At 42.1% G+C, this 144179-nt stretch overlaps 6 protein-coding genes and 2 long non-coding RNA genes across 9 annotated transcripts; 3 read left to right on the top strand and 5 right to left on the bottom strand.

Moving 5' to 3' along the window:
* Positions 1-25724: 25724 nt before the first annotated feature.
* Positions 25725-36187, bottom strand: LOC115208288 (rac GTPase-activating protein 1). Its single transcript, XM_029776223.1, has 17 exons — positions 36027-36187; positions 35649-35736; positions 35196-35398; positions 34068-34228; positions 32937-33006; positions 31888-31935; positions 31599-31676; positions 31228-31342; positions 30819-30967; positions 30447-30614; positions 30107-30205; positions 29721-29919; positions 29422-29527; positions 29024-29159; positions 28664-28787; positions 28363-28468; positions 25725-27962 (listed from the first exon to the last, which is right to left on the bottom strand). The coding sequence occupies exons 2-17, from the start codon at positions 35731-35733 to the stop codon at positions 27887-27889; spliced, it is 1923 nt and encodes a 640-aa protein (XP_029632083.1). The 5' UTR covers positions 35734-35736; positions 36027-36187; the 3' UTR covers positions 25725-27886.
* A 2899-nt stretch (positions 36188-39086) lies between these two features.
* LOC115208286 (major intrinsically disordered Notch2-binding receptor 1-like) lies at positions 39087-43789 on the bottom strand. The gene is made up of 3 exons (XM_029776222.1): positions 41753-43789; positions 40796-41038; positions 39087-39695 (listed from the first exon to the last, which is right to left on the bottom strand). The coding sequence occupies exons 1-3, from the start codon at positions 43787-43789 to the stop codon at positions 39501-39503; spliced, it is 2475 nt and encodes an 824-aa protein (XP_029632082.1). The 3' UTR covers positions 39087-39500.
* An 8263-nt stretch (positions 43790-52052) lies between these two features.
* LOC115208287 (uncharacterized) lies at positions 52053-53868 on the top strand. The gene is made up of 3 exons (XR_003881136.1): positions 52053-52138; positions 52755-52846; positions 52977-53868. It is a non-coding gene; the product is annotated as an uncharacterized LOC115208287 (long non-coding RNA).
* A 10689-nt stretch (positions 53869-64557) lies between these two features.
* Positions 64558-65111, bottom strand: LOC115208285 (uncharacterized). The gene is made up of 2 exons (XR_003881135.1): positions 65020-65111; positions 64558-64931 (listed from the first exon to the last, which is right to left on the bottom strand). It is a non-coding gene; the product is annotated as an uncharacterized LOC115208285 (long non-coding RNA).
* Positions 65112-79876: 14765 nt separating this feature from the next.
* evc (EvC ciliary complex subunit 1) lies at positions 79877-91423 on the bottom strand. The gene is made up of 20 exons (XM_029776221.1): positions 90976-91423; positions 90589-90702; positions 90136-90222; positions 89543-89766; positions 89297-89381; positions 88930-89028; positions 88671-88808; positions 88138-88299; positions 87717-87933; positions 84631-84779; positions 84296-84394; positions 83990-84202; positions 83535-83644; positions 83067-83280; positions 82461-82676; positions 81951-82086; positions 81545-81647; positions 81048-81174; positions 80708-80798; positions 79877-80434 (listed from the first exon to the last, which is right to left on the bottom strand). Exons 1-20 carry the CDS (start codon positions 91159-91161, stop codon positions 80334-80336), a joined length of 2871 nt encoding a protein of 956 aa, XP_029632081.1. The 5' UTR covers positions 91162-91423; the 3' UTR covers positions 79877-80333.
* An 86-nt stretch (positions 91424-91509) lies between these two features.
* LOC115208282 (limbin) lies at positions 91510-113859 on the top strand. Of its 2 annotated transcripts, none has more exons than XM_029776220.1 (23): positions 91510-92006; positions 92129-92198; positions 92571-92761; positions 92914-92970; positions 93102-93288; positions 93623-93723; positions 93859-93924; positions 94154-94288; positions 94629-94768; positions 99226-99550; positions 99886-100125; positions 102171-102346; positions 102523-102682; positions 105022-105210; positions 105671-105963; positions 106165-106357; positions 106866-107006; positions 107617-107844; positions 108054-108292; positions 108439-108526; positions 108679-108854; positions 112190-112288; positions 112686-113859. In XM_029776220.1, the coding sequence occupies exons 1-23, from the start codon at positions 91743-91745 to the stop codon at positions 113122-113124; spliced, it is 4197 nt and encodes a 1398-aa protein (XP_029632080.1). In that variant the 5' UTR covers positions 91510-91742; the 3' UTR covers positions 113125-113859. The 2 variants fall into 2 exon arrangements, with proteins under 2 accessions (XP_029632080.1, XP_029632079.1); XM_029776219.1 differs by having other exon boundaries at positions 91512-92006; positions 106863-107006.
* A 640-nt stretch (positions 113860-114499) lies between these two features.
* Positions 114500-116684, top strand: LOC115208281 (cytokine-like protein 1). Its single transcript, XM_029776218.1, has 4 exons — positions 114500-114855; positions 114945-114989; positions 115361-115507; positions 115882-116684. Exons 1-4 carry the CDS (start codon positions 114715-114717, stop codon positions 115984-115986), a joined length of 438 nt encoding a protein of 145 aa, XP_029632078.1. The 5' UTR covers positions 114500-114714; the 3' UTR covers positions 115987-116684.
* Positions 116685-137449: 20765 nt separating this feature from the next.
* msx1a (muscle segment homeobox 1a) lies at positions 137450-139396 on the bottom strand. The gene is made up of 2 exons (XM_029776217.1): positions 138861-139396; positions 137450-138495 (listed from the first exon to the last, which is right to left on the bottom strand). Exons 1-2 carry the CDS (start codon positions 139357-139359, stop codon positions 138077-138079), a joined length of 918 nt encoding a protein of 305 aa, XP_029632077.1. The 5' UTR covers positions 139360-139396; the 3' UTR covers positions 137450-138076.
* Between the last annotated feature and the right edge of the window lie 4783 nt (positions 139397-144179).

The following is a 144179-nucleotide window of genomic DNA, read 5'->3' as shown; positions in this document are numbered from 1 at the left end:
GTAACAACAAAGCTAGGAATTGTAATTGGCTATGATTATTTTAATGTCTCTAGTCTCTATGGATTTTTTTTTCCACAGCATGTGAAATTGTTGATTAGTTGGGGGCTTTTTATCCGTTTGATACGATTCCGTAGCACAGCTCACACTTATGTCAATGTCACAACATTTATTTACAACCACGTGACCATTTTATTTGTATTCTTAGTCTATTTCTGCTTCATTGTCAACTCCTGTTAACATATTTCTTTGCTTGGTATTTTCTCACACGCAAATGGGCATGTGTTACAAAAATATAGGATACGTAGGTGCAGAACAGGGTTGTGAGATGAGAGAGAGAGATGTTGGATCATTGGCATGTACAATAGTATTTTTTTTTTCTTCTCAGGATTGCTATCATAAACCATGCAAATTTTTATCCATTGTCATTCAAGTGTTGAGTCTCCAACAAAACAAAGAACAGGCTGAATAACTCCAAACAGAATCCTCTCCTTTCTTCAACATGAAAGCTCCTGCCCGCCGTTTGCCGAGTGCCATTTCCCATGCGATGCAGGTTGCCTTTGATACCGGGAGAGAATAGAAAAATCTCATTTTATAATTCAAATGAATCAATTAAGGTTAGCATAATAACAACCTCTCTGGCTATTATGTATGCAGGTTTTCTTTTTGGGAGCCCCATGGTTGTTGAATTAAAACCATTCGGGTCAGACCCGCATTCAATCTATCTCACCTCATTGAGTGGGATCAGAGGAGGCAGGTCGGTTAATGAGAAAGAGTTTTTTTCCCCCCTCCTTTGATAACAGAGTGGCCTGTGAGAGGAAGTATCTGTGTGGAAGCAGTGTTTTGAAGGCCAAAAGCAGACATTTTGTTTTCTGCTGAAGGTGAACGGCAACAAGGCAGGGTTGGGGTTAGTTGAATTTGTTTTGGCACTAGAAAGCTGATCTTAGGTTTGTGTTGGACGATGATAAGCTGACCCTAGATCTGTGCCTATAAGCAATTTCTACCCGGATCTAGATCTACACTACTGGTACAAATTTTTAGAACACCAACTCCTTCAAGGGTTTTTATTTATTTTTTACTATTTTCTACATTGTAGGAAAGTAGTGAAGACATCAAAACTATGAAATAACACATATGGAATCACGTAGCAACCAAAATAAGTGTTAAACTAATCAAAATATATTTGATATTTGAGATTCTTCAAATAGCCACGCTTTGCCTTGATGACTGATTTGAACACTATTGACATTCTCTCAACCAGCTTCACCTGAATTACTTTTTCAACAGTCTTCAAGGAGTTCCCACATATGCTGAGCACTTGTTGGCTGCTTCTCCTTTACTCTGCGGTCCGACTCATCCCAAACCATCTCAATTTGGTTGAGGTCGGGGGATTGTGGAGGCCAGGTCGTCTGATGCAGCACTGCATCACTCTCTTTCTTGGTAAAATAGCCCTTACACAGCCTGGAGGTGTGTTGGGTCATTGTCCGATTGAAAAACAAATGATTGTCCCACGAAGCCCAAACCAGATGAGATGGTGTATCGCTGCAGAATGCTGTGGTTGCCATGCTGGTTAAGTGTGCCTTGAATTCTAAATAAATCACAGACAGTGTCACCAGCAAAGCACCCCCACACCATCACACCTCCTCCTCCATGCTTTACGGTGTGAAATACACATGCGGAGATCATCTGTTCACCCACACCGAGTCTCACAAAGACACGGCAGTTGGAACCATAAATCTCCAAAATTTCCTCCAGTCTAATGTTCATTGCTCGTGTTTCTTGGCCCAAGCAAGTCTCTTCTTCTTATTGGTGTCCTTTAGTAGTGGTTTCTTTGCAGTAATTTGACCATGAAGGCCTGATTCACACAGTCAACTCTGAACAGTTGATGTTGAGATGTGTCTGTTACTTGAACTCTGTGAAGCATTTATTTGGGCTGCAATTTCTGAGGCTGGTAACTCCTATTGAACTTATCCTCTGCAGCAGAGATAACTCTGGGTCTTCCATTCCTGTGGCGGTCCTCATGAGAGCCAGTTTCATCATAGAGCTTGATGGTTTTTTCGACAGCACTTGAATAAACTTTCAAAGTTCTTGAAATGTTCCTTATTGACTGACCTTCATGTCTTAAAGCAATGATGGACTGTTGTTTCTCTTTGCTTATTTGAGCTGTTCTTGCCATAATATGGACTTGGTCTTTTACCAAATAGGTCTATCTTCTGTATAACCCCCCTACCTAGTCACAACACAACTGATTGGCTCAAACCCATTAAGAAGGAAAGAAATTCCACAAATTAAGTTTAACAAGGCACACCTGTTAATTGAAATGCATTCCAGGTGACTACCTCATGAAGCTGGTTGAGGGAATGCCAAGAGTGTTCAAAGCTGTCATCAAGTTAAAGGGTGGCTACTTTGACGAATCTCAAATATAAAATATATTTTGATTTGTTTAACACTTTTTTGGTTACAACATGATTCCATATGTGTTATTTAGTAGTTCTGATGTCTTCACTATTATTCTACAATGTAGAAAATAGTAAAAAATAAAGAAAAACACTTGAATGAGAAGTTGTTCTAAAACTTTTGACCGGTAGTGTATACACTTATCACCACACCATACCATAGTTCTATGGGACTTAAATGAATTTGTTTATTTGTTGGTAATTTTACGGACACAAGCGAAGGATATTTCTCCGTAGATCAGTAATTGACTACAAATGTATAATTTACATTTTTTTTACTGCTATAGCGTGAATGAGCTTGAAAGTGAGAAAGTTAGATGGGTGAAGATGAGAAAACATCAGTGTGCTCATTCCCAATTATATTCTAAAATGACAAGTCAGTAAAAAAAGCTTTCTTGCTTTCCAACGTCTTGATTGAAATAGTTTAATTAGTTGAAATACTGTCTGAAAAGCACATTTCCTCACAAGCCATTTTATTCAACGAGATAAAAGCCTTTTTCGTTAGATGTAAATTCTCCATTGCTTCAAGTCAGCCCTGCTATTTGCTTATCTCCGTAATGCCTTTTCTTTGTCACTCATTTTTCGACTAGAATTCCAAGTTCAGCTTAATCATCTTAAAATGGTACATTATTTTGCATTCGGTAAAAAGTATCAAATAAAATTATATTAGTCGCGTACACATATTTAGCAGGTGGGTGTAGCGAAATGCTTGTGTTCCTAGCTCCAACAATGCAGTAATATCTAACAATACACAGCAATACACACAAATGTAAAAAGTAAAAGGATGGAATTAAGAAATATAGAAATACTACGACGAGCAATGTTGGTGTCCGGAGTATATATACAGTACGAGTCAAAAGTTTGGACACACCTACTTATTCAAGGGTTTTTCTTTATTTTGACTATTTTCTACATTGTAGAATAATAGTGAAGACATCAAAACTATGAAGAAACACATATGGAATCATGTAGTAACCAAAAAAGTGCTAAACAAATCAAAATGTATTTTATTTTTGAGATTTTTCAAAGTAGCCACCCTATGCCTTGATGACAGCTTTGCACACTCTTGGCATTCTCTCAACCAGCTTCATGAGGTAGTCACCTGGAATGCATTTCAATTAACAGGTATGCCATGTTAAAAGTTTCCTTCTTAATGCATTTGAGCCAATCAGCTGTGTTGTGACAAGATAGGGTTGGTGTACAGAAGATAGCCCTATTTGGTAAATGACAAAGTCCATATTATGGCAAGAACAAATCAAATGAGCAAAGAAAAATGACAGTCCATCATTGCTTTAAGACATGAAGGTCAGTCAATAAGGAACATTTCAAGAACTTTGAAAGTTTATTCAAGTGCTGTCGCAAAAACCATCAAGCTCTATGATGAAACTGGCTCTCAGGAGGACCACCACAGGAATGGAAGACCCAGAGTTACCTCTGCAGCAGAGGACAAGTTTATTAGAGATACCAGCCTCAGAAATTGCAGCCCAAATAAGTGCTTCACAGAGTTCAAGTAACAGACACATCTCAACATCAACTGTTCAGAGGAGACTGTGTGAATCAGGCCTTCGTGGTTGAATTTCTGCAAAGAAACCACTACTAAAGGACACCAATAATAAGAAGAGACTTGCTTGGGCCAAGAAACACGAGCAATGAACATTAAACTGGTGGAAATCTGTCCTTTGGTCTGATGAGTCCAAATTTGAAATGTTTGATTCCAACCGCCATGTCTTTGTGAGACGCAGAGTAGGTGAACGGATGATCTCTGAATTTGTGGTCCCCACCGTGAAGCATGGAGGAAGAGGTGTGAGGGTGTGGACGTGCTTTTCTGGTAACACTGTCTGTGATTTATTTAGAATTCAAGACACACTTAACCAGCAAGACTACCATCGCATTCTGCAGCGATACGCCCTCCCATCTGGTTTGCGCTTTGTGGGACTATCATTTGTTTTTCAACAGGACAATGACCCAACACACCTCCAGGCTGTGTAAGGGCTATTTTACCAAGAATGAGAGTTATGGTGTGCTGCATCAGATGACCTGGCCTCCACAATCACCCGATCTCAAACCAATTGAGATGGTTTGGGATAAGTTGGACTGCAGAGTGAAGGAAAAGCAGCCAACAAGTGCTCAGCATATGTGGGAACTCCTTCAAGACTATTGGAAAAGCATTCCAGGTGAAGTTGGTTGAGAGAATGCTAAGAGTGTGCAAAGCTGTCAGCTAGTTAAAGGGTGGCTACTTTGAATAATCTAAAATCTATAATATATTTTGAATAGTTTAACACTTTTGTGGTTACTACATGATTCAATATGTATTATTTCATAGTTTTGATGTCTTCACTATTATTCTGCAATGTAGAAAATAGTAAAAATAAAGAGAACCCCTTGAATGAGTAGGTGTGTCCAAGCTTTTGACTGGTACGGTGTATGTATGTATGTATGTATGTATGTATGTATGTATGTATGTATGTATGTATGTATGTATGTATGTATGTATAGTGCATTTGGAAAGTATTCAGACTTTATACAATGCATTAGGAAAGTATTCATACCTCTTCCCTTTTTCCACATTTTGTTACGTTCCAGCCTTATTCTAAAATTAAGAAAACATTGTTTATATCATCATCAGTCTACAGACAATACCCAATTAGGACAAAGTGAAAACAAGTGTTTAAATCTTTTAGCAAATGAACGAAAGATAAAAAACAGAAATAGCTTATTTATATAAGTATTCAGACCCTTTGCTATGGGACTCGAAATTGAGTTTAGGTGCATCCTGTTTCCATTGATCATCCTTGAGATGTTTCTACAACTTGATTTGAGTCCACCTGTGGTAAATTCAATTGATTGGACATGAATTTGAAAGGCACACACTTGTCTATATAAGGTCCTACAGTTGGCAATGCATGTCAGAGCAAAAACCAAGCCATGAGGTCGAAGAAATTGTCTGTAGAGCTCCGAGACAGGATTGTGTCGAGGCACAGATCTGGGGAAGGGTACCAAAAACTGTCTGCAACATTGAAGGTCCCCAAGAACAAATTGGCCTCCATCATTCTTAAATGGAAGAAGTTCGGAACCACCAAGACTCTTCCTAGAGCTTGCCGCCCAGCCAAACTGCGCAATCGGGGGAGAATGGACTTTGTTAGGGAGGTGACCAAGAACCCGATGGTCACTCTGACAGAGCTCCAGAGTTCCTCTGTGGAGATGGGAGAACCTTCCAGAAGGACAACCATCTCTGCAGCACTCCACCAATCAAGCCTTTATGGTAGAGTAGCTAGACGGAAGCCACTCCTCAGTAAAAGGCACATGCCAGCCCGCTTGGAGTTTGCCAAATGGAACCTAAAGGAAAGAAGATTCTCTGGTCTGATGAAAACAAGATTGGTTTCACTACGGTGAAGCATGGTGGTGGATGCATCATGGTGTGGGGATGTTTTTCGGCAGGGACTGGGAGACTAGTCAGGATTGAAGGACAGAACTTGAGAGTCTTCACTATTATTCTACAATGGTAGAAAATAGTAATAAATAAATAAAAACCCTTGAATGAGTAGGTGTGTCCAGACTTGACTGGTACTGTATGTGTGATGGGATGTATTGACTTTATGGACAGTATATGGATAGAATATGTACCATATCTGAAGAATACATAGAATAGAATATATGTACAGCAATAGTTGAATAGGAACACAGTGTATTCATATGAAGTGGGTAAAACCGTATGTAAACATTATTAAATTAACCAGTGTTCCATTATTAAAGTGACCAGTGTCTATATACATAGGGCAGCAGCCTCTTAGGTGCAAGGTTGAGTAACTGGGTGGTAGCCGGCTAGTGACGGTGACTAAAGTTCAGGGCAGGGTACTGGGCAAAGGCCAGCTAGTGGTGACTATTTAACAGTCTGATGGCCTTCAGTCTTTCGGTCCCAGCTTTGATGCACATGGACTGACCTCACCTTCTTGATGGTAGAGGGTTGAACAGACCGTGGCTCAGATGGCTGATGTCCTTGATGAGCTTCTTAACCTTCCTGTGACACCTAGAGGGCAGGTAGTTTGCCCCCGTTGATGCGTTGGACAGAACGCACCACCTTCTGGAGAGCCCTGCTGTTGCGGACATTGCAGTTGCCGTTCCAGGCGGTGATACCACCCGATAGGATGCTCTCAATGGTGAATCTATAAAACTTTTTGAGGGTCTTAGGGGCCAAGCCGAATTTCTTCAGCCTCCTGAGGTTGAAGAAGCGTTGTCTGTTTGGGTGGACCATTTCAGATTGTCAGTGATGTGTACGGCGAGGAACTTTTCACCTTTTCCACTGTGGCCCCGTCAATGTGGATGAGGGCGTTCTATGTCTGTTGTTTCCTGAAGTCAACGATCAGCTCTTTCATGTTGTTGACTTTGAGGTAGAGCTTATTTTCCTGGCACCATTCCGCCAGGGCCCTCACCTCCTCCCTGTAGGCTGTCTCGTCGCTGTTGGTAATCAAGCCTACCACTGTAGTGTTGTCTGCAAACTTGATGTTTGAGTTGGAGGTGTGCATGGCCACGCAGTCGTGGGTGAACTGGGAGTACAGGAGAGGGCTGAGAAGGCATCCTTGTGGGGCCCCAGTGTTGAGGATCAGCGGAGTGGAGATGTTGTTTCCTACCTTCACCACCTGGGGGCGGCCTGTCAGGAAGTCCAGGACCCAGTTGCACAGCGCAGGGTTCAGACCCAGGGCCCCAAGCTTAATGATGAGCTTGGAGGGTACTATGTTGTTGAAGGCTGAGTTGTAGTCAATGAACAGAATTCTTACATAGGTATCCCTCTTGTCCAGATGGGATAGGGAAGTTTGCAGTGCGATGCTGATTGTGTCATCCTGGGATCTATATGGGCGATATGCAAATTGCAATGGGTCTAGGGTGTCGGCTAAAGTGGAAGTGATTTGATCCTTAACTAGCCTCTCAAAGAACTTCATGATTACAGAAGTGAGTGCTACGGGGCGATAGTCATTTAGTTCAGTTACCTTCGCTTTCTTGGGTACAGGAACAATGGTGGACATCTTGAAGCAAGTGGGGACAGCAGACTGGGATAGGGAGATATTGAATATGTAAACACTCCAGCCAGCTGGTCTGAGCATGCTCTGAGGACATGGCTATGGATGCCATCTGGGCCTTGCGAGGGTTAACACGCTTAAATGTCTTCCTCACGTCAGTAAGGGAGAATGAGAGCTCACAGTACTCGGGAGCGGCAGTGGCCCGCAGCGGTGGCCTGCGTCGGCGGCATTGTGTTTTCCTCTAAGTGGGCAAAGAACGTGTTTAGCTTGTCTGGGAGCAAGACGTTGGTGTCCGTGACATGGCTGGGTTTTCCTTGATAATCCGGAATTGTCTGGAGTCGCTGCCACATACGTCTTGTGTCTCAGCCGTTGAATTGCGACTCCACTTTGTCTCTGTACTGACGTTTTGTCTGTTTGATTGCCTTACGGAAGGCATAACTGGACTGTTTAAATTTGATCAGTATTGTGTGAATGCTGACATATATCCATGTTTTTTTGTTTGGATAGGTTTTAATCGTCACGGTGGGAACAACATCCGCTATACACTTCCTGATGAACTCAGTCACCATGTCAGTGTATACGTCAATGTTATTCTCAGAGGCCAACCCGGAACATATCCCAGCCTGTTTCCACTATGCTCAAGCAATTAACAGGAAATGAATAAAAATGGATGCCAACCAAGTAGAACTGAATATAGTGAAAGGGAGGAAGCATTACTATTGTCTATGCTTCGGTGTTCAAAGCTATTTTCTCCATGCTGTGGGGGATTATCAGCGTGAGCCGTGTATGTAAGAAAATGGTCAGAAGCTAGGAGATACATTGGAGGCTGATGCCCATTTGTATCAATTGGTATCTAATTCATAACAGGAGACATTTATGTGCAAAGGAGGAATCTCTGGGGTTCATTAGCATATGCCAAAGTCGTTGAGAAATCGGTGCACAGCTTGCCCTTACGAATTGCCCTATGCTGGAGAGGAGACCAGTTTATTACACAGCCTTGAACTAAATTGTCACAATCTTGTGGTAATTGATCTGTAATCATGGCCATTGGATTTTGTCCAGGGCAATATTCAATGGTCTGTGACCATTTTACAAACAAAATTCAGAATTCGTTCATCTTTTTCTTACCTTGGCAGTTTTTTGGGGTTGAGAACCTGCAAGTGCCATCTGGGTTGTGTCTGTTAAGACATGCAATAGAAAGCATTTGAAAACATTGGTAGCCCCTTCCTTCTTCAGTCTGTTTTGTTTCCGATTGGTGCATAGCTAATGAACCTGACACTGGATTTCAAGATTTGGACACTGTGCTGACAAACCTCCAAACGAGCTTCAATGCCATACAACACTCCTTCCGTGGCCTCCAACTGCTTTTAAATGCTAGTAAAACTAAGTGCATGCTCTTCAACCGATTGCTGTCCGCACCCTCCCGCCCGACTAGCATCACCACTCTGGACGGTTCTGACTTAGAATATGTGGACAACTACAAATACCTAGGTGTCTGGTTAGACTGTAAACTCACTTTCCAGACTCACATTAAGCATCTCCAATCCAAAATTAAATCTAGAACCGGCTTCCTATTTCGCAACATAGCCTCCTTCACTCATGCTGCCAAACATACCCTCGTAAAACTGACTATCCTACCGATTCTTGACTTTGGTGATGTCATTTACAAAATAGCCTCCAACACTCTACTCAGCAAACTGGATGTAGTCTATCACAGTGCCATCCGTTTTGTCACCAAAGCCCCATATACTACCCACCACTGCCACCTGTATGCTCTCGTTGGCTGGCCCCCACTATATATTCGTCGCCAAACCCACTGGCTCCAGGTCATCTATAAGTCTTCGCTAGGTAAAGCCCCGCCTTGTCTCAGCTCACTGGTCACCATAGCAACATCCACCTGTAGCACACGCTCCAGCAGGTATATTTCACTGGTCATCCCCAAAGCCAACACTTCCTTTGGCCGCCTTTCCTTACAGTTCTCTGCTGCCAATGACTGGAACGAATTGCATATATATACAGTGGGGTAAAGGCGGAAAAAGTATTTGATCCCCTGCTGATTTTGTACGTTTGCCCACTTACAAAGAAATGATCAGTCTATAATTTCAATAGTAGGTTTATTTGAACAGTGAGAGACAGAATAACAACAAAAAAATCCAGAAAAACACATGTCAAAAATGTTATAAAATGATTTTCATTTTAATGAGTATTTGACCCCTCTGCAAAACATGACTTAGTACTTGGTGGCAAAACCCTTGTTGGCAATCACAGAGGTCAGACGTTTCTTGTAGTTGGCCACCAGGTTTGCACACATCTCAGGAGGGATTTTGTCCCACTCCTCTTTGCAGATTTTCTCCAAGTCATTAAGGTTTCGAGGCTGACGTTTGGCAACTCGAACCTTCAGCTCCCTCCACAGATTTTCTATGGGATTAAGGTCTGGAGACTGGCTAGGCCACTCCAGGACCTTAATGTGCTTCTTCTTGAGCCACTCCTTTGTTGCTTTGGCCGTGTGTTTTGAGTCATTGTCATGCTGGAATACCCATCCACGACCCATTTTCAATGCCCTGGCTGAGGGAAGGAGGTTCTCACCCAAGATTTGATGGTACATGGCCCCGTCCATCGTCCCTTTGATGCGGTGAAATTGTCCTGTCCCCTTAGCAGAAAAACACCCCCAAAGCATAATGTTTCCACCTCCATGTTTGACGGTGGAGATGGTGTTCTTGGGGTCATAGGCAGCATTCCTCCTCCTCCAAACACGGCGAGTTGAGTTGATGTCAAAGAGCTCCATATTGATCTCATCTGACCACAACACTTTCACCAGTTGTCCTCTGAGTCATTCAGATGTTCATTGGCAGACTTCAAACGGGCCTGGTATATGTGCTTTCTTGAGCAGGGGGACCTTGCGGGCGCTGCAGGATTTCAATCCTTCACGGCGTAGTGAGTTACCAATTGTTTTCCTGCTGACTATGGTCCCAGCTGCCTTGAGATCATTGAGAACATCCTCCCGTGTAGTTCTGGGCTGATTCCTCACCGTTCTCATGATCATTGCAACTCCACGAGGTGAGATCTTACATGGAGCCCCAGGCCGAGGGATATTGACAGTTCTTTTGTGTTTCTTCCATTTGCGAATAATCGCACCATATGTTGTCACCTTCTCACCAAGCTGCTTGGCGATGGTCTTGTAGCCCATTCCAGCCTTGTGTAGGTCTACAATCTTGTCCCTGACATCCTTGGAGAGCTCTTTGGTCTTGGCCATGGTGGAGAGTTTGGAATCTAATTGATTGATTGCTTCTGTGGACAGGTGTCTTTTTTACAGGTAACAAGCTGCGGTTAGGAGCACTCCCTTTAAGAGTGTGCTCCTAATCTCAGCTTGTTTCCTGTATAAAAGACACCTGGGAGCCAGAAATCTTTCTGATTGAGAGGGGGTCAAATACTTATTTCCCTCATTAAAATGCAAATCAATTTATAACATTTTTGACATGCGTTTTTCTGGATATTTTTGTTGTTATTCTGTCTCTCACTGTTCAAATAAACCTACCATTAAAATGATAGACTGATCCTTTCTTTGTCAGTGGGCAAACGTACAAAATCAGCAGGGGATCAAATACTTCTTTCCCCCACTGTATATATATATATATCCCTCTCTAACTTTAAGCCTCAGCTGTCAGAGCAGCTTACCGATCACTGTACCTGTACACAGCCAATCTGTAAATAGCACACCCAACTACCTCATCCCCATATTGTTATTTATCCTCTTGCTTTTTTGCATCCCAGTATCTCTACTTGCACATCATCATCTGCACATCTATCACTCCAGTGTTAATGCTAAATTGTAATTATTTCACCTCTATGGCCTATTTATTGCCTTACCTCCCTACTCTTCTACATTTGCACACACTGTACATTGATTTGTCTATTGAGTTATTGACTCTACGTTTGTTTATGTGTAACTCTGTGTTGTTGTTTTTGTCGCACTGCTTTGCTTTATCTTGGCCAGGTCGCAGTTGTAAATGAGAACTTGTTCTCAACTGGCCTACCTGGTTAAATAAAGGTGAAATAAAAATAAATACATTAAAAAAAATACTTTATAGCAACCAGATGCTAATGTTTGCATCGATTAACCCAAAACGATGAGCATGCGTTTTGCCTAAAATGTTTTATGTTGGGTACATATACTATAAAGCAATTTGCTACAGATCTCAAGGAAGCATATCCAAATATGTGTGTGGTCCATCTTTTCAACAACTGTCTCTGTGGTCTGCAGCCATCTGCCTTCTCCAATCACAAGAGAGCAATCCTGAGGTTCATCCACCTGTTGGATCGCATTTGGGCCAAGTACATTAGAAAGCCTTGGTGCAACAATAACTTCATAGACATTTACAGTAAATTGCCTCATATATGAACCTTTCATCCATAACAGGTTTGTCTTCAGCAAGGAATATTTATTAAATTGTTGCCCACCTGTGTGGTGCACATTTTAGGACATTCCTAATCCCTATGACAAAAGCCCGTCTCCCCATTCTATTTCTGTGTTCCTAAACAGAGGTTGTTGCAAAATCTGCCACAGAGGGATAGCATTATTACTGCATTATTCAGTGCCGTAGCATCTCACATTATGTTGATGAAAGACTATTTGTCTGAAGTTCACTGTGGTTTAATTTGACATCACTCACCCGCCGTGACTTTTGATGAAGGGTGATAATGAGGCCCTGCCTCCTACCTTTGTTCTTCTGTGTAGATCAATCCCGAACATACACATGAAGAACACGTTTAATGAGGTACATAGTTACCTCGATGCCGATTGAATATGTATTTATGTATCCACCTCGCACAATATTGACCCTGGGGGTTTCAGCCAAGACAAGAGGTTCTTAATAATGGAAATAGAATCTATTTAATGTATTCTATCACTACGATACTAATATATGTAATCTGACTCTGAGTATGTAAGTGCATTAGGGTTTGCCAACTTAGCAACCCTCCTCTTGGAGAGTGTACAGGCTTTTGTTCCATCCCTGCTTTAACTCGCCATATTCACCAAATCAAGGTCCAGCAAAGCGGCTGATTGGAGGAACCAGGGTTGTTAAAGCAGGGCTGAAACAAAAGTCCGGTAGTACTCCATAAGGAAGGGTAGGGAAGTTGGCAACCTATGCAGTAGGCAACATCTACCCTTGGATTTGGCTAATGATAAGGCAAGAACATAGGTATTTACTCTAAACCATTGACAACTATAGGGAAAACCTACCTCAAATGAGCTGGTGCACTAGGAAAAGACTATGTGTTCATGTTAGGCTCTTTGAGACGAGAGAGTAATAAACCCACTGGGCACAGTTTCTATTCCACGTTAGTTCAACGTAATTTTGTTGAAATGACGTGGAAACAACATTGATTCAACCAGCGTGTGCCCAGTGGGAACTGTCAGCTGTTTGTATGATGGATTACATAATAGTGCAACAGTACCCCCTAGTGAAGAATATGTGGAAGGACCTATGTGGCGACCAAATCGATTTGTTTTTACCTTATCGCTTAGTTACACAACTATCCAATAGAGATAGTGATGGATGGGTGTCTGTGGACTATGGTCTCTCTCTCTCCCCACGTGAGCTTCTTCTCTCCCACCCCCACCCCCCAGTGAGTCCAAAGATAAGAGAGAGAGAACGAGAGCGAGAGAGAGGAGAGACACAGAGAGACAAAGGGGCTGATCTCCACAGCAGGGTTACTGATGATTGGACCATGGCCAGGATGTATTACAATGCTTATGTGTATTTTTGTATTTTACAAAAACGTCAACATAAATGACACTGACAAATTCAAAAATTCATTTTAGGAAGAGTCCGATTAATTTAAAGGTAATCACACTTGAATAACACAGACTAGGCCACTCACTGGGCAAAAACTGGTTTAATCAATGTTGTTTCCATGTAATTTCAACCCCAAACATCTATCAGATGACGTTGAATCAACGTGGAAAACTAATTGGACTTGCAAAAAGTAATAAACTTTTAACCTAAATCCAATGACTTGGTGAATGTTTTTGTTGATTTCACGTTGAATTCACGTTAGCTGACAACTCAACCAGATGCCTTATTGTTGTAATAGTTAACTCGCAGTCTGTGCCCACTGGTTATGATTTACATTTGGTTGAGTTGTCAGCTAACGTGAATTCAGTGAGGGAAAAAAGTATTTGATCCCCTGCTGATTTTGTACGTTTGCCCGCTGACAAAGAAATGATCAGTCTATCATTTTAATGGTAGGTTTATTTGAACAGTGAGAGACAGAATAACAACAACAAAATCCAGAAAAACGCATGTCAAAAATGTTATAAATTGATTTGCATTTTAATGAGGGAAATAAGTATTTGACCCCTCTGAAAAACATGACTTAGTACTTGGTGGCAAAACCCTTGTTGGCAATCACAGAGGTCAGACGTTTCTTGTAGTTGGCCACCAGGTTTGCACACATCTCAGGAGGGATTTTGTCCCACTCCTCTTTGCAGATCTTCTCCAAGACATTAAGGTTTTGAGGCTGACGTTTGGCAACTCGAACCTTCAGCTCCCTCCACAGATTTTCTATGGGATTAAGGTCTGGAGACTGGTTAGGCCACTCCAGGACCTTAATGTGCTTCTTCTTGAGCCACTCCTTTGTTGCCTTGGCCGTGTGTTTTGGGTCATTGTCATGCTGGAATACCCATCCACGACCCATTTTCAATGCCCTGGCTGAGGGAAGGAGGTTCTCACCCAAGATTTGACGGTACATGGCCCCGTCCATCGTCCCTTTGATGCGGTGAAGTTGTCCTGTCCCTTTAGCAGAAAAACACCCCCAAAGCATAATGTTTCCACCTCCATGTTTGACGGTGGGGATGGTGTTCTTGGGGTCATAGGCAGCATTCCTCCTCCTCCAAACATGGCGAGTTGAGTTGATGCCAAAGAGCTCCATTTTGGTCTCATCTGACCACAACACTTTCACCCAGTTGTCCTCTGAATCATTCAGATGTTCATTGGCAAACTTCAGACGGGCATGTATATGTATTCTTGAGCAGGGGGACCTTGCGGGCGCTGCAGGATTTCAGACCTTCACGGCGTAGTGTGTTACCAATTGTTTTCTTGGTGACTATGGTCCCAGCTGCCTTGAGATTATTGACAAGATCCTCCCGTGTAGTTCTGGGCTGATTCCTCACCGTTTTCATGATCATTGCAACTCCACGAGGTGAGATCTTGCATGGAGCCCCAGGACGAGGGAGATTGACAGTTCTTTTGTGTTTCTTCCATTTGCGAATAATCGCACCAACTGTTGTCACCTTCTCACCAAGCTGCTTGGCGATGGACTTGTAGCCCATTCCAGCCTTGTGTAGGTCTACAATCTTGTCCCTGACATCCTTGTAGAGCTCTTTGGTCTTGGCCATGGTGGAAAGTTTGGAATCTGATTGATTGATTGCTTCTGTGGACAGGTGTCTTTTATGTAGGTAACAAACTGAGATTAGGAGCACTCCCTTTAAGAGTGTGCTCCTAATCTCAGCTCGTTACCTGTATAAAAGATACCTGGGAGCCAGAAATCTTTCTGATTTAGAGGGGGTCAAATACTTATTTCCCTCATTAAAATGCAAATCAATTTATAACATTTTTGACATGCGTTTTTCTGGATTTTTTTGTTGTTATTCTGTCTCTCACTGTTCAAATAAACCTACCATTAAAATTATAGACTGATCATTTCTTTGTCAGTGGGCAAACGTACAAAATCAGCAGGGGATCAAATACTTTTTTCCCTCACTGTACATGTAGACAAAAAAAACTATACAACCTGGTAGAATTCTGTTATTACATTTTAGAATATGTGGGATTATTTGTGTGCTGCATATAAATACAGATTACATTTTAATGCAGCAAAATGTGAATAATGTGCAAGAGGTGTGTAGACAACCACAAACTTCCAGACAGAAACACACATAGACCTGCACATATTCACAGACATAGCTAGAGCAGCTCTATCAGCAAGCTGGCTAATAATTGTGTGTGTGTGTGCTGTCATATTCACAGGGAAACATATCCCAGCATGTCACAGTTTTATTAAAAGGAACACAGGAGACTATTTTATCCGGCACAGGGAAACTGAGGAGTCAACATCCCAAAGCATAAACCCTGAGATAAGGGGCTCAGTGAATATGGTCTGGAACGTGTGCAGGGGTGACTCTGTAGGAGGACAGAGTGCCAGCCGGCCAGTCCAGATACACTCCTACTCTGTAGGAGCAGAAGGGGAATGAGGGGACAAGTATGTCAGTCTTCTTATCATTGTGTCTGGCAGTGTAACAGTTACTATAGGTGCTCAGGCACCACGACTTGTCATTGCATTCAAGAAAACTGTCAAAACCCATTCTCCTATTTCCTCTATACGTCACTCCTATACCAGTCTTTACCCGCTCCACTCTGCTTCCCAGTAACAGCGCCCAGTCAGACCCTCTCTACACAGCAGCTGTAGTCAAATCTCTCTGGGTGATCAGGATACGGCTGCTCCTCTATCACCCGTGTCACCTTTCTGTTCTTGTCAGACAGAAAGAGCTTTCTGTCTGTTGTGTTTCAATCTAGTGTGAGCTCACCGGCATCTTTTTAGTTTATCCTATCACATCAATAGAGTCAACCAACCCTGTTCATTTCTCTGTTGTTATGTATCACTTCAGGAGGGATTAGAAGATGTCTTATATGAATTGTCAAATAAAATGCATTTGTTCATTCACTGACAAGTCTTGATTTTACAACGACTCTTTTGGGGGAAAAAAGACAAAAATACCATGATTCCATATTTAAGTATCGCGCACACACACGCACGCACACACACGGTCAATGTCACATAAATACAGTTTGACACAAACCCTCAACATATTTCAGTTTCTCAAGTCTTTGGTAAGGATCCAGCAGTCCAGCAGAAAGCAGCTTCACTTCTGAGTCTCCTGGGTGATTGTGACTCAGTTCCAGCTCTCCCAGGTGGGAAGGGTTTGACCTTCTGTTGAGACCAGGAAGCCTGACAGCCTGCATAGAGCTTATTATATGGCACTGTACATCTGGTACAAAAAAAGTACACTGCTCAAATAAATATAGGGAACACTAAAATAACACATCCTAGATCTGAATGAATGAAACAATCTTATTAAATACTTTTTTCTTTACATAGTTGAATGTGCTGACAACAAAATCACACAAAAATAATCAATGGAAATACAATTTATCAACCCATGGAGGTCTGAATTTGGAGTCATACTCAAAATTAAAGTGGAAAACCACACTACAGGCTGATCCAACTTTGATGTAATGTCCTTAAAACAAGTCAAAATGAGGCTCAGGAGTGTGTGTGGCCTCCACGTGCCTGTATGACCTCCCTACAACGCCTGGGCATGCTCCTGATGAGGTGGCGGATGGTCTCCTGAGGGATCTCCTCCCAGACCTGGACTAAAGCATCCTCCAACTCCTGGACAGTCTGTGGTGCAACGTGTCGTTGGTGGATGGAGCGAGACATGATGTCCCAGATGTGCTCAATTGGATTCAGGTCTGGGGAACGGGCGGGCCAGTCCATAGTATCAATGCCTTCCTCTTGCAGGAACTGCTGACACACTCCAGCCACATGAGGTCTAGCATTGTCTTGCATTAAGAGGAACCCAGGGCCAACCGCACCAGCATATGGTCTCACAAGGGGTCTGAGGATCTCATCTCGGTACCTAATGGCAGTCAGGCTACCTCTGGCGAGCACATGGAGGGCTGTGCGGCCCCCCAAAGAAATGCCACCCCACACCATGACTGACCCACCGCCAAACCGGTCATGCTGGAGGATGTTGCAGGCAGCAGAACATTCTCCACGGCGTCTCCAGACTGTCACGTCTGTCACATGTGCTCAGTGTGAACCTGCTTTCATCTGTGAAGAGCACAGGGCGCCAGTGGCGAATTTGCCAATCTTGGTGTTCTCTGGCAAATGCCAAACGTCCTGCACGGTGTTGGGCTGTAAGCACAGTTTGATTTCACAGTTTGATTTCACAGAAGTGTGATTGACTTGGAGTTACATTGTGTTGTTTAAGTGTTCCCTTTATTTCTTTGAGCAGTATATAAAAATGTATGCACCCACTACTGCAAGTCGCTCTGGATAAGTGCGCCTGCTAAACGACTAAAATGTAAAAAATGTAAATGTCATTCACACATTTACAACAGAGCGAAAAGTGTAATTATGAAGATGCCAACTTTCTCTGGGAGGTTACACCCATTCAACCTAAATGAAATGTAGATATATGCAATGTTCAGGGTTTGTGTGTAGCATCTCATTTGAGAAAAATTGGTAATTGTAATGTTCATGTTTTATTTTCGTATATATGAATATTCTGTCTGTTTTAAATATGTACTTACAGAGCTGTATTGGACGTTTTGACCACTGGCAGAACCCTCTATCAGGTTTCAGGTAAGACCCAAGTGCAGACTGTGTTGAAGTAACAATGTTTATTACAGCAACAGGGGCAGACAAACGACAGGTCAAGGCAGGCAGGGGTCGGTAATCCAGAGTAGCGGCAAAGGTACAGGACGGCAGGCAGGATCAGGGTCAGGACAGGCAAGGGTCAAGACCAGGAGGACGAGGAAAAAGAGAGACTGGGGAAAAACAGGATCTGAGAAACCGCTGGTTGACTTGAGACAAACAAGACAAACTGGCACAGACAGGCAGAAAACACAGGTATAAATACCAAGGGGATATGTGGGGAAGATGGGAAACACCTGGAGGGGGGTGGAGACAAGCGAAACAGATCAGGGCGTGACACCCTCAGAAGCCCCTTCTGTGATTTGGAGAATGTTTTCAGGTCAAACACATCCAGCTCCTCTTTTGAAGTCAGCAACACAAAGACCAGAGCTGACCACTGAGCAGGTGGGCAGTTGGCCTCTGAGAGACATTCTGCATGTAGTGTTTGACCAAGAGAATGGTCATTCAGCTCATTCAGACAGTGGAACAGATTGAAGCATCTCTCTGAGGGTATGTCCCTGATATTCTCCTTAATGTATTCCACTATCCTCATATTGGTCTGTGTGCTGCTTCTTGTCTGTGTCAGAAGTCATTGGAGTCGAGTGTGATTGGACTCCAGTGAGAGGCTGAGAAGGAAGCTGAGGAACAGGTCCAAGTGCCCACTCTCACTCTGTAAGGCCTTATCCACGGCACACTTATGTAGGCTAATTTCTGAATTCCCATCTTGACTAAAGGTTGATTTGTGGTTCATCCAAAAGGTTAACATTGCTGTTGTTGAATGTGAGAAACACATAAAGCGGCCAGAAAATCCTGGATGAGCAGATGAACACTTTCTCCTGGTACAGCATACACTCCTTGTTACGGCTGTCGAAAGGAGCGGACCAAAGTGCAGCGTGTGTGTCGTTACACATTTTATTTACTCTGTGAAACTATGCAGTACATAAATAAACTGGATACACAAAACAACAAACCGTGACGCAGAGGTGAAACAAACACTACTCAAAAAGAATCACCCACAAAACCCAGGTAGAAAAACCCCTACTTAAGTATGATCTCCAATTAGAGACAAGGAGGACCAGCTGCCTCTAATTGGAGATCATCCCAAACAAACCAACACAGAAATACAAAAACTAGAAACTAACAACATAGAAATAGAACACATAGAATAAACCCCCGTCACGCCCTGAACTACTCTACCATAGAAAATAACAGCTTACCATGGTCAGGACGTGACACTCCTCTCTAAAGGTCTGTGTGCACATTCCTGAGAACACTGATGCTTCTCTGACATCAATGCCACACTTTCTCAGGTCCTCATAGAAAATCTGATTTTCTTTCTTCAGCTGTTTAAAAAACAGTTTTTCCAGGGTCATGACTCTCTTTATTCCAGTGTGGATCTGGCTCATCTTTCCCATGATACAGTGCCTTGCAAAAGTGTTCACCCCCCTTGGCGTTTTTCCTATATTGTTGCATTACAGCCTGTCATTTAAATTGATTTTTATTTGGATTTACTGTAATGGACATACACAAAATAGTCCAAATTGGTGAAGTGAAATGAAAAAAATACAAAACAAAAAAGTGGTGCGTGATTATTTATTCACCCCTTTGCTCTGAAGCCCCTAAATAAGATCTGGTGCAACCAATTACCTTCAGAAGTCACATAGGTAGTTAAATAAAGTCCACCTGTGTGCAATGTCACATGATCTGTCACATGATCTCAGTATATATACACCAGTTCTGAAAGGCCCCAGAGTCTGCAACACCACTAAGCAAGGGACACCACCAAACAAGCGGCACCATGAAGACCAAGGAGCTTTCCAAACAAGTCAGGGACAAAGTTGTGGAGAAGTACAGATCAGGGTTGGGTTATAAAAAAATATCTGAAATATTGAACATCCCATGGAGCACCATTAAACCCATTATAAAAAAAATTGAAAGACTATGGCACCACAACAAACCTGCCAAGAGAGGGCCGCCCACCAAAACTCATGGACCAGGCAAGGAGGGTGTTAATCAAAGAGGCAACAAAGAGACCAAAGATAACCCTGAAGGAGCTGCAAAGCGGAGATTGGAGTATCTGTCCATAGGATCACTTTAAGCCGTACACTCCACAGAGCTGGGCTTTATGGAAGAGTGGCCAGAAAAAAGCCATTGCTTAAAGAAAAAAATAAGCAAACACGTTTGGTGTTCGCCAAAAGGCATGTGAGAGACTCCCCAAACATATGGAAGAAGGTACTCTGATCAGATGAGACTAAAATTGAGCTTTTTGGCCATCAAGGAAAACGCTATGTCTGGCACAAACCCATCAACTCTCATCACCCCGAGAATACCATCCCCACAGTGAAGCATGGTGGTGGCAGCATCATGCTGTGGGGATGTTTTTCATCAGCAAGGACTGGGAAATTGGTCAGAATTGAAGGAATGATGGATGGCGCTAAATACAGGGAAATTCTTGAGGGAAAGCTGTTTCAGTCTTCCAGAGATTTGAGACTGGGACGGAGGTTCACCTTCCAGCAGGACAATGACCCTAAGCATACTGCTAAAGCAACACTCGAGTGGTTTAAGGGGAAACATTCAAATATCTTGGAATGTCCTAGTCAAAGCCCAGACCTCAATCCAATTAAGAATCTGTGGTATGACTTAAAGATTGCTGTACACCAGCAGAACCCATCCAACTTGAAAGAGCTGGAGCAGTTTTGCCTTGAAGAATGGGCACAAATCCCAATGACTAGATGTACCAAGCTTATAGAGACATACCCCAAGAGACTTGCAGCAGTAATTGCTTCAAAAGGTGGCTCTACAAAGTATTGACTTTTGGGGGGGGGGGGGGGTGAATAGTTATGCATGCTCAAGTTGTCTGTTTTTTTGTCTTATTTCTTGTTTGTTTCACAAAAAATATATATTTTGCATCTTCAAGGGGGTAGACATGTTGTGTAAATCAAATGAAACAAACCCCCCCCAAAAAATATATTTAAATTCCAGGTTGTAAGGCAACAAAATAGGAAAAATGCCAAGGGGGTGAATACTTTCGCAAGCCACTGTACCTCATGTTCATTATTGACCTCTCTACTTCCACCCTCAGTGATATAGAGCTCTGTGTCGATCTTATTGAGAAGTGTTGTGTTTCCTAGTTGAAATATTCCCTCAATTATACTTTCAAACATCTTCAGATGAGATTTAAGTTTTTGTTGGCTTCTCTTGGCAAGTGTATCTAAAAAAAAATGGGGGGGGGGTTCTTTTACCCCAGTTTCGTGATATCCAATTGGTACAGTCTTGTCCCATCGCTGCAACTCCCGTACTGACTCGGGAAAGGTGAAGGTCGAGAGCCATGCATCCTCCAAAGCACAACCCTGCCAAGCTGCACTGCTTCTTGACACACTGCTCGCTTAACCCAGAAGCCAGCCACACCAACGTGTCAGAGGAAACACAGTACAACTGCCATCAGCTTGCTAGAGCGCGATGGAACAAGGAAATTGCGGCTGGCCAAACCTTCCCCTAACCCAGACAACGCTGGGCCAATTGTGCACCGCCTCATGGGTTTTCCCGTTCACAGCCAGATGTAACACAACCTGGGCTTGAACCTGGGGCTGTAGTGGCACCGTGATGCAGTGCCTTAGACAGCTGCACCACTTGGGAGACCAAAAACAAAACATTTAACCAGAACCTAATTTTTTTCCTTTTTTTATTGTATTCAGGATTTCAAGCTGAAAGTCTATGTGCAATAGATGTTTTTAATTATCTACAGAGGTAAGCCTCCACTATACTAAGGTATTTACTTTGTTTGGTATATACTATGCATTTCATGAATTTAGCATTAAATTTAGCACCTAGAGACTACATGCAAATTCATACTTAATTGCACAGTCTTATTGCACAAAAGGGGCTTTTTAAGCTAACACATTTTGTTTGGCTCATATTATATAAACGTATTCAAATATTATTTAAAGATTTCTTAGTTCTATGTAGTGTGTTAGCGAGCTCATTCTGGTTCATGTTCCTCAGGACGTGCAGTGTGATCTTCAGACCGCCCTCTCTGGCACTGCTCAGCTGATTCTCATTCAGTGTTCACCCCTTCCTCATCCTCCCTTTGACTTCCAAAGCATTCTGGGAGATCTGGAATCCTCTTCATCCTCTACAGCTCTTTCTTCACAAACTTGATGCTATTCTCTTCAATTGACTGAACACACAAAATCAAAAAGATGAGATCAAAAGAATATCAATGTATTTGAACATATGAAACTGTTAATTTATATCAGGGGTATTCAACCAGGAGTCCGTGGCCGGTACTGCAGGGGGTTTGCTAAAATATATTTCAAAGAAAGTCAAATAAATATTTGTTTTATTTCAACGTTTCTATGAATATCGCTAGCAACAACAGAATAAACACATTTTTAATTACATACCTATAGTAGACAAGAGCAGAATATATATTTCTAATGATGTCAACTTAATTTCACTCATTGTAACCAATTACACTCACTGGAGTATCTGACATAGGCTTTGAAAAAGCACACGCAAATAGGCTACTAGTTGGTAAGTGCCTCTGGCTGCTGGTAAGCTTTCTTGAATTGGACATACATGTTTGCCTACAAATGGCTAAACAGCTGCTCTTGGCAACCATGTTTGGAGTTACCTTTCTAGCTAATAGACTATAATAGAGTTTACACTTCCTCTTCCAATTATAATGTGGGGAGGTCAAAATAATGAAAAACAATCTACCAAATATATTCATTCACCTAATGATAAGACAAGAAATGTGAAAAACATTTTTGCTAACGTATGATGGGGGTTTTCCAGTTTGCCTGAAAGGGGGTCCCTGGGCAAGAAAAGGTTGAAGACCCCTGATTTATATAGAGTCCCTTCACACCCCCAAAATACTCTGTGATGTCAAAGTGGAAGATGTTTTTTTTATTACTATTTATAAAAAATAAAATACTAAAATGTCTTGATTAGGTAAGTATTCAGCCCCTGTGAATTCATCTCCCAGTTTCTGGTGGAAAGCAGACAACCAGGTTTTCCTCTAGGATTTTTCCTGTGCTTAGCTCTATTCCATTTATTTTTTATCCTAAAAAACTCCCGGGTCCTTAACAATTACAAGCATGCCCATAACATGATGCAGCCACTACTATGTTTAAAAATATGGAGAGTGGTACTCAGTAATGTATTGTATTGTATCTGCCCCAAACATAACACTTTGTTTTCAGGACAAAAAGTAAATTGACTTCCCACATTTTTTGTAGTATTACTTTGGTGTTGCAAACAGGATGCATGTTTTGAAATATTTGTATTCTGTACAGGCTTCCTTCTTTTCACTCTGTAAATTAGGTTAGTATTGTAGAGTAACTAAAATGTTGTTGATCCATCCTAATTTTTCTCCTATCACAGCCATTGAACTCTGTAAACTGTTTAAGTGACCAGTGGCCTCATGGTGAAATCCCTGAACGGTTGTCTTCCTCTCCGGCCACTGAGTTAGGAAGGACGCCTATCTTTGTAGTGACTGGGTGTAGTAATACACCATCCAAAGTGTTATTAATAACTTCACCATGTTCAAAGGGATATTCAATGTCTGCTTTTTTTTAATCCATCTACCAATAGCTGCCCTTCTTTGCGAGGCATTGGAAAACTTTCCTGGTCTTTGTGGTTGAATCTGTGTTTGAAATTCACTGCTCGACTGAAGTACCTTACAGATAATAGTATGTGTGAGGTACAGTTAATCTTTGGATACAATCATTTCTGATCTAATGTCAGTCTGTCATGTTGGCAGGTAAGGATTTAGTGTACAATAATATCACAATTTATTCATTAACAGAATAGTACTTTCTGAACATGTGTGTGTATGTGCGTCTGCCTGAGGTGCGATTCTAGTGCGTGTGTGTGTGTGCCGCCAGTCTCCGAAAGCCATGAATAAAACATGCAAGAGGTGGTGGTGGAAGCTCCAAAGTCAGTGGTGTGTGTGCTTATGTGCTGCCGGCCCAGGCGACCCATGATGTCAGTCAGTTGGCAGGAACCTGTCACTGAAAACTTCCTTTTTCTTTGAAGGCCTGTCATTTCTAATGTACCAGAGCCAGAACTGTGGCAAAAGTAGTCTCGTTTGGTTTGCGTCGTGTGTGTGTGTTTGTGTTTTGAGGGGAAACATTTTCAAATTAACATATCCACTGAACCAAACAGGAATCTCAGTCCATTTCCCTACTACACACATCAAGGTCTCCATACTCTCACTTTAGGAGTAATTGCTCCTGTATTGGAATAATGCCCTCAACCAAGTTAATCGATTTGAAATACTAATAAACCAGACTTCTCCCAATTGCACTTGGTGTTCAAGGTCATCAAACGCACCACATCCATGATAGATATTTGCCATAATGTGGCACATCTGGGATGCTAGCGATTCACTGTTCCTCATCTGGATAGTAGGATGCTGTCCCTTAATGAGAACAGACCGTGGCGTGCAAATTGTCCAAGCTTTCCAACTTATTGTAACGTCACAGCAGTCATTGAGGGGAGGCATTGTCGGCTATAATAGAAATGTAACAGTTAGAGAAAACACGGTTCCGTGTACCAGAAGAGAAGAGACTTGATCAGCACCAAGCAAAGGCTCATTCAGACTGTTATATTTCTACATGAAAACTTGGGTACACTTTTTGCACCTTTATCCAGGTATGCAGCCACGACGGAAATAGGGACTGGCTTTCAATGAAGTGTCCGAGGCATTCTCTCAGGTGACAGGATAGGTGTTTATGCCAGGGTGGTGGGGGCTGACAAGTAGGCGGCCATGGTTGTATTTCTCTGCCCATTTGGCCCCGTAATGAGCCACTCTGACGAGCTTGTCTGACAGCAGCTGGTGAGAAAAAAAAAATACAAACAGGAAACAGCCAGCCAGGGATGAGAAGTGCAAATGAGAGAGCGAGGGAGGAGAGAAAGTGTGTAATGCGTGCTGCTCTTAAGGCAGCAATAAATTCTATTTTAATGGGGCACTGCAGCAGTATCAGGCACTCAGCAGCCTGTTGTGTTTGATGCCAAATTGGGCAGAATAAACAGATTTGCTGTGCAGCTGGTGCAAACTCTATCAGAATCTATCACGCCCTCCCCTCTATCACTCCTGCTCCCTCTTTCCTCCCCTCCAAACATCCTAGATGTGAATTGCACCATGCACACAGATTCCAGAATACACTTGAGGTCTGACAGAAGTACATTGATTTCATTGGGATGTGGTGCACACAATTGAGACTTCGCATGTCGTGATCATTGCAAGTGGCCTAAAAACTTGCCTCAGAAATATTTGCAGTCTTCAAAAACAGTTGATATAAAGAAAATAACTGGTTTCTAATTGCTTCCTTTAATTTGGGATTGAGACATAGCCCTATATAGCCCGAATCTATACAAGCGGCAGCATGAGACATGACGTAAACTTTACGTTAGCTGTGTATTATCCCTGAAAACATTTGCAGTGAAATATCCCTTTTAAATTCTGTCATGACCAACAATGACAACTACAAAATGGTATATTCACATGATCAACTACTGTATTTCTTTAAACTACCTTTCCCCTCTTTTAAAAAAAAAATAAAATACAGTATTCACAGTGCATTATGAGGGTGTCAAAAATTGTGCTATTGCGCCCCCTTGTGGATAAAAAACACTCTTCAGGTAGGAAAATAAATGAAAGGGGCACTGTGACACACACAAAAGGGAAATCACTACATAAATGTGATTGTATAGAAATCTTCAACTCTTTACATCTCCTTCCCATCAAGTTTTACAATTGGCATGATAATTGTGTATGAATAACAACACTTTTTGGTTAGAGAGTTTGTATTAGAAGGCAGAGAATCCTATAGGTTCTTTGGAAGCCATATGATAAACAACACAGAAACTTGAATTCAACCGCAACGTACGTAGTACGACGACATCTACTATGAGCACAAGGATGCCCGGATACATACATACATACATCCATACATGACTTACAAGTCCTATTCAAATCCGTACAGAGATGGCCAGTAAGAGCCATTCTCGTGTTTCCGTTGCCATCTTTGGTTAGAAAGTTTACATAATCCCCTTTTTATGTGTTACCTTATGGAGGAGGTTAGCATGATTATTTTACTGTAAAAGAAAAAAAAAAAAAACATCAAAGTAAAACAATCATTGCATTCCAAAATGTAGATCACATTAACAGCTGCAGGACAAGCCCCAAAAGATTGCACCAAAATGTAGACTTGAACAAATAATTCAAAAATGTTATTTTTTTTTCTGGTCCAATCCAGCGCTAGTGTACCACTAACTCTGTGATTACAATCACAGTATAAAAAGAGACCAACTATCAATAGATAATGTACACACGATTAGGCTTTACACAACAGTATGTACTGTATAGTGGTCAACTGATCAATTCACAGAGAAGAGTCAAAGGTCCTTGGTTTGATGAAGCAGCAAAGTCACATGTATTCATGGGTGGATATAGACTTCCATTAGTAGACAGATTGGACCATACTGATAAGTCATCACAACGGCCAGAAGTTTTGGGGAACTTTGAGGCCCTGTGCTCTTACTGGTATTTCCAGCATTGTCCACTAATGTTGCTGCGGGTAGGAAGTGTTCTGTAATTGACACAAGCTGTTTCCAATCAAAATCAATCAATGTCTGGTTGTGCGTGTGTGGCGGGGAAGGCGTAGCTCTGTTAAAAAAATAAAAAAAAAACAACTTTTTTTTCCTTTTTTTAAATCGTACAAAACGGATTTGGCAGGGAGTAGTATTTGTAGATCAGTGATTCTACACCTCACTTTTCTCGTGCTGATCCTCTCCAGCCGACTCGGAAGTTAAAGCTTAAAATGGATCCATTATGGGCAGTTGAAAAGGGGAGAATCAATGAAACCGGCTTCCACCCAAAATTCATTACAATATACTTCCATGGTTGGTTTCATTGTCTGTGTTGACACAGGCAGCCCAATTCTGATATTTTTTTCCCCACTCATTGGTCTTTTGACCAATCACATCAGCTCTTTTCACATCAGATCTTTTTTTAAGACCTGATCTGATTGGTCAAAAGACCAATGAGTGAAAATAAGACAAGAATTGGGCTGCCTGTGTAAAAGCAGCCAAAGACTCTCCTTTAACTGACCCTAATTAAAAAATAAATGCTAAAATTTCCGAGTCCGTTGGAGAGGATTCGATCCACTTGAGAAAAGTGAAGTGTAGAATCAATGATCTACAAATAGTATTCCCTGCCAAATAAAAGGCGTTGTGCAATTAAGATTCACAGCACTGCGGCTCCACTGTCTAAGGCGATCCTCCCACCGAAACACACGCACAACCCGATATTGATTGATTGGAGACAGCTTGTGTCAACTGAATAACATTTCCTAGGATTTCCTACGTGCAGCAAACCTAGTGGATAATGCTGGAAATAAATGGTTAAAGCACAACACCACAAAAAGTGCCCCAAACTCCTGGCCCTAGTCATCACAAGTACAAACATATTCCACAAAAGTGGAGATAAACATTTTATAGCATAAAATATCAATAAAATAGAGTTTTAGTTTAACATTACATAAAGTTATTAGCAGCAGTTAGTTTAAAGCTAAATCAAGTATTGCATGGTTCATAAAAGAGTTTAAAGGGTGTGATATAAAAGTGTATGAAATACAGTACATTTAAGTAGATTATTTTATCCAGAGTGACATACAGGAGCAATTAGGGTTAAGTGCCTTGCTCAAGGGCACGTCGACAGATGTTTCACCTAGTTGGCACGTGGATTCGAACCAGCAACCTTTCAGTTACTGGCCCTACGCTCTTCACCGCTAGGCTACCTGCCACTTATATACAGTAGCTAAAGTTAAGAACAGATTTTCTCCTTGACCACATTACTGGTTCTTTAGAAAAAGAGTATAAAACAAAATGAGTAAAATTGTAATCGTTTCCCTGAATGCTGTGGTTTGACCACTACTTCAGCTGAGGGGAGGCAAAAAAGCCTCCTTGGCGACTTGAGCTAGCAGATGCCTTGCTCTTGCTTCCAAATCTGTAAAATCACACAAGAAAAAAAAACATGAACCTCCATCACTCCAATACTAGGAAGAAATACAACAGACCGCTAAATACCCATTCAAGGACAGATCGAAGCACACATTCATCAAATTAAAGCACTGATATAATCCAAGCTAATGAGAATTTTCAAAAAAAATGGTGGACAAATGTATCACCCACAGAGAAGGAACATTGCTCAAAACTAAAACACCAGGGTCATGTTAATTAGGACCCGCAATAGAAAATGTTAAACAATCATTAGCATTTGTTATTGGACCAGGTACTCCCTTCCTGTTTCAGTATGTTTTCTTATTTGGCTCCTAATGGAACACAACCCATTTGAGATGTGCATTAAGATCTTGGGGGGGGCCTATGTTTAGAGTGGTGCTGCTTACATGGTGGTGTTTGACAGGGTCTTCTTCATTCGCTGGGACAGGGAGCTGGAGGAGGGAGTTTTGGTCATCTGGTGTTCTGGAGTGGTCACTGGCCCCAGCATGCTCACTGGTTGGGGGAGAATTAACACATTCAGGAGAAAATTGTGAAATCTTTTCTGCACATTACCCAAACACTATGGCCATAAAAACATTCAAGTTTGAGTTAGAAGGCCATAGCAATGATAAAGGATATGTTTTGTATTTAAACATTCCTTGACACTAGTCTATGGGACAGGACAGACTGGTTCTCAGTGGTGTTTACCTTTGTGGTCAGGAGTGTTGTAGCAGTTAGCATTGCCCTTGACCATGTTGTCTGCGTGGGCCTGCTGGTCCACTGTGTACTGGCTCCAGTACTCATGAGGAAGGTCCAACAAGCGCTCCATCACCTGTTTACATCAATAGGAATCAAATACCCTGTTGTGTGGAGACTAACACTCATTTCTGTATGGTGAGAATCATTCTCATTAAGTATTGAAAGAGTGCTAAAATATAACACAAATCGTATGTTAAAAACAAGACAGTTGATAAACTAGTGTCCGCATCCTTCAGGGGAAAAAAAATAAAAAAGGTGAGAAAAAAAAGTACATTTAGCGGAGTCATATTTGTATAGTTCCATACATACCCTTGGTTGTCTGTTGGTATCCTGCAGGATGGTCATGGGGTCTGGTTCTGGGACGGCATGGCCTACCAGGGTGGGCCCGAACACTCTGGCCAAGTTGGTGACGTCCATCTTGGTATCTAGTACACACCGGGCCACCCTAAAAGCACCAGAAGTCAACCATTTCAGAGAGACTCAAGTGAACGGAGCTTCTGCAGTGCCTTGTGAAATCAGGACACTTTTAAAACGTGCCTTTGATTATGGAGGGCGGTTACCACAGAAAGTAAAATGACGGTTACATTCACCAAACATCCACCACCACAGTTTACAAACAAATACAGGTAGGGGGCAGCACTTTCGCCTGGAAATGGAAAGTGACAGATTTGCAAAGTGACCGTGAAGGGGTGGAAGTGCTGCCGTACCTCTGCAGGTGGATGGCTAGATAGGCCAGAGTGTCTCTGTTGGGTTGGGGCAGCTCACTGATGGTCTGGTAGATAAGCGCCAGGCTATTGTCATCGTCCTGAATTTCTGTGGACAAGACAAGAGTGATAGAGGCACTCCATAGAGTACTCACAAGGTAAGGAAACAAATGCGTCATTTTGTAATCTGGGTGAACTATCCCTTTAACGCATACCCGAATGCACTTGAACATAACCAGAATAACGTCTACGTTTTAAAATCTATTTAACCCCTTAAAGACAGCCAACTGCCAAGGACGGACCTGCAGCCACCATGAAGGCGCGGTTGAGGCGGAAGGTGAGGAGGGGCTCAGGGAGGTTCCTCAGGAAGTCCTTGAGGAGGCCCGTGACACAGTGGATGTCATCCACCTTGGCCAGGGCCGGCACTGTCTTCTCCCGCAGGAACCTCTCCTTCAGCTCCTTCACTGTGCGCCCCTCGCCTGACACACGGTACAGACCCGTCTGAGAGGGGCGGTGGAGAGAGAGAGAAAAAAAAATGGGCAGGAACGTTAACAGGCAATAGGGACAGATAAAACAGGAATTATCAAGGTAAAAATGCATTTGTTACCAGAGCTAATATCTGAAGATATGACTGATGTTCTTTCCTTTTATCAAAGTGAATTTTGTAAGTGCTAAATTGGCTGCTCACCTCATTTAAACCCCTGTGTTCAATCTCTTTGACACAGTGGACCACTAGGGCTGGGATCATGGGAGAGGAGGAGGGAGCGTAGTCTGCAAGGGTGCTTGGCTAGAACACAAGAGATACAGTTATGACATGCAAAGTTTGGAGAAGGCATTCGAGACAAAGATGGTACCAATACAAATTCAGGAATGGTGTCCAGAATATACCAAACCATACGCAGGTAAACCCTGAATCCGATATGAAGAAAATAGCATAATGGTCAGTTATTGCTGTATGAGCACCAAGTGTCGCAAATATAAAGTCTTGTCAATCTATGCATGTATAACTAACTGCACAGGTTCAGTACCTCTCTGGTCCTGACGGTTGTGCTGCCTGTGGAGGCAGGGTTGCAGGGCAGGGGGCAGCGATCACGGCACTCGGGGTGAGCCACAATCCTGCAGTCCTGGCACCTCAGGCAGAGCTTTCCAAACTTGGTCTTCCTTCCGCAGGGCACGCAGATCTCTGACTTGATAACCTGCGTTAGAAAGGGCCAGAACAGAGACTCTTGGCTTGAACGTGTAGATGTCGGACAAATCATTAGACGGTAGATAAGATTACTAAATTTAAAAGACTTACCTGGGTCAACAACCTCAATTATGTGACAAAAATATTTTCCCAATGCTGTAAAAAATAAAAAATAAATACTAAAAATAACAAAAACAATAATGACAATGTGTACCGTTTTGGCGAGGAATTCGTGCTTTCGGACCCCGCCTTTGGCTCTGGGTGTTTTGAGTGGGGGCGGAGCATCACTGCATGGGGTGCTGGGTGCCTCGCTAGCCGTCTCTGATTGGTCAATAGTAGTGGTACTGTCCCAGCCCTGAGGATCTGAAAGAAGAGATATACAGTTACAGATATAGCAGGGAACTATTGTTATCTCCTTGAAATCTAGTGGCAGTTGCTGGGATTTACAAAAAAGTGGTGTTTATGCACGAAACCTTTTCAAACAAGGGAGGTAGCCCATTACCTGAACTTGTCCAATAATTTTCGCTTTCCGTTTCAACAAACTTCACTACGCTGTGCCCATTTGAACATGCCCCTGGCAGATGAAAATAAGGATGTATCTAGGCTTGCTAGTGTCGTCTCACCAGTCCTGCTGCGTGTCCAGTATCCGGGCACTGTCTTGATGGTGGACACGGCCTCCACGGGACCTCCATTGACGGGCACTGTGATGGTGGTTTTGGTCACTATGGAGTTATTAATCTGCAACAATACATACATATCCTGTGATTGACAGGAAATAATACTCAAAGGAGAAAGCAAACACAGAAGCAATATCTATTTTTTTTTTTTTTTTATGTAAAGCAACTGGTCTAGTGACCAAAATTCTATACATTGAATAGCAGTGTGCTGGAGTGCGATCCAAATCAAGTGAGACTAGGGTCAGAAATGAAGTCATTTTGTAGATGTTGTATTAGCTTCACTGGAGTTAGTTTCAGAAGCCTGCATTGAGTAGTACCCTCTCTGATGGTCGGTCACTGGAGCGGGGTTTCTTCACCTCTTGCTGGGGTGGCTCAACAAGGTTTCTGGAAGAGCGCTGTGGAAACAAATAGGAACGACTTAGCGAACCAAACTTTCAGATGACTGAGCATTGTAGATAGAGTGGAAATGTTGTCATAATTGCCACTCTATCCTTGACTACAGATGCTTTAGATATAACGTTTGAAGAAAAAAAATAAAAAATAAGACATGTACATTTCTATTGTGGATCTGTCAGGCTCTAAACTAAATAGTAACTCTCCACACACCCTTTTCTGGCGCTTCCTCAGTCGCACTGTCCTCATCACAGAGGAGTCCTACAGGGAATAGAGAATGGTGACTCCACAGTTCATGTTTATGAGAATATCTAGAATATTATGTAGTATTAGTGTGGCTATAGCTACATTTAACAAAAATATAAAAACGCAACAATTTCAAAGACTTTACTGAGTTACAGTTATTTAAAAGGAAATCAGTCAATTGAAATAAATTCATTAGGGCCTACTCTATGGATTGCACTTCTGGGAATACAGATATGCATCTGTTGGTGACAGATACCTTAAAAATAAAAATAATAATAAAGAAAAATAAAGAGGACCAGTCAGTATCTGGTGTGACCAGCATGTGCCTCATGCAGCGTGACATCTCCTTTGCAAAGAGATGATCTGGCTATTGATTGTGGAATGTTGTCCCACTCGGCTTCAATGGCAGGTGAAGAAGCCGGGTGTGGAGGTCCTGGGCTGGCATGGTTACATGTGGTCTGCGGTTGTGAGGCCGGTTGGATGTACTGCCAAATTCTCTAAAACGACGTTGGAGGCAGCTTATGGTAGAGAAATTAACATTAAATTCTCTGGCAACAGCTCTGGTGGACATTCCTGCAGTCAGCAGGCCAATTGCACACTCCTTCAAAACTTGAGACATCTGTAGCATTGTGTTGTGTGACAAAACTGTACATTTTAGAGTGGCCTTTTATTGTCCCCAGCATAAGGTGCGCCTGTATAATGATCATTCTGTTTAATCAGCTTCTTGATATGCCACACATGTCAAGTGCATGGATCATCTTGACAAAGGAGAAATGCTCACTAACAGGGATGTAAACTTTTTGTGCGCATGTAAGATTTCGGGGATCTTTTATTTCAGCACATGAAAGATGGGACCCACACTTTATATATATATGTTGCGTTTATATTTTTGTTAAGTTTATTTGATCACTTTTTCTATTTTGGCATATTGTATTCATGTCTTTTTGTGATGACGCACAACTACAATGCCCAAGACAAATGGCCCCTTGGGGAAAATGTAAAGCGGATATACTTACCAGAGAATCATCCGTTTTGTCATAGCTAATGTCTGACAACAAGGAAGCAGATTCATCTATGGTGGTTAACCTATAAAAACATGACGGGAGGCTTGGTTATGATCACTGTTCTGAATCAGAACAATCTGGGTCATATTCACTAAGGGCACGATTCAGACTTAGGAAATGTACGCCCATCCTACACACTTCTCAGTAGTTGGTATTTTGACTTATCTTATGCAGGTGCATTGCGGGCTTTGTAGGCGTGGTTCCCTTGCGTGCCCTGAATAAATGTCATTCAACTGCTGAAAACCCTCCCACTTGCTGGCCAACAGATTTTCTCATGTAGTTCATTCAATAGGGGTTTCAGTACATTTATCTAAAGCCATCCCTTTAAAATTTGGTGTACCTTTAATTTGAATTTTCTCAACAGAATATATGGAGAATATTAGGGATCAATGAAAGAAAGCCATGTAAATACATGCATATTAATCTCATTTTCAGCACCAATTGGTCAATTTAAAAATACTCTGATCTTGTATGTCATTTAGAGTTAGGAAAGCATTTATTACTAAAAAATAAAAATAAATGGTTTGGAGAGCCTTTACGTACTAAATATATTGGTGAATCAGAATTACAGTGGTTTGATTCATCCTGAAGGTTGCAGTACTCAATTGTTCAATCCATTAAATATTAGAAGGTGAGAAAAGTGTAGAATAGGGGTTGAACAGTAGTCCTATAAATCTACACTAATAATCCTCACTAATGATGGAACTGTATGACAACGGTCCAGATGTCGTGAACCGTGCGCCAGGCTCCAGGTTTATACTGCTACGCATGGTCTATATTGATTCAAAAAGGCTACATGTCCCAAATTACTGCACAACTTGTAATACGTTAGCCTATTATGATCCACTATTCCTAGAGATCCTCAGGGGATTTACTTTCCATTTACGCCTCCTCTTAACTCAGGTCGGAATTCCCCCCTAAGCATTTAACTGAAGCAAACAGCTGAAAGGGGCTAGGCGTTTCTGAATTTGTTCAAAAACAAATATTTCTTATTATTTCCCACTGCAAACTTTTTTTTTGCGTGCTCTGATGAACACAGCCCAGACAAGGCTGATGAGGGCCTAGTAGAGGAGTGTACAGTACCTGCGGCTGTTGTTGAGGTTGGTGTTGTTCTTGGCGGCCTGTGCGGCCTGGGAATGGGCGTTGAGGAAGGCCAGGGCCGAGCGCTGCTCCTCGCTCAGGTGGAGGCTGCTGCTGGAACCATCTGCCACCAGCAGATCCCGGATCAGCTGGATCTGACGCTCCTACACACACACACACACACACACACACACACACACACACACACACACACACACACACACACACACACACACACACACACAGTAACACACAGATCAGGTCATTTCCCCATCATGTCCTAGCCTTCCAAACAGTATTCATACTAACTCATAGGCTTATTAAATCAGGCCGTAATGCACAATTAATTGGTATAGGCAGCCTGGTGTAAATGCTCCTTACAAGCCAGAATGTTTAATAAAGTTGCATTTGAACTTACTCTTCCGGTTGTCCGTGGTGTTTGTCCTTCTTATGCTCGAAATTTACGACAAAATATCCACAGGAAAGTATTGTTAACCGGACTTTTTAGAGCTCCGGTACTGAAGTTTACAATTCTATCAACTGCCACACGTGCAAAACCATGTTAACTTCAGTTAGTATGTATGCTGAAGCCAGCAGGTGTCTACATGGTTTTGCACATGTGCCAGGTGATAGTAATGTCAACTTCAATACCGACCCTCTAAAAAAAAGTCTGGTACTTTGTTGCAAATTTCAACCACCTGAAGGACCAACACAATAACCTGTAGACTAAATTCAAATGTAATTTTATTCAACATAAAAATAAAATTTAAAAAGATTTATTGTGACATACACCGGATAGTGAAATGTGTTGTTTTACAGGGTCAGCCATGGTAGTAGTACAGTGCCCCTAGAGCAAATAGGGTTATGTGCCTTGCTCAAGGACACCAACATATTTTTCACCTTGTCGGCTCAGTTACTCAATCCAGCATTACACCAAGTAACTGTATTACAGCCTGATTAAATCAGACTAACTCATAACTACTAACTAATTAACCATTGTGGTCTTCAAACTCTGCCCTCTATTTAACAATGAACATCACAAAAGAGCAGCACTTCCCAATAGAAGCAACCACAACTTTTGTGATGTAGCACACGTTTAATGTACTGTAATTTTTCTATAACTGTACCAACCAGTTTCTCGTAGTCAGACTCAGCCCGCTGGCGCCGTCTGATTTCCACGTCCACCTGGTTCCGCGCGTGTTTCAGCTTGACCTCCAGAGCCCCCCTCTCAGTCTCCGTTTTGGTCAGCACCTCCTTGCACGCCCCAAGCGTCTCATCACACTGGAGCCACTTCCGCCTGCAGTCCTCGAAGTTCAGAGCCATCTGGATGAACTCTGGGCAGAAAAGCAAGGGGATGGTTATTGTTTAACGATCTGCCTTTTCTCTAAGGACCATGTTGATTCCTTTGAAGTCAATCTCCCCCATTGTTTGGTTTTTCAGGTGAGGAGCGTGTGTGGGGGAAATTATATTTGCACCAGCCAGTGAGAGAACCGGCAATCTCTGATATGCCATCCCTGATATGCAATGCCTGGAGAAAAACTGATTTCCACCGTCAACCAAAAGCATGCTCCACTAGTCACTTACGTGGTTCGATGCCCTCAATGAGAATCTCGGAGTGTGCAAGCAGACTCTGGAACTGGTTGTGCAGGTTCAACACGGTCGATTCCATGTCCTGATAAAGTAAGGTTAAAAAATGAGAAGCGGAAACAATCACGTGACAGAAACCCAGCAGGGGACTTGATAAAATATGTTCTACTATATTCCTCTCGGACTTTATTTATTTGGTCATTCTAACGTTAGCTAGCAAACATTATAAATAATAGATAGGCTAGCTAGCGTGAGCTATTTTAACAGATTGAAACGGACTCACTTCCATTTCTTTTGCAAGCAGGCTAGCTAGCTAAATTAGTTAACTTCAGTAAACAACACTGACAAGAAAACAAAAACAAACAAGACACTTACGGGCGTCGGTCTTTCCTAGGACAGTGTCTCGCGGCTGATGTTTCCAGCTGCTATCAAAGGCAACTTTTATTGCGATTCTTAATAAACAAGCTACGTTGTGTATCTAGCCACACCTGTCTTATCTGGTTCCAGGCATTTCAAAACCAGGCGCCAAGGAAGAAGGCGTTTCTTTGGTATTATTGACACATTACTGCCCCCATCTGTGTTGGAGTGTAAATATGCTTACAATTGATAGGCCAAAATACATTAGCCCGGCTCTAGCGTTTTAGATGCCCTAAAGGTGGTATTGCAAATTCCCTGCAATACCACACATTTTGCCATGACTTTTGCCATGTTAATGATATCTGAGTGAGTGTGACTAACAAAATCAATGGAGGTCCCTTGGAGGTCAGGGCCCCTGGGCACGTGCCCTGCATGCTCGGTCTGTATTAGGCCATGATTACTAGAAGTTTAGATAACTGGCTAGACTAACTTACCAATCTATAAATTGGTAGCTAACATGACTAATTTAGTGACTGTCAGTGACTGACAAAACAAGAGAAAAACTCCTGAAGCACAACCAAATTTCGATCTTGCACCTGTAATCTGCTATTCTGGCTCTCAACAGTAAGTTGGGACCCCGACTGGGTCCCCCTAGTCACCTTGGGCCCTAAGCGACCGCTTATGACGCTTATGCCTGGAGCTGGCCCTGATACAACTGCCTTGTAAAAACCCATGCTGAAAGAAAATTGCCAAGTTACGTTCTTCAAGGCTCTGGGGTGTAAGAGGGAGGAATGCCTGTGAGTTTTCAAGCCTTTAGCCAGACACTGGAGCCTGTCCTCTTTCACTTGGTCTGTCACACATGGGACGTACCCCCGCAGCATCATTAATCAGCCCAGGCTGGCATATGTGGGCCCTGCAGAAACTCTACTGTGTCATATAATGAGAAGAACACACATTCGTATATAGAGAAACACACAAATAGTCCACTCACACACAAACATGCAAATGCGCACATGCAAACACATAGTTAGAAACACTCATTACAGACACACTCATTTACACACCGCCTACTACATAGGCCTGCATGCAAATATGGACATCGGACACATTATCTAACAAACACATACAAACACTGCATACGCTATACAGCATTTACATTTAGGTTATTTAGGTAGATGCTCTTATGCAGAGTGACTTAGAGTCAGTGTGTTCAACTAAGGTAGATAAGCAACCACATGTCACATTCATTGCAATATAAAAAAAATATGCATGCAAACACACACCTGTACACCACAGGACGCTGTTGAGGGGAGAACGGCTCATAATAATGGCCGGAACGGCGCAAATGGAATGGCATCAAATACCTGGAAACCATGTGTTTGATCTATTTGATACCATTCCACCTATTCTACTCCAGTCATTACCACGAGCCCGTTCTCCCCAACTAAGGTGCCACCAACCTCCTGTGCTCCACACACATACCACGAGCAACACCTATCAGCACATTTTACTTCGCAGTTCATTCACTCCTAATTGTCCACTTTGTACACACACACTACTCAATCCACTTTAGCACTTTAACAAACAACAATCCTGCAGTTCTAATGCATACTAGCCACACTTACTATCACGCTGCTAAGCCAGGGCCTCCCTCCCACCTGTCCATAGTTGTTGGAACTGTACTAATTAGCTCATTTTATGAAACAAACAATTATGTCTGTCAATTATGTCGTTCCCCCCCCAAAAGGACCACAATGGAAATAAGCTTTAAAGCTTTATTGTGTTATCCTTGATGATTTTCTTAAATTGTATGTGGAGGTGTCACCGGCTGATGCGCCCTTATGTTTGTATTTGGAAAACAGTGTAATAAATTCAATCAATCAATCACCTACAATATTGTGTTCACACATGAGTGTGATTACAGTGAAACCTGAAACTATCTGTAACAGTAAGAGCGTACAGGAGAAAAGCCTTCAACTCTACTATCAGGACCACGATCAAGGAGTCAGCAATACAAAACCATCAGGGTAGCATCACTGTAACAAAAACAAGTCTAAAATGCAGATTGTTTATCGCAAAAAAAACGTGTCGCGCACATGGGGTGGAATAATGCTTTTTGATAGTAATGCGCATGCATTATGAGCAAATATGGTTGGTCACAGCGGACTCCTTTTTGGCGCGTTCCTTAAAACCGGATACTTGCTTTCTTTATTTAGCGGGTCTCGAGAAAAGTCCTAAAGTTGTAGATGGTTCCTGAAAACAAAAGTTTGGGATCCAGTGATGTGGAGAAGTTTTGGGTCATTAGCATTACTGAATCCCCACCGGCCGGCAGCGTTGTGCTGAGTACATGGTTAGGGCTTTCCTGTGGCACCAACACAACAACAGTAATGGATCTGCAACTGGACTCGAGGGGACCACTTAGTCGACACACATCCACTTAAGAGGAAGCAATGCATGGATCCGACCCCTCCCCCTCACCCCCCACACTCTGTGTGGGTGGGTGAGGGCTCAGTGTCTGCAATGCCAGCACAGCAAAACAAACTTTGGCCTTACATTTTCACATCACCCTCCAAAGCACTGCGAGAGTCAATCTCCAAATTGTGAACCATCAGCCCTAACCCCAGGTGACCTCAGTACTAGTAGTACACTCAACTACAACATAGACATTCTTCCCAAGTGAAATGTGACAGAACCAGTAAGACTGCATATCCCTTGACAATCACATCATAGACATTTTGGCTGTGATTGTATGTAGTGTATGTGTCAATGTGATGTGTGTGTGTGTGTGCATTCATGCACGTGTGATGTGTGTGCGTGTGCATGCGCACGCATGTGTGTGTGTGTGTGTGTCTGTGTACATACAGTACACTAACATGGTAGAGTGCTATAACATAAATTAGATTACACAGAGAATCCTCAATTCACAAAGTGGTTCCTGGCAAAGGCTTCCTTTTCCATATCCCTAAGGCCCAAAACATCAACATCTCATCAAAAGACTGCATTGACATAGCCAGTAAAATATAGAGGAAATCACTGATTTCCCGCACATGGATGACAAAATGGGAGCGAAAACCATTATGACAAATACATATTTTATTCAACATAACTTAATGAGAAATAACGGCAGACAGTAGGCCTACATAAATGCTGTGCTTTTTACTGTTATGCATTTTTTCCATTTGTGCTTGAAAGAAATTAGCCCAGTAAGGTATGTGGGCAACAGGATAAGGCCATGACAGATTGTAAAAACATGGCGCCAGATTCACAAAGAATTTGCATTAGTTTAGCTTTGTCTTTCCTTAATACTCTCTCCTGAATACACTGCTGTAAGAGCATGGTAAATGTAGGGCACATTACTACCCCTACACCGTTATATGAAAAAAGTATCACATCAACACCGCATTCAGAATCCCACCATTCCATCATCGCCAATCAACAAATCAAATCAGTATTTTTGTTTGGAGGTCTCATGTCTGGCATGCATACAGAGCCTCAAGAGCTCATGGTGGCAATAGGGATGACGATGACGAGGATGATGGTGATGGAAGTGAAGATGAGCGCCCCCAGCTTGCAGGCTTTGGCTCTGCGCTGGTTGGCCTCTTTGCGCCTCAGCAGTGTGCTGTAACCTGGCGTGTAGATGTCCTCCATCCAAAACTCCAGGTTATTAGGGTTTAGAGACTCCTGGGCCTACGAGACAAAACATAAGTTCACAAATCTATTATGCCAGTCAAGTAGATAACCGTTCCAGTGGTTCCATTAAAAGTATTATTCACTGGGGCCTCCCGAGTGGCACAATGGTCTAAGGCACCGCATCGCATGCAAGGCTAAAGGCGTTACTACAGACCCGAGTTCATTCCCGGGCTGTGCCACAACCGGCCGTGACCGAGAGTCCCATAAGACGGCGCACAATTGGCCCAGCGTCGTCCGGGTTAGGGGAGGGTTTGGCCGGTAGGGCTTTACTTGGCTCATCGTGCTCTAGCGACTCCTTGTGGCCCGGTGCCTGTGGGCTGACCCCGGTCGCCAGCTGAACAGTGTTTCCTCCGACACATTGGTGCGGCTGGCTTCCGGGTTAAGCTGGCGGGTGTTAAGGAGTGTGGATAGGCGTGTCATGTTTTGGAGGACGCATGACTCAACCTTCGCCTTCTGTGCCAGTTGGGGAGTTGCAGCAATGCAACAAGATCGAAAATTGGAGAGAAAAATGGGGTACATATATATATATATATATTTTTAATCGTCTTCATTGGAAGTTCCTTTTGGATCCCAGTTCAGATATACATTTTACATTTTAGTCATTTATCCAGATAGACTTACAGTAGTGAGTGGATACATGTTCGTACTGGTCCCCTGTGGGAATCAAACCCACAACCATGGCATTGCAAGTGCCATGCTCTACCAACTGAGCCACACGTGATTCTTTATTTTCTGAAGGTTCACTGACTAATCCTGGTTTGTATCATTTTGGGAGAAAGCTAAACTTCATTTAATGCATTATAATGTGGTTATAGTGCATCAAAAGACATGTCATATGTATAATGTATTAGTATAATCTCATAATGATCTTGACCAAATAACTCATTTGTTCAGTCTGTTGAACATTCACAGCATATACGATTACAATAAGACATACGTGCTCATGTGCTTATGAAAAGCAACCAAACATTTCCTCTTGGAAAGCAGGGAGCCCGTGCTGGCGGCCAGACGGGTCCCGTGAGTTGATTTAATGCGGCCCACAGTTGTCGTTAAGTACTGCGCAACCAAAAGGTCAACAAGGTCAAACTATACAGTACCTGTAGGTCCAGAGGGGATATTCTGGCCTCTCTCTCCTCCACGGTCCAGACCGGGGCTCCTCTCCCCTCAGCCAATCGGATGTCAGAGGTCAACCCAGAGGTCAACCCAGAGGACAAGCTAGGATTGGTCAAACCGCCACCCTTCTGACGGATGAGAGAAGAGTTGGACACCTGCTCCACCAAGTGGGAGTGTTTTTGAGGAGGGAGTTTGTGACTCTGGGCAGAGCTGTTTGATTGGTCCGTCTGCATGGAAGGTGGGACAAAGATGTGAAAGAGGAAATGTGGAGGGATGGGAGGAAGAGAGAAAAATAAATCAAACATAATGTCAGGAACAAATATGGAATACATATGTGAACAAACTGGATACACACAAGCAAACCTGCTCTTGCCTTTGTGTGGAGAAGTGGGGAATTACTGATTACTGAAAGGCAGTCTTGCATTGACAGTAAAAGAGCTATGGGAATAATTGACTAAGCTAATGTCTGACTCAAGTTCTGCTTTAGGTTTCAGTCTCTGTATTAGTCTAGTTCTTTCAAATTTCTGCCTAAAACCCCAAAATCCACAGAGTTTATAATTCCTTACCCTCACACAACTAGCCACTAGCCTTGTGAAACCAGACTGATCTAGCGATAGCTCACATTCACTTCACATGAAACAAAACGTTAGTGCAGCAGTCTGGTTGACCAGGCTAGTTCCAAACAGCAAAAAATACAATTATACGGAGCAGGAAAACAGGTCAGACCCAGAACCTAAGACTGCCTTACAAGACACACAGCTAAACGTCTGATTTAGCAACATAATGAGCACACACACACACTAAAATAAAACACACACACACTCACACTCGCACACACTATCACACTCACTCCAAACCAAATCCAAATCTCCAAAACGAATGCATGCATGCATGCGTGCACATACACACACACTGTTGCACTGACTAAGTTGGTACAGTACCTGTCCTGTTTTCCCGGGTTGGGCCTTGTCATCTTTACTTTTTGAGAAAGACACCGTCCAATCCCGTGCAGACAAGATGGAGATGATGCTTGGCCGCTTGGAGTCCAGGGCACTCTTGCAAGAGGCCTGCCGAGAGAGCACCCCCTTCTTCCCCACTTTGGTTTCGCTCACACCTTTGTTCGCCTCCATCTTCCCCCACCGGTTCCAGTCCAGGCTACCAAACGAATGCCCAGACACAGACAGGGGCTGGGGCTCAGAGGAGCCACCAGACCCAGGGCTGAGCGGATGGCTCAGCACACCCAGGGAAGACTCACCGCCGCTGGGGGGTCCCAGCCACCTACCTCCCCGCCTACCTTCCACGGCCTGCTCCTGCATCTTCTCGTCCAGCCGCTGGAGGAAGGAGAGCACCTGGGAGATCTCGGCCTTGACCTCGGACAGGGACTCCAGGCTCTGCTCGATCTGGCCCATTCTCAGGAGGAGTTTACACACGCTGGCCTTGAGCCCGCCATCGTCACTGCCGTCCAGCGAATGGAAGAGCCTCTGGAGCTGGCCCAGGCGGCCTCGCCGCGCCTCCGGGGTGTCCTGGGCTGCCGAAGGGCCCCCGTCGGGGGGGCAGATGTACCCTGTGGAGCCGTACATGCTCATGTCATCCAGGAAGCGGAAGATGGTGCTGATGTCGTCCTCGCCTATCATGTCGGGGTTGTCCATTGAGGTCATGAAGGACAGGTGGTCGGCGTGCACCAGGCTCCGCAGGTGCCGTGTGCCCGGCATGGTGTCTGTCTGGGTGCCCATACTGCAGGCCATCCACCCTCCTCCTTCAGGTCTGGGACTGACGGTCCACTCACCAGGGTTGTTTGTGATGGGGCTGGGGGCAAGTCTCCTCTGAAGGGAGCCCTCGGAGTCATCCAAGCCCACCAACCTGTCATCCAGACTGAGGCTCTTGTCCATCCATCCTGGCCTACGGGTCCTGGGGGGTGGGAGGTGGCGGGGGGACCATTCAGGAATAGTACCGCCTGGGCCAAAGTATGTGGAGTCCTGGAGGTCATCCAGGCTTTCATGCTTGGCCTGGCGCTCCGGCGAAGGCCGACAGACAGTGTGCGAAGGATACGGGTTGGAGAGCATCTCGAAGCTGCGATTGGTGAAAAGTTCCTGCCTCCCTCTTCCTCCTACTCCTACTCTCGGAGTCTCGGTACAAATGGTCACCTCGGGAACGAGGTGCGACTGGTTGTGGAAGTCCATCTTGAAAATACCTCTCTTCTTCGCGCAGGAATGCCGCTCCGATCCCGGCTGCGATCCCGGCTCTGATCCGGGATCCCTGGGTGCCGAGTCTCCACTCAGGGAATCCTTTGAGGACTCGCTGTCTGTCTCCAGTGGGAGGTAGATGCTCTGCATAGCCTGGCCTGGGATGCTTCCACTGCCAGCGAACAGCGGGGTGTTGTGGTGCCAGTCGAAAGACACAGCCCTGGCACGGCCTGGAGGGGATGATGAGACCAGAGAGAGGGGATCAGGAGGGAGACTGGCACGCTTGCGGAACGAGTAATTTGATTTGGGCCAGAGCAAGCTCTGGTCGATAGGGCCTGAGAGGGTCTGAGAGTCTGACAGTGTGCGCACTCTATCGCGGCTGGAGAATCTCACCTCGTCAGCGATAGGCAAAGAAATTTGCAAAGAGGGCCCCGGGGATTGGTCGATATTGGGGCCGAGCTGAGCTTTCATTGGCTGGGCCACCTGGGCCTCGTCAGGAACCCCACCCGTCATTTGAATGAGGTTGAATATTGTGACGATGTCAGCTGCCACGCCAATCGGGGATGTCCCCAGTCCCTTAGGGTTGACCCTGTCTCTGAAGAGGGTGGCAGGGAAACAGGGATCGCGGCAAGCTGCGGAGAACAGCAGGCTCCTAAGCTCTGTGAGGTGCTGCAGGTCGAAGCGGGTGCTGACCATTCTACACAGGTCCTGAAAGGAAAGCCAGTGGCGCATAGCAGCCAGCTCCTCCAGAATCCCCAGCAGGACCAGGGGGTACTCCTGCTGCAGACTGGCCATGACCCAATATCACCTTCAGATTAACAACAAAATCAACAGGGGATGTGATTGAAAATAAATCTTAAGAAAATGTATGTATTACCACAAATGTATTAGCACTTGAATAACACTGGGTAAAAAATAACACAATAACAAAGCTGCCACCCCTCCTCTGTTTTGGTAAACAGCTGATGGATAGGCCTGGAGAAATGTAACCACTCTCAAATTCATAGACAGAGCTATTGATGCAAGGACTGACCATCCATGATATACCGTAATTTCCGGACTATTAAGCGCACCTGAATATAAGCCGCACCCACTGAATTAATAAATATATATTATTTTGAACATAAATAAGCCGCACATGTCTATAAGCCGCAGGTGCCTACCGGTACATTGAAACAAATGAACTTTACACAGGCTTTAACGAAACACGGCTTGTAACAAAAATAAATAGGCTTTAACGAAACACGGCTTGTCACACAAATAAATAGGCTTTAACGAAACACAAAATGAGCAGTAAGCTTTAGTTGTCTTTTTGCACTGAGTCAATTCCTCACGCTGCTGTTTCCAACGTCTTATCATCGACTCATTAAGACCAAGCTCCCGTGCAGCAGCTCTGTTTCCTTTTCCAACAGCCAGAACATTCGCCTTCAACTTGAAAGCTGCATCTTATGCATTTCTCCGTGTCTTTGCCATGATGAGGGTGACGAAATGACTACCGTAATCAGAATGATGGGAAGTTTGAGAGCGCTCGATTTAATCTAAACAGTAAAAAAAAGTTGTTTGACCATAATCCGTTCAGCAATTTCATTGGTCTAATGAAAGCTTCATGCCGCCAAAAAACTGAGCACGTCACAGAATGTTTTTTTGGAGAAAAAAAAATTGAAAGCGGGAAAAATCCATATATTAGCCGCGTCATTGTTTAAGCCGCAAGGTTCAAAGCCTGGGAAAAAAGTTGCGGCTTATAGTCCAGAATTTACGGTAAAAATAATTGTTTTAACCATACATGTTTTATGGCTATACAGTGTTTATTAACATTTACATTGTTAACAAACACTGGAGTAAAACAAGTTTACATTTTGGGTTCTGATGGGGTGCAACAGATGAACTAAGCTCATGAGGCATTTATACACTATATATACAAAAGTATGTGGACACCCCTTCAAATTAGTGGATTTTACTGTTTCAGCCACACCCGTTACTGACAGGTGTATAAAATATTAGGAGTAGAATGGCCTTACTGAAGAGCTCAGTGACTTTAAATGTGGCACTGTCATAGGATGACATCTTTCCAACAAGTAAATTCCCCAAATTTACTGTTCGTAGAGAGCTTAATGAAATGGGTTTAAATGGACGAATAGACGTACACAAGCCTAAGATCACCGTGCGTAATGCCAAGCGTCTGCCGGAGTGTTATAAAGCTCACCGCAATTGAACTCTGGAGTAGTGGAAACGCGTTCTCTGGATTGATGAATCACTTTTCAACATCTGGCAGTTTGATGGACGAAGCTGGGTTTGGCGGATGTCAGGAGAACGCTACCTGCCCGAATGCATAGTGCCAGCTGTAAAGTTTGGTGGTGGAGAAATAATGATCTGGGACTGTTTTTCATGGTTAGGGTTAGGCCCCTTAGTTCCAGTGAAGGAAAATCTTAATGCTACAGCATACAATGATATTCGAGACGACTCTGTGCTTCTAACTTGGTCGCAACAGTTTGGGGAAGACCCTTTACTGTTTCAGGATGACAAGTTCCCCATGCACAAAGTGAGGTTCTCACAGAAATGGTTTGTTGAGATCAGCGTGGAAGAACTTGACTGGCCTGCACAGAGCCCTGACCTCAATCCCATCGAATACCTTTGGGATGAATTGGAATGCCTACTGTGAGCCAGGCTTAATCGCCCAACAGTGCCCAACCTCACTAATGCTCATGGCTAAATGGAAGCCAGCATCTAGTGGAAAGGCTTCCCAGAAGAATGGAGGCTGTTATAGCAGAAAGGGCAACCAGCTCCATGTTAATGCCTGTGATTTTGGAATGAGATGAGGTGTCCTCATACTTTAGTTCATGTAGTGCAAGTTATATTCTTCAAGAATTAATGGGTGTATATCATTAATTTATATGTCCAACAATGCATGTTGAAACTAAGGATTCTAGCTTTAGCATATTTTGAGGCGTGCATTGTAAGAGGCTACATTTATTGCACCCGTGAGTGAGAGTGCTATACCAATTTAAAAGGTAGACTCAGCAAAATGACGTTGCTAGGAGCAGCACCACAGATATTGAGATGAACGAGATGCAAGACTTCGCTCTCACACAGTATCTCCGCATTTGTGCATGTGTGCACTTTATGCTGTTCACCAAGAGAGAAGTTCAACCTTGTGCTTCAACGCTCTTAGTTGTTGCGGAAATTGACCCACTACGCTGTTTACTTTCTGCATCTACTGTACGTCATATCTCTGAGTCTAACTTTAGGTGTGGGAGACGAGGAGGAGGATAATGGAGGTTACTATTACCAGCCACTAAACCAGGTTCCTGATGGACTAAATGCTACACCCGGGGACCAGCCCGAGGATATGCCCCCAGTGGCAGAGCAACTGCAAGAAGTCCAGGAGAGAATAGAGTCGAAGGGCTTGAATCTTCCCCAGCCCCCTCCACTAGACAGTGATGAGGAGGAGGAGGAGGAGGAGCCAGAAGGAGCCGCTGCCCAGCGCAGCTTCCATCCCCATGGATGAAGACCACGTGGAGCTGTTGAATTCCAGAGCCGACTAGGTGAAAAATCTGTCAATATCCCTTGAGCAAGGCACTTAACCCTAATTTCTCCTGTAAGTCGCTCTGGATAAGAGCATCTGGTAAATGACAAAGATGTCAAATGTAATGTGGTAGTAGTATCGCAACAATTCAATGGGTATAGGGGACAGATTGGATTGGCAGCAAGTCTCAAACTTTTAATGGTTGAGTAAATGTAATGTCCTTGGTCTGTTTTTCCCTCTAGTCACTGCAAGTTTGGAAGCCTTTGTTAAGGTCTCTAGAAGTGGACGTGGTTCATGCATGCAGTATTTCGTATACACTGAGTGTACAAAACATTAAGAACACCTTCCTAATATTGAGTTGCACCCCCACCTTTTGCCTTCAGAACAGCCTCAATTTGTCGGGGCATGGACTCTACAAGGTGTCGAAAGCGTTCCACAGAGATGGTGACCCATGTTGACTCCAAGGTTTCCCACAGTTGTATCAAGTTGGCTGGATGTCCTTTGGGTGGTGGACCATTCTTGATGCACATGAGAAACTGTTGAACGTGAAAAACCCAGCAGCGTTGCAGTTCTTGCCACAAACAGGTGTGCCTGGCACCTACTACCATACCCCATTCAAAGGCACTTAAATCTTTTGTCTTGCCCATTCACCCTCTGAATAGCACACATACACGATCCATGTTTCAATTGTCTCAAGCCTTAAAAATCCTTCTTTAACCTGTCTCCTCCCCTTCATCTACACTCATTGAAGTGCATTTAACAAGTGACATCAATAAGGGATCATAGAAGGTGTTCCTAATGTTTTGTATACTCAGTGTATATACTGTATATACAGTGATATGAACGTATTCATATCCCTTGACTTATAATTTGTTGTGTTAAAGCCTGAATTCAAAATTGATTAAATAGATTTTTTTTCACCCATCTACACACAATACCCCATAATGACTAAGTGAAAAAAACATGTTTTTTAGAAATGTTTCCAAAATTTTTGAAAATGAAACACAAAAATATTAGATTTACATAAGAATTCACACCCTGAGTCAATACTTTTTAAAAGCACCTTTGGTAGCAATTACAGCTGTGAGTGTTTCTGGGTAATAGGCTGACCACACTGCGTGCGCTGCAAAATAATTTTAGAAATCTATGTTATTCAATTATTGCGCCAACGAGCGTCTGCGTTGCCAAGGGCTAACATGCTGACCAAACCAGACACGTCGTGTGCGCGAGCATCGCAAAATAAATGTAGAAATCCATGTTATTCAATTATTGCACCCACACTGCTCGCGCGCACCAACGAGCGTCTGCGATGCCAAGGGCTAAAATAGAACTCCTTTCTATTTCTGACGCAGATCGCCCTGCAAGTCCTGCCTCTCCCATCTTCTCATTGGTTTATAGAAGCAGGTACCCACGTGCCATCTCCTCATTGGTGTCACGTCCTGACCAGCAGAGGGAGTAATTGTATTACTTTTGGTCAGGGCGTGGCAGAGGGTTTGTGTTGTGTATGCATTTCTATGGTCTGTCTAGTTTAGTTTTCTATGTTTAGGATTGGGTGTTGGACTCTCAATTGGAGGCAGGTGTTTCTAGTTGCCTCTGATTAAGAGTCCTATATAGAGGTGTGTGTTTGGTTTGGTTATTTTGTGGGTAGTTGTATTTGCACTGCTTGTAGTTATAGCCTGCAAATCTGTTAGCTGTCGTTCTTTGTTTATTGTTTTTCTGTGTTCGCTATAATAAATATAATTATGAGCACGCAACCCGCTGCGCCTTGGTCTCTACATTACGACACCTGTGACAGAACTACCCACCACAACAGGACCAAGCAGCGGAGGAAATCTGGCGAGGACCGGGGAACACGGCTGGTAAGGGAGCCCGAGAGGCAGCCCCAATAATTTATTTTGGGGGGGGCACAAGGGCAGTTTGGCGGGGCGAGAATGGAGCCCCAGGCCAGCTCCCCGTACCCTTTTTGGGCAGAGACATACTGGACAGGTCCCGTGCTTTGGGGTGGTTGCTGTGATGAGGCCTGGTATTTTCAGGCCGGTACGCGCAGTACCAGCGCCCCGCATGTGCCAGGGGAAAGTGGGCATCCAGCCAGTAGGGGTGATGCCAGCCCTGCGCTCGAGACCGCCAGTGCGCCTCTACGGTCCAGTGTTTCCCGCTACACGCACTAGCCTTGAGGTGCGTGTCTCCAGGCTGGCACGTCCAGTACCAGCCCCACGCATCAGTTTTCTAGTGCGTCAGCCCAGCCTCGCCAGTCTGGAGCCGCCAGAGCCGCCAGCCAGTCTGGAGCCGCCAGAGCCGCCAGCCAGTCTGGAGCCGCCAGCCAGTCTGGAGCCGCCAGCCAGTCCGGAGCCGCCAGCCAGTCCGGAGCCGCCAGCCAGTCCGGAGCCGCCAGCCAGTCCGGAGCCGCCAGCCAGGCCGGAGCCGCCAGCCAGGCCGGAGCCGCCAGGGTCAGCAGCCAGGTGAGCGCAGCCAGGGTCGCCCGCCAGCCGGGCGCAGCCAGGGTCGCCCGCCAGTCGGGCGCAGTCAGGGGCGCCCACTAGTCCTCCGGAGCGGCCAGGGGCGCCACCTACGTGGGCAACGCCGAGGGTGGAGCGGGGTCCACGTCCCGCACCTGAGCCGCCTCCAATATAGGTGGGTTGGGGAGGGGGGGTGTAGCACAGTGCCATCATTGACGGCAGCCACCCTCCCTTCCCTCCCTGTAGTTTAGGGGGATTTTTCTGTTTGTTTTGGGGTTTTCTGTGTTTTTCTTTTGAGGTGCATTCAGGGTCTGCACCTTTGGGGGGGGGGGTACTGTCACATCCTGACCAGCAGAGGGAGTAATTGTATTAGTTTTGGTCAGGGTGTGGCAGAGGGTTTGTGTTGTCTGTCTAGTTTAGTTTTCTATGTTTAGGATTGGGTGTTGGACTCTCAATTGGAGGCAGGTGATTCTAGTTGCCTCTGATTGAGAGTCCTATATAGAGGTGTGTGTTTGGTTTGGTTATTTTGTGGGTAGTTGTATTTGCACTGCTTGTAGTTATAGCCTGCAAATCTGTTAGCTGTCGTTCTTTGTTTATTGTTTTTCCGTGTTCGCTATAATAAATATAATTATGAGCACGCAACCCGCTGCGCCTTGGTCTCTACATTACGACACCTGTGACAATTGGTTATACCCACGTGGGTGATTGCCGGTTGTTGTGGTAATACTATGAAAGTGTAGATGCGATCACCATATAAGTTCAAAGATGAAAAAGCCTGGAAGGAGGAGAGATGACTAGAAACGATTCGGTTGTCCGTTTTATGTGTGGATTAATTGTCGGAGTAGAGGACCTTGTGCATTTCAGGTAAAATAACAACTCAATGTTTATATCTCAGGACAAATTAGCTAGCAACAACAAGCTAGCTAAATAAGACAAATTAGCTAGCAAGTGCAAGCTAACTAGCTAAATTGCCATACATGTTTAAAAACCTGTTGTGGATAGGGGGCAGTATTTTCACGGCCGGGTGAAAAAAACGTACCCGATTTAATCTGGTTACTACTCTTGCCCAGAAACTGAATATGCATATAATTAGTAGATTTGGATAGAAAACACTCTAAAGTTTCTAAAACTTTGAATGGTGAATGGGAGTATAACAGAACTCATATGGCAGGCAAAAACCTGAGAAGATTCCAAGCAGGAAGTGGCCTGTCTGACAATTTGTAGTCCTTCTGTTGCATCTCTATCGAAATTACAGTATCTGAGCTGTTACGTGACACTTTCTAAGGCTTCCATTGGCTCTCTAAAGCCTTCAGAAACCGGAATGAGGCGTCTCCTGTCTGTGGGCAGATAACAGCAGCACAGTTTGTCAGTGGACTGCCTGGTGACAGAGAGACTGGAGATGCGCGTTCACGAGACCTCGCCATTTTTTATTTTCGTCTTTGAATGAATACGACATTGTCCGGTTTAAATATTATCGCTATTTTACAAGAAAAATAGCATAAAAATTTATTTTAAACAGCGTTTGACATGCTTCTAAGTACGGTAATGGAACATTTTGAATTTTTTTGTCACGAAATGCACTCGCGCGTTACCCTTTGGATAGTGACCTGAACGCACGAACAAAACGGAGGTATTTGGATATAACTATGGATTATTTGGAACAAAAACAAGATTTGTTGTTGAAGTAGAAGTCCTGGGAGTGCATTCTGACGAAGAACAGCAAAGGTAATGCAATTTTTCTAATAGTAATTCTGAGTTTAGTGAGCCTCGAAGTCTGAATAGCTAGCCTGTGATGGCCGAGCTATGTACTCAGAATATTGCAAAATGTGCTTTCGCCGAAAAGCTATTTTAATTAAAATCTGACATAGCGATTGCATAAAGGAGTTGTGTATCTATAATTCTTAAGATAATTTATGTATTTTGTCAACGTTTATGATTAGTAATTTAGTAAATTCACCTGAAGTTTTGGGTGGGAATGCTAGTTCTGAACATCACATGCTAATGTAAAAAGCAGTTTTTTGATATAAATATGAACTTCATTGAACAAAACATGCATGTATTGTATAACATAATGTCCTAGGAGTGTCATCTGATGAAGATCATCAAAGGTTAGTGCTGCATTTAGCTGTGGTTTGGGTTTTTGTGACATATATGCTTGCTTTGAAAATGGCTGTGGGATTATTTTTGGCTGGGTACTCTCCTGACATAATCTAATGTTTTGCTTTCGCTGTAAAGCCTTTTTGAAATCGGACATTTACATTTACGTCATTTAGCAGACGCTCTTATCCAGAGCGACTTACAAATTGGACAATGTGGTTGGATTAACGAAAGTCTTATCTTTCAAATGGTGTAAAATAGTCATATGTTTGAGAAATTGAAGTTGTATTTCGCGCCACTCTCTACCATTGGATATTTGGCGAGGCGTTCCGCTAGCAGAACGTCTGTCCTCAACTTAATGCCTTTCGACCTGTCCCCAAATTAACGTAATTGGTTCAGAGTTTGTTTTGATATTTTAACCTGTGGGTTGTGATCGTGTTTGGTGTTGGGGGACAAAATACATTTATACACGATAGCGCACGATGGCGCACGTGTGCAGCCGGTTCGGGTTCCATGTAAAATTGAAGTCATTCCTATTTCTGACCAGATCACGCTGCAAGTCCTGCCTCTCCCATCTCCTCATTGGTTTATAGAAGCAGGTACCCACGTGCCATCTGCTCATTGGTTATATCCACGTGGGTGATTGAAAGACGAAATGTTTTGCCGCTTGTCGTGGTAATACTATGAAAGCTTATGTCATGATGTGTGAACGATTTAACAATAGTTGCAAACTTGTAACTTGATATTTGAATATATATTATATTCAGAATGATTGAAAGTCAATTTAGTACTATGAATACTCTGCTGTGAATCAAAAATACACTTGCAGATTTTCAATCTGAGTGTGTTCGGCAGTTCTGTCATTGTTGTAGAAAGTTGCAAGTAAAATCTTGATTTTTCGTTCTGGAGAAATGACCTTTTACTCCTGACCAATCAGTTCCCTCTGCCAAAACCACAGCCGCCTAACCATTGGCTGGATCTTTCCATCAATCAAATATCAGGAAGTAGCTACTACCACATGAGCAAGAGAGGATGAGGTAAAGAAAAACAAAAATGATCTACTTGATGGTAATAGTCTCTTTTATCTGTCTACATCGATGTTTATTTATTTTTTGTTGGTGAAAAGGCATGACAATAGTTTGCTTATCATTTGAAATATAATGGTACATTTCAGACGAACTCCAGACCAGCAATTGCATTAGGTGTATGGCCTCGGACATTCATCCTAGCTTTACCATCAACTTGCAAGTTTTATCAGGCAGTTTTAGATACGAGGGGAAAACAAATATTTGCTAGTTAACCATCTGATAGTTTATACAAATGACGTTAGCTAGCTAAATTAAAACAGCTGGGGGAAAGGTAGCTAGCTAACTTCCACCATCATCACTGCAGTGCAGCTATTGTTAGCTAGGTTTCTAGAAAATAAAAACTAACTATAGCTATGTTTTTAAGACTTGAACACTTTTTGTCAAACTGACTCATTCCACTGCTTGTTTATTAATTAATTGGTGACTGAAAAAGTTGTCAAGAGAAATTCCTCCCAATTTCACTGCAAATGAACTACTAGGCTGTATTGGTTGGGTATCATTTGGCTGATGTGCACATTTTTAGATGAGTGTTTAATTACCCAAGTTACTGACTGACTAGGCGTAATGTTATTCATGTTTTTCTTGTTGCATTTCAGGTGCAGAGGGATTAAGATCACTCAAAAGCAGCATGTTGCTAGACCACCACAGGACCCTAGAATTATTAGTCAATGCTTATGAATTTGATATTGTATGTGAATTTCCCATTTAGATCAATGATGGTAACAAAATGGTTGGATTGTTCAGCAACATGTGCAGTAAATGCTAACACTGCTTTGGTGATGAAAGGTACATAATGGATTTTGTCATCTCCCTATCAGGCCACTGCATGCTGTGACAAGGGGTTGGATGGTGGAACACATCTGCTTCAAGCTGCCTGACTGAATACGGGGGCCTTCAGTGATACCTTTGATAACAGCAAGAGTCTCTGTCTCATAGCCATTTAACATGTACTGTGTGTAACAACTCAAATTCATACGAACTGCTTCAAACATAAGAACTGACTTTATATTCACTTGTCCCTGGCTGTGTCGACTGGCAGCCCAATTCTGATCATTTTTCCTCTAATTGGTCTTTTGACCAATTGCATCAGATTTGTTTTACATCAGATCTTTTTCAAAGCTGATCTGATAGGTTAAAATACCAATTAGTGGGAAAAAATGATCAGAATTGGGCTACCAGTCAACACGCAGCCTATTTGTATTATTCTTCAGTCTTGTGTAGTGTACCATTTTTATATTGCACATAAGCATACTGGCATGCCTTTTCACCAGAAAATGTATGTAGACAGATAAGAGACAATTACATAGATGGTTTTGGTTTTCTTTACCTCCTCACTTGCTTATGTGGGTAGTTACTTCCTGATAATTGATTGATGGAACAATCCAATCAATGGTTAGGCAGCTGTGGTTTTGGCAGAGGGAAGTGATTGGTCAGGAGTAAAAGGTCCTGTCCCCAGAGGGCAAATGATTTTCCTTGCAAATCTCTTCCTACAAATTTACAAAACTTTCTACAGTGTGTCAGAACTCTGAATCTGCGCACGCACAAAATCTGCATGTGTATTTTTTATTCATAACAGAATATTTATAGTTGTAAATGGACTTAATATATTATGTTTGCAAATCTTATTGAATGTATTCAAATGTCAAGTTACAAGTTTGCAACTGTTAAATCATGATACAAACTTGCGAAATTAAAACAATTTCCAATGCATATTTTGAGTTTTGTGATATGTACCATATCCTGACAAATTCTGAATCCAGATGTCTTTTAGACATGCAGTACTAGTCAAATGTTGGGACACATTCTCTCAACCAGCTTCATGAGGTTGTCACCTGGAATGCATTTCAATTAACGGGTGTGCCTTTTTAAAAGTACATTTGTGGAATTTCTTTCCTTCAATGTGTTTGAGCCAATCAGCTGTGTTGTGATTGGTAAGAGTGGTATACAGAAGATATCCCTATTTGGTCAAAGACCAAGTCCATATTATGGCAAGAACAGCTCAAATAAGCAAAGAGAAACGACAGTCCATCAGGGTTAGTTTGGCAGCTGGGGTGAAAGAGGAGCGATTACGATAGAAGAAACCAAGTCTAGATTTAACCTTAGCTTACAGGTTTGATATGTGCTCAGAGAAGGACAGTGTACCGTCTAGCCATACTCCCAAGTGCGTGTATGAGGTGACTACCTCAAACTCTAAACCCTCAGAGGTAGCAATCACACCGGGGGGGGGGCATTCTTACCATACCACATGACCTTTGTTTTGGAGATCTTCAGAATAAGGTTAAGGTAAGAGAAAGCTTGTTAGACATTAAGAAAGCTTTGTTGTAGAGCGTTTAACACAACATCCGGGGAGAGGCCAGCTGAGTATAAGACTCATCTGCATATAAATGGATGAGAGAGCTTCCTACTGCTTGAGCTATGTTGTTGATGTAAATTGAGAAGAGTGTGGGGCCGAGGATCGAGCCTTGGGGTACTCCCTTGGTGACAAGCAGTGGCTGAGACAGCAGATGTTCTGAATGTATACACTGCACTCTGAGGTAGAAAGGGTCTAAACCATCTGACCCAGCTGTTTTTTGGGGGTCAAGTTTAAAGAGCTCCTTTAGCATCTCGGACTCAGTGACCGCCTCCAGGGAGAAACTTTTTGGTGAGGCAGGGGAAAAAGAGGGAGGAGCATCGGCGATAGTCACAATGGAAGGGGTGGGAGATGAAGAAATGTTGGATGGGCAAGGAGGCATGGCAGAGTCAAATATGAATCCTGACTTAATGAAGTGGTGATTAAAGAGCTCAGCCATGTGCTTCTTGTCAGTAACAACCACATCATCAACATTAAGGGGCATGGGCAGCTATGAGGAGGAGGGTTTATTCTCCAGATCTTTAACTGTTTTCCATAACTTCTTGGGGTTAGACCCACAGAGAGAGAACTGCTCCTTAAAGTAACTAACTTTGGCCTTCCGGATAGAATGAGTGCACTTATTTCATATTTGCCTGAACGAGAGCCAGTCAGCCTAAGGATGTGAGCGATTTGCCAAATGGAATTCTTGAACTGGAGTAACTCTGCCAGATCACGGTCGAACCAGGGGCTGAACCTGTTTTTAATTATTATTTTCTTTATGGGTACGTATTTGTTAACGATACCACAAAAAAATATTTAAAAAAGAAGGTCCAAGTGTCTTCGACAGAGGGGATCAAGCTGATTTACATTTTAGTCATTTAGCCGACGCTCTTATCCAGAGTGACTTACAGTAGTGAATGCATACATTTCATACATTTTTTTTCTTCGTACTGGTCCCCCGTGGGAATCGGACCCACAACCCTGGCGTTGCAAACATCATGCTCTACCAACTGAGCCACACGGGACCTGATTCTATACCAATTTACAAAGTCCAGGTCATGAAGGAAGCTACAGCATATTGATTGCAGATATGCTTCTCTTGGCTGAGGGCCAAATCCAGATCTTGGCATGCTTTTTGATATGCTGAAAAGACTCTGAAAATTGTTTAACACATGCTTATTGACTCATTAGATATCCTGTGATAGGCCTATATGGACATTTTATTTTCTCTTTATGATGACAAATACTGACAGTAGGCCTACATATTATATTTTCTCATCACATACAATGCATATGCTCTTGACTGAGGTCCATATCAGGATCTTGATATACATTTTGATATGCTAAATAAAGGAACATTTCTGATGCTTATTTGAGTTTTGAAGACATGCTCAATAATTTGACAAATATTAAATCCATATAATTCTTTCAGACACGGGCTATAATTTTTTTATATTCCCTCTGGATAAAGGCATGTGCAAACTGCAAGCTAAAAGCATTGTAACTTGTAGCCTAGCTAGAATCACGTATTTTCTGCTGTTGAGTCCCAAATGTCACTTTTTTAATTTGGGCGCCACAATTAGTGCGTAAATGGTGTGTGGTCAAACTGACAACTGGAGAAACAAAAAAGTGAGAAGCTGTTCAGAAAATACATAGAAGAAGTTAACGTTAAAGTGAGTAGCTAATTTGAGATGTTTTATTTATCTTAGTAACTAGAATCAAGAACATTAGCTAATTTGGCCAGCAGCCAGTAGGACAAGATAGCTAGCTAGGCTTGATAGGGGGGTAGAAGCTAACTTGTAGCCTAGCTAGCTAACAAACAATCGAAATTGCCTTCACTTCAGTGATTTTCTTTTTGGACCACCTATCAAGCCTCAAGAAGACAGCTAATGTTTTAAAACATTTTTGTTTTGGACCAGGTCTCTCTTGAAAAAAACATGTTATCTGAATGAGAAAAACCTGTATAAATAAAGGTTAAATAAAAAATACAAAACTACTGATTAATAAAAGCTAGCTAGTTAACTAACATAGCTAGCTATGTAACTAGCAACTTGGCTAGCTAGCTAGCTAGCTTGATCCAGTTAGTTTCCTCATCATCAATGAAGCAGGCAGAGTAGCTACCTTGTGGTATGGTTATGTGAAATTACAATATTTTCTTGCAATATCCACACAATTTTGATTCATAATTTATGCATTGACAGTTTGGAGTGGATCACAGACCAACATTACCATCACATTGGGTCTGGACTAGAGGTTGACCTATTAATCGGAATGGACGATTAATTAGGGCCGATTTCAAGTTTTCATAACAATCGGTATTTTTGGACACCGATTATGGCCGATTACATTGCACTCCTCGAGGAGACTGCGTGGCAGGCTGACTACCTGTTATGCGAGTGCAGCAAGGAGCCAAGGTAAGGTGCTAGCTAGCATTAAACTTATCTTATAAAAAACAATCAATCTTAACATAATCACTAGTTAACTACACATGGTTGATGATATTACTAGTTTATCTAGCTTGTCCTGCGTTGCATATAATCAATGCGGTGCCTGTTAATTTATCATTGAATCACAGCCTACTTCGCCAAACGGGTGATTTAACAAGCGCATTTGCGAAAAAAGCACTGTCGTTGCACCAATGTGTACCTAACCATAAACATCAATGGCTTTCTTAAAATCAATACACAAGTATATATTTTTTAAACTTGCATATTTAGTTAATATTGCCTGCTAAAATGATTTTCTTTAAGCTAGGGAAATTGTGTCTCTTCTCTTGCGTTCTGTGCAAGCAGAGTCAGGGTATGTGCAGGAGTTTAGGCCGCCTGGCTCGTTGTAAACTGTGTGAAGACCATTTCTTCCTAATAAAGACCGTAATTAATTTGCCAGAATTGTACATAATTATGACATAACATTGAAGGTTGTGCAATGTAACAGCAATATTTAGACTTAGGGATGCCACCCGTTAGATAAAATACGGAACGGTTCCGTATTTCACTGAAATAATAATGTTGTTTTCGATATTATAGTTTCCGGATTTGACCAAATGAATGACCTAAGGCTCATATTTCTGTGTGTTATTACATTATAATTAAGTCTATTATTTGATAGAGCAGTCTGACTGAGCGGTGGTAGACAGCAGCAGGCTCGTAAGCATTCATTCAAACAGCACTTTCCTGCATTTGCCAGCAGCTCTTCGCTGTGCTTTAATCATTGCGCTGTTTATGACTTCAAGCCTATCAACTCCCGAGATTAGGCTGGCAATACTAAAGTACCTATTAGAACATCCAATAGTCAAAGGTATATGAAATACAAATGGTATAGAGAGAAATAGTCTTATAATAACTACACCCTAAAACTTATTACCTGGGAATATTGAAGACTCATGTTAAAAGGAACCACCAGCTTGCATATCTTCTGAGCAAGGAACTTAAAATGTTAGCTTTTTTACATGGCACATATTGCACTTTTATTTTCTTCTCCAACACTTTGTTTTTACATTATTTAAACCAAATTGAACATGTTTCATTTTTTATTTGAGACTAAATTGATTTTATTGATGTATTATATTAAGTGAAAAAAGTGTTTTTTCTGTATTGCTGTAATTGCCATTATTACAAATATATATATAAAAATCGTCCGATTACTCGGTATCGGCTTTTTTTGGTCATCCAATAATCGGTATCGGCGTTGAAAAATCATAATTCGGTTGACCTCTAGTCTGGACTGCGAGGGACTGCCACTGACGACCCAATCTGCACCCATTGCATCCATCGTCGATTACAAACAGGGCAGGCAGGGGTATTGAAGGTGTGCAACTTTTATTTTCTGTTAAATAAATAAAATATTTTTTTTTGCAAAGATTGGCCTATTCTTTTTATTACATTATGATAAAAAAAATGTGTTTTGTTTATTTTTTTTTCTTCCAATTGGTAGTTATAGTCTTGTCCCATTACTGCAACTAGGGAGAGGTGAAGGTTGAGAGCCGTGCGTCCTCCGAAACACGACACCGCCAAGCCGCACTGCTTCTTTACACACTCCCCGCCTAACCCGGAAGCCAGCCGCAGCAATGTGTCGGAGGAAACACCGTACAGCTGACAACCGAAGTTAGTGTGCATGCGCTGGCCGCCACAAGGAGTCGCTAGAGTGCGATGGGACAAGGACATCCCAGCCGGTCAAACCCTCCTCTAACCTGGACGACGCTAGGCCAATTGTGCACCGCCTCATTAGTCTCCCGGTCGCGGCCGGCTGCAACACAGCCCGAGATAGAACCCGGATCTGTAGTGACGCCTCCAGCACTGCGATGCAGTGCCTTAGACCGCTGCGCCTCTCGGGAGGCCCATGATGCATTTTTTTTACAGAAATAGCGGAGATGTGCTTTGGAAATAGAAACTTGGATTAAATATGACAATGTTTGTCTTTCCGTGCCTTATATAGCCTACTACTGAATATGGTGCAAATGTATAGATAAGTTAGCTGACAACGTTACGAAAACTATGCACATGCTTCAATGGGGCAGAAGTCTGTGAGTTGTTGTGATTCTGGATGTCCAGAAAGCTAGTAAGAATGACAAGAAACTGCCATGTGGGGAATTATAAGTTACTAATTTCAGCTAGTCAAATAATATAAAAGCATTTAACCAACAATGCAGTTTTAAGAAAAATAAGTGTTAAGTATAAAATAAAAAAAATTGATAAATAAAAAATAAAAGTAACTAATAATTAAAGAGCAGCAGTTAAATGACAATAGCGAGGCTGTATACAGGGGGTACCGGTACAGAGTCAGTGTGTGGGGCACCGGTTAGTTGAGGTAATTGAGGTAATATGTACAGTACATGTTATTGATACCATGTCTTGTTTTGAGGTGTTTTGACTGATTTCATGTCAATACTAATATGGCAAAAAATTTGCTTGCTAGCTAACCAACAACTGTAACGATGTATTTGAGAGACAACAAGTACTCATTGTGCAAGTGTATTTATGTTTTCAATAAACATTATAGATGAAATATAGTTAACATTTTGTCAACAATCTAAGCCCATCCAATCTGTAGTTGCTAAACAACCAACCCATCTACGCTCAGATATGTCACCTTGATTTTCGGCACTTGAACATGTAAAATAATTTAGGCGCTGGACATTTCATGAGTTGAATGTAGCCCATTTTCGATCAGACATGTGAGGATGAATATTACATATCACGTCACGATGTATATTGAAATTATTAATTTGTTTAGAAATACAGATACATACATTTCAGGTAATGACTACAGACATGATACATTTCTGAAAATATGTGGATACGTTCATGCCCAAGTATAAAGGCTTAGCATGTTGACACATACATATTTGTAGAATATTCTAACTCCGCAAAGTGTAAGCGGGTGCAAGCGCATCAGGTGCGTGTCTTGAACGTATCTCACCCTAGATATCTCCTGTAGCAGGGAGATTTCTGAGGTTCGGATTGGATGCATGTAGAAACTGTCCCATTACAGGGAATGTCCTAGTTCCGTATATGAAATTAAGGACATGCGTATCTGGAGCATGTCTACTCCTTATATCTAATAAAGATATTCGGAAATATATAGATAAAGATACAGTGCCTTCGGAAAGTATTCAGACCCCTTGACTTTTTCCACATTTTGTACGTTACAGCCCTATTCTAAAATTGATGAAATAATTACAAATCTCAGCAATCTACATACAATACCCCATAATGACAAAGCGAAAACTGTTTTTTAGAAATGTTTGCAAATGTATTAAAAATGAAAAAACAGATACCTTATTTACATAATTATTCAGACCCTTCGTTAAGAGACTCAAAATTTAGCTCAGATGCATCCTGTTTCCATTGACCATCCTTGAGATGTTTCTAAAACTTGATTGGAGTTCACCTGTGGTAAATTCAATTGATTGGACATGATTTTGAAAGGCACACACATGTCTATATAAGGTCACACAGTTGACAGTGCATGTCAGAGCAAAAACCAAGCCATGAGGTCGAAGGAATTGTCCACTGAGCTCCGAGACAGGATTGTGTCGAGGCACAGATCTGGGGAAGGGTAACAAAAAATGTCTGCAGCATTGAAGGTCCCCAAGAACACAGTGGCCTCCATTATTCTTAAATGGAAGAAGTTTGGAACCACCAAGACTCTTCCTAGAGCTGGCCACCCGGGCCAAACTGAGCAATCGGGGCGAGAAGGGCCTTGGTCAGAGAGGTGACCAAAAACCAGATGGTCACTCTGACAGAGCTGTAGATATTAGCCATCTACATAGGTGTACAGAGGCCCGTTACCATCACTCCTGTGTTCCAATGGCACGTTGTGTTAGCTAAAGAAAAAGCCACCTCTGTCCAGTGTCTGTTTTCTTTTGCCCATCTTAATCTTTTCTTTTTATTGGCCAGTATGAGATATGGCTTTTTCTTTGCAACTCTGCCTAGAAGGCCAGCATCCCGGAGTCGCCTTTGGTGTTTTGCGGGTACTATTTAATTAAGCTGCCAGTTGAGGACTTGTGCGGTATTTGTTGCTCAAACTAGACACACTAATGTACTTGTCCTCTTGCTCAGTTGTGCACCGGGGCCTCCCACTCCTCTTTCTATTCTCGTTAGATACAGTTTGCGCTGTTCTGTGAAGGGAGTACTACACAGCGTTGTACGAGATCTTCAGTTTCTTGCCAATTTCTCACATGGAATAGCCTTCATTTCTCAGAACAAGAATAGACTGACGAGTTTCAGAAGAAAGGGCTTTTTTGAGCCTGTAATCAAACCCACAAATGCTGAGGCTCCAGATACTCAACTAGTCTAAAGAAGGCCAGTTTTATTGCTTCTTTAAATCAGGACAACAGTTTTCAGCTGTGCTAACATAATGCAAAAGGGTTTTCTAATGATCAATTAGCCTTTTAAAATTATAAACTTGGATTAGCTAACACATCGTGCCTTTGGAACACAGGAGTGACGGCTGCTGATAATTGGCCTCTGTACACCTATGTAGATATTACATTAAAAAATCTGCCGTTTTCAGCTACAATAGTCATTTACAACATTAACAATGTGTACACTGTATTTCTGATCAATTTGATGTTATTTTAATTTCCAAAACGCGGACATTTCTAAGTGACCCCAAACTTTTGAATGGTAGTGTATATATTTTATATGCTGTAATATGAAAGCACATTACCTAGCAGCCAACCTTATTGCACCAACCAGATGCAATTACAGTCAAATAAACCCACCTCCCCTCAATGAATTTAATTCATTCATTCAGTCATGAATTACCATTACTGTAAAAAGATTACAGTAAGAGTATTGGTACCATAAAATGGATTACGGTAACATGCTGTACTGTAAATTTACAGCATTATACTGGCAGCAGAGTTGCCAGCAATTACTGTAATTATATAATACAGCTGTGTTGCTGTAATGATTACAGTAGACTCATTTACAGTATTGTAATCCAGTTTTTTTATTGTAAAACATTTTACAGCATCCCTGCTGTAAAATGAAAATACAGTATTTAGCTGGCAACTCTACTGCTGTACATATACAAGGAAACGTTACCCCTTTCATACACAGATAGATTCCACTAATTGACCATGCCTGTTTCTTTTTACCTGCTTTTGGTATATCTGAAAGTGGTAAAAAACATAGCAAATTAAAAGCCACCTAAAGATCAACACTCCTAGAAAAAAGGGTTCCAAAAGGATTATTCTACTGTCCCCATAGGAGAACCCTTTTTGGTTCCAGGTAGAACCCTTTTGGATTCCAAGTAGAACCTTCTGTGGAAATGCTATACCTGGAACTAAAAAGGGTTATTCAAACGGTTATCTTATGGGGACAGCCGAATCACTCTTTTAGGTTCTAGATAGCACCTTTTTTGCTAAGAGTGTTGTCATTATTCCTCCATTTTCACAGACCCTGTGAAAAATACAGGTATTGGGTCTGTGTGAATGGTTCTCTGCTTTTTTGCAAGTACATTCATTAACATCTCCATTGTTTAATATCTCCCTAATTTGAAATGCAAACAGCTCCCATTATTTAACAAAACTGCCCACTCCCTCCCCTATCAATTTGCAAGTTAACGACTGATGTGTATAAAAGTGGTATACCTGCATGAAAATTGTAAATAAGGGGCTGTTTGAAATGGGGTCATATAAACATTGCCTTATATTACAGGTAATATATCACATCTTCTGTCTGAACAGGCACATTCATTGAACTAAATTTAAAACCATGAACTGAACCAGATTTAGGCCAAATGAAAAGCCGAACTTTAAATAGCCTACATCTTAAATAAATTAGATATGACATATGGTATCCTTTACTCTATTTATAGCTGATCATTTTGTCGTTTTATTAAGCCATCTCAGAAGCACCAAAACTTAAGAGAATCAGAGGTCAGAATACAATGAATCACATTCGTTCCATTCAGTGTCAAATCTCTGCCATAAATCATTGTCACTCGTGCTTGTTGTAAGGTCACCGTAGCCTACCACATAGCCTATTAAAAATATATATATGTGACCAGCAGTCAGGTTTTAAATAACGGCCACACAAAGTAGGTGACTTACTTGTTATCTCTGGACAGAGAATCGTTGGATTTCCACAGCCGCACCTGCACCTGCACCCGTTAGAATAACAACATTGACTTAGAGAAGCGCAAAACGACCTCAGGTATACCTAATTATCTGCAGATGGGTAAAATGACGATATTCCTTAGTAAGAAAAGATCCAATTAACCCGCACAGTTGATTCTCATCTGCTCAGATGGACTCTGTTAAAATGGGTAGCTACCAATAAGGCAGAGAGGAGAAAATTTAAACCAGGTCATCCTCTCGCTGGTCCCTCCAGTCCCCAAGGGGACCTAAAAAAAAGCAACCTTTCAACTAAGCATTCTCTCTCCATATGGAATAGCTGCATGACACCTGAAATGTCAATATAAACTAGAGGCTACGTGTTAGCTATGAATCATAAGCTAGTCTATAATGAAGACATAGCAGTTGGTACAATAAATATCTTATTGTGTTATCACATACATAAACGTGTGTGATGGAGCGTAGGAGTGGTTTTTCAGTGTATCAGATAACAAAAGTGTTTGTGTGTAAAGGAGAAAAAAAGCTAAAAAATGGATGCTTTCATAATTGAAGCTCCTCAACAACATCTAGCTTGACAGTAGATCATAAGGCCTGAAGAACCTGCTAGTGTACACACACACACACACACACACACACACACACACACACACACACATTCACACACACACCTTCCGATCAGTCCTCGTGGACCTGTCGCCATTACCGAACATTAGCATCCATAAAGTCCATACTTAAAACCCCATTAGACTGAGGAAAGAGGAAAGCTATCATCACTGAGTAGTTGCACTTTGACCAGAATCAAACCCAACATCTTGGATGGTTTCACCCAGGGGCGGACTGAACATCTGGCATTTCAGGCAAATGCTGGCCCATTTTTAGTCCGGTGGGCAGTCTAACTGGGTTTCTTTATGTGCTCAAAATTATAATTATCTGGCTAATAATGGTGGAAGGGCCAGCCCTGGGCATAAGCAACATAGGTGGTCACCTAGGGCACCCAGCCGCGAGGGGGCCCAAAAAAGTAGAATACACACAATTTCTAAATTAGGTTGTGCATCAGCAGTTTTCCTCTTGCTATGTCAGTCAATTAGCCCAAGCAACCTTTTTTGGATTGGTAATCTAGTCTACCCAGATATCTGTTGTAATTACCGCCAGGGCACAAAGGGGCCCTGACCTCCAGGGGGCCCTCATTTATTTTGTTAGTCACTCTCACTCAAATATCATTGTAACATGTCATAAATCATGGCAAAATGTGTAGAATTGCAGGAAATTAGCCATAAAACTGCATTTTTTTGTATCTCCGCCCCATGGCAATTTCATGTAATTAAATGGGGACCTTAAGGGAAAAATGGGCCAGTGTGGGGTCTCAAGGAAAAAAAATGGGCTGATTTCTGGTTCCAGTCCACCCCTGGCTTCACCTGTCAGCCATCATATGAAGAGGATGGAATCTCTTCCAATCCATAACATGAATGGATGGTATAGGAAACAGTTTTTAGGTAGGATTTTTATTTTACAGTACATTAAATTACTGTGTATGTATTTACCTAGAAATAACTGCTAATTTCTGGCAATTGTTTCTACAAGCTTTGACGAGTGTAAGGCAGGTTGACGTTTCTTGCCCAGCTGTGATTTCCGCTAAATGGGCCAGCTGCAAATTTTTACATGTAGATAATCAACCAACACAGAAGCCACCAACTGCTTTATTAAAGTAGATGTCTGTCCTAGTGAGTTACACATTGTGAGCCGACATGGCAATTTATCCACCAGAGGCAGCTGAGTGCCTTTACAGTTTGCCAAGATCGCCTTGCAAGGATGGGCGTTGGTGGTGGATGGCGGGCAACCGACAGCGTCATTGCATCAGTACTGCGGAATCAATTCTGCAGTCAAACTTTGTTCATTATGCAATTCAACATTTTAGTGGATGTGTGAGCAACAAAAGTTCAACACTCACCTTTTGTCACTATTTCTGGAAAGTCTACGCATACAATTTGACGCAAACGTTGGATAACTCCAATGTATACACCACACAGAAACCACTACAACTGTATGGTGTCAAATCCGATTAAAAAAGTCGAACGGGCGCCATCGCGCGAGAAAGCAAGATGAAACATCATTGCGCAGTCAAACACTTTTACCGAGAGAAAATGTGGAAGAGCGAGCAGAGGACGTGTTCCGAGAGCGCAGGCCAACGTGGTGTGCGCCAATTAAACTCGAGGGCTTGCAAGTGTGACTTTGAGCGAGCGCAACTGCATTACATTAATTTGACAGCAGAGACTTTTGTTTGCCTGAAGAAATACTTACTACATGTCAGGACTCAGAAATTACTGCACTGTCAAAAATATGCCGCTTCCACACACGGATGTATTTTCATCCCGTTCACACCAATTTTCCAGTCTGTTCTCCAAAACCCATTTTGCTCTCGCAACCACTTACTATAATTTTAGAACAGGGGGACATTTTGACCATACAGATGAAAGAGGACGATGAAAGATGAACGATGACTGACAATAATAAAGAGGTAAGTTTGATACTTTTTCAGTAGAGAAACTAGATAATCAACTAGCTAGCTAGCTAATCTACAATGATTTGAATATTGAAATGGAAGGAAGTAGCTGGCTTGGTCTTCTGTTATTAAAGCAGGCTATTGATGAGGCGAGCTAGCAGGGAAAAATGTGGTTTAACCCAAAGCAAGGGGTTTTAGGAGCATTGTATCTAAGTCGAGGAGTTTAGTAGAGGAACATGACAGGGTGGCAGAAGAGGGGAGAGAGGTAGGATGAGAAGAGACAGGGATGACCCTCACTGGGGAAAAGGTTAGTGATGGAGGAGGGGGAGCCAAGAGTGGTCAGGCTCTGAACCAAATAATAGTCAATATTGTAAACCGCTAACAACATACTTTGAGATACAATCTGATTTGAAATAAAGATTTGTTACTTTTTACACGCAGTTTCTCGATAAATGAGAATGACCTTAAAAACCATTTATTTCTTCTCTCCATCCCTCTTTCCGTGCAGGTCTACTGTCACAAGTATGTGGTGGTGAAGTTGTTCTCTGCTCAGCTGACAGAGACAGGAGATACAGAGACAGGAGTCCATTCTGTTCCAAGTAGGTCACCTTGGCTCTCCTCTATGCACAGCACTCCAGGGACTTCCTGCAGGTAACGATGTTATCCACCAATCCACCCCCCGTAACTGAATCATTAGTGGTACTGCGAGTTCCTCTCATTTCTTTGACTCTGTATGAAGACATTGCGCATAGGACGGATGATGACCAGATGCTGGCTATTGGTTAGAAATATGATTCTATACTGAATGTATGTGATAGTCATTGCTAAACAATATGAGGGGTGTAGGTAAGGGATAGAAGTGAAAACCTATAGGAGGATAGCTCTCCACAAGGTGGGTTGGGCATGAAATAACAGCAGGCTGTTCAATACTGAGCCATGCTGACTGACAAGTGGTGTAGATTGGTACCGGGCAATTCCACAGTAACAGAGTGATGCTGAGTCTCATATTTTTCCACTTTAAAATGTATGTCAAACAAACCAATGATTGAAAATTGTTTAAAGTAGTCCTTGTGCATATGTTTGTATGGCTTGTTTCACTTTGAAATCATTGTTGTTTTTTTTACATACATTTTTAAAGTGAAAAATCTGAGCGTCAGCGTCACTCTGTACCGTGGAATTGCCCTACAGCTTGGATCAGTCTCACATCGTGTGTTATCACTGATTTGGCTAAATGATTATCCGTAGTTGCCGCTACAGCCACAGCAGTCTTAAAATGGACTGTTACCCTGAATGCAACATTAAGATGTTAAAACATTTAAATTCCAACTCTTGTCTGTGATATTTCCTGACGTCAATGCTTGTAGAAAGATCATGTTTGACCAGGTGGAGTCAGGCTTCTACTCCATCGCCCTGGACCACTACACGAACGAGCCAGAAGACGCTAAGTTTGGACCAGTGAGTCACCAACTCATCTTATGCCTTACGCAACTCAGCACATATGTATCTTTCCACTTTCCTTAAACTCCAGTGCCCTACTTTTGTTTACCTTTTGATCAATGTCTGGATTGTACAAGGATTTTAAGTTGGGACTTTGACCATACTAAATCTAATTCCATCTCCTGTATTGTTCTGCCCTCTCTATAGAGGAATGGAACGGAGTGAAACGTGATTTTTTCATACGTTTGATGTGTTTGACTCTGTTCCATTGATTCCATTCCAGCCATTACAATGAGCCTGTCCTCCTATAGCTCCTCCCACCAGCCTCCACGGCTCTTTTTAATTATGGTGATGCCCCAACTGTAAGAACCTGGAGATCTCTACTGGTTTTGAGGGAGGTGACATGGCCACAAACAGTGCCTGGGACACCTTCCAGCGCTACCGCTGTCTGGAAAACAGCCAAAGGGTGGTCTGCTGCAACAGTGTGTCAGTGTAACCGTGTAGGTTCCGTCCCTCTCTTCGCCCAGGCTCGAACCAGGGACCCTTGCACACATCAACAACTGACACCCACCGAAGCATTGTTACCCGTCGCGCCACAAAAGCCGCGGCCCTTGCAACGCAAGGGGAAACCCTACTTCAAGTCTCAGAGCGAGTGACGTCACTGATTGAAATGCTATTAGCGTGCACCACCGCTAACTAACTAGCCATTTCACATCGGTTACACTAGCTCGGCTGCACCTGGGAACTAAAGGTATGGCACCTCACTCCCAACAGTCATGTATGCTTAAACATACTTCTATGATCATTTATGTGTTTCTTAAAGTGGCAATCAGCAGTTGAAACAATAACAAAAGCGTTCTGCCTGCCCCTGTTTCGGTAAAAAGCTGAGGGATGGGGCTTGGGAAATGTAACCACTCTCAAATTCATAGACCGAGCTATGGATGCAAGGATTGACCATCACACCTCCTTCTGAAACCTCATTGGAGGAGACGACCCAAAGGTTCCTCGCCTCAGACCGCCAATGGGTTTTGAGAAGGACGCGAGTAGAGAGGAGTTGAGCAGAGATGAATTGGGACAGAGCTCATGTCATTGTTTTAAGTGGAATCTTATGTTGAATGATACATTTATTCTGTTTGCACTTCTATCTTGGTTCTACTTGTGCCCTTTCCACCGATGGCTCTGGCTTACTTATAACATCTGATAGGATGAGACTCCCTATGTGATTTGACTCCTGTGTTACGGACTGTATTCAATAAAACTTCCAATGCCAGATTTTAAATAATTTGAGATTCTGTAACTGATAGACAATGGTAGCTCTCAATCAGACAATTACTATAAAACAAATCTGTTTTCCTGAGTGCAATGTTCGGTGATTATATATATTTTTTACCCTTTATTTAACTAGGCAAGTCAGTTAAGAACAAATTCTTATTTACAATGACGGCCTACACCGGCCAAACCTGGACGACGCTGGGCCAATTGCGCGCCACCCTATGGGACTCCCAATCACGGACGGTTGTGATACAGCCTGGATTCGAACCAGAGTGTCTGTAGTGACACCTCTAGCACTGAGATGCAGTGGCTTAGACCGCTGCGCAACTCGGGAGCCCTCATGAATGCATGGTGATGTTTTGTCCTCAGTGCTCCTTTGAATGCTGTGTGTACTGATTCAGTTCTAAATGTCCATCTTCACCTCCTCCGTCACTTCAACAGATTGTCCAGTCTGCTGAGAGGGTCATTGGCTGCCACCTGCCCTCCATTAAGGTCCTGCACGACTCCAGGGCTAGGAAGCGTGCAGGAAAGATCATCGCCAACCCCTTCCACCCTTTCTTCCAAAGACTCCCATCTGGCAAACGGTTCAAGTCAATCACGACCGAAACTTCCCGCCACCTGAACCGTTTCTTCCCCTGTGCTATGGCCCTCACCAACCGTCCACCTGGTCCACAATGATCCTCTCATCCATGGACTCTGCGTTATTCATCCAGACTATGCACCGTGCGCTATCATCTTACATTCATCATTTATAATGTAGCTTATAGTGTTCATACTGAATGTGGATCTATGGAAATTCTGCATATATATTTTTGGGCTGTTTATTATGGCAGCACCATTTCACTGAGTCAAATTCCTGTACATGCAAATTTCTGGTGAATAAAACTGATTCTGATTCTAAAGCTGGTTTATCATATGTCAGTTTAGATTTTAAGTGATAATGCAAGAGAAGCCGGTGTTTGGAGGATATATTGGCACTGGTGTTGTTATGCCCGAGACAAAGTCTAAATGTTCCTTTGCCATATTGGCTGGCAATTATATTTTTCCTTGCTTGCTAACTAGCCAACTACAGCTAAAATACGATCACGTCAAACAGTGCAGCCCGAAAAACAGCAGCATTTGCATTTGTTTAAGCTGTTCTCTAGTGACATTTATTTGGATACATCCATAACAATGAGCAAATGAGGCGCGATTTCGCCTAGCATAGAATATGTGCTCTCGTCAGGACACTTGTTCAGAGGAGCTAGCCAACAACATATCTAACACAATCCCTTCAAACTGAAGCTGGAAAGACTGAACACTAGCTACACTTAATTTCATTCTAACTTTTTTCAATTGACATTTCTTTGTATATATCCATAAAAATTATGCCAGCTGATTTACGATTTTGACTGGCTGAGAAACGTTGCCTGCCTGCCTGCCTGTCTCGTCCCGACTCCCGACGCGTATAGTAATATAGGACAGCTGGAGATCGAATTTGAATATTGAAACAATGCTGCAAATGTCGGAGACACAAAAAAGGTTTGTACAAATCTCTGCTGTTAAAAACTAAATGTTAGTCTAAAAGAAATGTGAGAATGTCTAGATGCTTTTTTATAGTGGGGATCAAGTGTATAAATTGCCTGGCTGAGCTGATGAGACAGTAGATTGCGCAGTCAGATGGAACAGAGTAAATAGGCATTTTAATGTCAGATTTAGCCGGTGGTAACTTGTGAAATAGACACAAACTGGAATGTGGTTTTAACCAATCAGCATTTAGGATTAGAACCACTCGTTGTATAATCTATTATTATAAACTGGGTGGTTTGAGCCCTGAATGCTGATTGGCTGACAGCTGTGGTATATCAGACGTATATCATGGTTATGAAAAAACATTTATTTTGAATGCTCTAATTACGTTGGTAACCAGTTTATAACAGCAATAAGGCACCTCTGGGGTTTGGTATATTGCCAGTATGCCACGACTAAGGGCTGTATCCATTGGCCATATACCACACCCCCTCAATCCTTATTGCTTAATTTGGGACTGGTTATGTACTGGATGAACTGTAGCATATTTTCCACTTTGTGTCTTCATATAATTCAAAATCCCTAAATATTGGCGCCTTCTTGATATTAGTGGACTCGTTTTATGGTCTTTGCGAGAGCTGACTGTCTGCTTTTCGTTTTACAGACGAACGTTGCTGGCTAACAAGTAATTAGCTAGCTAACTAGACTCAAGGCGTAGTAAACCTATTGAAATGTATTTCCCAATTTGAATTTGAAAGGACAGCAGGTACAGGCACCTAACTGAAACATTTAAAGATCTCCTCAATTTAAGGAAAGGTTTGTCCCTTGTATGATCTAAAATGTTTTATGATGATGCCATCTATCTTTTCATATTTGTTCAAATCTTTCTAAAACAGAAAACAGAAAATTGACAATTCAATTGATATCAATCAACAGAGGTAAGAATATGTACGCTATACGAATATGTTGAAGGCTAGCTGTATTTGGTGCAGATGACTGAACTGTTCTGTCTATGTCTGCAGGTATACAGACGAGGAGGCATACAAAGGTATGACAATTGGTATCGGTATGTTATGCAGATCCCATGTACCATCCTTCTCCTTTACCTCTTCAATGAAAATCCCACAGGCATCTACATTATGGACAAGGTATATGTATGAAAACCATTATCAAGTTTTTTTTCATTCACATTTACTGCAAAAACCAAGGTATGAATACTGTTGTGTGCATGTTTTGTTAATCATCTGTATAATGACTATTTTTGGGATTCAGACTTCACCCTCCCTACACCTCTGATGAATAAAACAGGAAACCTGTTCTATCACCATGCACTGCAAAATCCTTCTGGCTATGGATACGGAGAACATCAACACATTAACATCAACACGCCAGAGGATATACCCATTGGACTTGGGGCTCTGCTGGTAGTTTACCTCATATTTCGATTTTCTTTATTCTGCTTTACTGCTAAAATCATAATAACTGTAATTTCCGGACTATTAAGCGCACCTGAATATAAGCCGCACCCACTGAATTTAAAAAATATTATTATTTTGAACATAAATAAACCGCACATGTCTATAAGCCGCAGGTGCCTACCGGTACATTGAAACAAATTAACTTTACACAGGCTTTAACGAAACACGGCTTGTAACAAAAATAAATAGGCTTTAACGAAACACGGCTTGTAACAAAAAATAAAACATTTGCAGTAAGCTTTAGTTGTCTTTTTGCACTGAGTCAATTCCTCACGCTGCTGTTTCCAACGTCTTGTCATTGACTCATTAAGACCAAGCTCCCGTGCAGCAGCTCTATTTCCTTTTCCAACAGCCAGATCAATCGCCTTCAACTTGAAAGCTGCATCATATGCATTTCTCCGTGTCTTTGCCATGATGAGGGTGACAAAATGACTACCGTAATCAGAATGATGGGAAGTTTGAGAGCGCTCGATTTAATCTAAACAGTAAACAAAAAAGTTGTTTGTCCTTAACCCGTTCGGCAATTTCATTGGTCTAATGAAAGCTTCATGCCGCCAAAAAACTGAGCACGTCACAGAATGTGTTTTTTTTTTTTTTTAAATTGAAAGCGGGAAAAATCCATATATTAGCCGCGTCATTGTTTAAGCCACGAGGTTCAAAGCTGGGAAAAAAGTTGCGGTTTATAGTCCGGAATTTACGGTAACCCCAAAAGGTTCTTCGAGCATCCATTAAAAGGAGTTCTTCTTCAAAGAACTTATAGGGGTTCCCCCATGTTTCAATTTGAAGAACCCCTAAAGGATACTCCAGGAAACTTTTATTTGTAGAGTGTAGGCCTACTGTTAAAGACATTTTCATTTTTGATCTGTGACAAAAAAAAAATGATTTAACCTTTATTTAACCAGGAAAAGCCCATTGAGACCCAGAGTCTCTTTTTCAAGGGAGACCTGGCCAAGGCAGCAACAATTAGTACATTACAGAATTAAAAACATACAACAATACAATACAACATGATCCAGGCTAAACACAGCATTTACACTTATCATTTACATGTAACAGAGCCTCCCATCAATATTCTTTTAATTCATTCAGTGGCACTAACATATCTAGATGAAGCATGGATTGTAGATTATTCCATGTGTTTGGTGCACAAGAAGAGAAGGCAGTCTTGCCTAATACTGTGAATGTCCTGGGGACTTTAAGTAGCAACCACCTAGCAGACCGGGTATGTTAACTGCTGGTGGTGAAGGAGACCAGACTACAGAGTTAAAGAGTGAGTTTACCCAAAAGGGCATTGTAGATGAACACATACAAATGTATCTTTCTGCGCATATAAAGTGAGGTCGAACCAACCATTTGGTACAATGTGCAATGGTGGGTGAGTGACCTGGCATTTGTAATAAAGTGCAAGGATGCATGATAAACAGAGTCCAGTCACTGTAAGACAGAGGAGGTTGCATGCATATGCAACAAGTCAGCATAATCAATTACGGAGAGAAAAGTGGCCTGAACAAGCTTCTTTCTAGCCATAAGCGGGAAGCAAGCCTTATTACGAAAATAAAAACCCAATTTCAATGTAAGCTTTGTCACAAGATTATCCACATGAACTTTAAAGGACAACTTGTCATCCAACCAAATACCTAGGTATTTGTAGGATGACACATTTTCGATGGATAAGCCACCATATGTGACAATGCTAACGTTCTCTGGCTGAGTTTTAGCTCTGGTAAAGGTCATGAATTTAGTTTGTTGTACATTCAAGACCAGTTTGAGACCATAAAGGGAGGCCTGCAGTGACTGAAAAGCAGTCTGGAGCTCTTCAACAGCCTGAACCAGAGAAGGAGCACATGAATATATGACTGTATCATCTGCATATAGATGTAACTTTGCTGGTTGCATCCCATTTCCCAAATCATTAATAAAAATTGAGAACTACACAGGAGCTAAAATGGAACCCTGGGGCACACCTCTATTAATCTCAAGAAAGCTAGATGTTCTACTCTGTCAAAGTCACACTGGCAAGCTCTCACATTAACTCGAACAATGATGTTTCAATGGCGTGCGCGATCAACTTTTGGATCTGATTTGACACCGTACAACTAACTGCCTCTGCAACGCAATGCTGCAAGGCAAACGCAGCATTTCATTGGAAATGACTGGACTTCTGGTATACAACACACTCATTCGTCATCACAAATTGTAAGCAAGCTAGTTCCAGTGCCTCATAGATTATCTGTCATGCAGAGTGTGCAGCTCTCAAACAGCTGGTTGTTGGTGGAGAGAAGACCGACAGTGGTAGGGGTAGGAAAGCAGTAGGAAGGATGTTCCAAGTTATGATATGTACCAGTATGTGCACATGGCAGTATTCGTACCTTGGTTTTGTGGTAAATGTGAATAAAACAACTTCACTTTTGCTAATGTTTTTTTAATACAAATACCGTGTCCATAATGTAGAGGCCTCTGGGTTTTCCATTGTGTAGGTAAGGGAGGAGGAAGATAGCTGCTGTGACTGAGTCCTATAAGGTTTTATAGAAACCAAAATGAACTATAGATGATGCATGTCATCTGCACAACATACCAATACCAATTATACATACCTTTGTGTGCCTCCTGGTCAGTATACCTGCAGACTCAAGACACACACAAAAGTGAGCACTTCAGTCATCTGCACCCAATGCAGCTATAGCCTTTAACATATTCTTACCGCTTTGTTGATTGATATCCATCGAATTGCGTCCATTTGCTGTTTTAGAAATGAGTTTAAAAGGGAGACAGTGTCCAACAACACTGCCATTTGTACAAATATGAAAGAATAAATGGTTTCGTCATAAAACAATATCAATTTAGATCACACAAGGGTGAAACCTTGCCTTACATTGAGGAGATCTTTAAATTTTTCAGTTAAGTGCCTGCACCTGCTGTCATCTCAAATTCAAATCCAAATGTTTCAGTCGGGCAGTTAGGTTCCTGCAAGAACCCCCACCAACTAAGGAAGTTCCTCGATGAACCGCACCTCCTATGGGGTTCTTGGAATAACGTTTTGGGGGAATTTTTCAGTGCCAAGAACCCTAAGGTTCTCCAAGGAACTTTTAGGATCTTAGAAGAACCCTGGTTGAAGCCCTAATTTTTAGAGTGTACCTTGAAAATCAGACAATTCCTCTAGGCTAATTTGGTCCTTGAAAAGTCATTGAGGTCATGGTGTCTGATTTAGAACTTCTACTGCTCCTATATAATTATACTATGATTTAATTGGTTATATATTTTTTTTAATGAAAACACTTTATTTTGTTTCCCGCTGTTCCAATTGAATGGTGTTACGGTAAAACCATGTGCCGTTATTAGCAAGACGACGTCGAATGTTGGCTTCAACTTGGTTTTCCATACAAAGCGTTCCATTACAAAGGGAACCCGGTTTTCCGTTAGTTTATTGTTTTAAAACATGATACAAAACCCCTTAATAATTCCTCAACATCTCAAATAGCAAGACTGACTATCTACCACATGGACAGACTTCATTCATGTGTTTGTGTCAGGAGCATGCTATCTATTTAGTTGGGCAATGTCCATATAATTCTGACATATTTTAGAATGTAAAAACAATGTCATTGCATAATGCCATTGGGTAGGCCCCCCCAAAAGCATTATTCTTTAAAAAAAATCCATTGTTTTTGTCTAAAGGCTATTACAACAATTAAATATAAAATGTATGTCCTTGAAAATTACAATGAAGTGCTTGAAAAAGTCCTTGAAAGTACTTGAATTTGACTTGCCAATGTATTTATGAACCCTGTATAGTCTACTTGCTCAGCCTGCAAATGAAGGATAAAATGAACTGCTACTGAAATGATGCAAGCATCATTCGCTTTCCTGTCAGATCACATCCATTTCCTTCAGGTAATTATAATGCCTTGATACAGGTGATATGGAAATAATAGAATAGATACTTTACTATCCATTCTATGAGAAACTCGCTTATTGGTAATGGCAGGAGACCAGCAGCCGTCCGATTGACAGTTAAGATATAGCAATACTAAATAAGAGTCAGATGGGTTAGTGATCTGACTCCTGATATTGCTCTAATTTGGTAGTTGCTCTGCTATTATCAAAGATAGGGTAGATACAGTATCTGACTTTATGGATTGGTTTCCCCTCCAGTGGCGACCCGTCATTCAGGGCAGGTGGGGCAGAGCCTGTTTTGAGCTCCACCTGTTTAGCGGTTTTGCATGTTATTTTGGCATTAATACGTGCCACATCAGTTTCCAAACAATGTAAAAAAATAAAAATAGGGTTAATAAATACATTAGAAGTGCCCATCCAAGAAGGCTCAAAGTCATTGGCCACAGATAAAATCAAATAAATTTTTATTTGTCACATACGCCGAATAACGAGGCTATATACAGGGGGTACCGGTACCGAGTCTGTGTGCAGGGTATGGTGGCAAAATTGCAAGATTATGTTCTAATGCTTTTATTGCATCAAATGGTTGTTTTATTCAACAGAATAGAGTATTCTGTTAACTATTGTGTGTGTGTGTTCTACTGAGGATGGGCCTCTGGGAGATAACTCTGACTTGTGTGATAAGTTTGTCTCTCCTCGTTTGATAGTAAAGAAATGAACCACCACATTTGGCGACGAAGATGTGATGTGAATCTTCACTTGGTGACCGCTCCTGACGACATAAAGAAATTGTGCACGAGGGATCCCTTAAACTTGGGATCTCAGGGAGACCACACTTCGAAAACAAAGCAGATGGACCCACCTTTGATCTAAGAGGCAGCAAGCCGAGTGGATACCACATATCGAACATAGTTTTTTTTAAAGAAAGAGGTGAGCGAACCACACTTGAAGTCTAGTTTTTAGATAAGCCTCTGTTACGTAGGTTCTGAGTGTGTATTCCTGTGTGAGGGGGGCACCTTGGAGGCGTAAGCAGGACCGAGTCAGTGGAGGATGATCTGAGAGTTAGTCGACTCAAAAGACACCTATCATTGGTCGGTTGCGGGCGACCTAGAGCCGTCCTGATACCGAATTGATCACAGTGGGGATTGGTGCGGTCTGTAGGGGTGAGGGGCCAGGGCGACTGTGGGTTCTGTGTGAAGCACGGTACCTGGTGAAACCCTATTGGAAGAAGGACCTCGTTCTGAAAAGTGTCTGTGTGACTAAGTGACCCTCAGAAGTGGTGAATTCCTATTTTAAATGTGCTAGCCAGGTATGCCCTGGGCTTGGTAATTTAGTGTTAAATATCTAGAATCTGTGTGAACTAGTTTTGGCCATTTAATTTTAAAACATCCGGAATTTGTGTGAACTAATTAAAACCATTTATGACATACTATAAGATAGTAAGGTAAACCTGTACTTGTTTTAAACCTGTAATTGTTTTGAACCTCTACCCCATTTTAGAAGTATTGAAAGATGCAAATATATGAGTTGCATTATCCTAGGAACTAATCATGAGATAGAAATTAGAAAATATTCCTGCAGGTTTAAATATTGTTGAAAAACAACTAATTGATTAGGTATGTTTGAAAATAGCATTGTGTGACTGTGATATGAGAGTTGTGTGAAAATGGAAATTAGTCTTAATCTGATGTTTGGGTAGTAACATATATAAATATGCTTAATCATATTATTGAAATTTGGATAATAAGCTTTGATATAACGTTATCTTGGAGTTATGTTCCTTCACTACCCATCATAGAATATCACAGGGTGGTATTGAGAGTGAGATTATATTTTAGAAAGCAGCGGAATGTCTATAGTTCCTGAGAGACTTGATTTTGCCGTGGTCTCTGGGAGGGTAGAGAACCGTTGAGGATCCCATGGTCATTGTCCAGGAAACAAAAGTCATTTTGGGGGGGTTCTGCTGGGAGTATGTTTGGAGAGATGCTTCGTAGCTGTGGAGAGTCCTTGAAAAAGCAAATGGAATGGTTGTCGTGAGTACCTAAGAATTTCTTACATTTTATTTAGATTCTGTGAATATATGAAAATATGCTCAATTGTATGTGTGTATAATCGATTACTAGAGATTTGATAAAGTAATACTGGGAATATAATTAGATACCATTTAAACCACCCATTCGTAGACGTACGTAGGTTTTGAGTTGGTATCTTTAATGGATCATTTGATAAAGATGAAGTTTAAGCATTATTAAACTGTCTACAAAGTCTGGGAAATTGGGCTCTAGAAACTGATTGGAGTGTGTCCACTTTTGGTTAACTTACCCTAACGATGTAACTATAAAACGCTTATTGGATTTTCTCCGTCTGGGTACTACATTTGAAATAAAACTGCCCTTAAGGCCTGAAAATGTGTTTTATTTTTCTCTTCCCAGTATGAGGAGTTGCTGGATTTATTGAATAAACCTTTTTCCATAAATTTCGAGCGAATTAAGATGGAATCTCGACGTAATTTATAATGTCGTACAAAGCCAAGGGTATCCATCAAACTACATATCATTGCGTGATTAATGTGATGCAGTGAAGTAATTGAAATACGTTGCATGAGAAAACATAATCTAGTTTTATTAAAAAGCGCTAATTCTTTTTCCTAGTCAATGAATGTCGATTTAACTCTGACTGCTAATCTATTCATTTGGCATGTGAGAATCATCGCCGGAGTAATGCTTGGACCTTTAATTAGGGATATTTTCTGGGAATTGCGTCGTTATTAGGTGCCTGATTTTACGACTACAGACAATTATAAATTAGGTTATTTTTCCGGGGTTTCTTCGTCATTTCAAAAGTATTGGGTAAATGGTATTGACTACAATCTGGGTTTCTGATAGAGTATTCTGTTAACTATTGTGTGTGTGTGTTCTACTGAGGATGGGCCTCTGGGAGATAACTCTGACTTGTGTGATACGTTTGTCTCTCCTCATTTGATAGTAAAGAAATGAACCACCACAAGGGGTACAGGTTAGTCGAGGTAATTTGTACATGTAGGTACTGTAGACCGGGTGGTCAGTTGGCCGGGTGACCATTTGATTAATTGTTAGTCCGAGTGTCCATTTGATTAATTTGGATCTAGACTTGGAGCTCCGGCACCGCTTGCCGTGCAGTAGCAGAGAGAACAGTCTATGACTTGGGTGACTGGGGTCTTTGACAATTTTTTGGGCCTTCATCTGACACCGCCTAGTACATAAACTCAGCAAAAAAAGAAACGTCCCTTTATCAGGACCCTGTCTTTCAAAGATAGTTTGTAAAAACCCAAATAACTTCACAGATCTTCATTGTAAAGTGTTTAAACACTGTTTCCCATGCTTGTTCAATGAACCATAAACAATTAAAGAACATGTACCTGTGGAACGGTCGATAAGACACTAACAGTTTACAGAAGGTAGGCAATTAAGGTCACAGTTATGAAAACGTAGGACACTAAAGAGGCCTTTCTACTGACTCTGAAAAACAGCAAAGAAAGATGCCCAGGGTCCCTGCTCATCTGTGTGAACGTGCCTTAGGCCTGCTGCAAGGAGGCATGAGGACTGCAGATGTGGCCAGGGCAATAAATTGCAATGTCCGTACTGTGAGACGCCTAAGACAGCGCTACAGGGAGACAGGACGGACAGCTGATCGTCCTTGCAGTGGCAGACCACGTGTAACAACACCTGCACAGGATCGGTACATCCGAACATCACACCTGCGGGACAGGTCCAGGATGGCAACAACTGCCCGAGTTACACCAGGAACGCACAATCCCTCCATCAGTACTCATACTGTCCGCAATAGGCTGAGAGAGGCTGGACTGAGGGCTGTTGTAAGGCAGGTCCTCACCAGACATCACCGACAACAACGTCACCTATGGGCACAAACCCACCGTCGCTGGACCAGACAGGGCTGGCAAAAAGTGCTCTTCACTGACGAATCGCGGTATTGTCTCACCAGGGGTGGTCAGATTCGCAAAGGAATGAGCGTTACACCGAGGCCTGTACTCTGGAGCAGGATCGATTTGGAGGTGGAGGGTCTGGGGCGGTGTGTCACAGCATCATCGGACTGAGCTTGTTGTCATTGCAGGCAATCTCAATGCTGTGCGTTACAGGGAAGACATCCTCATTCCTCATGTGGTACCCTTCCGTGAGGGTTATCCAGACATGGCCCTTCAGCATGACAATGCCACCAGCCATACTGCTCGTTCTGTGCGTGATTTCCTGCAAGACAGGAATGTCAGTGTTCTGCCATGGCCAGCAAAGAGCCCGGATCTCAATCCCATTGAGCACGTGTGGGACCTGTTGGATCGGAGGGTGAGGGTTAGGGCCATTCCCCCCAGAAATGTCAGAGAACTTGCAGGTGCCATGGTGGAAGAGTGGGGTAACATCTCACAGCAAGAACTGGCAAATCTGGTGCAGTCCATGAGGAGATGCACTGCAGTACTTAATGCAGCTGGTGGCCACACCAGATACTGACTGTTACTTTTGATTTTGACCCCCCCTTTGTTCAGTGACACATTATTCAATTTCTGTTAGTTACATGTCTGTGGAACTTGTTCAGTTTGTGTCAGTTGTTAAATCTTGTTATGTTCATACAAATATTTACACATGTTAAGTTTGCTGAAAATAAATGCAGTTGACAGTGAGAGGACGTTTCTTTTTTTGCTGAGTTTAGGTCCGGGACGGCAGGAAGCTTGGCCCCAGTGATGTATTGGGCCGTACGTTATATCTACTGTAGCTTTGATTGGACTGATCAGGTCAAAATCTTGGCTAGCAAGCTAGACAACCAGTCATCACCATGTATCAAGTCGACAATCAACTGGCAAATCCTTTTCAATCCTTGTCATATGAAGATAAATTATAGATAAAAACGTATTGGTGATCATTGGCCATTTGACATGATCATTACACAACAAGTTGGAAATCGCAATTCAACAATGAGTGGTTTGGAAGGAATCGGTGGCTAACTGCAAGCGTTGCAAAGCAATCGCTAGCCTGCTTTCAGTGGACATAAAGAGGATTAAAAAGGGTTATATTACATGTGAAAACAGCAAAAATGCCCAGTACAAACCCCCATCTGGTGGTAATAAACATAGTTGTGTTCTAATTATCTACCCGTCTCCTAAAGTGTGCAGTTGCACACTCCCTGTCATGAAAATAAAAGTGTTGGATTGGTGAGCAGAGTTTCATGCTCCCGCCTCTCTCGCCTCTTCCACAATGATGGATTCAATGTTGGACTCTCCTCCTCCCCTGTAAAAATGTGACTTTGATGATGCAATTCATATTCACAAACACTCTTATTTGAAAACTATGGTAGGATATTCATAATCATAAAATAAACAAGAAAACTGTGTGATAGCTTCTATTTTCAGTAGCAAATATAATGTGCTGTATACCAAGTTTGCGTCAAAAGGAATGCATTATACTGGGTAAAGGGTGTCATTTCAAAGCCCTGGTCACTAGTACTATTACTACTAATACTGCTAGTGTGCCATTTCAGATACAGCCCTTGAAAATCCTTACCTATGATGTCATCCTCAGTGTTGAGCTCTTTGCCGGGTAATGGGATCCGAGCTAAGGCAGCTAGTTTAGCTATGAAGGCCTCTTCTGCCTCCTGATGGAACAAACACAGAAATACAATATACAAAATGAATACAAATGTATTTTTTATTTCATAAAATATTTGTTAAAACCATCTTTAATATAGAAATCATGAACAACAGGCATTATCCATGTATTTACTTATATTAGCTGAACAAACTACGTAGCAATAGAAGTTCAAACGGAACTATTTTCTGCTTTCACATCAACATGGTCATAATGATGAACCATTGTGAATGAGCGTTTACAAGGTGGCTGTTACCTGTAACTGTCCTTTGATTCGCTCCATGGTTTGTTCCTGGGCTAACTTCCTTCTCCTCAGAGTTTCACACGCAACCTCCTGCTCCAAGTCATACTGTTCCAACATCCTCTTCTTCTGCAGTTCAACCCTATTAACATGGTGGGTAGTGTATAATGAAAAAGAGTGAGCGCTTCTCTGTATAATATCGTTACAGTATTAGACACGGGTTCATATAGTATTTGTTTCCTTTCATACTTTAGCTGCACTTGATTGAGCCTGCCTGGCTCAAAAGAACCAATGAAATAGTCGCAAAATTGTAAAAACCCATCCATCTGGCACTCCAGGCAGGCTCAATCAAACGCTCAATTTGAACCCAGGTTTCTACATACAGAATTTGCTCTAGACAACTTTATGCCGCGTTCATTAGTTGCCATGCCAAGTCATAGGAGAGAACGGCGGGGAATAAAATGTATAGTATAAATCACAGTCAATTAGTTAGTAGAGAAAGTAAACAGTACCTCTGATGGAACTCGGTGGACATGGGCTTCCTCCCCCAGTTGGCCAGCTCCTTTAGCATGGCCTTGTTCATCTGAGAGCTGCTCTCTCGTCGTTCACACTCCTCTGGGGAGGGGACAGACACAACAGCACAGTGGTAGTTGTATTATTAACTTAGGCCCCCAATTCAATCAATTGAAGATTATGTGTAGGTTTGAGATGGCACACAGCTCCCTTCCACAAAAACAATACACCAATCAATTGCAACATTGCACATACACAGCCCATGATACTGCCAGTAGAACCGATGACCTTCTAGTGTCGGTTTTTCAGTGAACAGATTGTAAGGTCCCTCACACATTCATAGTATCTGTAGTTTTACTATAGAATTAGCACTAACGGACCAAAATGGTCACCTGCTCATCTCACCTCTGGCCTTGTTAGGGTGTTGCTGCTGAAGGCCCTTGGTGATGTCCTGGATCTGAGAGTAGTAGCTGGTGACCAGAGCACTGAGGGAATCCCGGGTCACGTACACACTCTCTGACACTACCTCCGTCAACTGGCTCTACCCATACCCAAATAAATAACAATTAGAATAGATAGAAAATAGATAAAAAAGGGAGGGGGGGAGCTATTTAAAAATAATACATAAGCCTAGGTCAGTGGATGCTGGTGAGGGGAGGATGGCTCATAATAGTGGCTGGAATGGAGTCAATGGAACGGTATCAAACGTGGTTTTCATGTGGTTGACACCATTGCGTTGACTCCATTCCAGACATTACTATGAGCCGTCCTCCCCTCAGCCGCCTCCACTGGCCTAGGTCCATTATAATTTATACTTGGTTTTCGTCCTAATCTAAAATGATCACATTAGCCCTAGTTTGCCCATGTCTGTCTTAAGGGGGTAGGGCCTATGAATGAGGCCAGTCGCTCCATTACCTTCCTGCCGTGGTCAGGCTGGGGCCTAGCGAGAGGGGCCTGGTCCATCTGCTGCCAGAGGCTCTGGCTGAGGGCGTGGCCCACCAGCTGCTGGGCGTTGGCCTGCAGGAGCTCCGCTCCCGTCTCTAGCTCCGACAGGAACTCCTGCTGGAAGCTGTGGCCAATCAGCAGTGTCTCCGGGCCCAGATGCCTCTCGGCAACACTGGCACTGGATTCCTGTGGGCAGTCCAAGACACAGAGGGAGGTGATCGACAGACCACAGTGACAAGGTGACATTGATAGTCTAAAAAAGAGCCGTAGATGGAGCAAGAAGAACAGGTAGGGGTCTCTATATACTGTATGCCTTTGAAGCAGTTTCTCTATTCATTTCTATGAGGAATCACAGTGTGCACTTTTTTGTTCTAGCTCTGCACAAACACTTGATTCAACTAATCAAGGGTTTGGTGATTAGTTGACCAGTTGAATCAGGCATGTTTCTACTGGGCTGTAACAAATATGTGCATCCCTCTCCAGGACAAGCATTGAGAAACACTAGTCAAAACAAGCCTCATCTTCTCACTTTGTAGAATGTATTATAATGTAATGTTAGTGAATGCGTGACCGGACCTGATGCTGGGCTTTGGGGAGCGTTGGTCTGACTGTGGTCTGGGTGTGGTCCTCTAGAGCCAGCAGGGCCCTGAAGTCACTCTGAGACAGCACCTTGAGCTTGGACAACCTCATCTCCTTCAAGACCCTCAGACAGAAGTGTCTGGCCACAAAGTGCCTCTGCACCGCCACCAGCAGGAGGTGCTGTTTCTTCTCAATCAACATCCCCACATGGCTGGGATAGAATAGGGATTGGTCGTTGATTGAGTCAGGTGTGTTAGTTCTGGGCTGGAACAAAAGCCTACACATCCTATTTTTACAGTACCAGGCATGATAACCACTGTGCCACTTTAAACCATGCTTTTGCTTGTCAGATGTGCTAGAGTGTATAAAATGTGTACGATTGAAAATCAAATAGATTTCAGATCATATATGAAATACTGTATTTTTTTCATGCATTTCCACCTGCCAGAGGTCCCCCTGCTTCACCTGTTAAGCACGTAGCTCTGTCTGACCACCATGCCTCTAAGGATCTTCAGCTGCTGTTCACCTAGGTGTCTGAGGCAGGCCAGCACCAGGGCCGCTTCCTCACACCATACCTAGAGCAGGACAAACATACAGAAATACAGTATTAAAAATGGGCGTATTCATTAGGGCACACCATAGCAAAACATTTCAAAACGGAAAGCAAAAACAATCGGTTGTAACTGGACCAGATCCAGTAGTACTACCTCCCCATTTCATAAAGTTTTCTTCCATTCAGTGCCTAACAAATATGACCCAGGAGTGTAAACTGGCGCCTGTCCAGAAGAGTGCAACGTTACAGAAGGTCCAGATAAAGATGCATTGAGTAGAACAGATATGATGTCTGTCATGTACAATAGGGAATCGAGTCAGCTCTATTCATTACATTTTTTTGGGGTCCGGCAGAATGTATACAGTACCTGTCCATCTTTCTCCAATTGAGCCTGTACACCCTCCAGTTGCTGTTTGGTATTGGACTCTGCCTGCTGCAGCAGTGCAACCAGGTCACCATCTAGATCCAGCCATAGCCTCTGGCCTTGGTTTGTGGACAACTGGGGCTGAGCAGGGAGAGCAGATAGGAAGATGTCTTTGGCCAGCTCTCCCAGCTTCTTGGACCAGGTGGCATGATGCCTCTGGAGACACAAAAGCATGGGTTATTTTCTATTCGAAAATAAGTTGAATTAGCACTGCACAGATTTGGGTGGAATGCCATTATTATGACCTACCCTCCAAAGATCACACACTGCCTCTGCCACTCTCTCATCCTGCTGCAGCTCCAAGTCACTGCTCTGCTTCCTCTGCTTCAGAAGCAGCTCCTGATACACCTGGGGAAGAGAACTGAACTGCTAAACCGGAGCATACAGTTATAAGGAGAAATTAACAATGTCATGTAATGGGACTGGAAAACCATAATACACAGAGTTTGTACTTATCCAAATTCGATTTTATAGTGAAGTGAGTGAATAGAGAAGTAGTTTAGCAGTACCGTTACTGCTACCATTGTTGTGGCACTGGACACACGACAGGGAACGAATGAGCCTACTAAAAGAGAGATACTGACCTTCACAAATTCCTGCAGGTCGCTGTGCGTCTGTGCAGAATCCAGGACACGGCTTCTCTCCTTCGCGTGAGTCCTCAGGAGTTTATTTTTCTTGGAGTCGATCTTCTTGCACTTTTCATATACAATCTCCTTGGTCTTTATCCTGCATTCTGTATAAAAAAATGTAATTACATATAGTTTTGATTTCTTGACATCATTATATGTAAATGACAATGTTACTACACTAAGTTGCTGATTTGGCACAGAATTTGACCAGTTTTCTTTTAACACAATTCACTTAATTCTTCTGTGTATCATTCCGCACTTATCATTTAGAGTTGAGTAGTAAACTACATTACTACAAAATGTACTTATATCAAAATGGTATAACCATACAATTATATTTTATTGTCACTACAGTGTGGTTCGCATTGGTTATAACAGTGCACTCAAAGAATAATAACTATTAATTGGTTTGATTTACTCTTTTTAGTAATGGAGAAAGGGCACTGAACATTTTAAGAAGCCAGTTAATTTAAGATGAGGAACTAGGCCACATAATACTGAAAGATTACCACCATATTCCTCAGGAGGGAAGTTCAGCAGGGTACTAGATAATTACACAACTTCCCAGTGGGCACAACTGGTTACAAAGACGTCATTATGACGTCATGTGCCAAATTGTGCCCTCTGGGTACTCATTTCACATAAAATAGAATGTTAATCTAGGTTGCGTTCGTAAATTCACCCTGGCAATCTACTCCGATATCAGAGCACTCTGGTTTGAGAGTGCCAGAGCGCGGAATAATTCATGAATTTACGAAAGACCTAGCACCAGTGGCCTGTGGGTAAAAAACTCAATGTAATTGTTGCCAGTACAGTGGTTAACCCTCTAGATAACATGAAAACAGTATAACCAGCTCTGCTAGTAAAATGGTCAGAGTGAGGTGTTCTCTCATTTGTGTCTGGAAGTAGCTAGAAAGCTAACCAACATTAGCCAGTTAGCCTGACTGTCGTGGTAAGGTCAAAACACTCTGATCAACCCTACTCTTCGCCCCGAAAGAGAAATGCTCTGAATGATCTTAATTTAAGAACGTCCCAGAGCGCACTCTGAGACACCGGGGGGCAATTTCAGAACGCACTCCTAATGTCTATGATTTGACCTGATACTGAATTCAGGGAGGTCACTCTTGAACACAAACCAGATTCTTCCTTTCAGTGGTTGGCTATTTGCGCGCGGCAACAATAATGTGTGTCAGGCCAATGGCATGGTCTCTGGCACAAAATTTTGGAGGCCCTAGTATTTGCCGCAGAGACATCATTTTGCTATTTTAAAGCAAACTTCCTGCTATTCTACACATTTTGCCATGGGGCTGAGAGAAAATGTGCAGTTATAAAGCTAATTCCCTTCAATTCTACCCAAGGCTGCGGGGCCAGGTGGATTACCAGGACATGTGCTCCGGGCATGTGCTGACCAACTGGCAGGTGTCTTCACTGACATTTTCAACATGTCCCTGATTGAGTCTGTAATACCAACATGTTTCCAGCAGACCACCATAGTCCCTGTGCCCAAAAACATGAAGGCAACCTGCCTAAATGACTACAGACCCGTAGCACTCACGTCCGTAGCCATGAAGTGCTTTGAAAGGCTGGTAATGGCTCACATCAACACCATTATCCCAGAAACCCTAGACCCACTTCAATATGCATACCGCCCAAACAGATCCACAGATGACACAATCTCTATTGCACTCCACACTGCCCTTTCCCACCTGGACAAAAGGAGCACCTACGTGAGAATGCTATTCATTGACTACAGCTCAGCGTAGTCAACACCATAGTACCCTCAAAGCTCATCACTAAGCTAAGGATCCTGGGACTAAACACCTCCCTCTGCAACTGGATCCTGGACTTCCTGACAGGCCGCCCCCAGGTGGTGAGGGTAGGTAGCAACACATCTGCCACGCTGATCCTCAACACTGGAGCCCCTCAGGGGTGCTTGCTCAGTCCCCTCCTGTACTCCCTGTTCACCCACGACTGCATGGCCAGGCACGACTCCAACACCACCATTAAGTTTGCAGACGACAGAGCAGTGGTAGGCCTGATTACCGACAACGACGAGACAGCCTATAGGGAGGAGGTCAGAGACCTGGCCGGGTGGTGCCAGAAAAACAACCTATCCCTCAACGTAACCAAGACTAAGGAGATGATTGAGGACTACAGGAAAAGGAGGACCGAGCACGCCCCTATTCTCATCGACGGGGCTGTAGTGGAGCAGGTTGAGAGCTTCAAGTTCCTTGGTGTCCACATCACCAACAAACTAGAATGGTCCAAACACACCAAGACAGTCGTGAAGAGGGCACGACAAAGCCTATTCCCCCTCAGGAAACTAAAAAGATTTGGCATGGGTCCTCAGATCCTCAAAAGGTTCTACAGCTGCAACATCGAGAGCATCCTGACTGGTATGGTAATTGCTCGGCCTCCGACCGCAAGGCACTAGAGGGTAGTGCGTACGGCCCAGTACATCACTGGGGCTAAGCTGCCTGCGATCCAGGACCTCTACACCAGGCGGTGTCAGAGGAAGGCCCTAAAAATTATCAAAGACCCCAGCCACCCCAGTCATAGACTGTTCTCTCTAATACCGCATGGCAAGCGGTACGGAAGTGCCAAGTCTACGACAAAAAGGCTTCTCAACAGTTTTTACCCCCAAGCCATAAGACTCCTCAACAGGTAATCAAATGGCTACCCGGACTATTTGCATTGCATTGTGTTATTTTGGTGATTGTAAGTTCTCAAAGATTATCTAATTTAAAAATATATAACTCCGTTATCTTTCCCACATACTTTATATCTGGTTTAAGTCATTTAAGTGTATACTGAAAAAGTTTCACCATCCCAAAAAGTATTTTACTTTTTTTTATTGAGTGGCGGCAACAATTTATGAATATAGGGGAACACTACTTATAGATTATCTAAGAATGTAGGTGGTGTGTGTGTGTGTGTGTGTGTGTGTGTGTGCGTATGTGCATGTGTGTATGTGTGTGTGCATGCGTCTGTGTATGTCCATGCTCGTGCATGCATGCATGTGCGTCTGCAACATGACTCACCTTCGCTGCAGTGCTGCAGCCCCTCGGTCAGGGCAGTCTGCAGCTCGGCCAGGGTCTTCTCCATGGTGGCGAAGGTCAGGTGGCCGTCACTGGTCAGCTGCTCCAGGCCTCGGGCAACCAGGTCCTGTCTGAGGGACACCTCCTGCTGGAGCAGGGCCGGCTTGGCCTGCAGTACACCCCTCAGCTCCTCCCACCACAGCAGCTTCTCCTGGGTCCTCTGGGATAGAGCCAGGGGAAAGAGAGAGATAGACAGTAGTTTCTTTTATTTTTTACGTGTAATGCATCCACGTAAAACAGCGACCATGCATGGAACCTCATTAAAGGTACAAAGCTTTGGGTGCAAATGAAAAAGCCTTACTTTTATGTAAAAAAGAACTTCTTTGTCCTGTATCCTTAAATGTTTCTTGTTCTTATATCTCACCTTCATGTCTGCCGCCTGAGTCTCAGTTAGCTGGTTTTCGACCAATAGGAGACATTGGATAAGGGTGTGGATGACATCCTGGGCCTCATCTCTGGGGAGAACACTGGACCTGCCCAGGAGACTTTGGCAGAAGGCCTCCACCTGCTTGCTAAAGCCCTTGGTCTGTGGAGATAGACATACTTCAAGTTTGTCCACAAACGTCCAAGTTTTTAAAGAAAATGTTTCCCATAAACGTCTAAGATTTGTTTCATCAAACTGGCAATTGCATTGTCGGTGAAATCATATATTACTTTGCTAGAGCAGACAATATGGTTCAATGTTGGCGGTTCAATTTGTATAATGTGAATTACACACTATGTGGTTCAAAGGTTTGGTCGTGCTTTTTGATCTAGTCGACTTGGTTACCATTTCAAGCGCTTACCATTTGAAGCGCGTACCTTTTGAAGCGCGTACCATTTGAAGCGCGTACCATTTGAAGCGCGTACCATTTGAAGTGCGTACCATTTGAAACGCGTACCATTTGAAGTGCGTACCATTTGAAGCGCGTGCTGCAGTAGATCTTTCTGAGTTCTTTCAATCTCCTCCAGGGTACAAGGATCTGAACCTAGGTCTTTGTTTCTCTCACAGGAAAACAGGCTGACTGACAGTTCTTTCTTTAATAAACCCAGTTCCTACAAAGAGATGAGAAAATCAATAAAGATCAGAATCCTTACTTGAGAATTTAAAAGCAGGTTTGTGAGAAATCATGTTACGCGTGCACATCTCATGCTAGGATTTGGATTAAGATTGTACCTTTTCTTGCAGGAGAAGAACATTGGTGAAAAAATCGGAATCCTTTTTATCCTTGGGAAAACGACCGCTGAGTATAATTCTGAGAATTTGGAGAAAGAGCTACAACAAGGAAATGGGAGAGGTAAGGGAGATACCTTCTTGAGATTTGGACCCACCAACATGTTACACAACATTTTAGCAAACTAGTACTGTTGTCATATTATCAATGGAAATTAACTTAAAAACAAACTTACAGTATATAAAGTCTTGATAATACAATATGAGGAGATAATAGGCTCTATAAGTGCATTCATAATGCATTAATTGGCTCATGGAATGTGCTACCAAATTGTTTGCTACTGTGTGATGAAAGAAAGAGGTCACCCACCACACATTTCTCTTCCAGGACTTGTGAACAATGTATCTGCACGTCCTGCAGGGCCAGACAATACAGGCTGATCCTGCCCTCAAAACTACAGTGGTAACAGAATTACATTAGAAACACAGCTTGCATTTACAGTACAGAACAGTAGACTCAGCAATATGACATCCTCATACACAGACAAATAATAGTAGTGTTCCTGGTGAAGCAAGCACATTAATGAACTGAAATATCTGTTCCCCATCAGCTCACCCTGTTTGAGAGAGCGTGTGGGGGTAGAGGGCCACCCTGGTGAAGCTCTCGTTCTGCAGACTCTTGGGGACCAGTGAGGAGGAGATGAACTGGCTGCTGTCGTCGTTGTCCTGGTCCTGGCTCAGTGAATCCCCGCTACAGCCCGACGAGGACTCTCCATTGGGGAGGACAGGCAGCTTGGAGTGCTCGTGCAGTGAGGGGTTGGAGGCTCCATCCGCTAAAGGCTGACGTTGGGATGTGATGTTAAAGGGCCAGTTCACCTCAAAGTCAAAGTTTGCCAGATGTTTCAGCAGAATATGTAGTGGACATTTTTTTTTACCACACTCCTGGATGCTCCTCACCTCCGTTTCATCAACAAAACAAACACAATAACAAAGTCTTTGGTGCCGAACAGTGGCACTGTTACCCCTAGTGCAGATTTGATCTTTAAAGGGGTAGTTCAGCCATAGACTGCTTTTAAAGGGTACAGAACAAATATCTAAATATTTTTTTGTGCTGAACTATCAGAATAAAGGCAAAATTGCATTGCAATTTGGATAGATTTGGTTACATGTGGTATGAAGGCTGTAATATAAACAGATAGATGATCTTACTCTGTATTTCTGGTTGATGGGGTACACCACCTTTGCCCGTGATGCAAAAGCAGCCACATCGCTGTTCACTGGTGGCTGCTTCTTTTCCTGGTAAAGGAATAAACAAAGTGAATTGTTAGGGAAAATGTTAATGAGGTCAGGTGAATGTTAATGAAAGCCAAATCAGCTTTTCTTTACACATACTGTGCACTCTTAGAAAATCTAGAACCTAAAAGAGTTCTTTGGCTGTCCCCCATAGGATAACCCTTTTTGGTTCCAGGTAGAACCGTTCTACATGGAACCCAAAATAGTTTGAACTGGAACCAAAAGGGGTTATACTTGGGAACAGCCGAAGAACCCTTTTGGAACTCTTTTTTCGAAGAGTGTACCTACCTTGCAATATATCTATCACACCAAGGCACTTTTATAGTGCTGAAATATTCTATATCTATAACTAAAATACAATATATTTACTTTTTCATTGGTAGTGGCACTTTGGACACCCTTCTTGCTGTTGCTGACACAGTCACTGTGGTTGTTCTCCCTATCCTGGTCGTCTCCCTCAAACAGTCTTCTGGCATCATAACCCTAGTGGAAAGGAATGGAAGACAGTTAGGGCTCCCTTAGAATGGGGTCATTTTGAATTGGGTTAATTCAAAAGGACTATAGACTTCAGTTATAAATAGTGTTAATGGTATGCTGACGCTTGCCAAATAGTGAGCTTATGACTACAGAGTTATTGATTATTGCTGTTATTATTGCCAATGAGGTCATGCAGGTGGCTAAGCTATTTGGCTATCCAAACAACGAGTTATAACACTAACTAATACAAACCTATAATAAACACCTTTACAAACTTACTTGTCGAGTTAGAAGCATAGGCTTCAGGCAAAACACATACAGAACGGCTGCAGCTATGATTCCAGAAAAAAACCCACATATAGTGGCCACTGTCAGTAACCCTGTAAATATGTGCAGAGATTCTGCAAAGTGAACCAAGACATCATTTGAGCAATCAGGATGCCTAATCGTATCGTGGTCGTTCATTTTGGATAATTCCCGGGTGCAAAGGAAGAAAACAGACGGAAAATGCGCATTTCTTCTACGCCTGAAAGAAAGAATCAGGATAACAACTCAAACTGGTCGTGGACAAAGACCGCAAACCATTAAATCTACCGAAAACAACCGTAAAAGTTACTTTAAAAAAAATATATGGTGAAAAAGTAACAACTTGAGGTATGACACGGTAACTAACAAAAACCTTTTTTTTTTGTAGCAGTCAGATTCGATGTTTTACAGATGGAGTATTCGACCAATCACTGAACAGATTTGATGTAACGCAAGACATTTAGGGGTGGAGCTTGTCCTTTTCTTCATAGTTTTGGGAAAGTCTTCGAGGAAGTTTGGATGACCCATTTATTTCCATGACCTATGTTTTTACAGTCGACAAACTGTTTCGTCTGTTATTTTTGTTTGCTTCTTTTGCATGCCACCTTTTAAGACATATTAATATCACAATTTCGTGTTGTCAGAGAACAATGACAACGTTTCCATTGTCTAATACAGTAGCAAGAGGATGCAAAATGTAACGGATTTCGGGAAAGCAGTGAACGTTTTAGAACAAACGAATGCTTCAGGTACATTTCCTCGTGGAAGTAGTCACTGTATGCACTATTTTCTTCTGTTTTCAACTAGAGTATAGGCCTATATTTTGGAGACGTCTACAACACCGCCCTTTTCATTCGTATGGGTTCCGTAATGTAAGCCATCATGTCAATCCATGCCATTCCGCAATCCTGGGGGACAGCAGCAATTCACATCCCGCGTTCTGTTACATCTCTGTACTATCATGGGGAACTCGACAGAACTCATTTGGAAGTGGTCGACCTAGAGTGAGTCCAATTCCCTTATTTCTGTGCCTGTCCTATTTCAAGGGCTGTACATCTATATCTGTCTGTCTGCTATGCAGTTGTTGGAACAGGTTTTGTTTTTCACTATGTTTCCCATTCAACAGGACTCTCCTAGGCCATTTCAGCATGACCCTGGTGGAAAATCAGCAGAGCTGAGCTCGAAGAAGATGGATGGTTTGTTATTTTATGTATTCAGCAACATTTATTATCATCCCTAGGGTAACGATAAGGGTATAATGTCAAAAGTGACGTGGCCTTCTCAACTGAAAGTAGCCTATGACAGTAATTCCACCAGTTAACTATTGAATCTTCTCAAACCCACTGTGTCATTTGGTATTTTTGTATTTTATTAGGATCCCCATTAGCTGTTACAAAAGCAGCAGCTACTCTTCCTGGGGTCCACACGAAACATGAAACGCAACATAATATAGAACATTAATAGACAAGAACAGCTCAAGGACTACATACATACATACTACAACTACATACGGAACGATGTGTACTGTTACTGTACACTATTGTATGTTTACTAATGTTACTTCACAGGAAAACCAGGGCCATGTGGGCCCTTGGCTTTCTGTGCTGAAGAGGGTCCTCTTCGTTCTGTGGCCCCAGCCGGCCCCGGGGGCCAGTCCCTCTACACCTCCTTAAGCCACCTGGCCAACGTCATGCAGCATAAGGCCCGGAGCCGCAGGAGCAGTTTCACCAGATACATCACTGGTCACACTCTGCCTCAGGTAAGTACACACGCATGGACACACACACACACACAGAGACATAGTCCAGGGCTTGTGGTCAAATGTCCTAATGGAACATAATGGGACAAGTTTCCATCCATGCTTTTGTGAAACAGAAAAACTTGTAGTGTTTACTTTGTATTTTCTTCCAGATTCAAAGTGCTGCACAGCCATCAGCATTTGGACTCAAATTTCAGAAATGTGCCCAGGTAAGTAATGTAGACTCTGTAGAGGATGGTCTTGCATTGCTCATTACTTTTCGGGTAGACTCGATATCCAGAAGTGTATGTACAATGCGCCCTCATATACCATGTGTTCTATACGATCCTTTGGGACACAGGTGGAGGCAGGTACCGAGTTCCCCCTTCTGACGTTCTTCCTGCTCATCAACAACACTGGGCCTCCAGGGGACAACAACCTTTCCCAGCTGGCCATCAGGGACTCCGTCTCTGGGATAGCAGCCCTGCAGAGTGGGGGGATGGTGGTGGAGAAAGGCTTCCAGACCTTCACCATCGACTCACTGCCAGGTACACAGGTTTCATCAGTCTGTCCGTCAGTCAGGAAGGCAGTCAGATCACCAGGGTTGTGTTCAGTATGCACAAAATGAGAAAATAGCCTACATTTGAAACGGGGAGATACTACCTGAACTTGTGTAATAAGAAGCACTGATTTTCAGTTTGTTTTTCTACAGTGTACCTCACTGAACATGACCCAGGCTCCATGCTAAAGAACAAAGGCTCTGCCACCTGAACTTATCCAATTGGAGTTATTATGAACGTTGTTAAAATCATTGTATTAGCTTTTTACTCAATATTTCCAACCGTAGTTAATATCATTGTTGTTTTGGTTGTGTTTCTGCAGCAGGATCTCAGCACGTTGTGACGTATACTGCCCTCATCAAGGGTCACAAGAGTGAAATTCTGGACCTGCCTGCCTTCCTAACCTTCTCCAATGCTTCACTGGTACTGCAAACACTTTGTCCCTTTTTCTCTTGCTCTGTTTATATTGCCAAAGCAGCAACACTTTACGTTGCCTTTACATTGCCTTTACATAGGTGCTATTCCAGGGTAATTTATACCGTTATTCTCGCTTCACAGAATGACGTCAATATGTTTGGTCCAATGGTGGCTAATTTGACACTGAGGCTTAACTCCACGAACAAGGTAACCTTGAAGCCTTCATTTCTTAGTTCTTAGTTGATCAGTGTGATGTCGGTTGATAGTCGTGCTCAACGTAATGCTGCGTTTACGATGCTAAACCTTACATACAACCTTACTTACGTACATTTCGTCACAGTAATCAGATTACAGTATTGTCCGTGCCCCTGATAGTCATTTCTTTCTCTTTTTCAAATATTGATGAATGTGACCGACTCTCGCTATACACTTTCAGATTTACCCCAATCACTATGTCCATTTTGCTGGGTTTGTTGGTGGATTCTTTCTGTCCTTGTTGCTGCTGTCCCTGGGATTTCTGGCCATGAACCTAATATGTGCCCGAGCCAGGAAAAGCTCCCTAGAGCGAAGGGTAAGACGTTGTTACTGTAACCTCACCACTATTAGCTTACCTGAGTCCCAGATCTGATTGTGATGTCCTGCCAACTCCATTGCTGTGTGACAATGACAGCAATGAAGTTGGCAAGACAGCACAAACGGATCTGTATACTTGTTAGCCACCCAGCGTGGCAAAAATCTATGAAACCAATACAAAGTGAACAAATTGACTCTCTATTGTATTTTGTCTGATTTATGATTTGAAAGATTTTTCTCCTCTTGTTCGTTGACTACGGTTCTTTTGTTCTATTTGAAAGCAATCCACTGTAAAGAGATTGTTACTGTTTCTCTTTGTTTGTCTGTCATTCCTAAAGAAAAAGCGAGGCGCTTCAGACCCTGAGTATGCGGTATGCAACATGAGTGAGACGGCCAAAGAAGAGGCAGCATTCGAGGACAAGATGGTGGACATCATGGTGCTGGAAGACCCTCAGAACATGTATCAAGCTCTGGAGAAGTGAGTATGGAAATGCCAAAGGAAATAATGCTTTATTACTTGTCGTTGTTTTTATTATGTCTTATGCTCTAGGAGTAGGAACTGTGTTATGCACGCTGAACAAAAATATAAACGCAACATGCAACAATTTCAAATATTTTACTGAGTTACAGTTCATATAAGGAAATCAGTCAATTGAAATAAATGTATTAGGCCCTAATCTATGGACTTCAGTCCGTATCTGGTGTGACCACCATTTGCCTCATGCAGCGCGACACATCTCCTTCGCATAGAGTTGATCAGGCTGTTGATTGTTGCCTGTGGAATGTTGTCTCACTCCTCTTCAATGTCTGTGCGAAGTTGCTGGATATTGGCGGGACCTGGAACACACTGTCGTACACGCCTATCCAGAGCATCCTAAACATGCTCAGTTTGTGACATGTCTGGTGAGTATACAGGCCTGGGATATTTTCAGCTTCCAGGAATTGTGTATAGATCCTTGCGTCATGGGGCGGTGCATTATCATGCTGGAACATGAGGTGATTGAAGTGGATTAATGACACGACAATGGGCCTCAGGATCTCGTCACAAAATCTCTGTACATTCAAATTGCCATCGATAAAATGCATTTGTGTTCGTTGTCCGTAGCTTATGTGTTTTTTTATTAGACTTTTTTTTTCTCCCCAATTTCATGGTATCCAATTGGTAGTTACAGTCTTGTCTCATCGCTGCAACTCCCGTATGGACTCAGGAGAGGCAAAGGTCGAGAGCCGTGCGTCCTCTGAAACACAACCCAACCAAGCCGCACTGCTTCTTGACACAATGCCCACTTAACCCGGAAGCCAGCCGCACCAATGTGTCAGAAGAAACACCGTACACCTGGCGACCGTGTCAGCGTGCACTGCGCCCGGCCGCTAGAGCGCGATGGGACAAGGACATCCCTGCCGGCCAAACCCTCCCCTAACCCGGACGACGCTTGGCCAATTGTCCACCACCCCATGGGTCTCCCGGTTGCGACAGAGCCTGGACTCAAACCCAGAATCTCTAGTGGCACAGCAAGCAATGCAGTGCCTTAGACCACTGTGCCACTCGAGAGGCACCGTAGTGTATGTCTGCCCATACCATAACCCCACCGCCACCATGGGGCACTCTGTTCACAAAGTTGACATCAGCAAACCGCTTGCCCACACAACGCCATACATGCTGTCTGCCATCTGCCCGGTCGAGTTGAAACCAGGATTCATCCATGAAGAGCACACTTCAGCAGTGTGCCAGTGGCCATCGAAGGTGAGCATTTGCCCACTGAAGTAAGTTACAACGCCGAACTGCAGTCCGGTCAAAACCCTGGTGAGGACGACGAGCACACAGATGAGCTTCCCTGAGACGGTTTCTGATAGTTTTCACCAGCTGTTTGGGTGGCTGGTCTCAGACAATCCCACAGGTGAAGAAACCAAATGTGGAGGTCCTGGGCTGGCGTGGTTACACTTGTTCTGCTGTTGTGAGGCCGGATTGACGTGCTGCCAAATTCTCTAAAACGAATTTATGGTAGAGAAATTAACATTAAATTCTCTGGCAACAGATCTGGTGGACATTCCTGCAATCAGCATGCCAATTGCAAACTACCTCAAAACTTGAGACATTTGTGGCATTGTGTTGTGTGACAGATTTTAGAGTACCCTATTATTGTCCCCAACACAAGGTGCACCCGTGTAATGATGATGCTGTTTAATCAGCTTCTTGATATGCTACACCTGTCAGGTGGATGGATTATCTTTACAAAGGAGAAATGCTCACTAACAGCAATGTAAACAAATTTGTGCACAACATTTGAGAGAAATAAGTATTATGTGCATATGGAAACTTTCTGTGATCTTTTATTTCAGCTCATGAAACACGGGACCAACAGAGACAAGTAATAGGGTCATTTTGGTTGCATTAACAAAAAGATGTTGCGTTTATATTATCGTTCAGTGTATTTCTTTTCTTACTAGACTGAAAGTAGCTGTTATTTGGTCATTATGAGAAGTTTCTAAGGCTTTATAAGGGCCATACATGCATATAATTATTGAGGCATCGTGTTGCATTCTGTGTTTCCCCGATAATTATTTCCAGCAGCAGTGGCAAAGTTAGCGTGGGGCTTGGCCAATGGCGTGGTTTTTGACCTTACTCATGGCCTCACATACTGTAATTTGTTTTGCCGTTTTAAAGCTAATTTCCTGCAAATCTACACATTTTGCCATGGGGCGGAGACAAAATGTAACAGTTTTAAGCTAGTTTCCTGCAATTCAAAACATTTAGTCACGCGGCAAAAAAAATGAAAAGTTTTAAAGCAAATTTCCTGCAATTCTACACATTTTAATGGCTAATGCCTTGTTCGTATGCTATCTGAGTGACTCAAACACTATAAGACAATCAACGGGGGCTCCATGCCATGACATTTTGGGACATTTTTTCTCCCTGACTGTCTATTTTTTATTCTGGTGATTGTTAGTTCTCAAACATGATCTTATTAAAAAAAAAATATAACTGTTTTCTTTCTACATACTTTATATCTGGTTTTAGTCATTTAAGTTTATACTGAAAATTATTTACCATCCCAAAATTATTATTTTTAGTAATGCTCACGTTTTAGTAATGGTGGCCTGCCGCTGCTAAATGAATATAGGGTAAACACTGGCATTATACCTGTCTGCATTAACCTTTTACTGCAGTGGGCTAAATCTGGGTTACACAGAGTGTTTCTTTGTAGTCTTAAACAAATCAACTTTGAAACAAAAGGTATACACCTAACACATTTTTATAGTCTTAAAAGAAAGAAGACACCTGTACCATGTCAGATATAGAGTGGAAATGTACTCAATTTTGAGTTTGCGTCCCAATATTACACTTAATATACATTACATAATACTGAATTTTCACAAAACAGTTTGACATAGAAACCCCGAATTTTCAACAACAAATAAAATATATGTTTGTTAATTATGAAAATATGAAGATTTTTTTTATTTTTATAACGTTCCATCCATGAGGCCAGTAGAGGGCTATTTGGTAATTTGACTGCCGGAAACTGCGTGTTGATGAACGATAAAGTATAAAGTCAGACAAAGCTTTATAATATACAGTACCAGTCAAAAGTTTGGACATACCTACTCATTCAAGGGTTTTTCTTTATTTTGACTATTTTCTACATATTGTAGAATAATAGTGAAGAGATCAAAACTATGAAATAATACTTATGGAATCATGTAGTAACTAAAAAAGTGTTAAACAAATCTAAATATATTTTATATTTGAGATTCTTCAAAGTAGCCACACTTTGCCTTGATGTCAACTTTGCACACTCTTGGCATTCTCTCAACCAGCTTCATGAGGTAGTCACCTGGAATGCATTTAAATTAACAGGTGTGCCTTGTTAAAAGTTCATTTGTGGAATTTCTGTCCTTAATGCGTATGAGCCAATCAGTTGTGTTGTGACAAGGTAAGGGTGGTATACAGAAGATAGCCCTATTTGGGAAAATACCAAGTCCATATTGTGGCAAGAACAGCTCAAATAAGCAAAGTGAAATGAAGGTCAGTCAATACGGAAAATGTCAAGAACTTTGAAAGTTTCTTCAAGTGCAGTCGCAAAAACCATCAAGCGCTATGATGAAACTGACTCTCATGAGGACTGCCACAGGAAAGGAAGACCCAGAGTTACCTCTGCTGCAGAGGATAAGTTCATTAGAGTTACCAGCCTCAGAAATTGCAGCCCAAATAAATGCTTCACAGAGTTCAAGTAATAGGCACATCTCAACATCGACTGTTCAGAGAAGACTGCGTGAATCAGGCCTTCATGGTCGAATTGCTGCAAAGAAACCACTAATAAAGGACACCAGTAAGAAGAAGAGACTTGCTTGGACCAAGAAACACGAGCAATGAACATTAGACCGGAGGAAATCTGTCCTTTGGTCTGATGAGTCCAAATTTGATATTTTTGGTTCCAACCGCCGTGTCTTTGTGAGACGCCGAGTAGGTGAACGGATGATCAACAGGACAATGACCCAAAACACACCTCCAAGCTGTGTAAGTTATATTCGACCAAGAAGGAGAGTGATGGAGGGCTGCATCAGATGACGTGGCCTCCACAATCACCCGACCTCAACCCAATTGAGATGTTTTGGGATGAGTTGGACCGCAGACTGTAGGAAAAGCAGCCAACAAGTGCTTAGCATATGTTGGAACTCCTTGAAGACTGTTGGAAAAGCATTCTTCATGAAGCTGGTTGAGAGAATGCCAAAATTGTGCAAAGCTGTCATCAAGTCAAAGGGTGGCTGCTTTGAAGATTCTAAAATATAAAATATATTTTGATTTGTTTAACCCTTTTTTTTGTCTTCACTACTTTTCTATAATGTAGAAAATAGTAAAAATAAAAAATAAACCTTGAGTGAGTAGGTGTGTCCAAACTTTTGACTGGTACTGTATATCTGACATCCTCACAGCCTGGAGATGTCCAGCCTGCTGCGAGCCACCTCCAGCCTGGAGAGCAGTCGTGTCCAGATGTACAAAGATGTGATCGCAGCCCTGCTGGCCGTGCTGCGCTCCCAGAACCACATGTCCCAGCAGGCCGAGCAGCGCCTCCTGAGCGTGCTCCACGGCCAGCTGATGGGCATGGAGGGCAAGCTGAAGGAGGAGCACTTGGCACGCATGGCAACCCTGGCGGCCCAGTGCAACCTGGAGACCCGGGAGCAGATGGAGGCGGAGCATCGCAGAGAGGCCCAGGAGAAAGCACAGGCAGAGGTGCTGTTTCAGCACTCTGACGAACAGGTACTGTAGTGGCTATTATCAATCAAAAACCATTGGCGGAGGTAGAGAGCAATGTGACTTGTGCATAAATAATTAGTTAAACATGCCAGAAATGGCTCCTATGGGCACAGATGGAGAAGCAACTCCAGCCCTGTGCTTAAATACCTCATTTAGCTAATTATGGTCAAGACTATGGTTAGGTGATTATTTGAAGCTGGTGTATTAGTGGTGGGCTGGAGCAAAAGCCTGCACACCCAGTAGCTCTCCATGGCACTGGATAGACTAAATCAAGTGCACTTCAAGTATTTCACACTTATATTTAACACAGGTCTGGTTGATTCTGGTTGATTTTCCAGGAGCTCCACCAATGCAGTGTCCTCCTGGAGAAGCTCCACAAGCTGAACCAGAGTCACCTCCAGCGCACCCTGCTGGTGAGACACGAGGAGGCCTCAGCCAAGGTCCAAAGGCAGATAGTGGAGTGGAGAAGAGTGGAGCTGCACAAGATCTTCTCAGAAGAGCTGGAGGAAGCCACCAGGATGTGCGAGCTGGAGAAGACCGAGGCCAGGAGTCTCCTGCATGACTACTTTGCCTATCAGGTGAGCTAGTGAAGATGGTCCCGTTCAGTAGGAACAGATAGGAGGAAACACTTTGAAACAGGCAACGTAAATGTTCAGGTAGGAGCTACTTCAGCAATAGTTTTCACCAATGTTTCGCTGTATGTATCACTGAGAGTTGTTTTGGACTAAATGGGAAAGTCAAGGGGAAATACTGTCCTCTCAACTAATCTCGTCACATACAGTTGAAGTCGGAAGTTTACATACACTTAGGTTGGAGTCATTAAAACTAGTTTTTCAACCACTCCACAAATGTCTTGTTAACAAACTATAGTTTTGGCAAGTCGGTTAGGACATCTACTTCGTGCATGACACAAGTAATTTTTCCAACAATTGTTTACAGACAGATTATTTCACTTATAATTCACTGTATGACTATTTCAGTGGGTCAGAAGTTTACATACACTAAATTGACTATGCCTTGAAACAACTTGGAAAATTCCAGAAAAGGATGTCATGGCTTTAGAAGCTTCTGATAGGCTAATTGACATAATTTGAGTCAATTGGAGGTGTACCTGTGGAGGTATTTCAAGGCCTACTTTCAAACTCAGTGCCTCTTTGCTTGACATCATGGGAAAATCAGAAGAAATCAGCCAAGACCTAAGAAAGAAGATTGTAGACCTCCACAAGTCTGTTTCATCCTTGGAAGCAATTTCCAAACGCCTGAAGGTACCACGTTCATCTGTACAAACAATAGTACGCAAGTATAAATACCATGGGACCATGAAGCCGTCATACCGCTCAGGAAGGAGAAGTGTTCCTTGGTGTGAAAAGTGCAAATCAATCCCAGAACAACAGCAAAGGACCTTGTGAAGATGCTGGAGGAAACCGGTACAAAAGTATCTATATCCACAGTAAAACGAGTCCTATATTGACATAATCTGAAAGGCCGCTCAGCAAGGAAGAAGCCAGTGCTCCAAAACCGCCATAAAAAAGCCAGACTACGGTTTGCAACTGCACATGGGGACAAAGATTGTACTTTTTGGAGAAATGTCCTCATGTCTGATGAAACAAAAATTGAACTGTTTGGCCATAATGACCATCATTATGTTTGGAGGAAAAAGGGGGATGCTTGCAAGCCGAAGAACACCATCCCAACCGTGAGGCACGGGGGTGGCAGCGTCATGTTGTGGGGGTGCTTTGCTGCAGGAGGGACTGGTGCACTTCACAAAATAGATGGCATTATGAGGAAGGAAAATTATGTGGATATATTGAAGCAACATCTCAAGACATCAGTCAGGGAGTTAAAGCTTGGTCGCAAATAGGTCTTCCAAATGGACAATGACCTAAAGCATACTTCCAAAGTTGTGGCAAAATGGCTTAAGGACAACAAAGTCAAGGTATTGGAGAGGTCATCACAAAGCCCTGACCTCAATCCTATAGAACATGTGTGCAGAACAAGCAAGGAGGCCTACAAACCTGACTCAGTTACACCAGCTCTGTCAGGAGGAATGGGCCAAAATTCACCCAACTTATTGTGGGAAGCTTGTGGAAGGCTACGCGAAACATTTGACCCAAGTTAATCAATTTAAAGGCAATGCTACCGAATACTAATTGAGTGTATATAAACTTCTGACCGACTGGGAATGTGATGAAAGAAATAAAAGCTGAAATAAATCATTCTCTCTACTATTATTCTGACATTTCACATTCTTAAAATAAAGTGGTGATCCTAACTGACCTAAGACATGGAATTTTTACTAGGATTAAATGTCAGGAATTTTGAAAAACGGAATACTTAAATGTATTTGGCTAAGGTGTATGTAAACTTCCGACTTCAACTGTATCTTGTCTCATCTATCTCATCTAATTTCTTCTCATCTCTTTCCATCTCTTCTCATCTCATCTAATTGACATTTGCATTTTAGTCATTTAGCAGATGCTCTTATCCAGAGCGACTTACAGTTAGTGCATTCGTGTTAAGATAGCTAGGTGAGACAACCACATATCATGTCTCATCTCATGTCTTCTCAATTCATCTTATCTCATCTCATTTTATTTGATCTCATCACATCTCATCTCTCTAGAATAAGCTGGAGGAGGTGCTGGATGTGGTCCTGGCCAACCAACGTTGCATGCTGGGAGAGCGCCACGCCCAGAGGAGGTTCCTGGTGCACAGCCTCCACAGCCTGAAGGGCCTCATCTCCGAGACCTTCTCTAGGACCTCCAGCCAGATAGAGAACTGCTTCAGGCAACATAGAAGGTTGGTTTGTGCTATGACTCTCTACATGTGTTATATTGTATGTCAGGTTTTATAGCACCTGTTGTCTTCTACCTACTTGTCCTTAAGCCATTGTAGACTACTAAGGGTTCGGGAAACTTGGGAAACATAGATGTAGCCTACATTCCTAAAATGCAACCTTGCCTGTATTCCAACAGGGGGAGCGATGTGTCTGAAGAGCAGGTGGAGCTGCTGCTAGACAAGGCTCAGAAGGAGCTGGTGCTGGTGAGGCAGGGCCTGGACGAGGCTCTGAACCGGGAGAGGAGGGCCATGCACTGTGGCCTGGTCAAGAAGAGGAGGGACCTCATCTCCGACATGGTGAGATGATTGACAGTGCGTTGTTTAAGTCAAACTTCACAGTGTTGCTCTCAGGCAATACATTTGCATATCTTAATTAGATAAATAATGAATTAGCACTTATTTGAGAAATACTGAGAAATACTCCAAAAATAAGATCATATTTTTTCAAGAAAATATCTCTATCAATTACCAACTCCTGTGCATTTACTCATTTACTAATAACATAACGCTGGGAATTATTCTGGGTAATAGAGAAACCACAAATATTACTGCCAGATACTGTGCCTTGACTTTTTCCACATTTTGTTACGTTAAATCCTTATTCTGAAATGGATTAAATAAATACAAATCCTCAGCAATCTACACACAATACCCTATAATGACAAAGCGAAAACAGGTTTTTAGAAATACCTTATTTACATAACTACATTTTAGAAAAAGTGAAATATTTACATAAGTATTCAGACCCTTTGCTATAAGACGCGAAATTGAGCTCAGGTGCATCCTGTTTCCATTGATTATCCTTGAGATGTTTCTACAACTTGATTGGAGTCCACCTGTGGTAAATACAACTGATTCGACAGGATTTGGAAAGGCACACACCTGTCTATATAAGGTCCCATAGTTGACAGTGCATGTCAGATCAAAAACCAAGCCATGAGGTCAAAGGAATTGTCCGTAGAGCTCCGAGACAGGATTGTGTCGAGGCACATATCTGGGGAAGGGTACCAAAAAATGGCTGCAGCATTGAAGATCCCCAAGAACACAGTGGCCTCCATTATTCTTAAATGGAAGAAGTTTGGAACTACCAAGACTCATCCTTGAGCGGTCCGCTTGCCCAAACTGAGCAATAGGGGGGAGAAGGGCCATGGTCAGAGAGGTGAAAAAGAACCCCATGGTGAAGAAGGACAACTGTCTCTGCATCACTCCACCAATCAAACCTTTATGGTAGAGTGGCCAGATGGAAGCCACTTCTCAGTACTTGGAGTTTGCCAAAAGGCACCTAAAGGACTCAGACCATGAGAAACAAGATTCTCTTGTCTGATCAAACCAAGATTGAACTTTTTTGCCTGAATGCCAAGCGTCACGTCTGGAGGTGGCAGCATCATGCTGTGGGGATGTTTTTCAGCGGCAGGGACTGGGAGACTAGTCAGGATAGAGGCAAAGATGAATGGAGCAAAGTACAGAGAGATCCTTGATGAAAACCTGCTCCAGAGGGCTCAGGACCTTAGACTAGGGGGAATGTTCACCTTCCAACAGGACAACGACCCTAAGCACACAGCCAAGACAACGCAGGAGTGGCTTCAGGTCTCTGAATGTCCTTGAGTGGCCCAGCCGGAGCCCGGACTTGAACCCGATTGAACATATCTGGACTGACCTGAAAATAGCTGTGCAGCAACGCTCCCCATCCAACCTGACAGGGCTTGAGAGGATCTGCAGAGAATGCGAGAAACTCCCCAAATACACATGTGCCAAGCTTGTAGCGTCATACCCAAGAAGACTTGAGGCTGTAATCGCTGCCAAAGGTGCTTCAACAAAGTACTGGGTAAAGAATCTGAATACTTATGTAAATGTGATATTTCTGTTTTTTATTTGTAATACATTAGCTAAAATTCTAAAAACCTGTTTTTGCTTTTCCATTATTGGTTATTGTGTGTACATTGATGAAGGAAAAAACTATTTCAGCAATTTTAGAATAAGGCTGTAACCTACCAAAATGTGGAAAGAGTCAAGGGGTCTGAATACTTTCTGAAGTCACTGTATGTATATGATTGCCATAGCCTGAAGGACATCCCATGACCATTAATTCCCTGAAGTATTTACATTGTATATAACTTACAAGTAATACATAGTGTAACCATCATCCATGTACATTTTGTTGTTGATTAGCCATTCTTTCTTTTTTATAATCATATTTGTATTTAATGAAATGTATCGACTGAAGATTACACAATACAACAGCAGTAGTGTCGTTCCTGTATACATGATTATATGTACTATTATTTTTACTATTGAAATTAACTATTCAATATCCTCATTGCATTGTACTGTATTTACTCAAATGCTGTACCACTCTACTGCTTTGGCAATATCTACAAATTGTATATCATGCCAATAGAGCAATCTGAATTTTAATTTAAATCGGTAACAGCTAGGTTTTGTTCTGTTCAGCAGGGCACAACGTAGTGGAATATTCAGATGAATATATATTGAACAAACATCAGCTCTGTTCTTGCCACTTCTATCTGCAACGTTTTACATTTGCCGACTGAACATGCCCAAGGAGTGCCTATAGGCGTGTAGGGGCCAGGTGTCGACTTTAAGCTTTTCAACCTTGTCTTTTTCTCTTCATCCAGCTGCAGGGCCACAAGCAGAGGCAGAAGGAGCTGTCGGCCCTGTCCCGAGGGGGCCTGGAGGAGGACAGGGTGGAGGTGGAGCCGGCCCAGCACCTCCGCTGCTGGCAGAGCCTGCTGACCGCCCAGTGCCTGGAGCTTGGGGAGCTCATCAACAACCTGGACGAGGAGGCCGCTGCAGACATCCGTAAGGTAACTCAAAATGACACAACACCCGCCTCTCTCCTTATATACAACGGTTAGATTAGGTAACTTGCACAACATATGTTGCCAATTTCGAATCGCTAGCTAGTTAGCAGTGCGCTAGTAGCATCCATTGTTCAAGTGACAGCACTCACTCTCTAAGACTTAAAGTAGTTGTTTCCCTTGCTCTGCCAGGGCCATGGCTTTTGTGGAGCAATAGGTAACGGTGCTTTGTGAGTGCAAAGTGTTGGTCTGCAGAAAGTCCCCAGTTCGAGACCATTGACAGACAGGACTTACTTTGTTGCAAGTACACAACATAGCTGTTTTTGAAAAAGTTATTGTTAGACAGCAAATGAACATCATACATGATTATACATACATAGTTACATGGATTGTTAACTAACCAAGCAAGTAGTTTCACTTTCCCTGACTTTCTATTGACTGGAGATTCACCTTTGACCTCCCCCAGGTCACCATGCGTGTGATCCACAGCGCCATGGCGGAGGTGAAGGCCATCCAGCCTGCTGTCGCCCAGGCTCTGCTGGCCCTGGGGAACCCCCGTGGCCCCCTCCAGCAGCCAGAATCGGGGTCCCCCACAGGGGCCAGCAGTAGCGCCCTGTCCCAGGCCCAGGAGAGGCTCCATCTGGAGGGCAAGGCGGCAGTAAGGACCCTCCAGGCCTCCAGGGACTCGCTGCACCAGGGCATGGAGAAGGAGCTGCAGGAGCAGCAGGAGCTGAGGGCCAGGGGACAGGTCTTCTTCAGGTGAGCAGATGTTTGTTTTCCAATCACCTTTTCAGGTCAGTCCATTACCCTACAGAGAAGATGGTCATGTTGGTACACATTTCAGATTACTTGTGAAAGGGGGCAAAAAAATAAACCTCTGGGGTATCTTAATGCGAATATTAGCTGTGTGTGTGGCCATCCATCTGTGTGTGTGTTTGCGTGTATTTTCTATCCTTCCAGGTCTCTGTGCTCGTCACAGCTCACCTTATCGGACGAGGAGCTCCTACACATGAAGCTGGAGTTCCAGAACTGTCTGTCCAGGATGGACCACTGCCTGATGCTGCCCCACGCCCTCTCCCGCTCCAAACTGCAGACCGCCCTGTCCACCTGGAGGAAGGAGATGGAGGAGCAGGCTGAACATCCACAGCCAGAGGTTGGTGGAGTATCTGATACATACAGTTTGTAGTGCCAAAATGATAATACTGCCCTCTGCTGGTTCCTTAGCTATAACATACTGTAACATACAGTTGATAAAGATCACTTGGACATGTTGCATTATATATATATACACTACCGTTCAAAAGTTTGGGGTCACTTAGAAATGTCCTTGATTTTGAAAGAAAAGCACATTTTTTTGTCCATTAAAATAACATCAAATTACGGATATGGCAGTGAAGTCACTGGTGATGGCCGTCCTATTTCAAACTCATCCCCTCTCTTTCAACTGACGCCAGACTTTCTACAGACATGTAAGCTGGAGCATTGGCACATTGTGGGAGCGCATGAAAGTATTGACAAAAACACCTAGGCTATATCCATAGTGGTCAATGGTAAAACAAATAGCAACTAATGCTAAAAAGACAAGATGAAATGACAGTAGCCTATGCTGTGGAGATACTTCCCTCACCATCTCACTAACCATCTTGTGTATTTTCCAGAAGAAGACGAGGACTAAAGGGAAATCCACTGAGGGCAGACAGCGAGCAGACCCCTCAGAACCGCTGCTCTTCCAGAAGAAGATGGAGGACAGGATACAGCTGTTTGAGAAAGAAAAAGAAATGGAGCGCACTGTGAGGGAGAAGGTTCGGTGGAACTCAATTCACTCAAACTTTATTTGTCCCGAGGGTCAGTTATAAAATGGAGGAGAAGGCTTTTATATTGCGCATATCCTCTTTTGTCTCATTCACTCACTTTTTGCTCCTTTCGTACAGCTGGACGAGATGGGAATATAGTGGAGGCGGGTAAGGGGATATTCCCGGACGGACTCCGAAACCTTTAGAGCCTTTAGAGTTTCTCAGACCCAGATTAAGCCTACTCCTGGACTAAAATCTACACTCTGTAAATGATCTCGTTGAACATCCTTTTTAGTCCAGGAATGGTCTTATCATCAAATTCAGAAAAACTGTCCCTTAGCGTTTGCTGCCAGTGTTATGAAACCTATTAGTCAGCCTACTGATAAACCTGTTCTTGCTATGACTAGGGTTCCTAGGGCTGCCTAACTGGACCATAACCTGTTATAAAATGTGTGAAAATAAGAGTAAGCGCCCAGGGTGTTAGATGTATGTCTCACCAGGGTCCAGGGAGAGCTTAGTTGAGTAACTGTGACCTAATCACTTAACCTAACTCATTTCCTACAACTTTAGCTAAACCCCTTCTTTCCCTGACGTCTCCAACATCTTTTTCTCTCTCTAGGTCCTGGAGGAGATGCGTAGCGTGAGGGACTCGGAGCTTCGGAACCAGGCAGACGGCCTGGCCGTGCAGATGGCCGCCCTCCACTACCAGAAGGCTGAGAGGAGGACCAGGGTCCTGGAGACCTCCAGAGCTCTGCTCACCATCCAGAGCCTGCTCACAGAAGAACTGCGAGCCAGCAGGAGCCTGGGGGCAGCCCCCATAGCCCAGAGCATCCAGAACCACTGTCTGGTAGGGTAGGACATTGTGGCATGTTGGATGCTTTAGCATGTACTGTAGCCTGATTCATACTTTAGCTGTGAAATATTACATCATTGGCTCAATTTGATCAAAATCCGCCTGAGCAATTTGGTTGCGCACACACAGATACAGGATACAAAATATATCCTCAATGAGTAAAGTTTTTGTGAAGACCGTGATCCCTTTGCGTGTGACTACAGGGTTTGGAGGAAGCGGAGCTCCAGCTCCAGAGAGAGCATGCAGAGTTGGAGAGTCTGGAGTCTGGACCCTCCAAACACAGACCACCCAAAGACCCACACTACTCTGATAATGAAGAGGGAGAGGAGGAAGAGGAAGGGCAAAGGAGGCTGTTTCATATAGAGCGTGACAGCCGCATGGCCACCATCCTTCACGAGGCCCTGTACATGTGTGATCAGGTCATCGTTCTGCAGACAGAGAGGTGGTCTTTTTGGAGCTATTATTCTGCCTAAAAGAAATGTACAATTGAGAAATATTCTTACACAAATGCACCATGAAGCGTAACACAGAACATAGCTTCAAGTGCGAACAGAATAATTATGAATATTTTATAATTTTTTCTCCCAGGCTGCAAGAGGCCAACGCTAGGAATCAAGCCATGGAGGATCTCAAGGAGCAGCTGGAGCTGAAGAGACTCTACACAAACTGTGACCAGGTGATCTAGCATCATATAATTGTGATTCTCCAATTGCTTTTTAGTCTAGAAGTAGGCTTAATCTGGGTCTGAGTCACTATTTTGTTGACAGTCCAAGCCCAAGGAGACAGTTTTTTTCCCGCCATCCCTCTTTTTCCTCCATCCCTCCCCAGGATCTGGAGTTTGCGGCCAGGTTGGTGAGGCAGAGCCATGTCTCCACTGAGGTTCTCCTAGAGGCTCTCCGCCTCCTCCTCCCAACCCTCCCCGAGTCGGAGCTGCTCTCCCTCATTGATGCCCTCTGCCCCAAGCAATCGGTCTTTCCAGCGTCCGCAGAGCAGGAGAGCACAGTGTAAGAACTACTGAAGCTCCTTCGTCTAGCAATAGTTTTATTGGTAGTGGATTGGAGTGTTTTCTTCAGAATTGTTTAAAGGTATACCGCGAGATTCTGGCATTTAGGCCAGCATTGCTATTGTACCTGTAGACTTCCAGTCATTGCGCTAAAGCTAGTTAGTATTGGCTCACGAAACGTCCGCTAACTTCCTTCATACTGCACGCAGAAACATAAAAATGGTATCTACGAGTTCATTTGACTCTGGGTAAGTAGAACATGGCCAGAATCTCGCAGTAGACATTTAAAGGTAGAGTCTGCAATATGACATCATCAACAAAGCAGGGCGACTTCCTGCTTACAACAGCAACAGACTTCAAATCTGCAGCAACAGAGCTTAAAGGTAGAGTTGTCAACATGACATCACCGTACACACTGTGGCATGTTCCTGCTTACAGACATTAACAACAACAAAGTTCATATCTTCCATTGCCAGTATTGGCTGTTCCCAAGGGAGGGTGAAGATTGGGAACAGCGAAAGTAGCAGTCTTGGCAGATTTGAAGTCTGAGACATAAACTCTCTGCCTGCCCATTGAAACTCAGGGTAAACTTTAGTCAAGTATTGAGCATGGTGCATCTGACAGCTTGCACATCTTTGGTGTCTGACGCCAGTTTTAACCCACCACTTACATCCAGTAAGGAAATGAAGTCATACATATGCTCACTGTTTAGCAGGCTCCAAAACAGCAATCCCACTAGAGAATAGAACTCTTGGAGCAGTTTGTGCCGTGCACCAGATGTTTAGGCGGGTGTCTATGAGTGACTCACACCAGCACAATGTGTTACTTGTCAGTAACGTTGGATGCAGTTTGTTTCCCATCTTAAAAGCTTCTAAGATATATTTATCATGTGTCAATCTAATAATTTAATTTGGCTCCTATTAACTTAACTTCGAATATGGCCCTTCTTGCCCTTGTAACCACTGACGTAGCACACACCCCCGCAGTTCCCGCAAGTGGTCCCCCCGGAGGTCGGGCCCCCCAGATAGCATATGAACACGTCATAAGCCATTCTTTATTTATTTTTTATTACAGGAAATTAGCTTTCAAACTACAGGGTGGGCTCCGCGAAACTGCGCTATGGCACTAATTGTAAGCACCTGCCACACACAAATATACTACCACAAAAAATGGAACTAAAAGGAATTTCAAGTAGATTCCAAAGTAGAACAAAAAGGAACTACAAGAAAATGGTTCAACATTTCAGCCTTCATGTAGGCAATTAATAGCAAGCTAAGATTTATGTGATCATACAGGGGAAGCTGGCATTTCAGTCCACATGAGAACTTTTGACAGAACCTGCGAAAAGATCAAGTCAAAATAAAGTCTTCACGTTTCGTAAAATACAGGGGTGGACTAACAGTCAAATGCTTACTTCCAAGTCCTTTTTCGAGTTAAAGATATAAATGTAATAGTGTCACGAGGAATGAATACACAGTAAATAACGAAGAACAATGACGAGTATATAATATCAAATCAAATTTTATTGGTCGCATACACATATTGCGGATGTTATCGTAGGTGCAGCGAAATGCTTATGTTTCTAACTCCAACAGTGCAGTAATACCTAACAATACAAAACAATACACACAAATCCCCCCCCCCCAAATAACAAGGCTATATACAGGGAGTACCAGTGCCGAGTTGATGTGCAGGGGCATGAGGTAATTAAAGTAGCTATTTACATATAGGTAGGGTTAAAGAGACTAGGCAACAGGATAGATGGATGGATGGATGGATGGATGGATGGATGGATGGATGGATGGATGGATAGATAGTAGCAGTGGGTAGCCATTTGATTAGCTGTTTAGCTGTCTTGTTTAGCAGTCTTATGGCTTGGGGGTAGAATCTGTTCACGGTCCTGCTGGTTCCACAGAGAACAGTCTATGGCTTGGGAGGCTGGAGTCTTTGACAATTTTTTGGGACCTTCCTCTGATTTACTTGGTGTGTAAAATGTTAGTTATAACTGCATTCTTACAGCACTGTCGAAGTAGTGAGACTAATCAATGTGATCTCTCTGAGGAGGAAAGAATACTCATTCAAATCAAATCCCATTTTATTTATCACATGCGCCGAATACAACTGGTGTGGACTTTACAGGGAAATGCTTGCTTACGAACCTTTCACAACGATGCAGAGTAAAAATATATATATTAAAAAATGTAATAGTAACTAACTCAAGAGGAATAAAATACACAAGAATGGAGCTCTATACAGGGAGTACCAGTACCAGATCAATGTGCAGAGGTACGAGGTATTTGAGGTAGATATGTACATGAAGGCAGGACTAGGCATCCAGTTAGATAATCATAAATACAAATATTAGCAGCAGCAAATGATGAGTGTAAAAGTGAGTGTGTGTGAGTTTGTTTGTGTTGTGTGTGTGCGTATTTAGTGTTTGACTGTGTGAGGGATTTGTGTGGGAGTGACAGTGTAGTGTGTGTATATGGTGTGTATATAAAGTCTAGTGAGTGTGCGTAGGGTCAGTGCAAAATAGTCAGTGCAGATAGTTTGGGTACCATTAATTGACTATTTAGCAGTCTGGCTATTATGGCTTGGGTGTAGAAGCTGTCTCGGAGCCTGTTGGTCCGGGAGCCAATGCTCCGGTACCGTTTGCTGGATGGTAGGAGAGTGAACAGTCTATGGCTTGGGTGGCAGGAGTCTTTGTCAATTTTTGGGCCTTCCTCTGACGCCGCCTGGTATAGAGGTCCTGGATGGCAGGGAGCTCGGCTCCAGTGATATACTGGGCTGTCCGCACCACCCTTTGTAGCGCTTTGCGGTCAAGGGCGGTGCAATTGCTATACCAAGCGGTGATGCAGCCAGTCAAGATGCTCTCGATGGTACAGCTGTAGAACTTTTTTAGGATCTGAGGGCCCATACCAAATCTTTTCAGCCTTCTGAGAGGGAAGATGTGCTGCCGTGCCCTCTTCACGACTGTCCAGGTGTGTGTGGACCATGTTAAGTCCTTAGTGATGTGGATCATACCTTCCCATCTGCCCATGATACATTGGCTGGGAGCTTGGAACACTTACTGTCAATGTCCTGTCTGGGCTGGCCAACATTCTGTTTGGACACTGTTGCTTGTGTGAATAATGCTCTTTGTATGAGGACACCTGGGACTTGGCCTGTCTAGCCAGGAAAAGAGGGACGCTACTGAGAAAGTTAACTTAAATAGAACATAATGCATCATTTTGTGGAGTCTCCATCTGCTTAATTCACTTGTCCCCTGCGTGAATACTTTTCTTTATAGCCAGAAAGCTATTTTTCTTTTCCATTCTGGCTGGTTTTTTTTCTCAGGTGGCCAGGGGGAGCAGGAAAATCTCTGCTGGTCAGACTGAGGGAGGAAATGGTGGGGAGGAATGTCTCAGCCCACAGCACAGACAAGGACAGAAACCAGTGAGTGCAAGACAAAGAGCCTCAACTTTTTTCTGGAGCTTTTATTTTAGATGTGGATACACTTTCAGGCCCCAATTCAATCAGTTCTCATCAACTCAGAATGTTGACAATGTAATGTTGACGACAAGGATGGGTGCGTCTGTGCGAATTTAAAAAGGTTACTGCCTTGATAACGATAAAGCATAAACATTGATTGTGAGTCAACCTGCAGTGCTGTTTTTATTTATCGGTGATTGAATTGGAGCCTAAGGGTACGTTTACGAAGTACTAGGAAATAACTTGGGAGAGACAATATTTGGCACATAGCAACATTTTGGTCCCACTTTTGTAAAATACTATATATACACTGTAGATGCTTCAGAAATCATAATCAAATGTCATGCTCTTCATTTTCCAGGTTCCAGGAGAAGAGACAGAGCCTGCTGGAGAGGCTGTTTCTCAATCCCAGACCCGAGGCTCGCAGGGACGTCATGCAAGTGTTGGTCCAGGAAAAGGGGAGGGAGGGAGTTGTTGCCATTCCCAAACCAGTCGCGACTGGAACGAGCCAAACCATAGCCTCGGAACAGCTCCAAGACTCCGTTCTGATTTCAGTGGGAGGAGGAGTAGAGGTGGACAGTGAAACTGTGTTTGTCTCCACTACTGCAGCAGCACCCTCCACCTCTGGCTCGGCCAACGATGCAGTAGTACTGGACATCCCCACTATGGGGGAGAGGGTGTTTGTGTTCCGCGTTCTGCCGGAGCCCCAGAACACGACAGGGGCCACCAACAGGAAGAGGAAGAAAAGGAACTTTCTTAATCTGAAGAAGGGATCGGTGGCCCCCACAGACCAACCCTGAGCTTGCTGGTGGTTTCAGAGGGTCTACTGTAGACACAGACTTGCCATTAGATTCCTACTGGTCCTGTACTGAACCCCTAGCCTGGCCCCAGGTCTGTTTGACTGAAGGAGTTGGCAAAACAGCACAAACAGATCTGAGAACAGGCTAGGGGAACATGTGCCCTCTTAGACTCTGTTATGAGTTCGAAAATGTCCCACCTTTATGGTACTCAATGATGGTATTATGATAACAATGAGAAAAATTATATGTATTAACGTTTAATTTAGTTGAAGTAGTCTCAAGGTACTGTAAAATAGCCATATAGTTGCAGGCTTTGTCTGTAGACAGCTAGTTTTTCTGATAATGAATGATTTGCACGTCTTGGCATATACATAAACCACATCACCATTATCAATATTTTAACAAATTATATAAATACAATTATGATAAATATATACAAATGTTATTAAAAAAAATAGTATCGTAGTGTTCCTATCCATTGTATGTTAAAACACCTGCAACAGTCATTTTTTTTGGCAAGCTCAAAATAACAATCCCACAAGTTCAACCAATGTGTTAAACTGTTTTTTACAGATTCATAAACGATCAATAAATTAATAATGATCAGTTTAGCTATATACACTCAGTTTATTAACTAGGCCTACCTATAACTCTGTAAATCGTTTCATTAACAGCCATACAAATGTTACCAACATGCAGTGATGTAAAGTACTTAAGTAAAAATACTTTAAAGTACTACCGAAGTAGTTTTTGGGGGGTATCTGTACTTTACTATTTATGTTTTTGACAACTTTTACTTTTGCTTCACAACATTCCTAAAGAAAATGATGTACTTTTACTCCATACATTTTCCCCGACACCCAAAAGTACTCGTTACATTTTGAATGCATAGCAGGACAGAAAATAGTCAAATTCACGCACGTATCAAGAGAACATCCCTACTGTCTCTGATTTGGTGAACTCACTAAACATGTCTGAATGTTGGAGTATGACCCTGGCTCTACATATATGAAAAAAACAAGAACATTGTGCAATCTGGTTTGCTTAATATAAGGAATGTTATTATTCATACTTTTACTTTTGATACTTAAGTATATATTCTAGCAACTACATGTATTTTTATACTAAAGTATATGTAAAACCAAAAACTTATACTTTTACTCAAGTAGTATTTTACTTGGTGACTTTCACTTTTACTTGAGTCATTTTCTAATAATGTATATTTACTTTTACTTAAGTATGACAATTGGGTACTTTTTCCACCACTGCCAACATGTGCTTACATTTATTTTGATAGTGACATGTGGATTGTTACAGCATGGGATAATACACTTTGTTGTCATCCTGAAGGATGTTGATACCAGGAAGAAATTTCACGTTTCCAAAATGCATAGGAGCGCGTCATAACTTTCATTTCCAGTTATGTTGCGCTTAGTGGATCTTCGACGTCGTCATCTCTCTTTTTTTGTCACTCCCAACTACAAACTGCAAAGTTGCTCGACAAAGAACACACTCGTTTTGTAAAGCCCAAGCGTAGTTGCCTCTACAGAAGAAGCCTTTTTTTTAACCGATGCAACAACGGGTAGAAAGATGAGACTCGCACCTTTCTTTTGTTTCTTTAGTTTTATTTGGTTAGCAGATTGTGCACCACCGACATGCTACTCCCGAGTGCTCGGCTTGAGCAAGGAAATAATGGACCTTTTGGAAAAACTACACAATTATCATCTCACGGTGTGCTATTTCAATATCATTTTTTGATTAAAAACAGTTATTTTCTTATGTATCCAAATGTTTTCTCATGTAGACGTTTTATTCCGTAGAAAACCTGCGTGGAGATTCTGCCCAAGATGTTTCTGGATGTGCACGTAAGTTTAACACCATGTAATTTATCTGAACAAAATATTGATTCTCGGACGTCATAGCAGTATTGAAGAAAAGGTCGACAGAGGGAACCAGAATCTGATTTGACGTCTCATTTGGGTTATATTGCATTAACTGTAATGTGTTTGTGATGCAATATGCATGTTTGATGTAGATTAGAAGATGGATGCATTCCATAATGTGATTGGATGCCGATATCAAAGCTGAAAAATAGAACTTGCCGATCAATTTAAATGAATATGAAACAGTTGTTGTACACCAGTATCTGAAACTGTTTCTGTGTAACTTTTGAATCGATATATTATCATATTCATTGAGCTATAGGTTATACAATGTCTTTGTTATTTCCCTGTAGAATTCGTGCATCGTGACCAAGCTCCGTGACTTCCTCTATGTTGTGGAGAACCTTCCTACACGGTACTGCAGAGAGCGACCCAGGATCGTGTTGTTAAAGCGCAAAGTCAACAACCTGTACACAATTATCAACAGAATCTGTTATCGGGTATGTGTGTGCTTAGCTATGCAGAAGAATGAACCATGCTGTCTCTCATAGCCAGAATATTATTAAAATAAAATAAAAATCTGTCATAGCCTTTTCTGTATGTGGTGCAGGAAATGACTAGCCTCTTTCCAGATCTGTTCTGCCATGCCAACCCTTATAATGACAATGACATGAGTTGACGAGATGGCATTTCTGGAACCAAGCTAAGGAATTACAGGCCAGAGTTCAATTCAATATAAAAAATAACGTGATTACTTCTGCTCATTTAGTTTATTGTCTGCCAACGTTTCCTCAGTTTTGCTCATCCTTTCACCCACATTCTGCAGCTGAAGATATTGTGTATGCCTAGGTCTGACTGTTTGACCTCCCCACAGGACCTAGTGTATTTCACAGATGACTGTGAGGCCATTGAGACTGGACAGAGTACCCCTCACTATGGAGAGGACAGGCTCCAGCTGCTGGTGGAAGAGAAGAGATGAGCCCATCCAGAGACAAACACACGCACGCTCACATGTGCAAACAGCGCACGTCTCACACACACACACACACACATGAATGGAAGTGTGAGGGTATGTAAACCCTGTTTCACTCAAAATCACACACACACACATAACATCACACACAATACACAACTATAGTGGAAAAACATGCCAACGCTGTTTATTTTCTAACCTATGTAGTGGTGGCCTACAGAGTTGATGTTATTGGTGAAGTCTCATGTTAGATGGCATGTGTCTGGTTACATTCCACCAAATGGCGGAGAACTTTCCACAGGAAATTTGCTGAATACCAGCCATTCCAATGAAAACCTTAAAATAATAAACCAATAAGAAATGTTTGTGAGCCTCGCTTACCGCTGCTTACTTACCATACTGTTCGAAAGGGAATGCCTAATTTATCCAAATATGTTGTACGCTTCCATAACCCTTCCTACTACTAAGCTGTCTTCAGGCTTGCACCTACCTAGTTCCCAGCCTGTACACCCCTGAGAACAGAATGATTACCTCGTGCTTGTTGTTTGATTGTATCAATAGGCCTACTCTTTAACCTTTAGTTGTGTATCTTGTTTTGATGTAGGCTAAACTTAAATCATGATCGCGTTTTCTATGTAATTGGATCAATATACGTTTGTGTAGTGTATTCCTTATATGTTTGTAATAAAACAACTATATCTCTTTTTGGTGCCTGTGAGTTTTCAAATGTGGTGTGTGAGCAGCGAGCACAAACGCAATTGATTTTCTTCTAATATTGCAAGACAGTTGAGTGAGTTTTGATATTGAATTTGCATTGTGAGTGAAAACAGGAAATGCCGTGCAAGGATGTTGGCTGGGGGTGGCAGTGAGCGTAACATGCAGGACTGGTAATCTGTGATTGGCAGTGGCAGTTCCAATCCAGGTGTGTTTTTGTTTTTTACATTATCCTAACCCTTACCTTAACCATTCACTGGTGTGATTCAACTGTATCTCTTGTGCTTGCCTTTAAATATTGGTTGTTTTGAGAATCGGACAATGTTTCTCAAAACTGTTAAGATTCAGACAAAGTCACAGTTTCTCACAAAAATGGAGTCAACACTAGAGACTCAAACCCAACTTCTTGATGAGATAAAGACAGTTAAAATGTGAACTAAACAAGACTAAGACCAGCCCTCTTAAAATGCCTGAAAAATAAGCAACCGTATTGAAAAAAACAAGGTTCCCTGGCAATTTTAAGTTGCCACTCTTACAAGAGATGGCACTCACTGGTGTATCTTGACCACTGAGTTGAAAGACGACACAAACCATGGTCTTGACCATGATCAACAGACCAAGACATTGGGTGCCAACCCAGGCCCAGACACTGTATTGAATCCCAGACCAAGACTGCATTTATGTGACCAACATCAAGACTCCATCTCAGGTTTATCCTGACTGTAAGTCTGACAAACATAGATTTTGTTTTGAAATGTCCCTTTACGTTCCTAAATGTGTTGAAAAGAAGCCAACAAATTCTGAACTTTACTTACTAATCTATTACTGATTTACCGCAGTACTGAAACACAGTTTTCCCATTATATCTTCAGTTACATGATGAATTTGCAAAAGTTACTACTCATAAAACATGATTGATTGACTGTGGCAGGAAATCTACATTGTTGGGGAAGCTACTCGGAAAATATAGTTTACCAAGCTACCAAATACTTCACAGTTGAAGTTAAACTACACTAAAGCTACCATTAAGGAAAATATATACTGAACAAAAATATAAATGCAACAATTTCGAAGGTTTTACTGAGTTACAGTTAATATAAGGGAATCAGTCAGTTTAATACATTCATTAGGCCCTAATCTATGGATTTCACATGACTGGGAATACAGATGTGCATCTGTTGGTCACAGATACCTTAAAAAATATAGGCCTCAGGATTTTGTCACGGTATCTTTGTGCATTCAAATTGCCATCGATAAAATGCAATTGTGTTTGTTGTCGGTAGCTTATGCCTGCCCATACCATAACCCCACCGCCACCATGGGCTACTCTGTTCACAACGTTGACATCAGCAAACCGCTCGCCCACACAATGCCATACACATGATCTGCGGTTGTGAGGCCGGTAGGACGAACTGCCAAATTCTCTAAAATGACGCTGGTAGAGAAATTAACATTCAATTCTCTGGCAACAGCTCTGGTGGACATTCCTACAGTCAGCATGCCAATTGCACACTCCCTCAAAACTTGAGACATCTGTGGCATTGTGTTGTGTGACAAAACTACACATTTTAGGGTGGCCTTTTATTGTCCCTAGCACAAGGTGCACCTGTGTAATGATCATGCTGTTTAATCAGCTTCTTGATATGCCACACCTTTCAGGTGGATGGATTATCTTGGCAAATAAGAAATTCTCACTAACAGCGATGTAAACAAATTTGTGCACAAAATTTGAGCAAAATAACTTTTTGTGCATATGTAAAATTTCGGAGATCTTTTATTTCAGCTCATGAAACATGGGACCAACACTTTACATGTTGCGTTTGTATTTTTGTTCAGAGTAGTTTCCTTAACTGAAGTAGCTTTGAAAAAGTAGATCACTACATCCAAATTATTTCGTGAAAATTGTTCATAAAGTATGTACATCGGAAATGTCATAGACTACAACTTTCAAGACATATCACTTTCAGGTCATATGTCAACAGAATATGTAAATTAGCCTATTAAACACAAAAACTGTTTCAAGTGAGAATTAGGCAGGTCTGATGCCGAAGAATAAAATAAATTATTGCCCAGGAAAGCACTACCTAGATTAAACTGTAGTTCAACTACCACCAAGCTACTGTAAAATGTAGTTAACTACTGAAAGCACTACCTAGATTAAAATGTAGTTAACTACTGAAAGCACTACCTAGATTAAACTGTAGTTCAACTACCACCAAGCTACTGTAAAATGTAGTTAACTACTGAAAGCACTACCTAGATTAAAATGTAGTTAACTACTGAAAGCACTACCTAGATTAAACTGTAGTTCAACTACCACCAAGCTACTGTAAAATGTAGTTAACAATTTTTTATTTATTTTTTTCACCTTTATTTAACCAGGTAGGCTAGTTGAGAACATGTTCTCATTTACAACTGCGACCTGGCCAAGATAAAGCAAAGCAGTGTGACACAAACAACAACACAGAGTTACACATGGAATAAACAAGCATAGAGTCAATAACACAATAGAAAAAACAAAGTCTATATACAGTGTGTGCAAATGGTGTGAGGAGGTAAGGCAATAAATAGGCCAATAGTAGCAAGTAATTACAAGTTAGCAAATTAAGACTGGAGTGATAGATGTGCAGATGATGATGTGAAAGTAGAAATACTGGTGTGCAAAAGAGCAGAAAAGTAAATAAAAATCAATATGGGGATGAGGTAGGTAGATTGGATGGGCTATTTACAGATGGGCTATGTACAGCTGCAGCGATCGGTTAGCTGCTCAGATAGCTGATGTTTAAAGTTAGTGAGGGAAATATAAGTCTCCATCTTCAGCGATTTTTGCAATTCGTTCCAGTTATTGGCAGCAGAGAACTGGAAGGAAAGGCAGCCGAAGGAGGTGTTGGCTTTCGGGATGACCAGTGAGATATACCTGCTGGAGCACGTGCTACGGGTGGGTGTTGTTATTGTGACCAGTGAGCTGAGATAAGGCAGAGCTTTACCTAGCACAGACTTATAGATAGATGACCTGGAGCCAGTGGGTCTGGCGACGAATATGTAGCGAGGGCCAGCCGACTAGAGCATACAGGTCGCAGTGGTGGGTGGTATATGGGGCTTTGGTGACAAAACGGATGGCACTGTGATAGACTGCATCCAGTTTGCTGAGTAGAGCATTGGAGGCTATTTTGTAAATGACATCGCCGAAGTTGAGGATCGGTAGGATAGTCAGTTTTACTAGGGTATGTTTGGCAGCGTGAGTGAAGGATGCTTTGATGCAAAATAGAAGGCGGATTCTAGATTTCATTTTGGATTGGAGATGTTTAATATGAGTCTGGAAGGAGAGTTTACAGTCTAGCCAGACACCTAGGTATTTGAAGTTGTCCACATATTCTAAGTCAGAACCGCCCAGAGTAGTGATGCTAGTCGAACGGGCGGGTGCGGGCAGCGAATGGTTGAAAAGCATGCATTTAGTTTTACTAGCGGTTAAGAGCAGTTGGAGGCCACGGAAGGAGTGTTGTATGGCATTGAAGCTCATTTGGAGGTTTGTTAACACATTGTCCAAAGAAGGGCCAGATGTATACAGAATGCTGTCGTCTGAGTAGAGGCGGATCAGGGAATCACCCGCAGCAAGAGCGACATCGTTGATATATACAGAGAAAAGAGTCAGCCCGAGAATTGAACCCTGTGGTACCCCCATAGAGACTGCCTGAGGTCCGGACAATAGGCCCTCCGATTTGACACACTGAACTCTGTCTGAGAAGTAGTTGGTGAACCAGGCGAGGCCATCATTTGAGAAACCAAGGCTGTTGAGTCTGCCGATAAGAATACGGTGATTGACAAGAGTCGAAAGCCTTGGCCAAGTCGATGAAGACGGCTGCACAGTACAATCTTTTATTGATGACTACTGGAAACACTACCTAGATTAGACTTTAGTTCAACTACCACCAAGCTACTGCAAAATGTAGTTAACTACTGAAAACATTACCTAGATTAGACTTTAGTTCAACTACCACCAAACTACTGCAAAATGTAGTTAACTACTGAAAACACTACCTAGATTAGATTTTAGTTCAACTACCACCAAGCTACTGCAAAATGTAGTTAAATTACTAGTTGTAGTTTACTGCTCCCCAACACTGGAAATCTAGATCTTATACAAACCATCAGGGGCGTCACTTACCCCAATGTGAGGGGGCAAAAAGTACATCATGATTTCTGGGGGGTGGTCTGGAGGGTATCTGCCCCCGTCCTTAAATTGGAGAACTTCGCATTTTTCCAAAGCCTGCAAATGCTTTTTCCCGAAATCTAGAGCCATAATCATTATGCTTAATTCTATGTAAAATAAAACAAAAATAGATTATTATTTCTGCATATCTAAGCATACCTCTTGAGCTGTCTGTATCTTTCTGACTGGTGGTTATTTTTTTTAAAGAAACTAAGTATGCTTCTCTGCTAAAATCTCGATAAATGATTGAAAGGAATGTGAGTCTCATTCAGTACATTTAGTTACTGCTTGCTTTTCTAAACTCTACCAATCTTGCCAGCAGGCATGCCAGCTAAGATAGTTAAACAAGCTAGCTACTCTAACGTGATTGATAACCTGAAATGGCTTCTTGGTATCTAATGGCTAGTAGTATGTTTTGTATTTTATTTTTTTAAACAGGACAAATCTGAGGGGGCACGTGCCCCTGTGCCTAATATGGGCATGACGTCTCTGCAAACCATAACCTCTTGCTCATTCTCTTTCTTGCTAGCCCCTTGAAATCTAGGTGATTTTGTAAACTGATATTGCTTGTCAGCTGTTGTGAACCAAAATCCACTGTATCTTCTTTTACCAGTTGTATATTACATTTGTTCCAAAGGGAAACTGGGCAAATGTATGATACTTTTTTGACATATTTGATACTTAAGAATACATCAATCTTGCACATGAATAAGTATTGAGGAAGACTCAAGCTGCACTATTGAAAGTGAAGATGAGGAACTATAGATACAATTATAATTCACAAATAGAGAAATTCATACTTCAAATGCAGACACCCAGTTATACAACCGTAATGGCTTTCTCCACCATTCAAAATATTTTGATTATACTGCCCTACCCTCTGCTGGGAAGCTGAAGTACTACAGTATTTGATTATACAATGTTGTTACTAGAGTTGCCTAATTACAGTGTCACTTGTACTACACCAAAGTAAAATGGCCATCTGGCATTTCGGGCAAATCCCAGATGAGCTGGTCATTTTTAGTCCAGTGGGCCTGTCTAACTTGTTTTTTTGGGGTGCAAAATGATCATTATCTGGTTAATAAAACGTGCTTCAAGGAAAGAAATGGACCGTGTGTGGGGACTTGGAGGAAGAAAATTGGTCGGTTAAAGTTGGGTCTTGGGATGGAGCAATTGGACTAGGTTGTGGCAAGATAGATGGCTTTCTTGCCACCTTTTACTCTTCTCATTCGTACGTCATCAGCCTCTCGTTTACTATGGGAGTATTCATCTATTGTATGTGATAGGATGGGAACCAACATTTTCCAAATGTTTCTCAAGGGACCCTAGTTAGGGTGGGATAGGTAGAATTATTTTTATTTTTTAAACTGACCTGTGCAGGTGAGTGCTTTATTCTGAACGTCCTATGTTGTGTATGCTGTGTCTTTGCTGCACAATTGAACTTCTTTGAGGATAACCATTTCGTGACCATGCAGAGAAGGTATGTGTGTTGAGTTTGGTTATCAGTGTTTTTATATTTGACAATGATGTTCACAAATGTTTTTGTAAAGTTATGCCTCTACTGTAATGCCGTTTTGATTTCAGTTGTTTTCAGGTGGTTTATGTTTGGAGAGGCTTTGGGGGTCCAAGGCGACCATCAAGTAACTTCACCAATGTTGTATTTCTAAAATATTTACTGTTTGTTTAAATGCAAGGGCAAACTTTTCTTTCATTTCTTTCTCCACTGACGTAGGCTATTGTTTGTCATCGTTTTTGGTCAGTTTTCGTGTAAATCGGTCTGCAACAATGATCTGCGGTTGAAGTCGGAAGTTTACATACACTTAGGTTGGAGTCATTAAAACTAGTTTTTCAACCACTCCACAAATTTCTTGTTAACTTCTTTGGCATACTGGTTTTTGGTCGGAATTTCGGATGACTGACATGCCCAAAGTAAACTGCCTGGATATGCATATACTTGGTAGCATTGGATAGCAAACCCTATGAAGTTTCTAAAACTGTTACAACAATGTCTGTGAGTATAACAGAACTTATATGGCAGGCAAAAACCCGACGAAAATCCATCAAGGAAGTGGGATCTTTTTGATGTGAGTGGTTTACCATTGAATGCCTATTGACTATGTAATGGGTTAGGGCCCAGATTGCAGTTCCTATGGCTTCCACTAGATGTCAACAGTCTTCAGACATTGTTTCAGGCTTGTTTTCTGAAAAACTACGAAGAAAAAGACCTTTTGGTCAGGGGTCTATGGAATCATGCAGTACTGGTTTTCGCGCCCTTCGTTCTTTTTCCTTTCTATTGAATACGCTATTGTCCAGTTGAAATATTATCGATTATTTAGATAATTGACACCCTGAGGATTAGTTATGAACATCGTTTGACATGTTTCGACGAACTTTACTATTAGGATGTATTCGTCTGCATGTTTTGACCGCCTTCGAGCCAGTGGATTACTGATATAAAGGGATATAAAGAAGGACTTTATCGAACAAAAGGACCATTTGTTATGTAGATGGGACCCTTGTGATTGCAACCAGATGAAGATCTTCAAAGGTAAGTGATTTATTTTATTGCTATTTCTGACTTTCGTGACTCATCTGCATGGTTGGAAAATGTTTGTATGCTTTTGTGTGCGGGACGCTGTCCTCAGAAAATAGCATGTTATGCTTTTGCCGTAAAGCCTTTTTGAAATCTGACAAAGCTGATGGATTAACAAGAAGTTAATCTTTTAACCGATGTATAACACTTGTATTTTCATGAATGTTTATTATTACTAATTCTGTCATTTGAATTTGGAGCTCTCCAATTTCACCGGATGTTGTAGCGACCCACCTTGGCCAAAGAGGTTTTAATAAACTATAGTTTTGGCAAGTTGGTTAGGACATCTACTTTGTGCATGACACAAGTAATTTTTCCGACAATTGTTTACAGACAGATTATTTCACTTATAATTCACTGTATCACAATTCCAGTGGGTCAGAAGTTTACATACACTTAGTTGAATGTGCCTTTAAACAGCTTAGAAAATTCCAGAAAATTATTTCATGACTTTAGAAGCTTCTGATAGGCTAATTGACACCATTTGATTCAGTTGGAGGTGTACCTGTGGATGTATTTCAAGACCTACCTTCAAACGCTCTTTGCTTGACATCATAGGAAAATCTAAAGAAATCAGCCAAGACCTCAGAAAGAAAATTGTAGACCTCCACAAGTCTGGTTCATCCTTGGGAGCAATTTCCAAATGCCTGAACGTACCACGTTCATCTGTACAAAGTATAGTACGCAAGTATAAACACCATGGAACCACGCAGTCATCATACCGCTCAGGAAGGAGACGCGTTCTGTCTCCTAGAGATGAACGTACTTTGGTGCGAAAAGTGCAAATCAATCCCAGAACCACAGCAAAGGACCTTGTGAAGATGCTGGAGGAAACAGGTACAAAAGTATCTATATCCACAGTAAAACGAGTCCTATATTGGCATAACCTGAAAGGCCGCTCAGCAAGGAAGAAGCCAGTGCTCCAAAACCGCCATAAAAAAGCCAGACTACGGTTTGCAACTGCACATGGAGACAAAGATCGTACTTTTTGGAGAAATGTCCTCATGTCTGATGAAACAAAAATAGAACTGTTTGGCCATAATGACAATCATTATGTTTGGAGGAAAAAGGGGGAGGCTTGCAAGCCGAAGAACACCATCCCAACAGTGAAGCACGGGGGTGGCATCATCATGTTGTGGGGGTGCTTTGCTGCAGGAGGGACTGGTGCACTTCACAAAATAGGTGGCATCATAAGGAAGAAAAATTATGTGGATATATTGAAGCAGCATCTCAAGACATCAGTCAGGGAGTTAAAGCTTGGAAGCAAATGGGTCTTCCAAATGGACAGTGACCCCAAGCATACTTCCAAAGTTCCCAACTTATTGTGGGAAGCTTGTGGAAACGTTTGACCCAAGTTAAACAATTTAAAGGCAATGCTACCAAATACTAATAGAGTGAATGTAAACTTCTGACCCACTGGGAATGTAATGAAAGAAATTAAAACTGAAATAAATCATTCTCTCTACTATTATTCTGACATTTCACATTCTTAAAATAAAGTGGTGATCCTAACTGACCTAAGACAGGGAATTTTTACTGGGATTAAATGTTAGGAATTGTGAAAAAATGAGTTGTATTTGTAAATGTATTTGGCTAAGGTGTATGTAAACTTCCGACTTCAACTGTATATGATTGGTGGATTGTTGTTCCCCTCTTTGCCCTTGTAGATCTGTGATTGATTAATAGATACATGGTGGAAACTCCTTTAAGGTAGACATCCCAGTGGAGCTGAGGCATGGTTGGAGCTACAGTGGAAAGTATTCAGACCCCTTCCCTTTTTCTACATTTGGTTACGTAACTGCCTTATTCTGAAATGGATTTAAAAAATAATAATCTCATCAATCTACACACAATACCCATAATGACAAAACAAAAACGTGTGTAGAATTTTTAGCAAATGTATAAAAATTTCAAACAGAAATACCTTATTTGCATAAGTATTCCCGAAAGGTTGATGGATCGAATCCCTGAGCTGACATGCTAAAAATCTGTCGTTCTGCCCCTGAGCAAGGCAGTTATCCCACTGTTCCCCGGGCGCCGAAGACGTGGATGTCAATTTAAGGCAGCCCTCCGCACCTCTCTGATTCAGAAGGGTTGGGTTAAATGCGAAAGACACATTTCAGTTGAATGCATTCAGTTGTACAACTGACTAGGTATCCCCCTTTCCCCTTTTATTTAGACCCTTTGCTATGAGACAAGAAATTGAGTTTAGGTATATCCTGTTTCCATTTATCCTCCTTGAGATGATTCTACAACTTGATTGGAGTCCACCTGTGGTAAATTCAATTGATTGGACATGATTTTGAAAGGCACACACCTGTCTATATAAGGTCCCACAGTTAATAGTGCACGTCAGAGCAAAAACCAACCCATGAGGTCGAAGGAATTGTTCGTAGAACTCCGAGATAGGATTCTGTCGAGGCACAGATCTGGGGAAGTGTACCAAAATACTTATGCAGCATTGAAGGTCCCCAAGAACACAGTGTCCTCCATCATTCTTAAATGGCAGAAGTTTGGAACCACCAAGACTCTTCCTAGAGCTGGCCGTGTAGCCAAACTGAGCAATCGGGGGAGAAGGGCCTTGGTCAGGGAGGTGACCAAGAACCCGATGGTTACTCTGACAGAGCTCCAGAGTTCCTCTGTGTAGATGGGAGAAACTTCCAGAAGGACAACCATCTCTTGCAGCACTCCACCAATTAGGCATTTATGTTAGAGTGGCCAGACAGAAGCCACTAATCAGCCCATGAGAAGAGTTTGGCAAAAGGCACCTAAAGGACTCTCCGGCCATGAGAAACAAGATTCTCTGGTCTGATGAAACCAAGATCGAACTCTTTAGGCCAGAATGCCAAGCGTCACGTCTGGAGGAAACCTGGCACCACCCCTAAGGGGGAAACATGGTTATGGCAGCCTCATGCTGTGGGGATGTTTTTCAGCGGCAAGGACTGGGAGACTAGTCAGGATCGAGGGAAAGATGAACAGAGCAAAGTACAAAGTGATCCTTGATGAAAACCTACTACAGAGTGCTTAGGACCTGACTGGGGCGACAATGACCCTAAGCACTCAGCCAAGACAACACAGGAGTGGCTTCGGGACAATGTCCTTGACTGGCCCAGCCAGAGCTTGGATCGAACATCTCTGGAGAGACCTGAAAATAGCTGTGCAGCGACGCTCCCCATCCAACCTGACAGAGCTTGAGAGGATCTGCAGAAAATAATGGGAGAAACTCCCCAAATACAGATTTGCCAAGCTTATAGCGTTGTACCCAAGAAGACTCGAGGCTGTAATCGCTGCCAAAGGTGCTTCAACAAAGTACTGAGTAAAGGGTCTGAATACTTATGTAAATGCTATATTTCTGTTTTATTTTTAATAAATGTGCAAAATTTCAACCCAAAAATGTTTTTGTTGTCATTATGTGGTATTGTTTGTAGATCGACGAGGGAAAAAAAAACGTTGAATCCATTTTAGAATAAGGCTGTAACATAACAAAATGTGGAAAAAGTCTTGGGGTCTGAATACTTTCCGAAAGCACTGTGTTAGCATAGTTCGTACACCTCGCCTATGCAGAATATTGTAGTCCAATTAGGTCAACTGTCCAGATTGCTTTAAAGGAAGGAACCCTATACCAGAAACAATGTAGTAGAAGTATCTAGTGTGATACAGTAGCATACACTATATATACAAAAGTATGTGTACACCCCCTCAAATTAGTGGATTTGGCTATTTCAGTCACACCCGTTGCTACAGGTGCATAAAATTGTGCAAACCGCCATGCAATCTCCATAGACAAACATTGGCAGTAGAATAGCCTTACTGAAGAGCTCAGTGACTTTCAACATGGTACCACCATAGGATGCCACCTTTCCAACAAGTCAGTTTGGTTTCCATGGCCGAGCGGCTGCACACAAGCCTAAAATCACCATGCGCAATGCCAAGCGTCTGCTGGAATGGTGTAAAGCTTGCCACCATTGGAGCAGTGGAAACGCGTTGTCTGGAGTGATGAATCACACCTCACCATCTGGCAGTGCAACAGATGAATCTGGGTTTGGCGAATGCCAGGAACACGCTACCTGCCCGAATGCATAGTGCCAACTGTAAAGGTTAGTGGAGGAGGAATAATGGGATGGGGCTGTTTTTCATGGTTCAGGCTAGGCACCTTAGTGAAGGGAAATCTTAACGCTACAGCATACAATGACATTTTAGACGATTCTGTGCTTCCAACTTTGAGGCAACAGTCTGTGGCAACTTTCTTGTTTCAGCATGACAACGCCCCCTTGCACAAAGCAAGGTCCATACAGAAATGGTTTGTCGAGGTCAGTGTGGAAGAACTTGACCGGCCTGCACAGAGCCCTGACCTCTATCCCATTGAACACCTTTGAGATGAATTGGAACGCCGACTGCGAATGTAAAAAAAAAAAAAACATACAGGCCAGAAATGTTAGGTTTGTAATATTTTCTCCTTTATTTTCCACACGATAGACAACACAAACGTTGAGCGTCTTGTTTCATTGTAATAGAATGAAATGAAGTTTCATTAGCAAAACATGCAACCTTATTAAAAATATATTTTATCTTTAACCATCCACCTGTGGCTTGTTTGGAGGTCCATTGTCCTCACATGAATATAGCATAATTGCAATGCTGATTGATAAATCATTACAGGGTAACATATTTGCCTTATCCAACTTCTATTTTGTGTCATTAAGCCAAAGCGCAAACAAACACTCACACCTATCAGGGGGGCAGATCATTTTGTAATTCTATGTTCTGTGACATTGCACAAAAAAAAAAAAGCAAAGCGCCTCATTGTACAACTCGGTAATTTAGCCAAAGTGTGGCAGAGATCATTCTCTGGTTTGCTGAATTAAATTGGTCTGTAAAAAGAAAGATCAGAAACGTGTTTGTTTACACTTAAGGTTTGCCGAAGTAGTGTTTGTGTATCTTTTAATGCTTTCATTTATGAGGGTTTCAGGCAATTTTCCATCACATTAACAATGTTATTGTGTCTTAAAAAACAAATACCGCCTCATTAGTTCACATAAGAAAATATTTCCCTTAAAATGTTCTAAATGACTGGCCAGAAATCGTAATTATACCCCTCTGACAAATTTGGCCACAAACAGAGATTTGTGTTTCGTTGTACTCCACCCTCTTCGAGTGGAGCAAAACTCCAAATTACATTCAATGTCCAATAAAGGCTTTGTTCCTCTTATCATTAGTATAATGTAGTTTGCACACTTTTAATGCATTTTTTGTTTGTTTTCTAATGTTAACTTACTTAATTGTATTCAATGTGATTATCATGATATGACATTATAAAGCAACAGTTTGTTTCCAACAACTATGCTAACTGATGTCAATCATTAGAGAGTTAACTTTGTTTACATTTCAAAGCACACATGGGCACAACAGGAAGCGGCGAATGAAGTGTGTTGGAAATAACAGGGTTGACACCCACAGATATGGCATAAACAGCCTGAGAGAACATATTTCTGAAAAAGTTCAAATTCCAGACAAAGACCATTCTCTGAGGCCAGTATTCAATCTATCCAGCCATAGTGGATTTCCGGTCAGTAGTTTCAGAAGTGCATTTGATCTGCACAGAAGAATATCCAGGATGGCGAGAGCTGACACTTGGGAAATAGTCAGTTGGGTTATGTGCACGGGATCAGAGTTAGTCAGGGTTGGTCAGGGTTGCACTTGCTGATGAAGAACTTTGAAGATTCTTGAAAGTAGACTTAAACAGAAAACTGTTCACTGGGCCTGAGCTGTTCAGCCATGTTCGAAAATATATTTGTCACATTTTCTGAGAATTTAGAGAACATTAGGATAACAGTTTCGATGAGACATTTTGTACTGCCTTATAAATGCATTATAGCTATTTATACATTCATATAGTTTAAGGAGCCCTGAACTATTATGAATATTTACAGCATGTTTCACAGTGCATATTACCACCAGTGTATAATGCTTTATGAATGCTTATGGCATTCAGGGAACATTCTGTTAGTACTTCTTAGACAGATGCTTTAGAATTACTTGAAGGACATTTCCGTGTTTTGTAGAGCATAATCATTTGGTTTATTTGACTTTCATAATTTGGTTTAGTACAAGATCATAGAACAACTGTTTTCATTTCCCTGTCAGCATTTTCCCTTTCCCATTCATACCCAGTCATTACACAGAATATACTCCTGACCCCTGGTGGATGCCAGAAGTTTATCACCCAAGGAAACAGAAAAGTGTGCTCTACTCCTAATCCAGGGTTTCTCAAACGTGGTCCCGGGGGCCAACCCTGGGTGCACGATTTGCTTTTTTGCCCTAACACTACACAGTTGATTCAAATGACCAACTCATCATCAAGCTTTGATTATTTGAATCAGCTGTGTAGTGCTAGGGCAAAAGCAAAAATATGCACAACAGGGTGGGTCCCAGGACCGAGTTTGGGAAACCCTGCCTGATCAAGTAATCTAATGCTGGTTATGCTGCTTCAGAAAACACCATCAATCGCGAATTAGCCTCTTCTGACCTGTGTTATTTTTTCCATTTCATCTGGAAATACTTTTGTCTGATTCAGACAGAATGTTTGGAAATGGATAACTAGAGGTGACCTTGACTGAAGGTCCATTCCAATACATTTTGGTAGCTAGGGGGACATTTTGCTATGTGGTCTAACTGTATAACACAGTTGTTAAATAATGGCCACTTCTTTTGAATTTTTGGGGGAGAGTAAATTTCATTTTCACATTCCATTACATGATGGCAATAGTATTTTGACTGGCATTCAGGAAGTGTCTTAAAGGTGTATTCAATCTCAACGAAACGCCTGCATTCTGCTCAACAGACATCATATTTCCATCTGTGTTGGGTTGTGTGTTCCATGGAGGGACATTTCATGTCCTTGCATATTGTAATGAATATTCAAGGAGATAAAGGTGTAGATTCACGCGCAGAGCGCGGCAGATGTATAAGCCTTCGCAGAAGGCAAGAATCGTGGTCGCAGACAATGGTCAAACACAGGTAGGCAGTCAAAAACAAACAATACCTCGCAACCATACAAACAGAAAGAACTGATCTAAATAGGGAGCTGATGAGACCAGGTGAGAAACGAACACAGGTGAAATCATTGAACAAAAATGAAAGACTGGGCTACGTTCCAGAACACAAAGAAACAGGGCTACGTTCCAGAACACAAAGAAACAGGGCTACGTTCAAGAACACAAAGAAACAGGGCTACGTTCAAGAACACAAAGAAACAGGGCTACGTTCAAGAACACAAAGAAACAGGGCTACGTTCCAGAACACAAAGAAACAGGGCTACATTCAAGAACACAAAGAAACAGGGCTACGTTCCAGAACACAAGAAAAAGAACACAAGGTTGACTAAGAAAAGAAAAGCAGAAACTTACACATATATCATTATTGCTACTGCTTTAACTGTTGACATTCTCCCTGCATGCTACAACATTTGTTATCAGTTGATTTATTGTTCTCAATAATGAAAATTAAATGCATTGGATTGTAGTAGTAGGAATTACCAGTAGCCTATTAACATAGTAATTATAGGCTACAAGTAGGCCTACATTTTACTACAGTTACAAGGCAATTTCAAATATTTTCAAATAAACTCAACTTAACAGGAGGTGTAAACACAATTTATAAAAGTTTAGACTACTTGAAAATCCTATGCATGGAAAAATGGCATAATATTAGAATTTGATGCTGCTATATTGTTTATTACGATTACCGTTAGTATTAACCCTACTACTAGCTACTTTTACCCCTGTCTAAATGTACCTTCTTTCATCAATCCCTCCACTAGCCTAAACCTGCACATTGTAATAATGGCACTGCACTGCACTGCCCTTTATATAAGACCTGTGCCTTCAGAAAGTATTCACAGTGCCTTCAGAAAGTATTCACACCCCATTTTGTTGTTACAGCCTCCATTTTAAATGTATTACATTGAGATTTGCTGTCACTGGCCTACACACAATACCCCATAATGTCAAAGTGTAATTATGTTTTTTTAAATTTTAACAAATTAAATTCAAATGAAAATCTGAAATGTCTTGAGTCAATAAGTATTTGACTCCTTTGTTATGGCAAGCCTAAATAAGTTCAGGGGGAGAAAAATGCTTAACAAGTTACATAATAAGTTGCATGATAGTATTTAACATGATTTTGGAACGACTACATCATCTCTGTATGCCACACATACAATTAATTATCTCTAAGGTCCCTCAGTCGAGCAATGAATTTCAAACACAGATTCAACCTCAAAGACCAGGGAGTAAGGTTTTCCAATGCCTCACAAAGAAGGGCACCTATTGGTAGATTTAGTAAAACAATTTTTTACAAAAAAACAGACAATGAGTATCCCTTTGAGCATGGTGAAGTAATTTATTAGAATTTGGATGGTGTATCAATACACCCGGTCACTGCAAACATACAGGCATCCTTCTTAACTCAGTTGCCACAGAGGAAGGAAACCGCCCAAGAATTTCCTCATGAGGCCAATGGTGACTTTAAAACAGTTACAGAGTTTAATGGCTGTGATAGAACTGAGAATGGGTCAACAACATTGTAGTTACTCCACAATACTAACCTAATTGACAGAGTGAAAAGAAGAAAGCCTATACAGAATATAAATATTCCAAAACATACATTGTGTTTGCAACAAGACACTAAACTTTTTGTCCTGAATACAAAGTTTTATGTTTGGGGCATATCCAATAAAACACATTACTGAGTACTACTCCACATATTTTCAAGCATAGTGGTGGCTACATCATGTTATGGGTATGCTTGTAATCGTTAAGGACTGGGAAGTTTTTCAGGATAAAAAAGAAACAGACTGGAGCTAAGCACAGACAAAATCCTAGAGGAAAACCTGGTTCAGTCTGCTTTCCACCAGACACTGGGAGATGAATTCACCTTTCAGCAGGACAATAACCTAAAACACAAGGCCAAATCTACGCTGGAGTTGCTTGCCAAGAGACAGTGAATGTTCCTGAGTGGCCAAGTTACAGTTTAGACTTAAATCTACTTGAAAATCTATGTCAAGACCTGAAAATGGTTGTCTAGCAATGATCAGCAACCAATTTGACAGAGCTCGAAGAATTATGAAAATAATACTGAGCAAATGTTGCACAATCCAGGTGTGGAAAGCTCTTAGAGACTTACCCAGAAAGAGTCACAGCTGTAATCGCTGCCAAAGTTGAGTCTGCAAAGTATTAATTTAGGGTTGGGAATACTTATGTTAATTAGATATTTCTGTACTTCATTTTCAATAAATTTACTAAGATTTCTGAAAACATGTTTTCACTTTGTCATTATGGGGCATTGTATGTAGATGGGCGATAGAGAAAAAAATAGTTAATACATGTTAAATTCTTACATTCAGGCTCTAAAACACAACAAAATGTGAAAAAAAGTCAAGGGGTATAAATACTTTCTGAAGGCACTGTAACTGCATTATCGTGTTCATTTTTGAAATGTTCACTCATTTCACGTGTTTTTCGTATCCATATTACTACCTTTATTGTGCATTGTTGGGAAAGAGCTCAGACGTTAAGCTTTTCACTGTACTGGTTTACACCTGCTGTATCCTGCATGTGACCTTGAAACGTGTATAGGTTATTAACCTCTACAATATGTGGACTCAGATTATGCGTGACTGCATAAACTACATCAAATACTGATTCAATCAAACTGTACAAATTCTGGTTCAGTGACTTATATTGTATTGCAGGCTACAAGCGTAAGAAAAATATAGGCATGGCATTAATGCAACTTGTAAAATGTTATGTAACCCAGTTATAAACTAATTCAAACGAGCGTCAGTTTGTCCATTAACGGGAATTTCCTATAGCCTATATACTGTATATCTAATAACTAACTATACATGACAAAAATAACGACAGTAAGATTGATGATAATATGAATAGGCCTAGTAATAATAACTGTATTATTATAGCCTACAATAAGGGCCATTTTAATGTGTGGTGGACATAGGCCTTTATGTGAGAGCACCATTTATGTGAGCGATTTTGCTTGCGTTATAGGTTTGAATTAGGTAAATTGTAGTTTTGGTGGCTATTCGTGATGATTTATTGATACAATGCGCATATCGCAATAATCCATTTGGATGGATGGACCATGTCATAACCCATGGTCATGCAACAGTGTTTTTGTATTGTGCTAGACAACTTGAATGCTCAACTTTGAGCCAATAGGTAAACTGTTTGTAAATTGAACAATCATTTTCTCAAATATATTTTTCCAGACACAAACATTTTTACATTAAAGCTACATTTCAGTCATTTAGCAGACGCTCTTATCCAGAGAGACTCACAGGGGCAATTAGGGCTAAGTGCCTTGCTCAAGGGCACATCGACAGATTTTTCATCTATCGGCTCGGGGATTTGAACAAGCTACCTTTCTGGTTACTGGTACAACGCTCTCAACCGCTATAGCTATAGGCTAACTGCCGCCAGACAAACGTTACACATTGCCTGTATGAGGATAATAGGACTGCTTGCGCTGCCACTCAAGTAAAGTATAGGCAGCCGCTTGAATGAGCCTGAGAGTATAATATTCCTTGCTCATATTTTGATAAAGGATTGGAAATATCTCATTATAGGCCTAATGCTTGTAATCAAATGGTTCAACTTTTGTTTTAAATGAGGGTGTTCATTTACCTAATGCCTATATGCATTTGCCTATATGCGTTATTGAAATTACCTGGACCACAATGTCCATAGCCTATCAAACAGCGTCAATTCTGAAACACATTAGACAGCAAAAAAACGTGGCATCGTGAGAGAAAATTTTTAAATATAATATTCTGATTACCCACCATGGTGTAGCGATCCGCTTAATATTTGAAAAGGAAATAAGCATAATCAACAATAGCCTAATCTATAAAGACAATAGTCTAAATATGATCCGTTTTAAATAAATTCAGGTCAACAGAGGAAGCTGCCTGTTTCTGCCTCGACACTATTGTATAACTGTGTTGTATAACTTCATATGCAATGAGTTTATTGAGTTTATTTTACCACAATCCCAGACAGGCACTAAAATAATTGCCATCCTTCTCCCTTGCCAGTGGGGTCTGACGCCTATGAGGGGCAAGAAACGAAATGGTGTTTCTCTCCTCGCTGTAGGCCTACCCGTTGTGATCCTTTGGAAGATATAAACAAGTGAGCTTGGTTTGCTTTTTGGCTTCGGGCAAGATAGAGGGGGAAACGAAAGAAAGACAATCTTCTTGAAAGAACCGACAGATCCCCTTTGGCTCTTTTGTGTGAAGTTTTTTCCCATTCAGACAGAGCGTTCATCCGTATGATTTCTCAACGTATTGTCATTACTTACTTATTAATTGATGCCTACTGGGTGAAATTGAGCGTCGAGGGACTCGCCACAACGCACGTTACAAGCCTGCACATCGCAGAAAACTATATTTGTACTGCCTATGGTAGGGCAGTGCTGTGCAGGCATATAACCTATTATCTTCCAGCGAACCGCGGTGCAATTCAACTTCACCATAACATAAAAGCTGTAGCCTATTAATCTATTGTTGTTTATCCGGCGAAATATATATTTTTTTGCCAACAGAAACGTGACTTGTTTACATTGGGCGCGTTTAAGCAATTCCCTTTTGTCAAGTTGGTGACCTTTTCAAAGTGTGTTGCATTAAAGGGATACAAATTGTCCGACTTGCACCTTGTCGACTAAAATCATGGGATCAAATGTCATGAAGTTTTGACTGCAGTTGCTATTTGCCAACTTCATCCTGCAGCCATTGCCTGGATTGTGGGAAACTCTAACCAATTATTATAATGTTTTTGTTTGACCCATACAAACGTAACCAAAGAGATGACTGAACTGGGAATCAACTTTGCCATGATTCGTGTATTCAGTGGATATACAAATTAATGTGATATTTGAAGCGCTCTCTCACTAATTAATTGCGCAATCTACACACATGATTTCAGTTTGTGAGGGTGTGATATGGTGGTTGTAGACATGTTTATTTCAACATTGTAAAGACACACTTGCATAAACAAAAAGCAACACTGCCATGTTGATCTAAACCTTGCTGTTGGAAAACCACATTAGTGTCCGACTTTAGGCTGTTGCAGATGCACCACCACGACCTCACTCATTCGTCTACAGTCGGTTTGCTTCAGCCTTACCACTCAAACGCGCCCAATACATTCGCGTGAACGCTGAAAAGGAAAGGAAATGCGAGGGAAGAAAACTGTTGCACGTTGCCAGTCCCTCATTGACATTTTAGGAATGATAAAAGTTCTGCCTTGCCTGCAGCTATAGCCTCGCTGGAGCCAGCGTTCGTCTGCGGAAGATTGCCTTTGCTCATTATAGCAATTATTTTACTCTAATTTAACCCCTTCCTGGATGGCATGGCCGGTTAAAAGCAACCTCAATTTGGGAGCGGGTAGTAATTTGCCCATACTGTTTTCCTATTTTGCTACAAGTCTTCATCATTGCAACAATTGACATGGACTTCATTAGGTTTCAAAAATATTTTCTCTCTGTGCCCAACTGAAGAATGTCAAGTAGCCTGTATTTATGTGTCGAATGACACGCGTCTGCAAGCTAACACCGTAGAAGTGGCTTCTCCACAATGTAGGTGTCACCTGTCCAATTATAGTCGGTAATGACATTCCATCGAATCGTTTAGGCCTACAGGCAATTGAGCCCTTATAGACTCAATCTCTAATTTGCCGGAGTGTTTTGACGTCTGTACAACTGATGGTTGTAGATGTTGGTCCTCACTGAGCTCTCCTGGCGCCAACAAAATCTGGGTGAGTTATTTGAAAGCAATGGGCAACAGCTGTAGAAATATATTCCGCGTTTTGCTCAGCGAAATGACATTTGACAGGTCTAATTCATAGCTGTTACACTTACACTGACTGCAATGTTCAAGAAACGGCTGCTCTTTCACAATTAGGCCTACAAAAATGTGGGTGAAATATATTTTTTAAACTGGCTACCCCTGTGGTCACACAGACAACAACAAAAAAACGTGGGTGAAAGATATTTTAAACTGGCTGCCCTTATGGTCACACAGACAAAGCATGCATGCAATTTGCGGATTCTTGTCGACGCCTCTGTGTGCGTTTATTTCCAAGGTTTCTGCCTTTTAAAAGTTCAAAAGGCTTATTTTTTAATTAGGCTACTTTTCCACAATGATAGTCCAACCGGAAATAATAGGCTAAAGTCCTGCTTAAATTGTTTGTATGTATATTAAACAATAGCGTTCAAATGAAGTGTCACCATTTTTGAAGAAACATATAGGGCTACGTTTTGTTGATTAAATTAATGTATAGAAAAATGAAATACATTTTAGAGTAAATTGGTCTGAAACAGACTACTATTCCCACATTTTCCCAGCATATTAGTCATTTTCCCATTAGAAATATTATTTAAGTAGCCAACCACTGTCTACACTCATTGAACATTGAACTCGATATTTTCTGACGCTGACACCACATCATTATGGATACTAAACTTGGCCTAAAATGAACAAAGTGTAACAAAACATAATGTCAACAGCAAATTCATATTTTAAAAGCAGTGAAGTCATCACTGCATTTAGCTAATATGTAATAAATAGGCACTACTCAATAACTGCTGGCACGTTCGAATTTAAATTAGGTCTATATACAGGCTCATCTAGACTGGCTACATAGAGACGCCACCAATGGAAATGTGGTTCAAAGTCATGAGAAGTCATGGAAAAGTCAAGAAATTCCATCTGTCAAAAATGTGTATGAACCCTTAACGGTGAACAATCAGAGGTCTCTGTAGCATAATGTAATTTGGGGATTACGGTGAACCGATTTGAAAAAAAGACAGCTCCTGCACCTCTCATCCCAAGCCAAGCACTGAATCTAGTCGTGTGTACTGCCAATCAACATGAGCAACTGCTTAATGAAAAAGAATAAACCATTTATTGTTAATTTATGTCACAAATATATTCAATATAAATGAGGGTATTTTTCAAATATACAGTAGTTTACAGTACACAAATCCCTTCCGAAGGGAATCATTCAAACAACAGACAGTGTTGTTATAATATTTTTTTTTAAATGCTGTGTTTCTCCGAATTTAACAAAGAGCATTAATTGACATTGGATTATGTAACCCACTATTTTACGCATTGACACGAATGCAAGTGAAAAATATACCATCTTAGTTATCCTTAGTCTGCAGTGACAGCAGTTCACATAAGTGATGAGAGCCCAACCTACCTTCGGGGTCTTATGTGTTGGTGCAAAACCCAATGAGTAAAACTTTCGCATGGTTTAAGTTTTTAGTGGACTCGGGTAGAGCTTAGCTAAGCTTTAGTGACCCAATAATCAACCATGGCATCAAACTAATGGCAAAGTAGATGACTATACTTGACATACCGAGGAAGACAGCACTTTTACAAGGCAGTCCTTACTTATGATTATCCTGTCGTGATATTCAACACCAGGTAGTCTTTTGGCGATGTGGGTCTATGTTGAAGCACTTCATAGTCAACATGGCACAGAATATGTCCTTCCTTCACGTCAGGCGAGGTGATACATGCTGTATCCGACATGAGCAGCGTACAGTCCCATGGGAGACATCGGCAGGGAGTGCCTCTGGAAGTGGTGCGACCCTCCATACGACGAGGGGACATGCGCACCGAGCGGAAAGGAAATTCCGAACGCCGGAGGCAGCATTGGCTTGGCTGCCATTTTTAGTTTTTCCAGTTCTGCCTCCTGGAGCCTCTTGGCTTTGGCTCGTCTGTTCTGAAACCATATTTTCACCTGGGTCTCAGTCAGGTTGAGCGAGCTGGAGAACTCTGCGCGCTCGGCGATGGAGAGGTACTGCTTCTGGCGAAACTTCCTCTCCAGAGCCAGGAGCTGGGACGTGGTGAAAGGGGTGCGGGGCTTTCTGTTGGTCTTGTGCTTTCTCAGTGGACAGGCGGGGGGACTTAGTCTTCCTGCAATAACCACGATAGAAAACATCGTCAAAAATCATACTTTCAGAGTGACAGACATGGATGAGTTAAAGTTGTTTTGATGTGTAGAATTCATAATAAACCTTTTAAACTTTTAAATAGTTTATATCCAAAACACTTCATGGAACTGCAGTATCATTTTAATATAGGCAAGGCCTATGAATTCGTAAAAACGGAGACGTTAGAAAATACTATGTGATAAAATAACCTACTTGGTGCTTAAACTGCAAATATATATGGCAAACTAAAATTCCCACAATCAATAAGTTGGTTTAAATCATACAAAACTTTTCACCCAATTTACTCACGCATTATGGAAGGATAAATAGAAATAAAGAAAAACTTACGTGGAGTAGGGGAAAAGCGAGGGCTCTGTATCCAAGAATTTCGGTCTTGACTTTCTGGACTCTCGGGTTTAACCAATGCGTCCTCTTGCATGTTCATAATGTCGCCTACCGAGAACGGCAACCCGATGGCCAAGGAGGGGACCGAGTTATCCAGACTCGAAAGCGAGCCCATCCGTGAGCCTAGCGCCTGGGACGTCCCCGCCATGGATGATCTTTCTGGAGATGTCAAGTCTCTGTTCGGTTTCCTATCAGCCATCAGAGCCTCGACGCTGAAGGGAAGAATCGCAACTTTGGGCTTGATCGCTGTCTCCTCGGCCATCACGATCAAATTGGTCTGCATCTCGCCTTTTCCAACGACAACCGAACGCGAATGAATGTCTTCAGTTTTCAAGCCAATGGATAAAGCTGACATGGTAATAGTTGGGGCCATACAGGTTTGGCCTTCACTTGGAGGTAAACACTCGAAGTATCGAAAAGTGGAGTGACAGAAATTTCTCATGTGCTCCTATGCTGATGGCATCCTCATGTTTATCTGAACACACTGGTGAGCTGTGCTATAAGGCAGGCGTGGGGACGCCACCCTCCAATCAGAAGTGAGGTGGGTGGGACATAGAGATTCTAGTTGAGCAGGAACCTCAGCCACAATTGATGTGATGAGAAGCTTGGCTATTTGACTGGCAGGGGGAAGTAAACAATTTTAGGCTACATTTTACAACTTGAAATGAACAAACCTTGTGCAAATACTTAATTGGGCATGGTAGACATTCAATTAGCAACAGGAATGAAAACATGTTATTATTTTCAATAGAATCAATTTTATAGAAAACATTATTATTATTATTAACAATCTTATTGGGTGCTATTGTTATTATTAATGTGGTGGTGGTGGCACTCTTGCAGTAGTATATCAGTAACTGTGTAATTGCTGCTTGTGCTGTCACAAAAATTGGTTTATCATAGGACGTGATAAGCGTCATGTTATATTGAAATTATTATCAAAGCATTATATAGGCTACTATAGGTATTTACACTATTATACTACTTTATCATATGTCTTACGACTTCATGTTGCTATTACGTTCAACAGTTAAAGTAGAAACTCTCGAATGAGGCCTAACGTTTACTGCCTTCGTTTATGTGATCGGCCTTTTGCGGAGCAATTTTTATTGATGGCTGCAGGGCTCTAATCATATTGAAACACACAGGCCTTCGCAGTCATTTAGGGGTAATTATCGGGCTTGGGGGAGGGATCACTGGGATCTTTCCCTTTGACTACATCCATTAAAGTCTACAATTATTTGGAGTCATGGAGGCAACCGTGGAGCCTATGTTCGATTTAACCTACGACTGTCATTGATTTAGTCCACCTGTCTACTTTGGGAATACTTCGAAAATCTATCTTCTAATAGGATAGTAGCTGTATCCGCTTTTTATATATAGCGAGATCGGGCCAACGTTTTCTCAGTTACTTTAATGTTTGATCTCCATTATTTATCTCAAATTGATTTATTAATGACCGTGACACATAGTTATGTAATTATAACTAAGCCTATAACTCTATAGAGTAAGCTATACTTTCTTTTCATTTTCTCTTCACTAAAATGAAGCGCTTAATGCTATCTCAATTGTGTACTATTCGTATTTCATGCGGTCTGTTTAGCTCTCTGGAAAGCGTCTGCGTCGCTAATTGCTAAGTATAAACAATCTGTCAAGATGTGTCAGTCCCTCTAATAGTCAGACAAGTTATGTTGTTTTTAGGCGCCAGCAGCGGCATGATCAAAGCGCTCGACTTTAGGGAGACTATTGAAAATCTTTAACCCGCATCAAGAGCGCAACCCGCCTCTTCCTTGCCCGCCCTAGCCTTGGGACACTATTCAGCATATTAAAAAAAAATCGCTTTCTCAGCCGATCGCACGCCATTTCCAGCTATTTAAATAGGATACTAGCTGGTGTAATAGTAGGCTACTCAGAAGAAAAGGTAAATGCTTCCTACTCGTTATTTTCAGAGTCCTCGGAAGTAACGTAGGCTATAGGCATCCCTACAGCGTTTAGTAGGGGAACGGGGTGATTTAGCTCTGAAGCTGTCTCAACTCTTGAGCGTAAATTCTTGTTGTTGTGTAATTACACCATTCAAAGTGACATGATTTAGGAGTGATGTTTGAGGTAGCCTATCCATTATTTATACGGTTGTTAGGTGTATTATACAGGCCTACCCTACATGTAATATCCATCATTAACTGTAAATTATACTTTTGTTTTGGGATAAATTGGCTAATCATTGGTTATACCTGATACAATTTCACACAAATGGGTAATTTAGCGTTTCCTTCATTCTACATCCGGTTCTCAGGGGAAAACACATTTGCAACTATGCATATTTGGGAAACACTTTTGACCTAGATTGAGTGACACTGCGTGCACCGCGCTCTCTCTTTCTTTGAAGTCACTGGGACCTCTTGTGTTGCAGGTCTGTTTGAAGTTGAGTCCTGCGACGAGTTCTTCGGCTCCCGCGCACTTCTCCATCCTCTAAAACGTACTCTTAAAATGGTCCTCGCGCGTAAACACAAATAGTCACAGATGATAGCCTATACAGTACCACGTCTAGTCGAGCGACTGCACATTTCACCCGGTTTTGGCTGTAGAGAGGACACAGAAAATGAGAAAGGAGGGACTTTATGTAGTATGTGAAATTGCACCTCGAAGAGCGCCAAGAGCCCTGGGTAAAGACAATCTTCTTTGTTTACTTCAGTTTATTTGCGTTGTGAACAGAGGGATAGTGCTGGAGGAAAATTAGAATCCCAGACACTGCCCTTTCAAAATGATTATGTGCCATGGAAAAGACGATTACCATAACATTTTATTTAAATCCCGAGGCAACAAATGAGGGCTGAGCTGAGATACAAAACAACTGTAAGCCTCATCGGAGCTTTGTTTAACTTTATAAACTACCTTTGATTCGGAGTCAAGAGGCAGGGAGGCGAGACAAAGGGCCATTGTGGTCGCCTCTGAAAGTTGTCTTAACCCTTTTCATGCAAAGTCTGTCAGTTTTGACTTAAAAGACATAAAAGCCACTGCTCATGTCAAAAGGCATTTCAGGCAAAATATTTGCACTTGGTGAAAGTAAATGACTTTCGTCTGGCCACGTTGCTTATACGACGAGCTGACTGATCTTTATTCTCAGGTTTTAAAACCAAAACATCACGTTGCATGTGATGTGAATATAATAGCTTAGTTTCAGTTTAGCTGACCCTTTTGTGGATGTTGAAGTATATGACAGTGGCAGGATATCCAAATACTATGAGGTTCTTTTTCTATACATTTTGATAAAATAGTCAATGAGCGCACGTATATTTGACGCCTTGTGGACATAACACCTATCACTAAACCACAAATGGCTTGTTTCGAACTCTGGTGAACTTTTGTCATGACGCATTCCCTGAACCTGTCTCTTTAAGAAATCCTAGCGCTTATCCCAGAATGGAATGTCCAATTTTGAGTGGCCTAAATTAATTTGATCTCGACATTATGATGCACTTCAGAAAGATTAAAGGGACAGCCGGCAGTCTCCTCCAAGATCTCCATAATTATAGATAATGTATCATATTTCAAAGCAATTAGCTCAATCAGGCGTAACGAGGCACTTTGCTGCCAGTAAGTAACAATGCCTCATGGTCATTTAAGCTTCAACATGACATGCAGTCTCCAAAGCTTGCAGGCTCGCCTGAAATCTATTGGCGCAGTTGGCAGGTGTATGTTCAAAGTCGCCTTTCTTACTGACACAACAAACCAATGAAGTCATGAAGATAGATTTGAAGTGGAGTGCAGGAAGAGGGAATCTTCAAATTTTGCGACGGACACATGGTATCCTACTTAGACATCTACGGTCTTTCACACCAATTGCGCAATATGTCCTCAATCAGGATATTTATGACTTTACATCAATGTATTGGTAATTTACGCTCGAGCGTGTGTGCGTGTGTGTCGGCATTTACATCACTCTATAATGATGATATAATCACGGTAAGTTTAGACTGATATTGCCTTTCTCAAATCCAAGCACATTAGGCCTTCTTGAAAATAAGCCTAAATAAAGCATATTTAATTTAAAAAGTATTGACAAGTAGCCTATATGTTGGCCATATGTTGCATGGATGTATTTACTGTAGTGCGTTAGTATGCTCTTGAGTATAGGCTATTTATATAGGCTATTCGTAAAAATAAAAACTTTAAGCAAAACATTCTGAAAATATAGGTCCCTACGTTATTCATCACTTTTGACCAATTTAATATTGATTTTCACATTTGAAAATGTTGCTTCGGATTTCACCCAGGCACCCAGCCTATCATATGTTATACGGTTTCTTGCTTTAAAAACATCTGCTAACAATTCTTCAAAAGTGAACGATGAATTCATCCCGAAAGGAAACCAGCGCGTAATAATGAATACTGTGATGAAAAAACAACAGGTGAAAGGAGCTTTATCATCTCATGCATAGAAAATGTGGCTATACTCCGCATATTCAAGTCTCAAAGTTGAACAAATTCGCCAAGTACAAACCGAGATTGTGAACGCATTCACCATTCATCTCCTCACCTTTCACGGGTGACAGGGATGAGAGTGTCCCTACGGTGACGGAAAAAATCTCTCGTGGTAAAGAAAGGGGTTTTCAGTTCGCTTGTCGCCTGCGCAGCGGGGGGACAATATTGTTCGCAGGCCAGTGTCATTCAAGGAAATATTTGCGTGACATCGTCTCCTCGAATGCTCGGAAACTCTCATAATTTGCAAGGGAGTCTGTCATCCGTCAAGCGAATCCAGGAGAAGTACCGCAAGTCTGTTTTGGTAGCCTGTCTTGCAATGGACATGCCATGCTGAGAAAATGGTAGGCCTAATAGTCATTTATTACCCTTACTGAAAATACAAGTCATACTGTTGAAACACGCAACTTTGTGTTAACTAGAATGTTCTACACCTTAAGCAACATTTAAGTCCATCTAAGAAAAGTTAATGAAAGTGAGCAAAAAATAGCGGTATATATAGCGATATATGTAGCCTAACCTAAACACCTTCCTGTATGTTCCTGTTATGCCAATACATTTTTTTTTGTGTCGGATTAATAAAAGGGCAGAGGATACTTTTCGTTATTTGGGAATTGAAGCATTATGTTATAGCAAAATGCTCTCAGAAAATAAGTAGCCTAATGAATTACCATGAATAACAATGATTTATTATTGCTATTATTGTTATGGTGATGTTATTAGTACTATATTCATTACACTTGGTTGGTAATAAAAGGAAGTGGAAAGAGACTTTTTTCAAAG

Source organism: Salmo trutta, chromosome 14 (assembly GCF_901001165.1).
Source record: "Salmo trutta chromosome 14, fSalTru1.1, whole genome shotgun sequence".
Taxonomy (NCBI): Eukaryota; Metazoa; Chordata; class Actinopteri; order Salmoniformes; family Salmonidae; genus Salmo; species Salmo trutta.
The sequence above is the reverse complement of the archived record's forward strand: the minus strand, read 5'-3'. Positions and strand labels throughout refer to the sequence as shown.

What these genes read in the sequence shown, in the direction of transcription:
- LOC115208288 (XM_029776223.1), bottom strand. Translation starts at nt 35,733, where the DNA reads ATGGAATCGACCGTGTTGAACCTGCACAACCAGTTCCAGAGTCTGCTT. An exon ending in CTGGACACGCAGCAGGACTG is followed by an intron (nt 30,968 to 31,227) that starts GTGAGACGACAC and finishes CTCTTCTTTCAG; the next exon opens with ATCCTCAGGGCTGGGACAGT. An exon ending in CAACCGTCAGGACCAGAGAG is followed by an intron (nt 30,206 to 30,446) that starts GTACTGAACCTG and finishes CTTGTGTTCTAG; the next exon opens with CCAAGCACCCTTGCAGACTA.
- evc (XM_029776221.1), bottom strand. Translation starts at nt 91,161, where the DNA reads ATGAACGACCACGATACGATTAGGCATCCTGATTGCTCAAATGATGTC. An exon ending in TTCTTCTCCTGCAAGAAAAG is followed by an intron (nt 88,809 to 88,929) that starts GTACAATCTTAA and finishes ATCTCTTTGTAG; the next exon opens with GAACTGGGTTTATTAAAGAA. An exon ending in CACTGAGGATGACATCATAG is followed by an intron (nt 80,435 to 80,707) that starts GTAAGGATTTTC and finishes ACATTTTTACAG; the next exon opens with GGGAGGAGGAGAGTCCAACA.
- msx1a (XM_029776217.1), bottom strand. Translation starts at nt 139,359, where the DNA reads ATGAGAAATTTCTGTCACTCCACTTTTCGATACTTCGAGTGTTTACCT. An exon ending in TCGCTTTTCCCCTACTCCAC is followed by an intron (nt 138,496 to 138,860) that starts GTAAGTTTTTCT and finishes TGGTTATTGCAG; the next exon opens with GAAGACTAAGTCCCCCCGCC.
- LOC115208286 (XM_029776222.1), bottom strand. Translation starts at nt 43,789, where the DNA reads ATGGCCAGTCTGCAGCAGGAGTACCCCCTGGTCCTGCTGGGGATTCTG. An exon ending in AACCCGGGAAAACAGGACAG is followed by an intron (nt 41,039 to 41,752) that starts GTACTGTACCAA and finishes CCTTCCATGCAG; the next exon opens with ACGGACCAATCAAACAGCTC. An exon ending in TATCCCCTCTGGACCTACAG is followed by an intron (nt 39,696 to 40,795) that starts GTACTGTATAGT and finishes TTTGTCTCGTAG; the next exon opens with GCCCAGGAGTCTCTAAACCC.
- LOC115208281 (XM_029776218.1), top strand. Translation starts at nt 114,715, where the DNA reads ATGAGACTCGCACCTTTCTTTTGTTTCTTTAGTTTTATTTGGTTAGCA. An exon ending in TACACAATTATCATCTCACG is followed by an intron (nt 114,856 to 114,944) that starts GTGTGCTATTTC and finishes TTTATTCCGTAG; the next exon opens with AAAACCTGCGTGGAGATTCT. An exon ending in TCAACAGAATCTGTTATCGG is followed by an intron (nt 115,508 to 115,881) that starts GTATGTGTGTGC and finishes ACCTCCCCACAG; the next exon opens with GACCTAGTGTATTTCACAGA.
- LOC115208282 (XM_029776219.1), top strand. Translation starts at nt 91,743, where the DNA reads ATGCTTCAGGTACATTTCCTCGTGGAAGTAGTCACTGTATGCACTATT. An exon ending in TTGGAAGTGGTCGACCTAGA is followed by an intron (nt 92,007 to 92,128) that starts GTGAGTCCAATT and finishes CCCATTCAACAG; the next exon opens with GACTCTCCTAGGCCATTTCA. An exon ending in ATGACTACTTTGCCTATCAG is followed by an intron (nt 100,126 to 102,170) that starts GTGAGCTAGTGA and finishes TCATCTCTCTAG; the next exon opens with AATAAGCTGGAGGAGGTGCT.